The sequence below is a fragment of the Hyperolius riggenbachi genome, chromosome 3, assembly GCF_040937935.1.
Source record: "Hyperolius riggenbachi isolate aHypRig1 chromosome 3, aHypRig1.pri, whole genome shotgun sequence".
Classification (NCBI taxonomy): Eukaryota; Metazoa; Chordata; class Amphibia; order Anura; family Hyperoliidae; genus Hyperolius; species Hyperolius riggenbachi.
This window is the reverse complement of record NC_090648.1, coordinates 350,279,200-350,423,378: the sequence shown is the minus strand read 5'-3', so window position 1 is coordinate 350,423,378 and position 144,179 is coordinate 350,279,200. Positions and strand designations below refer to the sequence as shown.

The window sequence follows — 144,179 nt, the reverse complement described above, 5'->3', positions numbered from 1 at the left end:
CCTAGCTGCGGTTTTATACTATGAAATACGCCTGGAGGCTGCAACTTCCTTGGGGAGGGGAGGAACTAGTTTTTAATTAAATCTCAGACATAAATGGGATTTCCAGAGATCCACATCCACTATAGTACACACACCCAACAAAAGACTTCCTTAGCCCAATTTCCCCAGGTTACAATGTCTATACATCAAGAGATTGTTAAGTGAGGCTTTTAAACTCCACCAATAATTCAATTTCCACAGGTAGAAAATGGTATCAAAAGGACTTCACCCCTTCAATAATTTCCAGTAGGCTGTCAAATACATTTCAAACATTCAGGTGTCAGCTTCCCCCTTTCCTCAAGACTCTAGCAGGCTTGCCTTGTATACTGGGACAATGGCTGACACCAGACTCAAAAGCCATGCCGACCAGCCTATTCTTCCTCAATTGGCAGCTAATTAGCAGTCGACACAGTTTCCCCTGCTGGACAATGGGGCAGAGGTAATGGACATCTACATACAGAATTACATTAGACTTCAGTTTACTCTGGCCAGGTGACCAATTACTCCCAAGCCCAATACACATCTGAGGTTTTACCCAGTAGACAGAAACAGGACAGAAATATGTTCTGTTATTATCTTTAACATTATCAGCCTCATAACTAGCGGCTATATTCCTGACAGTACTGACTTCTGGTATAATACAATGTGCAGTCACACAGATGCAGTGAAAGGTATACAATGACTTCTGTATAATGATGAGATTAATACACTTGAAATCCTACAACGAGAATCTGTTATGGAGAGCAAGTCTACCATCCATTCAAGTGAAAGGTATGCACTGACTGGAATAATGCAATTTGCAGTCACACAGGTGCAGTGAAAGGTATGCAGTGACTGCTGGTATAACAATGTGCAGTCACACAGATGCAGTGAAAAGGTATGCAGTGACTGCTGGTATAACAATGTGCAGTCACACAGGTGCAGTGAAAAGGTATGCAGTGACTGCTGGTATAACAATGTGCAGTCACACAGGTGCAGTGAAAGGTATGCAGTGACTGCTGGTATAACAATGTGCAGTCACACAGGTGCAGTGAAAGGTATGCAGTGACTGCTGGTATAACAATGTGCAGTCACACAGGTGCAGTGAAAAAGTTGCAGTGACTGCTGGTATAACAATGTGCAGTCACACAGGTGCAGTGAAAATGTATGCAGTGACTGCTGGTATAACAATGTGCAGTCACACAGGTGCAGTGAAAGGTATGCAGTGACTGCTGGTATAACAATGTGCAGTCACACAGGTGCAGTGAAAGGTATGCAGTGACTGCTGGTATAACAATGTGCAGTCACACAGGTGCAGTGAAAAGTATGCAGTGACTGCTGGTATAACAATGTGCAGTCACACAGGTGCAGTGAAAAGGTTGCAGTGACTGCTGGTATAACAATGTTCAGTTACACAGGTGCAGTGAAAATGTATGCACTGACTGCTGGTATATAAAACAGCGTGCGGTCACACAGATGCAGTGAAAGGTATGCAGTGACTGGTATATAAAACAGCATGCGGTCACACAGATGAAATGAAAAGGTATGCACAGACTGGTATATAAAACAGCATGCTGTCACACAGATGCAGTGAAAGGTATGCAGTGACTGGTATTATAATACAATGTGCAGCAGCGATACTAGGCACTGAATGAGCTGGGCCTGGCACAGCATAGCAATTAGCAAGAATCAGCTGCGACAGACAGGGCTGTATATGCAGTGTCAGTGGGCTACACAAAAAAAAACACATCACAAAAACATTAGCTCTCAAAAGAGCTGTTTTGGTGGTGCTTTTCAGCAACAAATATCAGCAAGGAGCAATCTAACAACACCTAACTAAGCTTTCCCTATCTCTGTGTTAAGCTTGGGGGGTGTAATCTCCACAGTCAGCATACAACACATAAGCTGACGTGAAGGAAGTACACACACCAGCACAAGGGATCAGGATATCCCCAGTTTAGTGGAGGAGAGGACTGACTCCAATAGGAGATTGTGGTGCACAGAGCCGGTGCAGATCTGAACAGCCACAAACACTTTCGTAATAACGTCTCAGCGCAAAGTAGCGCTGAGCGCATAAACCAGGACTGAGGAGATCAGGACAGGTAGACAGAATGAACGCTTGCTAGCTAGCGATTACTTAGCGACAGCAAGCGTCCAAAACCAGACAGACTGGAATGAGGCAGCCAATGCGTTGCGGCGATGGCGTGCCTCACAAAGACAGGACAGGAGAGACAGGAAATAGCAGGATCGAGATAGATGAACGTAACACAGATAAATATACAATAAGTATGTTTTCCTAGCGTATTACAATTACAGCTATCAATGAAACTATTTGTAAGGTCTGACTAACATATGTATATATCGGCAATGAACCGATATATGACATAAGCAGGAACGCTGACTAGGACTGGAGTAATACAGGGAACAGGACTCAGAAGGATTCGCTATCTCTTCGCAGAGATGAACGCAATCCACAAACAGTAACAGAACAGGATTCAGAAGGATTCGTTATCTCTTCGCAGAGATGAACGCAATCCACAAACAGGACCAGGAACAGGATAACTAGCTCAGCACGGGTGTTCACGATACGCGCAAACTACCAAAACGTGCTGGAAAACTGACTAACTGAACACAGGAAATAAACAGTTCGTGTACGTATATATCAGCAACACTGATATATCAACGTAACACGGATACAAGGAAAATAACAAAATGCGCAAGTATGCGTATATATTGGCGATGAACCAATATATGACACAAGACAAGCAAGTAACAACTTCTAGAACAAGAGCAGAACTAGGAGGACTCGCTGACCCCTTCGCAGGAGTCAGCGCAGTCCACACGGACCAGGAACGAGGTGGGGCACGAGCAGAGTAACAGATAGAGTCTGAGACTATGGTAGCCCATGAGACATTGCAGGAAGCAGTTCTTTATACTGAGGTCATCCAATGGGAGCAGACCTGCAGATTCCCACACAAGTGAATGGTAATTAATCACAGGCTGATAGCAGGAAAAGGCAGACAATGATATGCAGCCTGCAGGAAAGGGACTGCCCCTCCACTGCAGCAGAGAATGTTTGTTTACACAAGAGCATGTCAAACTGTCATTAATTTCAGAGTGACTGCAGATGGAATCAGCAACTAGTTCAAGTGCAAACCAAACTATGCAAGAAAATGCATGTAATGACATCAGAACTGCTTGGGTTACAATACCACTGCAGCCAGCAATAAACGCTGCAGACATGATCATAACATTACCCCCCCCCTTAAAAGCGGATACCAGACGCTTTTTGAAACTGAAATTCCCAACAAAACAATCTGACTGATAATTCATGATGACCGGGACAGCCCGGCAAGACCAAATTCCAGAATCAGTCCCCACAAGACTGGACCCATCAGAACCAGAACCTACAGAACCATGCCCGTCAGCACCACAAGCCTCAGTGTGATACCCATCAGAACCACGACTTCCAGAGAAAAGCCCCCAGAAACTCTCTGAGCGATACCCACCGCCTTCTCGGGACTGTCCAAAAACGCCAAAGCCTTTGCAATGCCCACCGGAACTGTCCCCACCAACACAAAACCCACCGTTGAACCAGTCCAAGGTACCAGGACAAGTTTCCTCAGAGATCTCCCAGAACACTTGGAAGCTCCAAAGAGATCCCCACAGGTCAGAACGCCCCTTAGGTTCACATGGAGAACCATCAAGAACCCCTATGGAACCCAGGGCAACTCTAGAGTCAGGGTCACAAGGACAAACATCAAGATCAGGGTTTTTAGGGACCAGAACCATCTCCGGGCATGCAGGCCAACCGGCAACATCAGAACATGTCTCCACTAGGGAAGCGTGTGAGCACGCCAACACAGACACACTTGGGCACTCTGGCATACGAAGCACATCTGGGCACACTGGCACAAGAGAGACTTCTGGGCATGTCAAGGAACTGCAAACCTCAAAGTCAGTCAAGGTAGGACCGAAACCAGGACTGGGCAAAAAAAAATCATCATGACTAGACTTCACAGTTACTGGATTGTCACTAAAAAATGCAGGATTAGACTTAGATGTCTCTGATTCCAGCAAAGTTATTAACAAATCATGTTCAGGGGCATTTACAAGACAGGACAAATCTTCTGATGTATGCACCGAACTAGACAAGGTTCCCATAACTTCTTCTGGACTAGACAGAGACTCATCAAATACACTGGATTGGAGCTCATGAAGGGCTGCAAAACAAGTCAGTAGTGCAGCAATCCCCACTGAACTAGGCAAAACTGAGTAACTCACTGGACAGGAAGGGGACTCAGGAACTTCTGCCACACCGGCCAGAGAACCAGAATTTTCCAGGATACAGGGCTGGGTTTCAGAAACACTCATTAACCCGGACTGAAATTCTGAGATTTCTATTATTTTTTCCAGCGAGTCAGAATTATCCATGTTACAGGGCAAGACTTTTGAAACATTCAGAGGACAGGGCTGGAGTTCCTCGGCTGTTACAACACTGGAGAGGGACTCAACAACACTGGTTAAATCAGACTGTGTACAGGGCAAGGTATCTAACACACTTGCTGACGAGGACAATATTTCAATGGCTTCTGCTTCGCTGGGCAGAAATTCATCAAGTTTTATTAGAGCAGACTGTAATTCCAAAACAGCTGCTAGACAAGTGAATATTACTGCAACACCAACTGAGGTAAGCAGTGCCTCAGACTGTTCTGCTAGAGGGTTTGAAGTATCCAAAGTACTAGGTGAAGCATAAGACTCTGTGACCACAGCTTCACTGGACAGGATCACCGAACAGTCCACACTGCAGGGCAAAACCATGGAAGCACCTGCTGGACAGCATAATGATTCTGTGACCTGAGTTTCATTGGAGAGATCTACTGCACAATTCATGGTACAGGGCAAGTTCACTGGAACATTTTCTGAACACGGTAATAATTCTGCGATTTCGGACTCACATAGCAGACGCTCTGAGTTATTCATGAAACTAGAGTGAGGTGTAGAAACAGGAAGATCAAAACACAATGTTTGCGCATCTAAATCACCATTCAATTGTGAAATTGGAAAATTCAGATGCTGGGGTTCTGAGATTTCTGGACAGGATTGCTGGGACTCAGAAACTGATGTAGTGCATCTATTGGCATCTGCTGGATCAGACAGGAGTTGAACTTTATTAACACAGGTAATTTCTGCAGAAGTGTTTGCAGAGACAGGCAAGATTTTTCTGGTGTCTGTTTCACTGAACAAAGACTCATGAGTACTGGCTAGGCTGGACTCAGAAGTCAGCAGGACCTCTGGGTCCTCTGCTGAGAAATTTGTGCAGGGCAAGATTAAGGAAGTATTAGTAATTTCCGTCTTACTGGGAAGTAACACTGAGTTATCCATGGTACAGGGTGGAATTACAGGAACTTCAATTTCACACAAAAGGAGCTCTGAATCACTCGCTGAATCAGCCAAAGGTGCTGAAGCAGGCGAGTCCTCAGGAATTGAGGAAGTGGAACAATCTCCACTTGACAGTGTGTCTTCCCTGGTATCAACTGATTGAATCGCATAAAATTCGTCCAGAATCATTCTCCACACATCGATCAATGGAGCCACAAAGTCATACCCACACACACCAGTTTTTATTAGGTTATAGGCAGACTTAATGCATGCATTCAATACTAATTCACTTTTTGCACTGTAAAACTGACAAAATGAACTTGCATCTTTCTTCCATTCATAGACCAGGGCTTCCATCTCTCCCTTCTCAAATGGAGGATCCCATGCATATTTAACAGCTGAGCATTCCGGCTGATCATAGTTTGCAAATGTGTTAGTGGCAGAAACATACATTGGGTTATTTAGCAGGTGATTGGCCGATTTCTTATTCCTAAGAATCTCCAATACCTGTAGCAAGTGTTGAACTGTAGTGTATGCAAATTTCCCTTGCTGCACGAATAAATTGATCTGTTCAATACTCTGTAATATATCTTCATAATCATATTCAGATAATTCATTTAAACAAGAACTTTTATTTTCCCTGGCTAGCAATGAAAGTTCATTAGTAGTTTCATAGGTCCATTTGACTCCCCTGAATGGTGACTGAATTTCATTATCTGCTACTGGCGGAGTCTCATTACAGATCTGATGCGCAGTCGCCAAGGGCAACGACTCCGCTGATTGTAACGCTTTTCTTTTGGAGCGTTTACGTTTGGCTTTAGACCCTGCTGCCTTAGCAGAAGAAAAGTTATCAGAACAATTATCTGCTTGCTGATTATTTTTGTAGGCAGTAGAAGGAGCAGCTGATTGACAAGCTGCCAGGAGCTTATCAAAAGGGCTAGGCAAATCGGTTTTGCGCAGCCAGTTATGGATCACAAACGCTAGAAATTCCAGTGGTCTTTCTTTTAAATTGGTATGATCCAAGACATCGTAGGCCCACTGAAACAATCTTCCCTTAAATAAAACATAAACTAGCTGGGGGGCCCACGTTGAAACAGGAGTAGCCTGGAGCTCAGGATTGGCCAGGAACCTTGCACATTCAGAAAAAAACTCATTTTCTGTTTCAGAATTGAGCTTCTCAAATTTCTTAAAGGAACAGGAACCATAACAAACAGTGTCATTTTTGCTGGGAACCCCCCCCACAATGGGGATTGGTAATGGGGCTACCATAATGTTAAGCTTGGGGGGTGTAATCTCCACAGTCAGCATACAACACATAAGCTGACGTGAAGGAAGTACACACACCAGCACAAGGGATCAGGATATCCCCAGTTTAGTGGAGGAGAGGACTGACTCCAATAGGAGATTGTGGTGCACAGAGCCGGTGCAGATCTGAACAGCCACAAACACTTTCGTAATAACGTCTCAGCGCAAAGTAGCGCTGAGCGCATAAACCAGGACTGAGGAGATCAGGACAGGTAGACAGAATGAACGCTTGCTAGCTAGCGATTACTTAGCGACAGCAAGCGTCCAAAACCAGACAGACTGGAATGAGGCAGCCAATGCGTTGCGGCGATGGCGTGCCTCACAAAGACAGGACAGGAGAGACAGGAAATAGCAGGATCGAGATAGATGAACGTAACACAGATAAATATACAATAAGTATGTTTTCCTAGCGTATTACAATTACAGCTATCAATGAAACTATTTGTAAGGTCTGACTAACATATGTATATATCGGCAATGAACCGATATATGACATAAGCAGGAACGCTGACTAGGACTGGAGTAATACAGGGAACAGGACTCAGAAGGATTCGCTATCTCTTCGCAGAGATGAACGCAATCCACAAACAGTAACAGAACAGGATTCAGAAGGATTCGTTATCTCTTCGCAGAGATGAACGCAATCCACAAACAGGACCAGGAACAGGATAACTAGCTCAGCACGGGTGTTCACGATACGCGCAAACTACCAAAACGTGCTGGAAAACTGACTAACTGAACACAGGAAATAAACAGTTCGTGTACGTATATATCAGCAACACTGATATATCAACGTAACACGGATACAAGGAAAATAACAAAATGCGCAAGTATGCGTATATATTGGCGATGAACCAATATATGACACAAGACAAGCAAGTAACAACTTCTAGAACAAGAGCAGAACTAGGAGGACTCGCTGACCCCTTCGCAGGAGTCAGCGCAGTCCACACGGACCAGGAACGAGGTGGGGCACGAGCAGAGTAACAGATAGAGTCTGAGACTATGGTAGCCCATGAGACATTGCAGGAAGCAGTTCTTTATACTGAGGTCATCCAATGGGAGCAGACCTGCAGATTCCCACACAAGTGAATGGTAATTAATCACAGGCTGATAGCAGGAAAAGGCAGACAATGATATGCAGCCTGCAGGAAAGGGACTGCCCCTCCACTGCAGCAGAGAATGTTTGTTTACACAAGAGCATGTCAAACTGTCATTAATTTCAGAGTGACTGCAGATGGAATCAGCAACTAGTTCAAGTGCAAACCAAACTATGCAAGAAAATGCATGTAATGACATCAGAACTGCTTGGGTTACAATACCACTGCAGCCAGCAATAAACGCTGCAGACATGATCATAACACTCTGCAGCAACCTCTCTCCCTTCTCTCACTAATAACAGCAGCAGGCAGAGTGAGAAAATGGCCGACGCTGCTGCCTTTAATAAGGGGGGGCTCCAGGAAGGAGTGCAGCCTGATTGGCTGCCATGTGTCTGCTGACTGTGATGTAGAGGGTCAAAGTTTAGCCCAATGATGTAGTATAGGGTGCGGGTTGAACTCGCATAAAGTTCGCGTTTCGACGCATGCGAACCGTTTGGGCCATCTCTAATAGTGAATGAAAAGCATACATGTCATGTTGTAACCTGTCAAGTTTTTCACATTATGTGTGCACTGTAGCTGACTGCATGGGGTGTTGCTTTAGTCGGGCTTCCAGCGGAGTTGTGTTTAGCCGATGCTAAACGCATCTCTGTAACTGAGCAGAGAAGCTTTTCCCATCATTCGGTAAACGCATCACGTTTTCACCCCCCACAGGATGACATAGAAGCGCCGTAGTTAACCAATTCTATGAAACGAGATGATGGGAGATGACAGTATTGTGTGCAGCATTTGCCCGAACTACAGTAAAAGCTAGTACCATGTGGACATTGCTTAAGCGATGAATGATGTGACAGTCGTTTAACCACTTGAGGACCCACCCTTTACCCCCCCTTAAGGACCAGCGCTGGTTTGAGTGATCTGTGCTGGGTGGGCTCTGCAGCCCCCAGCACAGATCAGGGTGCAGGCAGGGAGATCAGATTGCCCCCCTTTTTTCCCCCCTATGGGGATGATGTGCTGGGGGGGTCTGATCTCTCCTGCCTGCTGTGGGTGGCGGGGGGGGCTCCTCAAAGCCCCCCTCCGCGGCGAAATCCTCCCCCTCCCTCTCCTACCTGGCCCCCTCCTGGAGATCCGGCTGCACAGGACGCTATCCGTCCTGTGCAGCCAGTGACAGGCTGTCTCCTGTCACATGGCGGCGATCCCCGGCCGCTGATTGGCCGGGGATCGCCGATCTGCCTTACGGCGCTGCTGCGCAGCAGCGCCGTACAAATGTAAACAAAGCGGATTATTTCCGCTTGTGTTTACATCTAGCCTGCGAGCCGCCATCGGCGGCCCGCAGGCTATTCACGGAGCCCCCCGCCGTGATTTGACAGGAAGCAGCCGCTCGTACGAGCGGCTGCTTCCTGATTAATTAGGCTGCAGCTGGCGACGCAGTACTGCGTCGCTGGTCCTGCAGCTGCCACTTTGCCGACGCACGTTATGAGTGTGCGGTCGGCAAGTGGTTAACACTGCTTGGATTCCCATGTGAACTGACCCTTATGTGTGTGTGTGTTATGACTGCAACATACACAGTGTGAACAAGGTATTTGTTATTCAATGTATATTGTAATTAAACTTTATGGTTGATTCTTTTTTAACATTACACTTTGTTGAAATACACTTGTTGATTTGTCCCCACAGCACTTTGTTGTTAAAATATACTTTGTTGAGTTGTCCCCACAGCTCTATAAATTGCAAGGAATAATGACAAATATTGATTCCTCTAATTTACCTTCTTGTTTTGTGCAGAGAAGCTAGATAAAAATAAGCAACAAGGTGTAACGATCGGTGTCAGCACACAGAGAGAATCTGATTATTGGTGATCTGCAGTATCACCAAGAATACAGATATATACCTGATTATTAATGATCTGCAGAATCACCAATAATATAGATATAGCTAACCTCTGGACACCTATGTAATGTGAGTGTTTGGTGCAACAGTAATGACTTTGAGTGGGACCACCTGAGGAGCAGGTGGTCTTTAGCCGTATGGGAGTACCTCCCTCAGATAAGTGCAAAGACCTTTCAGCAGCCTGAGACGTCCAAAGGGGTGGAGCCCCAGGCTGAAAAGCAGAACGGCCCTGATGCTAAGTGACACCTAGAAGGTGGGCGTCACAAGCAGGTCTGGAGACTAATTACTCAACGGAGAGGAATAGCTCTCAAGGTCGGGCAGGCCAGGTCGGCAACACACGGGCAGATAAGGTACAGAGACAGAAGGCTAATTCGGAAACCAGGGACAGGCAGGATTGGCAACAGGATATCAGATATGCGTAGGTACCGAATCAGAAAGCAGAGGGATAGTCCAGAATGCAATAGGTCATAACAGATATCAAACAATGCCTAGTCTTGGGTGTGAGGTCCGTGGTCTCTACACCCTGGAACTAGTCTGAAGTATAATATGATGGTAACACAGTATCCCTAGTCTAGGGTGTGAGGTCCGTGGTCTCAACACCCTGGCACTAGTCTGAAGTATAACACAATGATAACACAGAATCCCTAGTCTTGGGTGTGAGGTCCGTGGTCTCGACACCCTGGAACTAGTCTGAAGTATAACACAAAGATAACACAGAATCCCTAGTCTTGGGTGTGAGGTCCGTGGTCTCGACACCCTGGAACTAGTCTGAAGTATAACACAATGATAACACAGAATCCCTAGTCTTGGGTGTGAGGTCCGTGGTCTCGACACCCTGGAACTAGTCTGAAGAATAACACAATGATAATACAGAAGTAATCTGGCTCAGTGTGAATTCCCAGGTCCTCCTGGTTCAAACACACTGTGGGATCTGACCATGGTCTGAGTGCTTTCACGTAAGTGTTCGCAACGGCAGACAACTTGAGACTGACCAGCAATAGGTATATATAGAGCGGCGCTCTCCGGCGCCACCCACCGCTGATCAACCAATGGCCACTAGTTCTGGAATCAGCTGGCCAACCTGGTCAGCTGATCCCTCCTCGTCTGGCATAAAGGTTCTGCCTCTCCGCGCGCGCGTATTCCTCAGTCTGTGTGCACTAACAGGCCCAGCTAACAGGCCCAGCCTGCGTGCAAACCCCCGCGCTGGACGCGGAATCAGACGCCTCGCCGCCAGTCTGCGCGGCGGCTTCTCCGCAATCTCTTACACAAGGATTCCTACTGTGTGTAGTCAATTACTTGTGTAGGAAGATGGCAAGTTCAGGGAAATCCATACTCAAAACAGTACAAATCCTATGCATTCTGAGTTTACAGTCACATTTGGAAATGTATGTGTGATAAAACTGAACTTCTGTAAAGAAACGCGGAAGAGCCGCCACCATGAGTCGGCGGGAGGCGGCTCTTTCCGCACATGGCATGGCGGAGCACGGAGAGGCAGCCGCCTCCACTCAGTGTGAGGCGGCTGTCTCCATACGGGGCATGGTGGAGCGCGGAGAAACCGCCGCGTTGGACGCGGCGGTTAGCGCGCATGGCCCCATTGCTGAGGCACCGCAGAGCGGTGCTGGTGTGGCTGGGACACGTAGTCCCTCTAGGCTTAGAGTGACGCGCGCGCACTGAGGCAGGGATTATATGACAGCCAGAAGTGAGTCAGCTGACCAGGCTGGTCAGCTGACACTGGCTCCACATCTCATTGGTCCAGCACTTAGGGAGGTGCTGGAGAGATGCCTGTGTATATATACTGCTGGCTGTTCAGTTGCTGGTTGTCTGGCGTTGCGAACACAACGTGGTAGCACTCAGACCTTAGGCAGATCCCAAAGTGTGCCGGGACCAGCTGGAGCTGTAATCCTACACTTAGCTAGTGTCTGTTGATAGTTTAAAGTACTAGTTTGATTGTGATTATCTGTTATGACCTGTTTGCCTGTCTGACCATTCTTCTGAATTCTGATCTTGTACCTTGCTATATCTGATTCTCTGTTGCCGAACCCCGGCTCGTCTTTAGACTCCGCACCTGCCTCCTTATTCTGTACCCCGATATATCCGATACCCTGTTGCCGACCCTGCCTGTACTTTAGACTCCGCTTCTGCCTTCTGAATCTGTACCTTGTCTGTCCGTGTGTTTACAACCTGGCTTGTCCGACCTCGAGAACCGACCTTACTGTTAGAGGCGGTTCCCAGTCCTGATAGTGACACTTCCTCTTGAGTGTCACTTTCGTTCTGTCGTTCCTTCTCTCTGCCTTACTCCTCCCTCCGGGAGAGTCCTGAAGGAATTGTGCAGTACTCCTTACGGGCCCTTTTCCACTAGCAATCACAATTACCGGCGATTCCCCGATGTTCGCGGCCGCGATTTTGCTATGTTATGCACTGCATAGCAAAATCGCGGCAAATATCGCTCCGCCGCGCGTTCGCGTTCCAGGCAAAAACGAATCGCGGTAGTGGAAATGACCTACCTTGATTCCTATGTTAAAAAGCAAACCGTAGCCCTGGTGGAAAAGGGCCCTACTGCTTTGAGGCCAGTCCTCTCATTATTACTGTTTGCACCAAACACTCTACTCAGGTGTCCAGAGGTTAGTTTGTATATCGGATTATCGGTGATACTGCAGATCATCTATAATCTGGTATATATCTGTATTCCCAGTGATACTGCAGATCACCGGTAATCAGATCCTCTCTGTGCTACACCGATCGTTACAACTTCAAAGTTTTCTATTTTGCACTTATATGACAAAAAAAAGAGTTATATAGCTCTAATGCATGATCATACAATTAACAAACTATTACATACTAAACATTACATTCTACCACACCCACTGTCTATTGGAGGATATTTCAGAAGCATTTATGGAATATACTGTAGATATATATATATATATATATATATATATATATATGTATATATGTACTCATACTGTGCTGCATGATCTGGTCTTTCTTGTATTCAGGTATTGTCATTTTGCTGTATGTCACCCCTAAATATTGTATGTATCCTTATTTATTGTCCAGCGCTGCGTAATATGTTGGCGCTTTATAAATGCAATAAATAATAAATTATATATATATATATATATATATATATATATATATATATATATATATATATATATATATAGATCTAGAAGATCATCCTACATTAATTTTGTGTGTATCTAAATATATGCTTGAGGAAGAATTTTCAGGAACCCAAAACAAACTGTGCCATTGTTGCGTCTGTTTAACCAGTTCCCAACTCTGCATGGTCTATCTATGCCCCACTGGACATCAATTAACAACCAGGGACATAGATACATTTTTATATTTATGTGTGGAGCACCCGTGACCCCCATGGCAGAGTACTGGTCAGTGAAAAGAAACATGTTCCCAAAGCCGAAAGTAAAAACACACACATATACATTACTTCCTGTGTATTGTTAAGTACAAAGGATAGTGTGGGGACATCTAGTGGCAAAGAGTAAAAAGACATGTTAAATACACTAAAATAAATTAAAAAAATAAATCCCCCATCAGTATTAACACCTTCTTCCCCACTCTCCATAGTTATTAAAATAAAACAATTGTAAAAAAAATAAAGTGACAGCATTAAACAAAAAAAACATAAATAGTAACCTTAGGAACTTAGCTTTTTTAATATGTATGTCATGATGGTATATTACTGTTATTTTTGAAAATAAGGGCTTGTAATTATTAATACAGTATAAGGAAACCCAAAACAGAAAAAATACACCTTTATTTCCAAATCAAATATTGCCGCCATACATTGTACTAGGGACACAATTTAAAAGTTGTAATAACCTGTACATATGGGCAAATAAAATGTGTGGGTTTTATCTATAGTAGCATGTTTTATTTTAAAACTAGAATAGCTGAAAACTAAGAAATATTTTTTAAAAAAAATGTTTCTTCTTATTCCCTTTAAAATGCTTACAGAAGAAAATAATTCTTAGAAAAAGTACCACCTGATGAAAGCCTATTCTGTAGCGAATAAACAATATATAGATTTTTTTAGCTGTGATAAGTAGCGATAAAGTTATGGGTAAATGAATGGGAGGAGCATGAAATGTGAAAATTACTCTGGCTTTTAAGGGGAAAAAAAAACCTTAGTGGTGAAGTGGTTAAACAGCTATTTTATGCACTAACTAACATTATCGACATGGAATGCCCATTTTTTTAATTACTAACATTATGATGAATGTACTTGCACTGTCGCCTTATGTATGAAATAAATAAAAATTAACTCATCTATTAAGAATCCAGATGTGTATTAATTTTTGGTATATCCTCCACAACATTAAAAAGTATTAAAGTGGATCCGAGATGAAAAACTAACTATAACAAATAACTTGTCTATATATCTTATCTAAAGTTTAGATAGTTTACACAGCATATCTAGCTGCAAACAGCTTCAAATGTTTATGATTATTTATTCCTGTGATACAATGAGGGCAGCCATGTTCTGTTTGTCACATTGTCACAGGCTGAGAGCTGGAGATGCTATCAGCTTACCTGTGTGTAAATTCAGTCCCTCTCCTCCTCCCCTCTGCCTCTGAAATCAATGGCTAGTAACCTCCTCCTCCTCCTGCCCAGACTGAGCTCCCATAAGCCCTTGCTAGAGTGCCAAGGCACTGTGAAAAGCTGTGGGTGAGGCTTGTTTAGTTTATAGGGAATTAGAGTATTAAAACAAAAACAAAAAACTATTTGGCTCGAGGAATGCCCTAAAAACTATAGGAAAAGAACACAATTATGCAATGAGTAAAAGTTAAAAGTTTATCTCGGATACATTTTAAGGGGTGTTTTGACACCCATCACAATATAAATAAATTGTCTTCACTGATACCTTTTACTACAGTGGGAAAAGCAATAAAATCCCCAAAGAGTTATCCCTTGTCATATGACATTTGCTATCCAACTGTGAAATCATTTTTTTCTTGGAGTTGGACTTAGGCATTTCCCTGGAGGTGGAGGCAGAAGTGGTGAAAGTGTGTAACCTCCAACAGACTCTTGTGTTTCACCAACAAACAGGCAGAAGTCATACAAGTCCTTTGAAATGAATCAAAGTATTTCAGAGCAAATCTTCGCCAAGGTTTCATGTTTCTCTGATGCGTGGAAGGAACCAGCTCTTGGAAAGAGCTCAAAAATGAGGTTTTAAAAAAGTCCAGTAAAACCATAACATACAATTTGCTGGTTAGAAAAAATGTATTTCTCTGTGTAGAAGGCAGGGAGGTCCTGATGCAACCATGTGAGGCTCTTTTGTGCCCACAACGCTGGATGTATTCAGAGAGGGGGGCATTTAATGAGAAGCTGCTTTCTCCTACGCACAGTGACTCACATACCACAGACATGCTACATAAACCAAGTAAATGTGTTCCATCGGAATAGTCTTCTGGCTTTTTGCTTTAAGATAATGGACTGTTCTCCACTATTGGAGGTGTGACTTCATGTTTGCTAGGAGTACATAGCACATAATTACTGCTCCCTGTGCTGTCTGTTTACACATTCTCATGTCCCCCAAAAATGTATTGCTGCATATAATGTAAATAAAAATAGATTGCAATATATTGCTATCCATGTAAACGCTATTTGTAACTGAAACTGACAAAACTGAAAAGCTTACTGAATCTACTGTATGTAAAATGCTTAATATATAGATTAACCACTTAATGACAAGCTGACTTATAAAAACGTCCTGCTAGAGCCCCTTAATGGCTCCAGGATGTGTTTATAAGTCAGACAGTGCTGCTGCCACTGTGCGCGCGTGCATGTGTGCGCTCCCGCGCGTGCATGTGCATTCCCGTGCGCGTGCACGTGAAAATAGTGGGGGGAAAAAACACCATAGAAAAAATACACCTTTATTTCCAAATACTATATTGTCACCATACTTTGTACTAGGGACATAATTAAAATCTTGTGATAACCAGAACAAATAGGCAGATAAAATGTGTGGGTTTTATGTACAGTAGTAGTATTCATATTAAAACTATAAAGGATGAAATTGGAGAAATAGTGTATTTTTTCATTTTTTCCTTGTTTTTCCCTTTAAAATGCATAGTAAATAAAGTAATTACTGAAAACAAATATCAACCCCAAAAATCCCAATTGGTGGTGAAAAAAACAAGATATAGTTCATTTCATTGTGATTAGTAGTGATTAAGCTATTGGCAAATGAAAGGGATGAGCACTGAAAAGTGAAAATCGCTATTGTCCATTAGGGTAAAAACCCCTTTCAGGTGAAGTGGTTAACGTGAACCTCCATGCTAAAAATCTACTCCGCAGCACTGAAAAGGCTTGGCGTTTAACAGTTTCACAGCATCAGAACTTTATTTTTCTTACCCAAGCCTCATTTTTAGCTGCACAGAAGCTAAGCTCCACCCCTTCAAACAAAACTGCAAGGGCATTTTTCCCCTGATGCTGTGCAAAGCATGATAGGATTTCTGATATTGTTGTTCTTGTTGCTTAGCAGCTGGGAGGAGTAATGATGGAACTGCTCCTTGTCACCTCCTTTCAACCGAAAAGATGGCTGTCCCCATGAAATCACAAACATTTGCCTATTCTTTTAAAACAGGGTGGATGAGAGATTGTATTACCTATCTATTTTAAATAACATAACTAATGTAACTTAATGACAGTATGTTTGTTTAGGCTGAAGTTCCTCTTTTATGTAAATTAGGTGCTACATCTCCAAATCCTACAGGTGGCACAGAGAGGTGAGAATTCTAATACACCACTCTTTGACCCTGATTCAATTAACTTTTTTTTCCAGAGTTTTCTCCTAGGAGATAATTTTTACCCTCTCTTTAAAATACATTTTCAGCCAGCACTTTGCAATTGAGAAGGTACCCAAAAGTAGGTGAAAATGAGCTGTATCAAAATTATTTTGAGTATTTTCATGCTTGTTGGCAGCTGAAAAGGCATTTTATTGACAAGGTGAGACAATTTCACCTAGGAGTAAACACCGGAGAACAAGTTAATTGCATACGGGTCATTATGAGAAAGTACACCCATTCTGTCTTCTTTCCCATACATGAAGAGGAAAATTTATATTATGTTTACTATATATTACGTATATATGGTGTACTGACTAATCAGTGAATGTGTATACAGTTTGATTGTGTTTATTGTCTATGTATTTAAGATAAAACATTTTTTTTAATTCAACGGATGGCCTATTTTGTCATAAATGTATTAAAAAAAAATCATCAAAAACGCACCCCTTTAAAGTCCTTTAAAGGGAACCTAAACTGAGAAGGATGTGAATTTTTGCTTTTAAAATAATACCAGTTGCCTGACTCTCCTGCTGATCCTATATCTCTAATACTTTCAGCCACAGCCCCTGAACAAGCATGCAGATAAAGTGCTCTGACTGGAGTCAAACTGGATTAGCTGCATGCTTGTTTCAGGTTTGTGATTCAGCCACTACTGCAGTCAAAGAGATCAGCAGGACTGCCAGGCAATTGGTATTGTTTAAAAGGAAAGATCTGTATAGCTCTCAGTTTAGGTTCCCTTTAACTACCTGGGGACCGCCTAACACATATGGGCGTGGCCGCGGCGGCAGCTCCAGGACCGCCTAACGGCGATCGGCGTCAAGCCCTGGGGCTGCAGTTTCCCAAGGAACAGCCGCGCGCATGTGCGATCGTTCCCTGCCACTTCACGGAAAGGAGTTCCGTGAATAGCCTGCTAGCCGCGATCGTTTGTAAACGAAAGGGGAAAGAAATCCTCTTTGTTTACAACTATACAGTGCTGCGGTCCCCGGCAGCGCTGTACGAGATCGGCGATCCCCGGCCTCTGATTGGCCGGGGAGTGCCGTCCTCTCATAGGCTGACGCCTATGAGAAGCGGAACAGGATGGATCGCTGTCCTGTTCAACTCTCTTTACGGAGGGGAGGAGGGAAGGGGAGGGAGAGAGCCTAAAAAAACCTGGACACAGCGATCAGACCCCTCCGGCGGTATGTCCCCTTAGGAACAAAAAAAAGGAGGTGAGCCCGATCGCTGGGCTCCATAGCTGGGCTGTGCAGGAGGCTGAAAAGCCTGCACAGCCCAGCGCAACAAAAAAGAGCCTGGTCGCTAGGGGGGGGGGGTTAGCACTGTGGTTGTCAAGTGGTTAAACCCCTGCTTTTAATTGCTATAGAAATATATAAGGGATGTGTGTCAAAAATTGACCTTATACTATTTATGGTATTGAATACAGACAAATAGACGGTAATATACCCTGGTTCTACCCTTTTGGGTTTTAATTAGGTTAGTCATTAAAAATGTTGAACCTGAGAATTTTGCTTTGTAGAAGATATGCTATGTTTGAAATAGATGCCAACAACAGTTTTCAAAAACATTAGTATAGCAGCATTTTTATTTTTTTCACCAGTTGAAATTTTTATCTTGTGTTGCACACAAACCAAAACATTAGAGAACAGTCAAGTTATCCAGAGGTACTATTTACCGCTGTTTCCTATCCCTTCTTCTTTTAAAGAGAATCTGTATTGTTAAAATCACACAAAAGTAAACATACCAGTGCGTTAGGGGACATCTCCTATTCCCCTCTGTCACAATTTCGCCGCTCCCTGCCGCATTTAAAGTGGTTAAAAACAGTTTTAAAAAGTTTGTTTATAAACAAACAAAATGGCCACCAAAACAGGAAGTAGGTTGATGTACAGTATGTCCACACATAGAAAATACATCCATACACAAGCAGGCTGTATACAGCCTTCCTTTTGAATCTCAAGAGATCATTTGTGTGTTTCTTTGCCCCTGCATCTCTCATGCACTGAAGTTTCAGGCTGCTCTTTTCCTTACTGCAAACAGCTTTGCCCTTGTCTGTAATTCCTCACTATGTGAAAGCCCAGCCAGCTCAGAGGACGATTTATCCAGCTTGTAAAAGATAAGAGAGAAGAGAGAAGCTGCTCTAATCTAAATAACACACAGGCAGTGTGCATAGATAGAGAAGCCTGGAAGGGGGAGTTCATAGCAGAACCACAACACTGAAGAACTTGGCAGCCTTCCAGACACATGCTGACAAGTCTGACAAGAGAGAGATAAGTTGATTTATTACAGAGACTGTGATAGCAGAAAGTGCTGCGGTAAGCCAGAACACATTAGAATAGCTTTTGGAACTTGTAGGATGATAAAAAACAGGATGCAATTTTTGTTACGGAGTCTCTTTAAGAACAGTCTGTGTAAATGGCTGGGATGGGAAGCACGTAGACCAACTGCTTGAGTCTTGAACATGAAATGTTATCCCAATCTTTCCTGAAATAGGATTTCAGTTGTTGAAACAGATTGGGGGTCTCCTTTGTCATGTTTTTTGTTTTATGATGCACCAAATGTTTTCAATGGCTTAAAGGTCTGGACTTTATGCTGGGTACACACAATGCAATTTCCCGCCTTATCGATTTTCCAATTGTAAGTGCACAAAATCGATCACTTTATCGTTCAGGAGCCGGACATGTTGGAAATAATCGCCTGATTCCCGCCTGTCGGGTGGGAAGTTGCATCATGTGTACCCAGCATTAGGCATTTTAGCCGCTCTTCCCCTCTGAAAGATTGCCAGTCACGGGCTTCTGAGCATGTACAGAACTGTACAGAACATAATCAAGGATTTGCATGGCTGGAGCTGTGAATGTGCAGTAGCCTGCAAATGGCCCAATTAGCGAGCTTTCAGAGGGGCACGGCGGAACAAACGGAGTGCACCGCAAGGAAACTTAGTGATCTGTAGGTGCGTACACACACACTACAGCAGCCAACGACGGGTCCGTTGGCACCTCCCGCTGGGCGGGTTTTCAGCAGACTGTAGTGTGCGTGTACGCACTGTCGGCGGACTGATAAGGCTGTTCCTGAACGATCCTCACTACAGTCTGCTGAAAGTCCGCCCAGCGGGAGGTGCGGACGGACCCGTCGTTTGCTTCTGTAGTGCGTGTGTACGCACCTTAAAGGGGAACTTCAGCCTAAACAAACATACTGTCATCAAGTATGCTTAAAAACAAGAAGAGAATCGAGAGCCCAATATGGTGCAGTATTGTCAGGTAAAATGAAGAGTTCAATACAATTTTATGTGTATATACTCACAAACACGGGTTACCCATAGGCAACCACTTTAAATGCAGGTGGGGAGCATTAGGACCTGACCCCACTCAGGTTAAGAAGTCGCTCTCTGTAGATAGTAGATGGGGATGCACCCCTTCACCCAGGGTGGACTAGAAGATCAGCAAAATCTCGGTATACAGAGGCGCCAGAGTAGAGTAAAACGTTTTAAGAACCGTTTAAAAGCAGAGGGGGATGTTAGGGTGGACTTACCTCCCTCTTACAAAAAAGAAAACTCACTCGAGTCTCAATAAAACAGAATTGACAAATAATTTATTCAACTCCACAAATGCAACGCGTTTCGCGGGCGTGACCCCGCTTCCTCAGGCAAAAATGGGAGCACAACTCAGTGGGTCAAGCAGTAGGTTTGGGCGCCTCTCTGTCATCAAGTTACATTAGTTATGTTAATTAGAATAGATAGGTAATATAATCTCTTACCCACCCTGTTTTAAAAGAACAGGCAAATGTTCGTGATTCATGGGGGCTGCCATCTTTATCATGGGGGCAGCCATCTTTTTGGTTGAAAGGAGGTGACAAGGAGCAGGAGACACAGTTCCAACTATCCTGTGTCCTGATTACCCCTCCCAGCTGCACACGCTAGGCTTCAAATGTCAAATTCAAAATGTAAAAAAAAAAAATTGCACCAAAACAGCAGAACGAGATCAACAACATCAGAAATCCCATCATGCTTTGCACAGCATCAGGGGAAAAAAGCCCGGGCAGTTTTCTTCTGTGCAGCTAAAAATGAGGTTTGTATAAGAGAAACAAAGTTCTGATGCTGTGAAACTGTTAAAGAAACACCAGGCCTTTTCAGTGCTGCTGAGTCGATTTTTAGTCCAGAGGTTCACTTTGGGGCTACATGGGGTTGGTTCAAGTCCCAGGTAAGTAATAAAGAACTTGTTCTATCTCAGGTTTAAAGGGAACCTTAACTGTAAAAAAAAAAATTCGTTTTACTTACCTGGGGTATCTACCAGCCCCCTGCAGCCACCATGTGCCCTTGCAGTCACTTATGGCTCCTCTGGTCCCCCGCTGCCAGCTAGTTTCGTTTTTGCCGAGTGGGAGTCGGCAGGCCACCATGCGTATGTTTTTACGCATCCCTGCTGGTGCAGGAAGCTATTGCAGATATCAAGTACATGTTACGCGTTACAGGTGTAATGCATACAATTTTACGCATTACAACCGTAACGTGTAAAAATGTACTTGTTGATGTCTGCAATAGCTTCCTACACCAGCAGGGATGCGTAAAAACTTACGCATGGCGGCCGACCGACTCCCAGTCAGCAAAAACGAAACTAGCTGGCAGCGGGGGACCAGAGGAGCCCTTTAAGGAAAGTAAAAGCTTCAATTAACTCATAGGATACAATGACGGTCTCAATTTATTAGGATCAGTATCAATTGGCACAGAACAGTGAGTATCATGGATCTACTGTTTGCTTCCTGATGTACAGTGCCCTGGGCAAGCCACAAACGGCCTGGGCCTAGGGTGGCAGGAAAGCAAGGGGCATAATGGGAGGGGTGGAGGGGTGGAGGTGTAGCCTGGCTACCTATACTAATGTGGGGGGTGTCATCAGGCTACCTATAGTGAATTTGCAGGGTCATCTGACTACCTATATATAAGGGGGGAATGGTCACCCGACTACCTATGCTGAAGAGCAAAAATCAATTAACCCTTCGCACTCTCACATGCAAATGTTCAAACAAATGCATTCACAGATTCACTCATCCAGGCACAACTGTTATCCCTACAGCTAAATTAAAAGCCAGGGTTTTAGTTCACAGAAGAATGCATTCTTATGCTTAGTCACCTATACTGCGCAGAAGTACCCAGGTAAACATAGGTGTCCTAACTCTGGCCCTGTAACATGCATAGTGCAGACATGCAAACACATTCATTGCATCAAACCTATCAATGGATTAGGAGCACACATCCTAACTTCCTCTCCTGGGAAAGACGGTGCATCTTACCAATCGCACAAGGGAGCTAACGTTATGTGTCCACGTGCACCATGTGCATACACCAGCATAAGCTGTGTGCATGCTGACAAACACATACAGGGGAAGGAGGGAGTGCACTGAATTAGACCCTAGCCACAGGGGTCAGTAGTAAGAATAGAAATACATATATCCAGGCACATCGCCTCTAGTTAGGACATTAAATAAATTATTAGGGAAAGGGAGGTGCTGAAGGGGGTGTGGCTAGAAAACAGCAAAAATCAATTAACCCTTCGCACTCTCACATGCAAATGTTCAAACAAATGCATTCACAGATTCACTCATCCAGGCACAACTGTTATCCCTACAGCTAAATTAAAAGCCAGGGTTTTAGTTCACAGAAGAATGCATTCTTATGCTTAGTCACCTATACTGCGCAGAAGTACCCAGGTAAACATAGGTGTCCTAACTCTGGCCCTGTAACATGCATAGTGCAGACATGCAAACACATTCATTGCATCAAACCTATCAATGGATTAGGAGCACACATCCTAACTTCCTCTCCTGGGAAAGACGGTGCATCTTACCAATCGCACAAGGGAGCTAACGTTATGTGTCCACGTGCACCATGCGCATACACCAGCATAAGCTGTGTGCATGCTGACAAACACATACAGGGGAAGGAGGGAGTGCACTGAATTAGACCCTAGCCACAGGGGTCAGTAGTAAGAATAGAAATACATATATCCAGGCACATCGCCTCTAGTTAGGACATTAAATAAATTATTAGGGAAAGGGAGGTGCTGAAGGGGGTGTGGCTAGAAAACAGCAAAAATCAATTAACCCTTCGCACTCTCACATGCAAATGTTCAAACAAATGCATTCACAGATTCACTCATCCAGGCACAACTGTTATCCCTACAGCTAAATTAAAAGCCAGGGTTTTAGTTCACAGAAGAATGCATTCTTATGCTTAGTCACCTATACTGCGCAGAAGTACCCAGGTAAACATAGGTGTCCTAACTCTGGCCCTGTAACATGCATAGTGCAGACATGCAAACACATTCATTGCATCAAACCTATCAATGGATTAGGAGCACACATCCTAACTTCCTCTCCTGGGAAAGACGGTGCATCTTACCAATCGCACAAGGGAGCTAACGTTATGTGTCCACGTGCACCATGCGCATACACCAGCATAAGCTGTGTGCATGCTGACAAACACATACAGGGGAAGGAGGGAGTGCACTGAATTAGACCCTAGCCACAGGGGTCAGTAGTAAGAATAGAAATACATATATCCAGGCACATCGCCTCTAGTTAGGACATTAAATAAATTATTAGGGAAAGGGAGGTGCTGAAGGGGGTGTGGCTAGAAAACAGCAAAAATCAATTAACCCTTCGCACTCTCACATGCAAATGTTCAAACAAATGCATTCACAGATTCACTCATCCAGGCACAACTGTTATCCCTACAGCTAAATTAAAAGCCAGGGTTTTAGTTCACAGAAGAATGCATTCTTATGCTTAGTCACCTATACTGCGCAGAAGTACCCAGGTAAACATAGGTGTCCTAACTCTGGCCCTGTAACATGCATAGTGCAGACATGCAAACACATTCATTGCATCAAACCTATCAATGGATTAGGAGCACACATCCTAACTTCCTCTCCTGGGAAAGACGGTGCATCTTACCAATCGCACAAGGGAGCTAACGTTATGTGTCCACGTGCACCATGCGCATACACCAGCATAAGCTGTGTGCATGCTGACAAACACATACAGGGGAAGGAGGGAGTGCACTGAATTAGACCCTAGCCACAGGGGTCAGTAGTAAGAATAGAAATACATATATCCAGGCACATCGCCTCTAGTTAGGACATTAAATAAATTATTAGGGAAAGGGAGGTGCTGAAGGGGGTGTGGCTAGAAAACAGCAAAAATCAATTAACCCTTCGCACTCTCACATGCAAATGTTCAAACAAATGCATTCACAGATTCACTCATCCAGGCACAACTGTTATCCCTACAGCTAAATTAAAAGCCAGGGTTTTAGTTCACAGAAGAATGCATTCTTATGCTTAGTCACCTATACTGCGCAGAAGTACCCAGGTAAACATAGGTGTCCTAACTCTGGCCCTGTAACATGCATAGTGCAGACATGCAAACACATTCATTGCATCAAACCTATCAATGGATTAGGAGCACACATCCTAACTTCCTCTCCTGGGAAAGACGGTGCATCTTACCAATCGCACAAGGGAGCTAACGTTATGTGTCCACGTGCACCATGCGCATACACCAGCATAAGCTGTGTGCATGCTGACAAACACATACAGGGGAAGGAGGGAGTGCACTGAATTAGACCCTAGCCACAGGGGTCAGTAGTAAGAATAGAAATACATATATCCAGGCACATCGCCTCTAGTTAGGACATTAAATAAATTATTAGGGAAAGGGAGGTGCTGAAGGGGGTGTGGCTAGAAAACAGCAAGAATCAATTAACCCTTCGCACTCTCACATGCAAATGTTCAAACAAATGCATTCACAGATTCACTCATCCAGGCACAACTGTTATCCCTACAGCTAAATTAAAAGCCAGGGTTTTAGTTCACAGAAGAATGCATTCTTATGCTTAGTCACCTATACTGCGCAGAAGTACCCAGGTAAACATAGGTGTCCTAACTCTGGCCCTGTAACATGCATAGTGCAGACATGCAAACACATTCATTGCATCAAACCTATCAATGGATTAGGAGCACACATCCTAACTTCCTCTCCTGGGAAAGACGGTGCATCTTACCAATCGCACAAGGGAGCTAACGTTATGTGTCCACGTGCACCATGCGCATACACCAGCATAAGCTGTGTGCATGCTGACAAACACATACAGGGGAAGGAGGGAGTGCACTGAATTAGACCCTAGCCACAGGGGTCAGTAGTAAGAATAGAAATACATATATCCAGGCACATCGCCTCTAGTTAGGACATTAAATAAATTATTAGGGAAAGGGAGGTGCTGAAGGGGGTGTGGCTAGAAAACAGCAAAAATCAATTAACCCTTCGCACTCTCACATGCAAATGTTCAAACAAATGCATTCACAGATTCACTCATCCAGGCACAACTGTTATCCCTACAGCTAAATTAAAAGCCAGGGTTTTAGTTCACAGAAGAATGCATTCTTATGCTTAGTCACCTATACTGCGCAGAAGTACCCAGGTAAACATAGGTGTCCTAACTCTGGCCCTGTAACATGCATAGTGCAGACATGCAAACACATTCATTGCATCAAACCTATCAATGGATTAGGAGCACACATCCTAACTTCCTCTCCTGGGAAAGACGGTGCATCTTACCAATCGCACAAGGGAGCTAACGTTATGTGTCCACGTGCACCATGTGCATACACCAGCATAAGCTGTGTGCATGCTGACAAACACATACAGGGGAAGGAGGGAGTGCACTGAATTAGACCCTAGCCACAGGGGTCAGTAGTAAGAATAGAAATACATATATCCAGGCACATCGCCTCTAGTTAGGACATTAAATAAATTATTAGGGAAAGGGAGGTGCTGAAGGGGGTGTGGCTAGAAAACAGCAAAAATCAATTAACCCTTCGCACTCTCACATGCAAATGTTCAAACAAATGCATCCACAGATTCACTCATCCAGGCACAACTGTTATCCCTACAGCTAAATTAAAAGCCAGGGTTTTAGTTCACAGAAGAATGCATTCTTACTACTGACCCCTGTGGCTAGGGTCTAATTCAGTGCACTCCCTCCTTCCCCTGTATGTGTTTGTCAGCATGCACACAGCTTATGCTGGTGTATGCGCATGGTGCACGTGGACACATAACGTTAGCTCCCTTGTGCGATTGGTAAGATGCACCGTCTTTCCCAGGAGAGGAAGTTAGGATGTGTGCTCCTAATCCATTGATAGGTTTGATGCAATGAATGTGTTTGCATGTCTGCACTATGCATGTTACAGGGCCAGAGTTAGGACACCTATGTTTACCTGGGTACTTCTGCGCAGTATAGGTGACTAAGCATAAGAATGCATTCTTCTGTGAACTAAAACCCTGGCTTTTAATTTAGCTGTAGGGATAACAGTTGTGCCTGGATGAGTGAATCTGTGAATGCATTTGTTTGAACATTTGCATGTGAGAGTGCGAAGGGTTAATTGATTTTTGCTGTTTTCTAGCCACACCCCCTTCAGCACCTCCCTTTCCCTAATAATTTATTTAATGTCCTAACTAGAGGCGATGTGCCTGGATATATGTATTTCTATTCTTACTACTGACCCCTGTGGCTAGGGTCTAATTCAGTGCACTCCCTCCTTCCCCTGTATGTGTTTGTCAGCATGCACACAGCTTATGCTGGTGTATGCGCATGGTGCACGTGGACACATAACGTTAGCTCCCTTGTGCGATTGGTAAGATGCACCGTCTTTCCCAGGAGAGGAAGTTAGGATGTGTGCTCCTAATCCATTGATAGGTTTGATGCAATGAATGTGTTTGCATGTCTGCACTATGCATGTTACAGGGCCAGAGTTAGGACACCTATGTTTACCTGGGTACTTCTGCGCAGTATAGGTGACTAAGCATAAGAATGCATTCTTCTGTGAACTAAAACCCTGGCTTTTAATTTAGCTGTAGGGATAACAGTTGTGCCTGGATGAGTGAATCTGTGAATGCATTTGTTTGAACATTTGCATGTGAGAGTGCGAAGGGTTAATTGATTTTTGCTGTTTTCTAGCCACACCCCCTTCAGCACCTCCCTTTCCCTAATAATTTATTTAATGTCCTAACTAGAGGCGATGTGCCTGGATATATGTATTTCTACCTATGCTGAAGGGGGGTATTTATATATGGCTCTCTATACTGGAAGGGAGGCGGCTATCTGGATTGGTTTAGATGCTTTGTTGTGGTAAGAAGAACAAATCCAGCCTTCAGTGCCTGCAGAAAGGTATCATACCATCAGTCATAGAGCATTAAATATATTCACAACTTCAAATTATCAATAATGCCATGGCATTACCACTCAAGTATATAAAAAAAATAGATTTAACAAGATGGTATAAATGTGTTTATCTAAAAGGGCTCTTGCTCGTGTTAGTACATAAACATAGAACAGTCTATGCAGAGAGTCTTGGTCTTGGCCACGGTGACTAGTTTGGAGTCTGATTTGTTGCTTCTGTAGACAGGTGTCTTTTATGCAGGTTCTGTAACAAACTAGGATTAGGGCCCTTTTTCACTACTGTAGAATCCTCAGCGTTTCCCCGTATGTGATTATAGTGGGTATAGGTTTTCCGTCTGAATTTTATGCCAGTGCCATTCATATGGCATGCTGCAGTTAACCACAGCACGCACACGAATCCCTTTAGCCTTGCAGCTATAGCAGCACAAGTGCCATATCTGATTCAGAGATGGACACGGCACTTTAGTGAAAATATAGGCATGCTCTCCATTACTACCAATAAGGCTGATGATGGTAAAGTCATCTGTGAATTTGATGACATTAACAGAGTCAGTAAATGAAGTACAGTTGTTGGTGTACAGGGATAACAGGAGCAAGGACAATACACAACCTTGTGGTGCACCAATGTTGGTGGTTCTCTCACTGGAGGTGCAATTACGAAGCTTTAAGGTGCGTACACACGCACTACAGAAGCCAACGACGGGTCCGTCAGACCCTCCCGATGGACAGACTTTCAGAAGACAGTAGTGCGTGTGTACGCACTGCGGATCGTTCAGGAACAGCCTTATCAGTCCGCCGACAGTGTGTACACACGCACTACTGTCTGCTGAAAGTCTGCCCATCGGGAGGGTCTGACGGACCCGTCGTTGGCTTCTGTAGTGTGTGTGTACGCACCTTAACCCATTCTGTTTGTGAAGAAGTCCCTGACCCATCTGCAAAGGGTGGAGTCGACTCCAAATTGCACATGGTTGTCAAGCAGGATGTCCGGGCAGATGGCGTTGAAGGCGTATACAGAACTGTGTTAAGTTCCTATAACCAGGAACAGAATAAGGAAATGCTCCAGTATACACAGGCTCTGTCACATAAGGGCTACCAACCCACATGATCCATAAGATTGGGGGTACCACTCCATCTTGCTGCTGTAGCCTCTGTTTGGGATGTCCAGGGTGCATGCATAGTCCATTCACACATCTTCTCTGTACGCACTCCCACGTGGCTGTGGGTAGCCATTGCTAGGAGTGTCTTGGGCATGCCCAGTTCTGATTGCTTTCAAAATGGTGCACATGCGTCAGACTCTGACTGGTTCCAGTTGGAGCTGCAAATGGAGGCTGGGCCCAGTAAGAAGTATGTGTGTCAGGAGAGCCTATACATCATGTAGATAAGGACATTATATCTTTTAAACTTTTTTCCTCTCAGGTAAACTTTAAGGTAGGGGACTCTGGAGTGAGGAAGGAAAATATGTTGATAGGCTGAAATGGTTAATTTTTTTCAAAGAAAGTAGAATTTCATTTTGAGAAAACATGTCCTGAACATGCATATGCAAAGCTCACCTGCTAACATTGGAGGGCTGTAGAGCCTGGATCTTGCTAGCATGATGAGCCTTTCTCAGGATTTGTATGATTATTATTTTATTATAATACTTACAGGGCCGGCCCGCTCATGAGGCGTGGTGAAACATTTGCCTCAGGCGGCATTTCTGGGGGGGCCGCCCGCCGAGCTGGAGGGGTAGCGGGCAGAAAGGGGGTATTGGGCCTAGCGGTGGGGAGGGGGGTCGGACCCCCCCTCCCTCGCCTGGGTCCCCCGATCTGCGCTCCCCTCCAGCTTTAAAAAGTGAAGTACCAGCTCTATGATTAAGAGGCAGCGGGCGGGGATCACTCACCTTTTCCGCGTTCTAGCGTGCGCTCCACTGACGTCACTTCCTGCAACTCCGCCCACTGTATTGTAAGTGGATGGAGTTCAGGGGCAAACGCAGGATTTTTAAGGCGGGGGTTCCTGAAAGGTCCAGAAGCACTTATGTCCCCGAGTGCTTCCGAATACAGGTGGCTCCATACTGCCCATGCACAAAAGTGCGCTGGCGTATTACGGAGCTGCCTATCTTTGGAAGTACTCAAGGACACTAGTGTTTCTGAGGGCTTCTGGTAGCAGCAAATGTGAACGGGGTACAGCGCTGGAACAACTCCCCGAGAGAGGAACAGGAGATAGACTTAGTTTGGACAATTCAGTGGAATATGGTACATAGTTTCACATAGCGCAAGCGATACCCATATGATGCAGGGATATATGCATCTGCGGAAGATGGCGGCGCTATATAAATACTAAATAATAATATTTTGCCTCACCAGGATTGCACTTTTATTTAGCTTTCCTGTAAGACAAGAACACACAGTCAGCTCTAGGGGAAGAGGGAAACAAAGGTGAATGAGGGAGGGCTGGTGCACACCAAGAGTGCTTCTGAGCGTTTTTCAAATCAACAGTGATTTGAAAAGCACTTGGCTAATGTTACCCTATGTGGGTGTTCCCACAGCAGCGTTGTGATTTTTTCAAAATCGCAGGTATACTGCATGTAGCATGTTTTTGAGCAATTCATTCAAAAATCGCTCTGAAAATCACTTCACAAAATCACACTCACAAATTGCTAGCGATTGCTATTGTCATTTTGGCGTTGCACTAGCCCAGAGAGAGGAGTGGAGAAATTGAGAATAGCCTGAGATGGAGCAGAGAACTTATCTGTATTGAAGTCCCACATCACACAGGCTACTTGCCTGTAATCGGACTCCTGTCCCTGTCAGTCTCTCACACAAGTCAGAAAGAAGCCCTCCTGGAGTCTAGGGACTGTCAAAAACTTTTCAGCTTGTTATCCACACCTTATCCACACATGCAGTCATTATAACAATGGGGAGAGACCAGATAGATGTTTGCCCACAGACCCTGAGTCCAGGCAAGCTCTGCATCATGCTGTGCATATTTACCAGCTTGCCTGCACTCTAATTTCATCATGTCTGAGTCTGACACTTCTGTGCTGTGGAGAGTCCAGGACTCCATAATCAACATTCTCTCACTGCAGGCTGCATCTTCTTGTGAGGGTTGTGAGGGAAGCTCGGCTGCCTCTCTCATTCTATTAGCTGGAGGGAGGCACCAGAAGTAAGAAGGGAGGGAGAATGAGGCTGTTTATATTATGCAGGCTTCCCTGGCTGAATACACAGCTCAGTGCAGGGGGGAGGTTCCAGACACCCGGAATAGCCCCGAGTTCGCCAGTGGCGTTGCAGGAAGTGACGTCAGTGAAGCGCACGATGGAACGCGGAAAAGGTGAGTGATCCCCGTCCATTGCCTCTTAAACATAGAGCTGGAGGGGAGTGCAGATCGGGGGACCCAGGCGAGGGAGGGGTCCGACCCCCCTCCCCACCGCTAGGCCCAATACCCCCTTTCTGCCTGCTACCCCTCCAGCTTGGCGGCCCCCCACCCACGGACGGGGGGGGGGGGGCGGGGGGCAGCGGCGATATTTTTCAATTTTGCCTCAGGCGGCAAAAAGTCTAGGGCCGGCCCTGAATACTTAGTATTATTATTTAGCATTTCTATAGCATTTACATGTTCCGCAGCGCTGTATATAGTATTTAGTCTTGCCACTTAACTGTTCCTACTCTAATCCCTACCATAGTCATATGTCCTTTGTAGTCTAGGGCCAATTTAGGGAGAAGCCAATTAATTTATCTGTATGTATTTGAGATGTGGGAGGAAACCAGAGTGCCCGGAGGAAGCTCTATTTTTAAAGAAAATTCAAAATTGACTACAAGATAGCCCACTCAATAAGCAAGATTATAAATAGAGATGATCAGAGAGATGCGTAGTTTTCACATTTGTTGTAAAAAGCATGCAACCTGAAATTGAGGCAGTTGGAGTCAGGAGCTGCTGATTCTAACTTGCTGATTTTTGCATCCTATTTGCCACAGAGCTCAGAAAACGGTCTCATTGATTGTCTTTCATTCTAAAGAATATAAAGTTTAGCATTTAGGCAGTAAGAGACAACATTTGAGGATCCTACGATGTACCTGAAAGCTCACCATTCACATGTATTTCTTTTTCTTCATACGTATTTATTTATATAATTTTGTAAATGTCCCTTTAATGTGTGATCTGTGACTAAACCTCAAATATATTATGTGTTAAATAGCTCAATCACCTCAAACTGGCTGAGGAACAAACAGAATTGTTGTATTCCCAATCAGACAAACACAGCCAACTTCATTTTTGAGGGCAAACCTGCACCTGCCTAATCCTCCGTTAATCTGGTTTAAACATTCCTACGCTGCCATCTTTTTTTCTACTTCATCTCAGCATTGTTTGCAGAGTGCTAATGCTTGCATACCAGTGCCAAGCCTGGCTGGTATTTCTGGCCATCCATCTGCTTTTAAGTGATGCCATTAACTATAGTGGTAATCATTTTGAAAATATTGTGGAAAGTCAGGACTCCCGCACATGGGCAAATGGAAGTATCCTAGCAGTCAAATCTTGACTAATGCTGCCAGAGTTTAGAAATGCTTTAGGTGATGGGAACTGCTGACTCTACTATGTACAGCACTGCACAATATGTTAATGTTATATAAATAAAGGAAGTGAATAATGTATTATCTTGTTGGTGAGTGGGGTCTGCAGTGCAGAACTCTTCAGTGAACAAGTAAAGGCGGCCCCCTACAAACAGATTCTGTTGCAGGAGGGCCCTCTTACAGACACCTCCAAACCGGAAAGCAGCATGAGGGGCCCTTTGTTGCATCCACATTTCCTCCAGGGGCCCTGAGCTGGCTGCTTCCCCTCCCCCCCTTTCAACTACCACCCAACTTAACTGTGCTCCCTGGGGCCCCTGCAGAGTCTTTGGAAGAGTAGCTCTCACCTGTTCTGCTTGGCAGGCTCCTCTGTCAGTGCATAGCTCCCTGCACTCCCAGACTTCATCCTTACACAGGGGCACATCTCTTCAGTGACCTGTTATTACGTCATTTCATGCCACAGGTCACATAGAAGATGCAGCCAGTGGTGGATGAAGATGGAAGTGCACAGAGCAACAGAGGTGTGGGTCCGCTGGGACAGGTGAGATGCTATGCAGCCAAAGACTCTGTCGGGGCCTCATGGAGCAATAATTGAGGGGAAGCATCTGGGGGACCCTACAGGCTCAGGGGCCCTTGGGCAATTGTTCCCTTTGCCTCTATGGTATCGCCGTAAACAATGTTTTTTTTGTTTGTTTTTAATGTGTTTTAATTTGTTTAACCACTTTCCCTACCCCGGTGACAAGTAACTATGTCCCTGCAAAATCCCATATCTCCGTGCAGGGATGTAGCTACTACGTCCCTCCCTGCACGCTCCCACGATCGTTACCGCCGTCAATCGTTAGCCGGGAGTTCGATGAATGGGAACACAGTTCCCATTCATTGATCTAAATCCCCATATGAATGACTGCAGCTGCCATTCAGAAAACCCATACTTACATATCCACGCATTACTTCCTCTTTGTGTAGTAATACTATGCATACGGAAGTTATGCACGAGGACATCTTGTGGCCAAATAGTAAAATTACATCTACACACTTTTTTTTTCATTAAAAGACATTTCCTAACATCTGAAATTAACCCCTTACCCTCCCACACTCCCCAAAAGTTACCCCCCAAAAAAAAACATCTTTGTAAAAAAAACAAAAAAAACCATTTACAATTAAAAAAAATAATAATACAGTTACCTTAGGGACTGAACTTTTTTTTAATATGTATGTCAAGAGGGTATATTACTGTTACTTTATAAATTATGGGCTTGTAACTATGGATGGACGCAAAACTGAAAAAATGCACCTTTATTTCCAAATAAAATATTGGCACCATACATTGTACTAGGGAAAAATGTTAAACGTTGTAATAACCAGGACAAATGTGAGTCTCCAAATTGTTTATAGAGCCCAGGAAGTTCCAGCCATCTGTGATTGAAAGTCCTCTCAGTAACAAGTGATGACATCCATTTGATTGACCATGGCCAGTGATCACAGGATTTAAAAAAAACAGCAAAACATGAAAATCCGCTCACTGTTTGAATCAGGATGTAAAAAAAATCCCACTCTACATAGGGATTCAGCAACTGCTCAGTACTTTCATAAGAATGAATCTCCGTTTAGGGCCTGCGGTCACGATGTCCAGGAGAGTTTTTTCTGGCGCAGTGTTGCAGGAAATGTGCATGGTATTCTCCTTAGCCAGTGGAGGAACATGTGCAGTTTTCAGAAAAAAAAAGTGACTTGTCAGTTGTTTTTTTGCATGCACATTTGGATGGAATTTAACATAGTTTGTCAAGTACTAATGCGAGTTTTGTTTGTGGAAAAACACACACCAACCACCCTAATGGAAATACAGCCTCACCAAACTGGTAAACTCTCTCTATTCTTACTAGCAGATGACCAAACAAAAACACCATGTCCAGAGCTAAGCGAGTATCATCACTGGAAGTGGTATCACATCTAGCAAAGTTTAAACATGAAAACAATTTGTGACTGTTATGATGCAACCACCCTGGCGTACTATTAACCACTTGCCGACCGCCCCCAGCCGATGGGCGGCGGCAAAGACTGGGCCCAAACGACCGCAATACGCCCATCGGCGGGGGCGGCATCAGCGGTGGCTGTGCGGCGTTCGCGTCATCAATGACGCGATCGCCGCCGGCAATAGGCTCCGCCCACCCTACTCGGAAACCCGCCGGCCAATCAGCAGCGCCGGCGGGTTTCAAACTTGCGCGATCTGGCCAATCAGAGTGTATAATACACTTTGTTATTGTAACAAAGTGTATTATACTGGCTGCCTCCTCCGCTGATGGTCACTCGTCGTGCGACCATCAGAGAGGACAGGCAGCCAATAGATAAGTGCAGCAAAACACTCTTTGCCCCACACAGACCCCCCGATCGCCCACCCCAGCCCTCAGAACCCCCCCTGACCACCCCAGCACACCACTGCTAGCACCCCACCACCCACCTAAAAACCCATCAATCACTCCCTGTCACTATCTAGGGACGCTGTCCCCTAGGGTAGGTCCCTAACTGCCCCCTAGGGTACCCTGATCACCCTCCCTACCCTCAGATCCCCCCCAGACCACCCCCCTGTATACTGTGAACGTTTGTATACAGCTGCCTTACCCACTGATCACCTGTCTATCACCTGCTTATCACCTGCCTATCACCCCTTGTCACCACCACCCATCAGAGCAGACCCTAAACTGTCCCTTGGGAGCACCTGATCACCCACCCAGACCCTCAGATTGCCCTCAGCCCCCCCCCTGCTGATAACCTCCCCAGTGCATTGTTTACATCTATTCTCCCCTGTAATCCCTCACTGATCTATCGTCACCCCCTGTGTCTGCCACCCACCAGATCAGGACCCAGTCTGCCCCGTGCGGACACCTAGTCAACCCCCCACACCCTCTGATCGCCCTCAGACCCCCCCTCCCCCCCCAATCACCTTCCCAGTGCATTGTAATTGATTGTGCTGTAATTGCATTTGATTGTGCTGACATTCAATTTCATTGTGCTGACATTCAATTTCATTGTGCTGTAATTGTATTTGATTGTCCCGTGATTGGCTTTGATTGGCCTGTGATTGGCCTGTGATTGGCTTTGATTGGCCTGTGATTGGCTTTGATTGTCCCGTGATTGGCTTTGATTGTCCCGTGATCGGCTTTGTCCCGCGATTGGCTTTGATTGTGCCGTGATTGGTTTGATTGGCCTGTGATTGGCTTTGATTGTCCCGTGATTGGCTTTGATTGTCCCGTGAATTGAGTGCCCTGTGATTGGCCTGCGATTGCCTTTGATTGTCCTGTGATTGTTTCTGATTGCCTCTGATTCCCCACTCACCACCACCCCCCTGTCACTATCCTAGTGATCTAAAAACAGTGATCAGTGAAAACTGTCACTTTTTTAGTATCACTAGTGTTAGCAGTTAGGCCAGTTAGCTAGGCCCCTTTGTAAGTGTCAGTTAGTGCTCAGCCCACTGCACCACAGTCACTAATTAGCGTCATCACTGTCGCTAATCAACATTGGTACTATATAGTATCTGTAAGTGATCATTACTGATCGCAGTCAGATCTATTAGGGTCACTAGGATCCACAAAAAAAAACGCAGTGTTTGCCCGATCAGGCCTGATCGCTCGCCTGCACTTGCGTTCAGCCCGCCCCACCGCAGTGACAGAATTTTTTTTCTGATCACTGCAAAAAACACTGTACAATAGCTGTGGCACTGTAAACCTCAGTTTTGATTTATTTTTTTTATCAAAACTCAGTGACCACAGCTTTCTACCTCTCAAATACTCCCTAAATTTAGCAGCCCACCATGGCAAGAAAGGGGTATTCCGATGATGAGGTTCTCAGGTACATGGCCCAGTCGGATGAGGACGATTGGGACGCCTCATTCGACGAATCTTCCGGGTCAGAGTTTGAACCTGAATTAAGCAGTGGCTCACTGACCGATAGTGATGACGAGGTTGAGGTCCCGGCTAAAGCCAGGCGTACCACACCCCATGTTGTTGGACCGCAGGTGGCGCAGGATCAGCCTCAAGGGCTGCAGAGTGGTGTTCGTGCTGGACTGAGATTTCATGGTGGGGCAGGCACCAGCAGCACAACATCTCCTGGACCTAGCACCAGTACTTCCGTAAACCCTGGTGAAGTGGCGAGCACCAGCATGGAAGTTGAAACTGGTTCGGTGGCACGTGCAGTAAGATCCCAGTCGCAGCCACCAAGAAGACGGGCCCATACTACCCCTAATTTACCAGAGGTGCTGGCAAACCCAAATTGGCAATCCCCTGATTCCGCCGCACCCGTACTTCCCCCTTTCACCGCCCAGTCTGGAGTCCAGGTGGAGACAGATAATCTAGGATCGGCCCTAGACTTTTTCTATCTGTTCTTCACCCAGGATCTCTTGGACTTAATTGTGGCAGAGACCAACCGTAAGGCCACACAATATATAACCGCCAATCTGGAAAAGTTCCTTGCCCAGCCTTTTCGGTGGAAACCAGTCCAAGTTTCCGAAATGAAAATTTTTTTGGGCCTTCTCCTTCACACGGGACTAGTAAAGCAGAATGTGTTGCGGTCTTATTGGTCTACGGACCCAGCACATCATGTTCCCCTGTACTCTGCTGCCATGTCCAGGACACGATTTGAGAACATCCTGCGCTTCCTGCACTTCAATGACAACGAAACCTGTCATCGAAGTGACCACCCTGCTTTTGACCGGCTCCACAAAATTCGACCCCTCATAGACCACCTGTCATCCAGATTTGCAGATGCTTATACCCCTGACCAGGACATCTGCGTAGACGAGTCCCTCATACGCTTTACCGGGCGCCTTCGCATCAAACAGTACATCCCAAACAAGCGCGCCCGGTATGGGGTGAAACTGTATAAGCTCTGTGAAAGGGCCACAGGCTATACATCTTATTTTAGGGTCTATGAGGGAAAAGACTCAAAATTGGAGCCGGTCGGATGCCCTGACTACCTGGGGAGCAGTGGAAAGGTTGTGTGGGACTTGGTGTCACCCTTGTTCCAGAAGGGGTACCATCTTTTTGTGGACAATTATTACACAAGTGTGGCCCTCTTTCAGCACTTAAAAATAGAAAAAATCCGATGCTGTGGCACCGTGCGGCCTAGTCGCCGGGGCTTCCCCCAACGGCTCATTACCACCAGACTTCAACGGGGGCAGAGGGCCGCCTTGTGTGCTGACGACCTGCTCGCGGTGAAATGGAAGGACAAGAGGGAGGTTTACTTCCTGTCCACCATTCACGCAGACACGACAGTTGAAATTCAACGGCGAACTGAGGTCATTGAAAAACCCCTTGTCGTCCACGAGTATAATACTAACATGGGAGGGGTGGACTTCAATGACCAGAGGTTAGCGCCCTATTTAGTTGCCCGAAAAACAAGACGCTGGTATAAAAAAGTGTCTTTTTACCTCATTCAATTGGCAATTTACAACAGCTTTGTTCTCTACAGTAAGGCTGGGAGAACTGGCTCGTTTATTCAATTTAATAAACAGATCGTGATGGAACTCCTGTATCCAGGAGGTGCCGTGGCCCAACCCCAAGATGCAACTAGCCGGCTGCATGGAAGGCATTACGCCTATCCAATTCCGACTACCCCAGGTCAACGAATCCGAAGAAAACGCTGTCGTGTCTGCAGCAGGGCTGGAATAAGGCGTGACACCACTGTTTATTGTCCCACCTGTCCTGACCAGCCTGGCCTATGCCTAGGGGAGTGTTTTGAGAGGTACCACGAGCAGGTACACTATTAGAGAGTAGGGAACTCCACACACAGCGGTAGGCACACAAGGGTCTCTCAGTGCTATTTCACACTGCTGCGATGCGTTAGGGCAAAATGCCGGGCAAAAGTCACACTTTGCGGTCCCCCCCTACGCCGGAAGTGCTTGACTTAACGCTAGTGCATGCCTACGTTACTGCGTGGCTTCTGTGGCAATATCGATCGGCCCGGAAGTCATGTTAGTCTATGGCGACGCAGTTCATTACTAGGCCGAATGCTACTCTTGCGGTATTGCCTGAAGGTCTGTTTTGGACGATACGGTGCGGCGGGCTCGACCCACCGGATATGTCAATATGCAGTGTGAAACCAAACATCGGGTTTCAAGAGACCCTAATACACAGGGCTGCCAGAAACCTCTCCTTTCACTTGGGACAAATTGCGTAATGTATTTCGCCACAACTCTGTGCGATTTGCACTTCGCACATTGTTCCATGGGGGAGGAGAGGTTTGTCCTCGGGAGGTAAGTTAAAAAAAAACAAAAAACAGGTAAGCAAAGAAGTTAATGTTTGGTTTGCAATGTTAAGTTTTTTATTAAAAAAGTTCAAAGGTTATTAATGTTAATGAAGTAATTGCTTTGCTGCTTGCTTGTTTTTTGGGGTTTTTTTTCTCTTTTTCCATCCAATAACCTTCCAGGTGGACCGAGCGAACGACTAACCAGCTGCAGTACTGATGGTGCATCCTGACAGAACGTTGCGCGTCTGTCAGCTTACACACAAGTCGGTGCATGCAGCGCTGCAGGACGAGATTTCTCCTCCGCAGTCAAAAAGATACGTTTGCCGAGGCATATGGGCCGAGGAGTGGTGTTGGGGATTCATATGCTTTGGCAAACACTTTGTATCAAAAAAGAACTCTGGCAATGATTTGTTCATCCACATCGATCGGTGTGAATGGATAAATCAGGTTTGCCAGGGCATACGAGCTGGTGGGTTTGGATTTTTGGGGCGGCAGCTCCTATGTCCTGGCAGACGCCTTCCCCTCCTTTTTGTATTGTTTTGTCTTTTTTTCTTCTCTCTTTTTTTCTATCCAGACCGACCAATCAGCTGCAGCACTGATGGTGCATCCTGACAGAACATTGCGCGTCTGTCAGCTTACACACAAGTCGGTGCATGTAGCGCTGCAGGACGAGATTTCTCCTCCGCAGTCAAAAAGATATGTTTGCCGAGGCATATGGGCCGAGGAGTGGTGTTGGGGATTCATATGCTTTGGCAAACACTTTGTATCAAAAAAGAACTCTGGCAATGATTTGTTCATCCACATCGATCAGTGTGAATGGATAAATCAGGTTTGCCAGGGCATACGAGCTGGTGGGTTTGGATTTTTGGGGCGGCAGCTCCTATGTCCTGGCAGATGCCTTCCTCCTCTTTTTTTTTTTCAAAATTTTTTGGCAGATATTTTTTCATCCACATTGATTGATTGTTTGACGTTCATTTTTCCTTTCAGCCCACAGTGCATTACCCTTATGCCCAATATAAGGAGTATAGCAGAAACTCCTAATACTGGCCATACATGTAATGATTGCAGAGACCCTAAAATGCCAGGACAGACCCCACGAATGATGCCATTTTGGAAAGAGGACACCCCAAAGTATTCCGTGAGGTGCATGGTGAGTTCATAGAATGTTTTATTTTTTGTCACAAGTTAGCAGAAATTGTGGTTTTGTGTTTTTGGTTTTTTTCACAAAATGTCATTTTCCGCTAACTTGTGACAAAAAATAAAATTTTCTATGAACTCACCATGGCCCTCATGGAATACCTTAGCGTGTATTCTTTCCAAAATGGGGTCATTTGTGGGGTTTGTTAACTGTCCTGGCAAGTGGGCGGGGTGCTAAATTTTGAGCACCCCTGTAAAGCCTAAAGGTACTCATTGGACTCTGGGCCCCTTAGCGCAGTTAGGGTGCAAAAAAGTGCCACACATGTGGTATCGCCGTACTCGGGAGAAGTAGTATAATGTGTTTTGGGGTGTATTTTTACACATACCTATGCTGGGTGGGAAAAATACCTCTGTAAATGACAATCTTTTGATTTTTTTACACACGATTGTCCATTTACAGAGTTATTTCTCCCACCCAGCATGGGTATGTGTAAAAATACACCCCAAAACACATTGTACTACTTCTCCCGAGTACGGCGATACCACATGTGTGGCACTTTTTTGCACCCTAACTGCGCTAAAGGGCCCAAAGTCCAATGAGTACCTTTAGGATTTCACAGGTCATTTTGCGGAATTTGATTTCCAGACTACTCCTCACGGTTTAGGGCCCCTAAAATGCCAGGGCAGTATAGGAACCCCACAAATGACCCCATTTTAGAAAGAAGACACCCCAAGGTATTCAGTTAGGAGTATGGGGAGTTCATAGAAGATTTTATTTTTTTGTCACAAGTTAGCGGAAATTGATTTTAATTGTTTTTTTCCACAAAGTGTCATGTTCCGCTAACTTGTGACAAAAAATAAAATCTTCTATGAACTCACCATACTCCTAACGGAATACCTTGGGGTGTCTTCTTTCTAAAATGGGGTCATTTGTGGGGTTCCTATACTGCCCTGGCATTTTAGGGGCCCTAAACCGTGAGGAGTAGTCTGAAAATCAAATTCCGCAAAATGACCTGTGAAATCCTAAAGGTACTCATTGGACTTTGGGCCCTTTAGCGCAGTTAGAGTGCAAAAAAGTGCCACACATGTGGTATTGCCGTACTCGGGAGAAGTAGTATAATGTGTTTTGTGGTGTATTTTTACACATACCCATGCTGGGTGGGAGAAATAACTCTGTAAATGGACAATTGTGTGTAAAAAAATGAAAAAATTGTCATTTACAGAGATATTTCTCCCACCCAGCATGGGTATGTGTAAAAATACACCCCAAAACACATTATACTACTTCTACTGAGTACGGCAATACCACATGTGTGGCACTTTTTTGCAGCCTAACTGCGCTAAGGGGTCCAAAGTCCAATGAGCACCTTTAGGCTTTACAGGGGTGCTTACAATTTAGCACCCCCAAAATGTCAGGACAGTAAACACACCCCACAAATGACCCCATTTTGAAAAGTAGACACTTCAAGGTATTCAGAGAGGGGCATGGTGAGTCCGTGGCAGATTTCATTTTTTTTTGTCGCAAGTTAGAAGAAATGGAAACTTTTTTTTTTTTTTGTCACAAAATGTCATTTTCCGCTTACTTGTGACAAAAAATAATATCTTCTATGAACTCACTATGCCTCTCAGTGAATACTTTGGGATGTCTTCTTTCCAAAATGGGGTCATTTGGGGGGTATTTATACTATCCTGGAATTCTAGCCCCTCATGAAACATGACAGGGGGTCAGAAAAGTCATAGATGCTTGAAAATGGGAAAATTCACTTTTTGCACCATAGTTTGTAAACGCTATAACTTTTACCCAAACCAATAAATATACACTGAATGGGTTTTTTTTTATCCAAAACATGTTTGTCCACATTTTTCGCACTGCATGTATACAGAAATTTTTACTTTATTTGAAAAATGTCAGCACAGAAAGTTAAAAAATCATTTTTTTGCCAAAATTCATGTCTTTTTTGATGAATATAATAAAAAGTAAAAATCGCAGGAGCAATCAAATAGCACCAAAAGAAAGCTGTATTAGTGACAAGAAAAGGAGGTAAAATTCATTTAGGTGGTAGGTTGTATGACCGAGCAATAAACCGTGAAAGCTGCAGTGGTCTGAATGGAGAAAAAGGCTCTGGTCCTTAAGGGGCGAAAAGACTGTGGTCCTCAAGTGGTTAAGATCGCCAGGGCGGCTGCGGGAGGTTTTTTTTTAAATAAAAAAAAAACTATTTCATGCAGCCAACTGGAAGTTGGCTGCATGAAAGCCCACTAGAGGGCGCTCCGGTCGCGTCATTCTGAACGCCTCCGGCGATCAGAATTAACAAGGAAGGCCGCAATGAGCGGCCTGCCTTGTTTCGCTTACCTCGTCGCCATAGCGACGAGCGGAGTGACGTCATGGACGTCAACCGAGGAGGGGGATTATTACTGCTATTGATACTTAATAACCTTCTGGTGGTACGACCAGATCTAAGGTCTACTTGAAAATGACTTTTCAACAACAGCCAAGTTGTAATGTCTGGAGCAGCCTTAGAGAGCAGCAGCACCAGTCTGGGCGCTCTCAGTTCATGCAGCCTACCAAAACGTATGTGAGCATAATGGAGTAAGTTTATGATATTAACAGACCATGTTTACCTAGTCAATTCCTTTCTCCACCGTGAAGACCCTTAGTAAGGCCTCTCTTCCACAGGCAGCTGAATGTGGTGAATTCTGAGCATGGCGGTTGCTGTCCTCAGACACGACATGTAAATGCAGCCAAATGGGACACTTGTAATTGTCAGCCAGGAGGCTGAACTACCCAACAAATCACAGTTCAGCTGCCCATGGAAAAGAGGCCTAAAACAGTCCTTGTAAGCCAAGTCCCTGCAATGTGTTCTAAGTTAGTGACTGGCTAGTGACTCAGAAACCATTAAAGCAGAAGGCTTAATAGTCAAGAAATTAGCATTTTTTAGAAAGAAAGAAAGGTCAGCAATGGCAGCTTTCATATTTCAGTCATCATAGGTTTTCTTTAAGAAATGTTTCAACATGTTGCACGGGGTGTTACAATGGCACTACAGACCGTTAACAGCAGTTCCAAGCTTTCAAATCACTTCTGGCAGGGACACCTGCAAGCTGTTTCTGGAAGCACTTAGTCCATCTCGCCCCAGAGCAGGCGTACCCTCATCTTGCTGCTGTGGATTGATGTTGCCACTCTGGGGAAATCCTGTAGCTTGGCCAAGTGTATAACATGGATCTAAGCATAAGACAGATGAATGAGGAGGCTCGAATGCAGATGAGATTTTTTTTTTCCTTTAGGTCATAAAATTAAGCTACTTGCCGACTTATTTGCAAAAGATACATTTGAACAGATTAGTGACTAAAATCTCACATGCAGCAGTCGTGGCCCAATGATAAAAGCTTCCCAAGCTGCAGGGAACACTTGGAAGAGTAACAACATCTTAGCCCTGGTTACAAGGAAGTTGGGTTAATTAGATTTGACTGTATGGTCATGGGTCATAGAAATGGTTTCACTTCCTGGCAAATGTGGAATGTAAACATGTTTGACTACTATGCAACATCTGTTCATCTTCACTTGTAATGGCAGATAAAGCTGCTGCCTGAGTTTATTCTAATGTGTCAAGCTAGCTTAGAGAAACATATTAACCACATTTTTTTGTGGGAACAGGAGTGCTTGTAAAGAATGAGCATGTACGTAAAAGCATATATGCTCCCTCCTGATACTTAGCCCAAGGCAAACATACAGAGAAAGGTAGATGGGAGATGCAGGAAACATTAGTAGAGGCTACGAAGATTGACAAAACATGAGTAAAAATGTGGCAGAGAGCTAGGATCTATAATTCAAAACCTAACTTTATTTTTAAGTAGTAATTTTCATTAGGTATGTTTTTTGTGTATACAAGGTTAACCACTTAACGACCGCCTAACGCCGATAGGCGTCGGCGGGTCGTTAGTGGTATAGCATGAAAACGGCCGCTCGAACGAGGGTGCCGGATATTGCCGCTAGTAGAATATCACTAAATTCTGATAGTAAAATATTGGTAAACTTTACTGATATTTTACGATGACCTAGCCCAACCCTACTTTCACACAGAGCCCTCCCTCTTCCGATGCCTAACCTTACCCTGGTGGTGCCTAACCCTTAACAACCCCTCCCCAGTGCAGCATTACAGGGAAATACAGATGCCCAGAGTTTTCCACTATGTAATTTTCGTATTGAGACGTCCTATTGCTGTTATATGAATGTCACTGATTTTTTTTGTATTAAGACTGCTATTGCCGTTAAAAAATATTCTGCGTACTGTGGGCGTCGCAAAAGCCGCCAATACCATTGTGCGCTTTGCGGTGCCCTTTTTTTTACCTCCACCCACCAGTACTACTTTTTTAAGGGAAACAGCTGTTAGCGGTATGGAGTGAACACCTCCCTCTTCTCCAACTCCATCCACTGGCCTGAGTATCCCACAATACACATACAATGTTTGGATCGGTGTGAGTAGATTTGTGCAATACCTTATAAGCAGTGATCCCCAACCCTGTCCTCAAGGCCCACCAACAGTGCTTGCAATGTTTTGTGGAAATCCACAGAGGTAATCAGCTCTGCTGAAACACGAATTACCTCACCTGTGCATGTTTGTAGTTTCCTGCAAAACATGTACTGTTGGTGGGCCTTGAGGACAGGTTTGGAGATCACTCGTACAGCACAGGCTGCTGCTCTCCATTGCCACTGTTCTTTTACTGCAGATAACACGCTGCCCTCCCATCTAGAGGCACACACCAGTGCAGGTACCATATTCAGGTATTGCACCTGATGTTTTAGGAAGCCTACTGGGGCCCCAGTTAAATGTTAATAAGCAATGTGGTCCGCAACTAAAACTGTGTTTCAGAGATTGACACCTTACGTGATTCAGAGTTTGACACCCCTGCCCTAGGGGCTCAAAATGTGACACCATAATGAAATGCCACAAATTGATGACAAACTCAATGCTTGGTAGCAAAAAAGCGTGTAGCTAAACGAGCCGCTGCCAGCCATCTCGCCTGTGTAATCCAGCCCTTATATGTCATAGTCCTTCTGAGATACAGGTACATTTTCATCAGATATCACAGCTCACTACCTCTCATTACCTGGTGCCTCCACCCCACTACCCTCTATATTCTAGCTCGCAAGGGCAGAGTTCTCTTCCCAGTGTTTCCTTTCTGCTATACTTATTCTACCAAATGAACATCTACCTGTACAGCTGGATGTTTCAGTGAAACTGTGATATTGACATAACAAGTGTGTTGGTTGATCTAGTGTATGGCCACCTTAAAGCGGAACTAAACCAAACATTTTTTTAATTCAAAATATTTCGTTGCACCACTCTGACACATACATAGATAAATAAACACTCCTTTAAGCCCATGAGCATTTCAGTGCATGCTTTTCACCCTTCTCTTTTCATAACTAGGGTTATACAGGTGGCAGCCATTACTTCTAAGCTTAGTAGGAGGTTTTAGATCATGGGTGTGTTTTTCATCAGCTACCCTCCCTCACAGGGGCATTGTCTATGTGAAACCTCACACAAGCTTAGATCACCTCCCCTGTGACATCATCAGTAGCAGCCTGTGTTTTGTTTTTGTTTTTTTAACTCCTCCACCAGTTTGCCATAAAAATCCCGGCAATATGAAAGGAAGGGAGGGGTTCCTCCAATAAATGTAAAATATTTTATATTTGTCATCATGCAGCTGAAAAAAGGCTGCTAATTATTATAATTTAGTAAATAGATTTTATTTCTGAAATCTTGTATTTTTAATTTGGGTCCACCTTAACTTCCTGTGACGTTGCCTAGTGATCATATGTGAATGGAGCAGCAAGAATTTATTAAAAATAAAAAAAGTTCTAGATGCATAACATGAAATCATGGAGCAACAGTTTAACGGGGCCCCCAAACCTAGTCAGACTTGAGCATCAATTGTCACATGGTGGGTGCAAGTAATTGCACCTTTTTATTGGCTGACTGTTTGCAGACCAATTTGAACGGCAAAGTCTGGAAGTGAACATTTGCTTTTCTTGTGTTTAGCATTCAATTAAGGGGCAGTTGCGGGCAATCAACCTGGTGGTGTGAGCAATGTGCTGCCCCCTTGGCGTAGCATGTGGGGTGGGGGTACCGGTTGGTGGCTGAGCCCAGGACCCTCGCCTGGTATGTGCACCAGCATTTGTGATTTGAATATTTATTTTTGCAGTTTCCTAGTGTGCAGGTCAGTGGGAGAGAGGAAGATGAAAGGATACCTGCCTGCAGTGCCCCCTGCTGTTCACATGATCTATGTACAAATGAGCTACCCCCTCTCTATCTCCTGTCTATGGTTGGATCATTTCAGCTCTTACCAGATTTGTAACTGCAGACACAGGTGCAAGTAATTGCACCTTGTTATTGGCTGACAGGTTGTCTACAGACAGATTTCAATGGCTTAGGCCTAGTGCACACCAGAGCGGTTCGGCTGCAGTTTGCGATCCACTTGCAGGTGCGGATCTGCTAGGGTAATGTATTTCAATGGGCTGGTGCACACCAGAGCGGGAGGCGTTTTGCAGAAACGCATACTCCCGGGCTGCTGCAGATTTTGGATTGCGGATGCGTTTCTGCCTCAATGTTAAGTATAGGAAAAACGCAAACCGCTCTGAAAAACGGCACTTCAGAGCGGTTTGCCAGGCGTTTTTTGTTACAGTAGCTGTTCAGTAACAGATTTACTGTAACAATACATGAAATCTACTATACCAAAACCGCTACACAAAACCGCAAAACGCTAGCTGAAACGCTGCAGAAAAATAAGAAAAAGCGTTTCAAAATCTGCTAGCATTTTGCGGATCTGCTAGCGGTTTTTGGTGTGCACTAGGCCTAAGTGCTGTTTGGGAGTGAGCATTTGCTTCTCTTGAGATTTGATCACTGTCCGAGATGTCTACAGAAAATCAAGTATTAGCTGACATAAAATGTGTATATTGTAGTCAGTGCAGTAGTATAAAAAGTGTCAGTTAACTAACTAAAGCACCTGTATATAGACATACAATTCAACCACTGATTTGTCAATTTTGAATTTAGACAGGCATTAACTCTTCAGCTTCAGAAAGTATGAGAGCTAGTAAAGTGTATTGTGATCTCTAAATCCATTTCATAACAGTAGCTGATTTTCAGCCCCCAGTAAAGCGGTTTACTTGCAGCACAGAGCCTGCTGACTGCAAATAATTAAAGGAGAACTGTAGTGAGAGGTATATGGAGGCTGCCATATTTATTTCCTTTTAAGTAATACCAGTTGCCTGGCAGCCCTGCTGAGCTATTTGCCTGCAGTAGTGTGAATTGCATCAGAAACAAGCATGCAGCTAATCTGTCAGATCTGACAATGTCAGAAACAATTGATCTGCTGCATGCTTGTTCAGGGTCTAGGGCTAAAGGTATCAGAGGCAGAGGTTCAGCAGGGCAGCCAGGCAACTGGTATTGCTTAAAAGGAAATAAATATGGCAGCCTCCATATACCTCTCACTACAGTTCTCCTTTAAGTCGTGAGAAAAAGTAAGTGTACCCTATGTAAAGATTTTTTTTCCTTTAGGGCTGGTTCAGACGGACGTTTGCAGAGCGTTTACTGCCAGCGTTCGGGGCTTGGCGTTAAACGCTCCCATTCAAGTGAATGGGAGCGTTTGTACCAAGCTTTTACGCGCGTTTGCACAAACGCGGCGTTCGGGTCCCGATTTTCACTGGCGTTCAAGGAGCCCCTGGAAGCTACATGTTGCTTCCAGGGGCGGTTAACCGCGACGGGTAATGTCCCCCTAGGGGAAGAAAAACCGCGACCGCATCCGAACGCAATGCGAACGCTGCTGAAAGCCTGAACGCATCACGAACGCAACGCCATCGAAAGCGACGCCTCCAAACGTCCGTCTGAACCAGCCCTTAACATGTAGATGTGCCCATATTTAAACAGCATAAACGTAATGTGACACAAAAGAAAGACCAGATATGCCATTTCCTTCTGTCAAAAAGGTAAGATCATCCTTGGCAATAAAAAGCAACTTAAAGGACAACTGAAGTGAGAGAAATAAGAAGGCTTCCATATTTATTTCCTCTTAACCTTCCTGGCAGTTTATTTTTTCTGCAAAACTTGCAGAAATCCAATTTTTTTTTTTAATGTTTCATGTAAAGCTACCAGAGTGGTAGCTACATGAAACTCCACTAGAGGGCGCATGTGTCCCTCTAGTTCGATCGTCGCTGGCATCAATAGCAAACAGGGGAACGCGTATATAACGCGCTCCCCTGTATGGCTTCTCCTGTCGCCATGGCGACAATCGGAATGACAACATGGACGTCAGCCGACGTCCTGTCGTCAAACGCCTCCGATCCAGCCTATAGCGCTGCCCGGAACTCATTGGTCCGGGCAGTGCAGGGCTCTGGCGGGGGGGCCTCTTCCGCCGCTGTGTGCGGGCGATCGGTGATCGGTGATCAAGCTGTACGCGCGGCTAGCAAAGTGCTAGCTGCGCGTACAGCACTTTAAATGGTGCAAATCGCCCCACCAGGGGCTGAGATCTCCTCCTACGCGGCATAGCCCGAGCTCAGCTCGGGCTTACCGTCAGGAGGGTTAAACAATGCCAGTTGTCTGGCATCCCTGTTGATCTATTTGGCTGCAGTAGTGTCTGAATCACACCAGAAGCCCCATCTAGACGGAGCGATCCGGTGGCTAATCAACTCTTCCACGTCCCCGCTCATCTGCACGTGCGTCGGATTCGATACCCGCTCATCCCCGCCGGCGCCGCTTATCTTCCGCTCGATTCCCTGCCATTGTCCGCTCGTGGGGAACGAGCAGGGAATCGGCGGCAGCGAGATCGGACCTGTTAGATCTTATCAATCGAGCCGCATCAGCGGCTCGATTGATAAAGCACATCAGAGCGTGTAGACCTAGCTTAAAAGTATTAGAGGAAAATGACCAGCAGGGCTACCAGGCAACTGGTATTGCTTAAACGGAAATAAATATGGCAACCTCCAAAGGACAACTGAGGTGAAATGTGACATGATGAGATTGGCGCTGTCGTACACATCTAACATGCAAATAACTAGGCTGTGTTCCTTTTTTTCCTTTCTCTGCCTGAAAAATTTAAACATCAGGTATGCAAGTGACAGTTTCTGCCCAGGTTGGACTGGATCAGACTATAGCATAACCCTCACTAATAGGTTTTTTTTACAGCCATAAAACACTTTCCTTTCAGAAATTGGCTTCGGAGAGCAGGAAAGAGATTAAAAGAAAGGCCAATAATTCATAGATTTGAACTCTGGCAGACATCAATGAAGATGCCATTGAGCAGAGACAATGAGACAGTAGAAACTAAGATTTAAATATAAAATAAAACTGTGGAATATCTAAAAAAAAAAAGTCAGTTATTCGCATCAGTTTATTTTCACCTCGGGTGTCCTTTAACCTTCCGTGCATGAGGATTTCTCAGGCCCTGCTGGGCCGATTTGCACACATTTTTTTTTCCAAACACAGCTAGCACTTTGCTAGCTACATGTGCACACCGATCGCCGCACCCCCCCCCCCCAGACCCCTTGCGCAACCTGGCCTATCAGCGCTGAGGGGTGGATCGGGATGACGATGTCATGGCGACGGGGGAAGCCCTCCAGGAAATCCCGTTCTTTGCAGTGCCGACCATGTAGCATAAAACATGTGGACAAGTGGCTTTAGTTTACTGTGCAAGTAGGCCTTACTCACGCAGGCACAGTACGGCCACATTCGTACATGAGGGGGGTTGCATGAGTGCATTACCAACAAGCTCTTGCTACAAGCATATCAGTTTTATGTGACAAGGTTATTAAAAAGTATCTTCCTTTCAAATTGGAGCCTTCTATGAATATGCAAAACTAACCAAAGCTTGAAATCAACATATAACCTGGACTCTGTGTTATACAGACACCACATCTTACTGCATGAGTAATTTAGCTGCACACAGCAGGTGCTTGGCACACCTTTACACCTGTAGTATTCCTCTGATGGGCACCAAACCTGGACACTCCAAATCTCACAGATTGTTAGGGAATGTATTGTATAATGGTTTAACATACATGCATTGATACACTTACATATAAGATTTTTTTCCTCATATATAGTAGATAGCGCTTAGCTAATCTTCTATCCACCACCAAGTACCCCGTGAGGGAATAGACTCACCCAGTTAGTATGACCACTGTCAGACTGGTCATCAAGCGCCCAGCAATGTGCAGATCCAGCACTATAGGGTTGCCAACTCCTCCCACTGTAATGGGGTCCTGGGTAGTATATCCAGATAGGTTCGTACCTCATACAAAAAGAGATGCTTCCATAGCGTAATTCAATTTAAAATAGCACAATTTTATTATTAAAATGCGTTAACAATATGGTTGCAGGTAGTTAGGGCATAGAGTAATGACAGGATCTCCCTCATTGCTTCCCGGGTAGGCTAGAAGGTATAGTCCCGCTCTCACCACCTCACTCCTGACCCAGCGCGGAGATCCTTCCTGTATGTCTGGCAAGGAAGGATCTCCGCGCCGGGTCAGGAGTGAGGCGGCGAGAGCAGGACTATACCTTCTAGACAGAAATTCTGTTTTGTCACCACGTTAATTGCCTGATGAAGCAGGCTGGGCCTGCAAAACGCGTTGCACTGTTTTTGGAGTACCGTATAATAAATGTATTGATTTTTATGAAGATAGGATCTCGCTTCTGCTTTTGGGAGGCAAGCCCACCACTTCCTCCAAGCAATTTTTAAAAATTGTATTGACTTTTATCCTGCTGGCACCTCTGTTCTACATACAAATACTAACGGGATGAGTCTATCCCCTTACAGGGTGCTTTGTCGTGGTGAGCGCTATCTATCAACATGGCTGACAGAGGTGCACCTGTCTAGAGACATTTCATCTGAGTAGTCAGTTAGGACTGATTCTAGTGTTTTTTTTAACACATTTTTATATCTTTTAGGGACTTTTATTGATTCAACTTTTAATTGAGTTTATCATCATTCATCACTGTAGCGTTTTCAAAATATTGTATATAAGATGTTTTGCCTAGTTAATTCAGTGAGCCAGAACAACTTGGATTTTGTAAGGGACTGAAACCTTAAAGCCCCTTTGCACAGGGAAAAAAAAAAAATATATATGCTGTAATAGTGGTAATAAAAAATATCCCTCCCTGCACTAGTCAGTGCCAAGGAGCTTGAAACAGCTGTATGCAAATTGAATTAGTATGGATGTGTACATGTGCACCCTGAGACCCGAGGGGCTGAACATTGACATAGACCTGGTTTGTTTTTTGGGGGACTAGAGGAGGGTGTCTGGGGCCTATGCTGTGGATCTCCACACACAAAAAATGGAGACATAATGGTTCTGTAGCTGTCAGAGAATGGCTATGAATATGGCCTATGAAATATCATGCGAATAGGGGCAGGCCCCCCAATAAGGTAGAGGTGTATGTGTATGTATGGGGCTGGCATGTTCATTCCTCTCCTGTTACCCCAATCAGTGGTAGTTTCTGGGGGGGGGGGGGGGGGGGTTCTGGCTAATGGGGAAAAAAATGGGGGGTAGGAACTGTGTACTGATAATGTGGGGAGAGAGGATGAGAGAACAATGATAAGCTAGAGGGGAAAGGTGGAGTGAACGTGCGAGTGACCTTTGTTCACAAAAAAAATCTTGTTTCTTTCCTCCTTCAGATAGTGTAATTTGGATGCTGATAATGTCATTTGTATTTTTTAGGATTTATTTTGTACATTTATTTTATCTTCAATTTAATGTTTTAATATAAGAAGCTTAATATTGAGCTATGATGCAGCGTAGCAGCACTAAATTTTTATAGGATTGTCATATGTAAGGCTGATTGGCTGGGTCCTAGTACGCTGGCCCTGAAAACTAGGGAGAATAAGGTAGGAGCAGCGTACTAGGTGGAATAAGGTGGCAGAACGGCGTATCGGCGCATGGAGGGGAGGGAGCATAAATGGCTGTCAGTCGCGTTTGGGCCCCAGCTTCTGATGAGTCACGGAGTGACGAAACATGTAAGGCGGGGCCTAACGCGTAAGAGACAGCAGGATACACGAGGCTACGGCGGGACCCAGGACGCTATAGGAGGGCAAAGCTGACCGAGCGCGCGGCGGTCGGAAGTCCACCAGAGGCGAAGGGAGACCCAAGCCAGCCAGCCACCTTTGCGGGGGAGAGCCCGCAGGATAAATCACTCTGTGCGAGATTTTACTGTGAAAATTGTAAGTGCAACTGATTTTAAAATTTTAATTAAAGTGACAGTATTACGCTATGTGGAGTATTTTTATTGAGGTACGTTGAGGCGGATATAGAACTTATTGGATTCTTGGAAGCTGGTTGGATCTTGCCAGAAGGGGTGAGGGACGACCCTGTGACTGTCCCAAAGCGCCATCTGACCTATCAGCAGGTCTAAGCATCTGGTGAGTGTATCTCACAGAGGTGTGGTGACGGGATATTGTCTTTTGGATATATGAATCTGCCAGCAACTCAAAAAGTGACCTTGAATGAACACTGACTGTGATAGGACTCTCTTACACAAATAGACTGTGATATTGAAATTGGAATCGGTTTATATCATAGCTGGCTTATTACTGCCAAGCGGACATTGTGCATATGTTTGGTTTTTAAAGGGGAATATTGCTTTTTAAGTGAAGGTGGGAGGATAGGTGGCATTGTGAGCGCCAACCTCTGATATATGTTTACATGTTCACTCAGTGCTGCATCATAAGAGTTCCCTTAACCCCCTTGGCAGTATGAAAAATACCGCCAGGGGGCAGCGCAGCAGTTTTTTTTTAAATCATGTAGCGAGCCCAGGGCTCGCTACATGATAACCGCTGCTCAGCGGCATCCCCCCAGCCCCGCCGATCGCCTCCGGCGATCAGGAAATCCCGTTCAAAGAACGGGATTTCCTGGAGGGCTTCACCCGTCGCCATGGCGACGGGGCGGAATGACGTCACGGACGTCATTGGGAGACCCGATCCACCCCTTGGCGCTGCCTGGCACTGATTGGCCAGGCAGCGCAGGGGTCTGGGGGGGCCGCGCGCCGCACAGGATACCGGCGATCGGGCGCGCGGCGGCGGTGATCGGGGTGCTGGCGCAGCTAGCAAAGTGCTAGCTGCGTCCAGCAAAAAAAAAATTATGTAAATCGGCCCAGCAGGGCCTGAGCGGCACCCTTTCGGCGGCTTACCCCGTGTCACACACGGGGTTACCGCCAAGGAGGTTAAAGAGAGTCTGAGCTATTTCAAAAACTAAAACCGATACTCACCTAAGGAGAGGGAAGGCTCTGGGTCCTATAGAGCAGGGCTTTTCAACCTGTGGTACGTGTACCACCAGTGGTACTTTGCTGTTGCCCAGGTGGTACACACCAGGTTTGTCTACCACTTATCCCATCTTGCCTCCACAAAGTTCAGCTCCTTTCGTTCGCTCCCCGCTGTGCTGCCCTGCGGCATACTTCAGACCTCAGATCAGTGGTGAAGAGACAGCCAGGCACTCGGTGAACAGTGACAGTTGCGTTACTGCTGATCTGAGGTCTGAACTATTCTGCAGGGCAGCATAGCGAGGACCTCGGGGGCTAAAGAGGCTTCCACCTTCCTCCACAGTAGAGGGGATCCAGCAAAAAGACGCTCAAAAATCTCCTTGTCAGCATACCTGCATACGCCATAGCAGCTCTCCGCTTTGATTTTGGTGGAAAGATCCGAGCCTGATCGGGTCCGCTCTACTGCGCAGGCCCTCGGGTGGTACTTCAAAATTTTCAGGTGATAAAAGTGGTACAATTAGTGAAGAGATTGAAAAGCCCTGCTATAGAGCCTTCCTGTTTCTCCTACCCCCCCTGCATTCCAGCCCTGGATCCCCCGTTAGCAGTCTCTGGCCGATGGGTCAGAGACTACTCACTTCCGCCACTGCGGGACGGTTCAGCAATCTTTGGGAGCCTGAGTGCTCCTGAAACCGGCAGCTCCGTACTGCGCATGCGCGAATGCTCACAGAGTGCTAAGCAGACAGTTATAGTTTTCTACTAGGAGATAATTTTACATCTTATGTTTAAAATTAACTTAAGTACCAAAAAGTAGGTGAACAAGCACTGTCAAATTATTCTGAGTATTTTCTTGCTTGCTGGTGACATTAAAGGCATTTTATTCGTAAGATGTGAAAATATCACTTAAAGGGAACCCGAGGTGGGGTTCTGACAATGCTATCCGCATACAAAGGCTGGGTCTGCCTATACTGCCCAGCCTCTGTTGCTATCCAGATCCCCCCTAAGTTCCCCCTGCGCTCTGCTATCCCCCATAAATCACAGCAGCACTGTGCGGGCTGTGTTTACCTCTGCAGTGTCAATCTCGGCTGCTCCCCCACCTCCTGCATAGCTCTGGTCCCCGCCCACGTCCCTTCTCTTCAATCAGCAGGGAGGGAAGGGAAGCGGGCTGGAGCTATGCAGGAGGCGGAGGGAAAAGCAGACTGACACTATAGAGGTAAACACAGCCCGCTGCGACATGCTGCGTGTCGACAGCACAGCTCAGAGGGCTTAGGGGGGATTGGGATAGCAACAGAGGCTGGGCTGTATAGGCAGACCCAGCCTCTGTGTGCAGCTAGCATTGTCAGAACCCCACCCCAGGTTCTCTTTAAAGAGAAACTCCAACCAAGAATTGAACTTTATCCCAATCAGTAGCTGATACCCCCTTTTACATGAGAAATAGAATGATTTTCACAAACAGACCATCAGGGGGCGCTGTGTGACTGATTTTGTGCTGAAACCACTCCCACTAGAGGATCTGAATACCGCGGTACTCCTGGCAAACTGCCACAATGTAACAATGTTCACAGACAGGAAATGGCTGTTTAGAGCTGTCTAACAGCCAGAAACAGCTACATAAAATGCCCACAGTAACAATGTCACCATGTAATACATGTCAGAATGTGAATCTGGGAGAGGGAAGATTTTACAATGAGCAAACACTGACTAAATCATTTATACATAAATATGGTAAAAATGAAGCACTTTTTTTTATTACATTATTTTCAGTGGAGTTCCTCTTTAAGAGAAATAGTGAATTTGAATCGGGACAATAGTGTTTGTGCAATGAACATAATAAAAACAAAATTATATTTTAACCACTTCACCACTGAGGGGTTTTACCCCCTGAGCACCAGAGCAATTTTCACCTTTCAGCGCTCCTTCCATTCATTCGTCTATAACTTTATTATTACTTATCGCAATGAAATGAACTATATCTTGTTTTTTCCGCCACCAATTAGGCTTTCTTTAGGTGGGACATTATGCCAAGAATAATTTTTTTCTAAATGTGTTTTAATGGGAAAATAGGAAAAATGTGGGGGAAAAAATAATTATTTTTCAGTTTTCGGCCTTATTAAATAATGCATGCTACTGTAATTAAAACCCATGAAACGTATTTGCCCTTTTGTCCCGGTTATAAAACCATTTAAATTATGTCCCTATCACAATGTTTGGCGCCAATATTTTATTTGGAAATAAAGGTGCATTTTTTTCAGTTTTGCGTCCATCCCTAATTACAAGCCCATAGTTTATAAAGTAACAGTGTTATACCCTCTTGACATAAATATTTAAAAAGTTCAGTCCCTAAGGTAACTATTTATGTATTTTTTTTTAATTGTAAATTTTTTAATTTTTTTTTAATTACAAAAAAAAAAAAAAAATGGGGAGTGTGGGAGGTAATGAGTTAATTTTATGTGTAAAAGTCATTTATTTGTATGTGAAAAATGTGTAGGGTGTAGTTTACTATTTGGCCACAAGATGGCCACAGTAACATTTTGTTTTAATGCGACCTCCAAGCTTCCGGAAGAATAAGGAGGCTGGACACGCGAGTTTTTTCTCACAATGATCGCGCTGCCCATAGGAGAGCAGCTGATCATTGCGGGGCTTAGATCAACGAACGGGAATGGATTTTCCCGTTCATTGATCTCTGGGCGAGCGGGCGGCGGCGTGTTTACTAGCGGCGGGCGGCGTGTTTACGAGCGGGAGCGCGGGCAGCGTCGGGAACGCGGAAAGTACGTGTTTCTCCGTCCCTGGTTTTTAAAGGATGGAAAAAGGGGCGGAGAAATACGTACGCGCGGGGGTAAAGTGGTTAAACTTATGAATTTGGTTAGAAATGTGAACCATGGGATGAACAAGAATGACCCTGGATTTTGTACGGTACGTGAACCCTACAAAAAAAAAATTTCTGCTGTACGCTCTACGTTGGCGTTTCCAGTGAACATCTGCCATTTTCTGACATCAAGTGGGAGAGGTCTCTTCCCAGAACTGTTCCAGCAGTGTGATGTTTGAGGGACTTTTTTCATCTATCGCTAAATCACCTCACACCATCCTTTATGATGAATTTTGTTAAACTAGCACCTTCTCCGGCCTCCAACCGTGCCCTCCCCCAACACTAGGATTTATGCCACAGGAGATGACTGATTAGTGCGCGCATTGAGGTCTGATCTTTGTGCACACGCTTTTGACATAGAAATCCAGGTAGAAGTAAAACACACAGTTAAAAACCCTTCATGGGATGTTTTACATGCCTGTATGTAATATTTATTTAGTTTACATTTTCTGAACCAAAACTATTGAATGAAAACACATTGTACAAGTCATCAAAATAAAAAGCACACACACGTAAAGAAAACAAATCTGTTTAATTTACTAACACCAGTATTTCTATACAGATGGAATGCACATTAAAACACAAGATAATTAGCATCTGTTGTCCTCACAGTCATGGCTGCCTTGGCTGTGACATCACAAGGCCATAGATGGACGGGTGATCCAAAACAGAAATTACAAGAAAGAAGGGTGCTTTTTCGAGCTATACTTGACACCTTGCAGATGCGGGCACTAACTTTACTACAGTATACAATGGCTTTCTGAGGATACTACAGAATGCTTCAACATAATACATAGATTGCAACCTATACAGCTAATGCCAGGTACACACCATGCAGTTTCCCCTCAGAATCGACGGGTGAAAACCATAATTTCCAGCAGGTCCAATCCGTTTTCTGGTTGTTTTTTACTCTCACTGATCAGACCTGTCAGAAATTGTTATAATTCGACCTGTCAATCTGACAGGAAATTGCATGGTATATAAAAGGCATAAAGTGCAGGTACTGAAATTAGAAATCAGATGAGTGGATGTACTGTGTACAAACACAGTGCTAATGCAGCTTGCAGCTCAGACTCTGAACAATGATCTTCCCATTCAGTAAAATTCAACAAAAGCGCTCCCCAGCTGCTGGTGCTGAACAGGTGTATGCAGTGTAGACAACAGGCACCAGTAGCTTCCTGGGTAACAGGACATGGATTCCATTCTGGTGCAGTCACGATGTTACTCCAGGGACACTCAAGCAACAAGCTGGCCCACAGACATGGGAATGTGCAGACGTTAATCATGGTAAGACAAGGCATAACAATGCTCTTCATAAGAACTTTAGCTATCAACACTTCCGCTGCATCTCCCTTGACCGCTCCAGACATAGCTGTACAGAGCTAGAAGATTCTGTACGGTTAGTCAAAATAATAAAGGACAACTATAGCAAAACATTGTAAAATGTAAAATACATATACTAACAAAAATAAAAATGCACTATAAATTACCTTTTTCCTATGTCATTGTCGCTTACAGTAAGTAGTGAAAATCTGCGTATTTAACTGCAGTTCAACTGCTTAAATACAAACTAGTAGCGAGGCTGGCTAGCTAGCATCATTATATAGATCCTTTCCATAGAGCGTTTTTGTAAAGAGGAAGGGAAATACTTAGTATCCCTTTGAGGGCCGGTGCAAACCAAAAATAGCTAGAGTAATCACAAACACTAGGTGGTTTTAGAAGTATTTTTTATAAACGATTGTTGGCAGGTTCCTAGCAATTTTTGGAGCGTTTTGGTGTAGAATTTTTTTATTTTTGTACAGTAGAGCTGGAAGTGAACAGCTTTTGTAAAAAAAAATGCTTGGAAAATCGCTCTGTTAGAGCTTTTTAGAGCGATTTTCCACTTTCTTACTTAATGTTGAGGCTGAATCTCCGCAGAAATGCTGAAGGACCCACGTTTGCATTTGGAAAAACAAAAACAAAATCACTCTGGTGTGATCCTTCACATTCGAATACATTAGCCAAGCGCTTTTCAAAGCGATAGCATTTTTAAAAACGATCTGTTGTATTTTTACTACCTACTGTGACATCAGCATAGGAAAAAAGTAATTTATAATGCATTTTACTCTTGGAGAAATGTACATTTAATATGTATGAATTTTAAATTTGACAATTTTTCATGATAGTGGTCCTTTAAATGCAAATAGAGATAGCCATTATAACACGTATTGTACTTCATAAGGTCACCTACAAAATGTTGAAAAGGAAAAAGGAGGGCACGGTTCTGTATGAACAAAGTACCGGTAATGTTTTTTAACATACCTGTTCCAACAAATTTTTCTTGACCAAGGTGTTGTCTAAATACAACCGTGAAAAAACAACCAGAGAAGCCAACAACTAAGTCAGTAGGAAGCAACAAAGATGCTTTAGATGTACTAAATCACAGCAACCAATTAGATTCTAGTACAGTATTCCAATTTCATATCGCCAAATGGTGAATTCTGATTGGTTGTTGTGCTTTACTGAAATTTGTGTTAGTAGAGAAATTTGCAGTTATTGATGACATGTCAAGGTAAGTGTAGCTAACTTGAAAAAACTGCCACGACTAGCAACTGCAAAGGAAGGTGTACATTTATATGTTGTCAATAAAGGAACACTATTGCAAAAAATTGTAAAAATAAAGATACATGTGTACACATACTTAAAAGAAGTACATTTCTCCCAGATCAAAATACACTTATGAATGGCCTATGTGGCCTGTGTTGCTGTAGCTTACAGTAGGAAGTGAAAATCTGATAGATCTGACAGGTTTTGGAGTAGCCCATCTCCTCATGGGGGATTCTCAAAGTACTTAATAATGCTTTTAAACTGGGAGAAATATAAGTCGTATAAATATGTGTACACATATATTCAAAATGTTACACTTTTTGCGATGGGTCCTTTAATATGCATTAAAATACTCTACTGTATCAATGCCTGATGAAATCTCTTTTTTTAAAGCCTACTGTCAAATAAAGAAAAAAAAAACATAAAAATAAAAAAACTTTAAAAACAAAAAACTCTTTAAAAACAAAAAAAGCTGCAACCTGCCCCATAATGAGGTATAGACATAAACCTTATGAATTCACAACACAACGTCATTGCTTAAGGGTGTATAAAGCAATTAAGTCCTGTATCTTATAGAAACATCACAGAAACGCAGTGAATCTCACTTATTGATCACATCAATAAAACAGGACTATAAAACTTAGAAGATGAGGATTCACTTCACCCCACCAATCTCATTACTCTATACTAAGTGTATTTAAAGTCGTCATCGTAGCACTTTAGTACTCTACACGAGAACTAAGGGCAATCTGAATAATGTGGGACCGTCCTCTGAATTGATGCTTAATCTATGCTTAAGCAGAAATCTCTCAATACAAAAAAAGGCATAAAAGGAACTTTCTTCTCTCCTAAATATTAGCAGGAAATGAAATAATAAGTTAACCCTTCACAGCTAGACCAGATCCAGCATTAAGTCAGGTTGGAGACATTACAGTGGACCTGAACATTATTTTTCTAGATAAATTCTTATTGATGCTAAACTTGGTTCTACATTTTTTTTAATCCTTTAATTCACCCGAGGAAGGGCCCCGCCTGAAACATGTAGTGTAACCTCTTGCTCCAATACAGCTTGTTGCTGCATACAGCTCCTGAGTGCCGTGTCCTTTGTTTATAATTCACCTGTAAGTATGTCCTCCATCAGGAATATGTAAGAATCATATTGGATTCCTCACATTCTCTAAATAGCTGCCATTGTGTAAGCTTCAGATTAAGGTGCAGTAAATCTGAGGGAAGATGCATGGAAATCAGGCATTCCCTGTATCCCCCCCCCCAGCTCTGCCCTTATCTATACAAATGATCACTAGATTTTTACCCTAAAAAATAAAAAGCTTAGAACACTTCCATGTTTGAGTGGAACGAGGGTCTTCACAGTACAACAGGAGCACACAAAAACTCTATTCCTTAAGGTACCCATTGACAGTACAATCTCCCAAATCAACGTCGATCGATTCGAGACCATTAATGATGTTAATCAATGACAAACTATCAATCTTTTCATCATTTGGAATTCCCAAGCAATTTTTTTATAGTCTGATAGGATTGCTCATTTTCTCCTGTGTTTCCAATTGATCACATTGATTGGACATCAAACTTTTGTGAAATTGGATTTATTTAATTGCATTAATGGGCATCTTTAGAAACAAAATATGTTACACTCACAGAATGCAGCTGCACTTTTAGCTGCGAATTAGAGATGATCAATGAGATACTAATAATTTCCCCTGGATATAAATTTCATGCATCCTGGAATTGTATCAGTCATAGGCAGTAGCTGGTAACAGATTGGACCAGTTACAGGATGTCTAAATTTGCATATAACAGACATACAATTTGCATCAACTCAAAAAGTACTAGCACCTATCTATGTATCTACCTATTTATCTACCTACCTACCTATCTATCTATCATTGAGACTTCAGGTCCACTATAAAATCCCATATAACAAAGATTCTAAACGAAAAAAAACTCTGAACAACATACTGTCTTTAAGAGTTTCATTTACCTGGTGCTTCTACCAGCCCCCTGCAGTCGCCCTGTGCCCACAAAATCACTCACCAATCCTACAGTCGGCGCGGGCACAGGGTGGCTGCAGGGGGCTGGTAGAAGCCCAGCCCAAGGTAAGCGAAACTCTTACCCCCTTCGGGTTAGGTTCCCTTTAAAGGTTAAACTGCTTTCGTGAAAAAGCTGATTTTTTTTTAACCAGTCCACAGAACAACCATTGTTGTTACTTTCCCATCTTCATACAAAAAAAGAAAAAAAAAAAAAAAGTAATTGTTGCCCATCAAATCCATTTTGCTGGAACAGTTTTACATGTTCCACAAGACAAATTAAATAGCCTTCTCAATTTATTAGCATGGTATTTAAAAGCCCCAAATGTTAAGAGATTGGTAGTACTGATAGTAGCTTTCTGTGTTAAGAAAAGTGCTGCATCCTTGGTAAGTAAGGGCACTATTTTCTATGCCACTGAAAACTAAGTACAGTATCAAGATTTAGGAAATGGATAGTATTTACAAGGGTATTATTTAACTGCACTGCCACATCAACTTTACAAACTGTCAGTAATGTAACAGAACTGACCCTAGAGAGGTTTAGTGTCCGCTTATAACCTAAACTGGGGACAGGGTGCCACCTTGTGGCTGTTTACGAACTAAAAAAAAAATAATTCTATCTACAAACTAGCAAGGCAAGCTAAGGCTAATGAGAAGCACAGCAAACACCACTTCTAGATGTTAATACATAAGCACAGATTCTATATAAACACATTGAGCACTAGAAATAACCAAGTGTTTAGAGTACTCTTAGTATTCACAGATCTGATATTAGCTCGGAAAAGGTGTGGAGTGTCCCTTGCTGAAATGTTTTATTGATTGACATGGGAACAGTTGGTCGGAAAAGTTTTTTTTTTTTTTTTTTTTTAAAGTCCCACAGATTATTTGTATTCAGGTATCCGCCTTACAAAAATAAAAATCCCAAGTTCTCTTCTCACATGACAACCTCCGCAATGGACCTTTGACCCAGCCAATGATCTATTGTCCCCAAGAGAGCCATTCAATAAACCTCTGATGGACTTCCTACATATAGCTCATTGATTGGGCATGGCAGTAAAGGTGGGAGATGTGGCTGGAAGTCAGAAGTCACATGGTTACTGATGCAATAAGCAGTACAACGTAGGCAACAGTTGCAGATTTCTGATGAAACTTGATTAAAAATGGAGTGGTACAAGCTGGTGAAATAACATCTACCCGATCCATTGCTTATTGGATTCAGAGCACTATCGAGATATATATATATATATATATATATATATATATATATATATATATATAGATAGATAGCTAGCTTTGATTAACAGAAATTGGCCAATAAGTGTTTAGAGAATGGAAAAGAGGTTGGAAAATGTGTCAAACGCTTTTCACAATTTCAATGAATGTCAATGGTGTGTCTATCTCCACTTTTTCCCCTCTTCAACACATTACATTGGAGCTTCTTTTACCATTTACTTAAGGATATTTACAGTAATTTCTTTCACTACTTCCCATTCCACTTTACCAAGAAAAATATATTTTCTTTCATAAACACACCTAAAAATAACTGGCAACAATATTTTGTGAAGAAAAGAGAAAGTCGCTATGAATGCATTTTTCTTCATGTTATAAATAAGCCTCCAAGAAGTGACTGATCTGCACCCGCATGATCTGTGCATGTGTTAAATGTATTGCACAGGAGGACAGAATTTTTTTCTTCTTTTTAAGAGTTCCTGAGCCAAAACTCGGGTACAAAATTAGATACTTACCTAAAGAGAGGGAAGCCTCAGGATCCTATTGAGGCTTCTCTCCCTGGTGTGATTTCCCAGTCACTGAGTGCAGGATCTCAATAGGATCTTGAGGCTTCCCTCTCTAAGGGCCGGTTCACACGGACACTTATCGGCGTTTACCACCAAGATTCCGGGACTCGTCGGTTAAACATTTCCATTCACGTGAATGGGAGCGTTTAACATCGCGTGGTTACCGTCAATTGCGCAAACGTGGCGTTCCAATCCCGATTTTCCCCGTCGTTTCAGGCGACCCTGGACACCTTATTTGGCTTCTAGGGTCAATTCACCGCCGCGTCTTCATGTCCCCTTGCGGGGACGAAAACCGCTGACACCTTGATCGCTGCAGAAAAGCCGCCGCACGGGATGCCGCCAGACAAGACGAGAGGAGAAGCCGGCAGCTGCCGTGTGAACCGGCCCTTAAGGTATCTGATTTTGATCCCGAGTTTTGGTTCGGGTACATTTTAGGGATAGAGGGCGAGCTTCACATCAACATTTTTGAGAACTTACCCAAGAATAAGTAAAACTTAGCCTGAAAATGTCATGTCCAAGAGCTCTGGTGCTACTTGCGTACTATTTCAATTTAAAAAATGCTTAAAATATAATATTAATAAAGCAGTCAATGTAAATTGCTTGTATGAGCAGTTTCCTACTCCTTCCACCCCGTCAGTTCTGTATAGATCAGTGTCCGTTGACAAAAGGTGGCCACACACTATACAATTGTTTTTTTTAATATCTGTTCAATTCAAGTATAGCAATCAATTTTTCTGACTGATTGTAACAATTCAAAAATCTGACCAATGTACCACACAGCTATGTTCAATTTTTCCCCAATCGTGAATAAAATAATTGAAAGCTCAGAAAAAAATTGGAACTGTACATCAAGTAATTGACAATCCATCACACACCATACAATTCTTGATAAATTTGATCTGAAATTTACAAGTACAAAAATCTAAAAAAAAGGGGTGAAATTTGATCAGATTTATCAAGCGGAAAAAAAAGAAAAGCTCTCGATTTTTTGGGACAACCGATTAAAATTATCGAATTGGTGAAAAATTTGATCTTGTATAGTGTGTGGCCACCTAAAGCTTTGCCCCATTCAGTCTCTACAGAAGAAAAGGGGCATGGAGGATCATACACCAATCGCTGAACAACCCCCTCTCTGAAGCCGTGACAGGGGACAGCAATATAGACAAAAAGTTAACCCAGCGCTGGGATACGGCCCACGGGCCGGATTCCTCTCTTTCCACGTCACATGACACCAGCGAATTACAGGCAGGCTGCCAGCATGTGGTAGACTGGCGTGTCATGTGATGCGTGTCACAGGCTATTACTATGGATGCAACACAGGAAGCTAATCCCCAGCTAACAACTTTGCAAGGGGGAGGGGGGTATGGTAAAGAAAGTGGAGGTGGCCAGGCTTGTTAGGAATGCAGCCCAGGCCTGAGTTAACCCCTTGAAGAGGAACTCCAGTGACATAGTAGCTGTTCAAGATACTCACTTTTACGTTCATTATCCTGGTTTCAGCATCAGAAGCACTTCTTATATCTATATATTGCTGTATACCGATATGTTGCCCCATCCCCTCATGACATGTAGCCTAGTCTGTTCATTATGTGAAAATTTGCTGGCTTCAGAACAAACCGACACCAAACTTTCCAGTGACACACCTAATAGCAGTAAAGATATCACAACCCATGATAAATTTTGGATTGTAAATAAGGGTGACTAATTTATGAATGAATGATTATAAAACATAGGCAGTTAGTACACACACACAGAATGCTCCCGGCCACAGGAGCACCATTAAAATGCACTACAAATTCCTTTTCTCCTATGTCCTGTCGCTTATAAAAAGTAAAAATGTGACAGATTTTGGACTAATTCATCTCCTCATGGGAAAGTCTAAGCGTTTTCTTTATTTTCAAAAGAACTTCTTGAATAGTATTTCTGTCCAATTGCCAAAATAGTGTGCAAATGAGTAGTGAGGTTGATTAACATCTTTGTATAGATCCTTTCCAAGGCATTGCTTTTGTATAGACTAAAGCAGATACCGATAATCCCCTATGGGGAGATAGATTAGTCCAAAACCTGTCAGATCTGTTAGAATTTTACTGTCTACTGTAAGTGACAGCAACATAGGAGAAAAGTAATTTATAATACATTCTACTCTTGGAGAATGTATGCCTTATAATTATGTGTACACGTGTGTAACTTTTTTGTGATAGTGGTCCTTTAAATTGAATTAATATGCAAGAAGCAGACAAGTATTGAATTGTCGCTAAGGGTGTAGTCAGTTTTGGAAATAAAGTGGCTTATGCATGAAGAGAATGAGGACTGAGGCGAGGCAACAGATGTGTTATCATTTCTGGATCATTACTATCATGGAGCTTAAAGGGAACCTAAACTGAGAAGGATATGGATTTTTCCTTTTAAAATTATATCAGTTGCCTGACTCTCCTGCTGATCCTGTGTCTCTAAGGCTGCATTTCCACTTGTGCGGTGCGAATCGCCGCGGTAAAAATTCGCATGGATGACGATGCATGCGAATTTAACCATGGCAGTGCCGGTGTGCTTTTCCATTGTTTCTATGCGAATCCGCATGAAAATTCGCATACCTAAACCTCATGCGAATTTCCTATTAAATACATTGTATGCGATTCGCATAGCGGTATGCGAATTCTGATGGCTCTGCCATGCGAATTTTTTCTGCACAGAAAAACGCAAAGGAATCCTGACAAGTGGAAACAGTCCCATTCACTTGTATTGCTATGCGAATTTGCATGCGAAAAACGCATGTGAATTCGCGATAGTGGAAATGAGCCCTAATACTTTTAGCCACAGTTCCTCCACAAGCATGCAGATCAGGTGCTTGACTGAAGTGACTGGATAAGTTGCATGCTTATTTCAGGTGTGTGATTCAGCCACTACTGCTGCTAAAGAGATCAGCAGGACTGCCAAGCAACTGTTTAAAATGAAACCTCCATATCCCCTCTCAGTTAAGGTTCACTTTAAGCAGCTCAAAAACAACATTAGAAATATAGTCTAGTAGCGTTGGTTGTAGTAGTCATAGTCATCCTGTGTTGTACGCTTTGGAGTATATGAATCATAGCTCGGTGTGGAATAACTGGACAGTGAGCGCAGCCCTGGACTGTACACAGACTTCTCCAAGTTGCGCTCACGTGACATAGGAAGTGTCGCAAGAGGAGTAACATCATTACGTGATGGTAAATAATAGCCAGATGATAAGAAACCACTTGTTGAAGAGGAAATTCTGGAAGCGGGAAGTCTGGATGAGGAAACACTGGCTGAGGAAACACTGGCTGAATTAAGATTGGTGATTCCTGAAGATAGAGGTCTGTCCTCCGCAGACATCGGTAGCATAGCCTTCAAACTGGTCAAGAAAGAAAAACAAAGACATAACTGACACCGATGTATCATGAGCAGGATAGCATTACTTACTCTACAGCTTGAAGAATGGTCATGCACTGGTCAATAAGTTCAGCAGATTTGGTCACTTTGCTCAAACCTGCCAGTGGTCTATTGGCCCCAACAAAATGACAAACTTCCTAAAAATTTGAGGGCTCTTTTACACTACACGCGATTCAGATTTTGAAGCAATTTTACATGTGATTGGGATTTTTTTTTTATACAATCCGATTTTTGATTCCATTTAAAAAATGTAGCAGCATGCAGTACTTTTTTTTTCTTTTTTTTTGGAATCAAAAATCGGATCGTACAAAAAAATTGGAACCACATGTAGTGTGCAAGAGGCCTGTGTTTTTTTTTCTTGTGTTGCTAGCAACCAGTGAAAATCATAAATCAGAATTGCAAATCGGAATTACGATTTGCAGTGTAAAAGGAGGCAGAGACAGTTTATGGTTTGATCAATTGCAGTGGTACATTTTAGTTAAAGTACAACTAAAGTGAGAGGGATCTGGAGGCTGCCATATTTATTTTCTTTTTAAACACCAGTTGCCTGGCAGCCCTGCTGATCTATTAGGCTGCAGTAGTGTCTGAATCACACCAGAAACAAGCATGCAGCTAATCTTGGAGGCACACTAGATTACCTTGGTTGGAGGAAACTAAATATCTAAAACTTTTAATAGAAAAAGATAAAAAATTGCCAAATTGGTACCGCTACATATATAGGTGAAGTGATAACAGTGGTTGGTAACACTGATTGAAAGAAACCCCAATAAAGAGTCAATTTGTATGTGTGTAGCAGTACCAATTTGGCAATTTTTATCTTTTTCTATTAAAAGTTACGTTTTAGATATTTAGCTTTCTCAGACCAAGGTTATCTAGTGTGTTTACAATCGAATCTTGTGTGTATTGTTATGCAGCTAATCTTGTCAGATCTGACCATATCAGAAACCAGGGCTGTGGAGTCGGTCCAAAAATCCACCGACTCCGACTCCTCAGTTTAGGATTCCACCGACTCGACTCCTCTAATTTGCATATTACAATTTTGTTGATTAAAAGTATGTAACATGAAATTCGTCTCTTAACTGCCAACGCTTAGGAATTTTACAAGACAACTGAAGTGAGAAGGATATGTAGACTACTATATTTATTCCCTTTAGACTAAAACTAGTCCTTGGTAAGAGTACTTGTAAAAGGTACAAACCGGAACAAAGAACATCTATCAGGCCCTAGGCAATGTAAGTGTGGTTGCATGTAAGAATGATGTGCAGGTCCTCTGCAGGGGAATGAGGAGATTGTAAACAGACAACACCTCTGTGTTCAATGTGCACAGCATTCTCAGTGGATTCCCTGCAGCTCTGTGGGGAGTGCATATGTAGAGTATAGTACTACTGTGTAACAAAGTAAACCTGAGACAGATGAAATTAAAGTTTTATACATACCTGGGGCTTCCTCCAGCCGCCTTCAGGATAATCAGTCCCTCGTTGTCCTCCTCCACCACCTGGATCTTCTGCTATGAGTCCAGGTACTTGAGCCAGTCAGGCGTAGTGCGCATGCACACACTCCGCCGCCAGGAGCATACTACACCTTTGCAGCACTATTGCGCAGGTGCAGAATGTTCCTGGCTGTGGGAGCGGCATGTGGCCGGACAGCGCTGACTGGCTGAATTACCAGGACTCATAGCAGAAGATCCGGGTGGTGGAGGACAGTGAGGGACTGATTAGCCTGAAGGGGGCTGGAGGAAGCCCCAGGTATGTATAAAAGTTTACTTTTCATCCGTCTCAGTTACCCTTTAATTTGTAGTCACCAAACCAAATTTTAATAACATATCAAATTATTTGATTTCATCAGCAAAGGGAGTGCATACATTTGCATAAATCAGCATCAATGCAGAATTATTTCCATCTCGTTGACCATCTCTATTAGTGACACGGCTACACATCAGGCTTTATTCTTACAGCATAGATGTTATTTAGTATATATAAGAGATTCCTGTGTACACATCATATATACAGTCACAATCAGATATGTATATCTGACCTTAAAAATACGGGGACTGCTTTATTGAAGCAGCACAAGTAACTAATTTTGATTGGTTTATTTCATTTTTGTGGACTAAGCACAGCTATTACTGTATATATACTGTATATATACATTATTTTTAATGACTATTATCTGAGAAATAGAACATTTTATCATATTTTCTATTTTAATTACAGTTACAAATTCATTAGGAGTCGGAGTCGGTGCATTTTTTCCCGACTCCGACTCCAGGCACCCAAAATTGCCCGAATCCACGACTCCGACTCCACAGCCCTGTCAGAAACACCTGATCATCTTCATGCTTGTTCAGGGTCTATGGCTAAAAGTATTAAGGCGCATACACACGCCATACTGTAGCAAGTGACTGGTCCGTCAGACCCTCCCGCTGGGCGAACTTTCTGCCGACAGTAGCACGTGGGTACATACTGTCGGCACACTGATAAGACTGTTTCTAAAAGAGATCCGCTCAGCGGATCTTTCAGAAACCGTCTTATCAGTCTGCCGACAGCATGTACCCACGTGCTACTGTCGGCACAAAGTTCGCCCAGCGGGAGGGTCTGACGGACCAGTCACTTGCTACAGTATGGCGTGTGTACGCTCCTTTAGAGACAAAGGATCAACAGGCAAATGGTATTGCATAAAAAGGAAATAAATATGGCAGCCTCCATATCCCTCTCGCTACAGATGTCCTTTAAGCAAGAGGGGGTGGAGTAGCATTGGATTAATGGCTACGCAGCTTTGTACTGGATAAAAAAAGATTAGCAGTGGCAGCGGTTTGTCGATTCTCAGCCAGATTTCTGCTGACGTTTGATTAGATTCAAGTGAGGCAATTTAGTAAACCCATTTGATTTACCAACTCGCCTCATTTGAGCCTAATCGATCGACTACGCAAACGATTTATGACCAGCAAGAGATTGACTGCTTTCCAAATCACCCCGTTCTTGACCTGTACAAAAATGCATTCTCAATATCAGATAGTCCTCATACTTAGCTACCAGTAACCTGTTCCATAAACACATACTGGCTCAGTGCACCAATTTATGCTATGGAAAGGAAAAGGAAGAACCAGACCTACAACTACAGCACCAGATTGTCCACAATGGAATAACAGTGAGAGGACAAGGACTATATAAAAATCTGCTGAGAACTGTGGTGCTTGAAGATAGGAGTAATTTTCAGTCGAGTCCAATCAACCCAACCAAAAATAACTGGAATCACATCCATGCCAACCATTTGCAAAGTAAAAACGAATTTAAACAAATGAATTGTTGACCCCAAATAGTAGGAAGCAGTATGTCAGGACCACAAAGAAGACAATCTGCTATGACATGCAATACCATAAGGTAACCCTGAAGTAGGTTTGCACAACATAAGCTGATCACATGATCAGAGGCTACCTGCTGTGAAAACCGTATGTCTAAATTGTTAGCAGTTCCAGAGATTGGTGCATATGTAAGCTGGTGTGTCCAGTGAGCTGAGCTCCTTTTTGTTAGTCAATATAGCCATCCATCACCTCAAAGTGGACCTGATCTCTTGCGCAGGACAGAAGGCAAACAAAGAGAAATGCACCCTGAGGGCCCTTTTCCACTAGCAATCGCTAGCGTTCACACTGAATGCTAGCGATTGCTGAATCGCAAAGTGCAGGAAAGGTCTGGCGAATGCGTTCACGATTTTGCTATGCTGTAGTGCATAGCAAAATCGCGGCAAATATCGCTCCGCTGCGCGATCGCATTTGAGGCAAAAACGAAACGCGGTAGTGGAAATAACCTACCGCGATTCCTATGTTATTTAGCAAACCCTAGCAATTGTAAAATCGCTAGCGGTTTGCGGTTTTGCGATTCGGCTAGCGCTAGTGGAAAAGGGACCTTAATGTATTTAGAGTTTAGCCTGTCTAATTCCCACTCATTTGTGTCTAATCTCAAATTGTAATTTGATCTCTCCCGTGTCACATGACTGCCACGGCAGAGATGGCAGATAAGCCCATTTGAAAGCACAGGCTGTAAACAATATGTCTGCTTCCATGAACCAGGAAGTAGAAACTGTGCAAATTTATTTTAGGATTTGTATTGGCTGTAACAAATACATGTTTTTTGTTTAAGGGTTCTTTCACACTTGGACGTTGCGTTAGATGAGACATTCAGGTCGCATAACGTGCCCCGAACGCAACGCATGTGAGCTTTGAAGTTATATAGAGCCGCGTTTTGCGTCTCTACATGCGTCCATGATGCATAGTTTTTGACGCATACTATCGGACGAAAACGGAGCATGCGGCAAATAAAAAAAAGAAAAACAGTACTGAGCATGTGAAAACATCCCAACGCAGCCACATACGAGTATAACGCACAGCACGCTGCACTTTCATTTACCGTGCTGCGTTATACTCCAACGCAACGTGGGCACTGTGAACAGCCCATTGATTTTTCAGTGCTATGAGTTGGGCTGCATTACAGGCTGCTCTAACGTGAGCCTGCAACGTCCCACTGTGAAAGCAGCCTAAATTATGCTGTGGTTTATCTTTTAGAGCAGAGAGGAGTTCTGAGTTCAGGTCCGCTTTAAAGGACCAACAGCGAGGCTTGATATATCAAGGGGCGGGACTTCAACTCGACACTCTTAGAAACAGCAGTACCAATTCCAATTTATTTGTAATACCTTTTCTGACATGTTGAATCCCAGACTATTTAAATCCCTCACCACCATTCTGACCCAAAGGAAAACTCACAGCCCTGGCATTCTGACATAAGATGCTGAAAGACATGACTAGCATTCTGTCTCAGACTGAAGACAGCATTCCCCCTCCCCCCCTCACTCCAATCCCAACACCCAACAGCAGCTCACCCTCGTCACTCCAATTCAAACAGCGGCACTCCCTTGTCACTCTAATCCCAACAGCAGTTTCCCGTCATCACTCCAATCCCCAACAGCGGCTACTCCTCATCACTCTGATCCCAACAGCAGTTCCCCCTCGTCACTCTGATCCAAACAGCAGCTCCACATCACTCCAATTCCAACAGCAGATTCCCCTCATCACTCCAACCCCAACAGCAGCTTCCCATTATCACTCCAACCCCAACAGCAGCTTCCCGTTATCACTCCAACCCCAACAGCAGCTTCCCGTTATCACTCCAACCCCAACAGCAGCTTCCAGTTATCACTTAAATCACAAAAACGGGTTCCCCTTATCACTTCAATCCCAACAGCAACTTCCTTTGCCACTCCAATCTAAACTGCACATTCCGGTTGTCACTTCAATCCCAACAGCAGCTGCCCCTCATCGCTCCACCCCAACTGCAGCTTCCTTCTTGACCAAATACCAGTTGCAGCTACCTTCTACACTCAAATTCCAACAGTAGCCTCAAAGATCTCTCGCCTATGATTTCACGCCAGTTGTCCCCCCCCCCCCCCCCCCCGTAAAAAATCCCTGATCACCCCACATGAAGTATGTACCCCGAAGGCATGTCACTCCATACATTCCACCTTGTCACACCACACCAGACGATCAGTCATTGTGACTCAACCCTAGGAGCTCCAGATGTGCAAGCACATTGGGTAGATATAGAACAGTTTCTACATGCTAGCAGTGTTGCAGTCACACATGTAGAGTAACAAAAAAGGTCACTTACCTGTTCTGATGATCACATTTTTCATTGCAAAGATGCTAATTCTAATGGGGCTCAGGGATCACATCACAGAAAACTTCCTCTGAAGAGAAACTCACATTTCGACCGGCTCTGAAATAGTGAGGTCAATGAGGAAGTTTTACATGAATTTCACAGTATATTGCTGTGCCCCATCTAAAGCATTAGAACAACTTTGCAGTGAAAAAAATTTGCACCATGACATCTACTTGTTTACAGCAGAGCTGCAGTGCTTGAGCTTTGTCTTTATGCCCTTTAGGTGGGCCACAATCAAATGAGGTGTCATGTAAAGTGGAATACAAAGCAACCAATTCATCTCAGCAACAGAAGCAGAGCTTTGCCCTAGCATCAGCCATCTACCACAAGACTGCAAAGAGACACCCAGTCCATGAATGAGGACTTAAGCTAACCATACACTATACAATTATAACAAGATCATCATTTGATTGTTATGATCAACAAAAAAGTATGATCTAATGATCCTAAATCGATCAAGTAATGTCAATGCACTATAAACAATTTTGAAAAATGTTACAATCAATTAGAGCAAAAACATTGCATAGACTGTATTCGAAACTGCAATGCGGGTTTAGCACACTATGTGTCTGTGATGGATATAGAAATTGACAAACAAATTACGTAGTTTCCATGTAGACAATTGTAAAGTGATTGGTGTTTTATCGATTGTTTTAGAAATGTATGAACTGCCATGTTAGGGCCCTTTTCCACTAAAGCGACCAGATCACAGTCTCAAAACGTATGGGATTTGTTAATCGCAAAAAGTTATCAAATAGGAATCGCAAATCACTATTTCCATTTGTAGGTTTTGATTTTTACGGGAATGTAAATCTTGCAACATTCCATCAATTAGAAGGATAGGAACACATGAAAATCGCTTTTCAAATGAAAAAAAAAAAAAAAATAAAAAGATTTAAGTGCTTCTGGACCGTGCTTATTGAAATCTATGCCATTTGGGACCAGTTACCTCCTCCAGGGTGTAGATTTCAATTTGCCTGCCGCACCACTCTCCCGTCGCTGCTACCCACTCGTCCTGCTGTCAGTACAACAGCAGAGCTACGCCAGCTGGCCAGGGGCCGATTTCATTGACTTCTGACCACGTGTTCACTGTGAGCCAATCACTGTTTTATCTACTGTATTCCTTCAAGATGTAAAAATCTATAAATACAGGTAGTCCCCAACTTACAAATGACCACCTGATATGAACGTTCTGTGGGAACGGGTCAATTTTTTTTCTTTTTAACCATTTCAGCCTGTGGGGGTTTTTCACCCTATGCATTCATTCGCTAAAAGGTTTATCACTACTTATCACAATTTGTTGATCTATATCTTGTTTTTTTTCTGCCACTAATTAGGCTTTCTTTGGGTGGTACATTTTGCTAAGAATTATTTTTTTATAAATGCATTTTAACAGGATTAATAAGAAAAAAATGGAAAAAAATTCATGATTTCTCAGTTTTTAGCCATTATAGCTTTAAAATAATCCACAATACCATAATTAAAACCTATGTATTTTATTTGCCTGTTTGTCTCGGTTATGACACCATTTAAATTTTGTCCCTATCACAATATATGGCGCCAATATTTTATTTGGAAATAAATGTGCATTTTTTTCCGTTTTGCGTCCATCACTATTTACAAGCTTATAATTTAAAAAATGTTCGTAGTATACCCCCTTCAAATGCATATTTAAAAAGTTCAGACCCTTAGGTAACGATTTGGTTTTTTTTTGTAATTTTTTTTTCCCCCCATTAAAAATTTTATTTGGGTAATATTTTGGTGTGGGAAATAAACAGTTAATTTTTAATGTTATTATATGTGTAAATTGTAATGTAAAAAATATGTAGATGTAGTTTTACTATTTGGCCACAAGATGGCCACCTTGAAATTGTTTTTAGCTCCTCGTGCTTCTCGCTAAGCGGAAACACAAAGGGGATGCGGAAATTTTTACGTGCAGAAAGACTGAAGCGTCAAGTAAGAGCGCTTTGGTTTTTCTGCTGGGGACACGATCAGTGATCGGGAACCATGTTCCCGTTCACTGATTCCGGGACTACCGGGGGGCGCACCCGCGATCGTGCGTGTGAGCGCGCCGAAGAGCGGCACTGCAGCAGAGCAGTTGCCCGAACGTGAGCTTAACGTCCGGGCGGCAGAAATAGTTAAAAGACCTTGTAGTTTTTGAGAAAATCAGTTTTAAAAAATTCTAAGAAAAATAGTTTTTTTAAACTCAGTAAAAGGACAAAACCCCAACATTGCTGATGTTTTGATCTGATTTAATTCTTAACGATCAAACAACGTAATTTAACAATTGCGATTTAAAAAAAACAAACAAACTTCAATTTACAATTGATTAAATGTTTCCTGAATGGGCAAAAAAAAAAAAAAATTGTATAGCATATGGCTACCTTAAAGCTGAACTGAAGATACATGTAAAACAAACTGTTTCACTTACCTAGGGCTTCTGCAAGCCCCCAGCAGCCGTCCTGTCCCGCGCCAGTCCTCCATGAGCCTTCGTTCTTCCGCCAAATGCGTAAAAAGGATTCGCTTTGTAGGGCTGCACGGGCCTCCACTTACAAGTCGTGGAAATGGCGCAGCGGCGGGAGAACGGAGGCTCGTGGAGGACCGGTACGGGACAGGACGGCTGCTGGGGGCTTGCAGAAGCCCCAGGTAAGTGAAACAGTTTGTTTTACATCTATCTTCAGTTCCGCTTTAAGGTGGATTACTCTGGACTGCACTTCTTTGCTACCTGCAAATTAAGCATAACAAGTCAAAGGGAATGTCATAAAGACCCAAATCGCTCCACAAAGAGTAAATCACCCATAATCAATTACTGATCTTTCTCCTCTGAAGAGATCAGAGAATCTCCACCCCCCGGTTCTTCCCATTTATAAGGGAATGGTTAGAAAGCCTATGCTGACCAGACAATCTGATGGCGGTATCTGAAAAATCTTGCCAACAGGTATTTAATATAGAGACAGTCCTAAGGAATCTACTTAATTTAGTTGTAATCTGTTTCAGCTTCATACTACACACTCTGTACCTCTATACTGTGAGGTTCAAAGCGAATGGAACAGTTTCAGTGATCACTTAATCCTTAATAACACTGGAAAATACTAAACAAATGGTTTAAAACCAGGGCTGTGGAGTGAGTCGAGGAGTCTGAGCATTTTTTTGGTACCTGGAGTCAAGAGAAAATGCGCTAACTGACTACTAATAAATTTAAACTGTAATTAGAAGAGATATGATAAACTGTTTTATTTAGTTATTATAAATAACTTGTTTATAGAGTAACAGCAGTGCTTAGCCCACAAGCATGAAATAAACCAAACAAAAAAGTTATTTATTCTGCTGCAACAAAGCAGTCACCATATTTTTAAAATCAGACAAACATATCTGTTTGCGTCTATCTGTACACAGGAATCTTTTACATATAATAAAGAACATCTCTGCTGTAAGAACAAAGCCTGATGTGTAGTTGTGTCACTAGTAGGGATGGTTAGTGAGATGCAAATAATTCTGCAAATATACCGTATTTTTCGGACCATAAGACGCACTTTTTCTCCCCCAAACATGGGGGGAAAATGTGCCTGCGTCTTATGGTCCAAATGCTACCCAGCACCAGGTGTCCTTCCACTTGAAATCCCCGCGGTAATGTGCCCTTCCGCATCCCGTCCCCCTTGTCCTCCTCTATTCTGTACCTGTGATTGTCCCATCCCTCTGTCCTCATCTATTTGGTCTCTATGCCCTGTGTGGAGTGTGCAAGTGGCTTACCGCTACAGCCTAGTGATGGTCAGCGGTGAGCCTCCAGGGAAAAGCCGCGTGGTTATCCGGGCACGCTGAAGACATATCCATCACTTCTGCTGACGTAAAAGATCCGGGCTTACTGCTGCAGGCTAGGGATGATCAGCGGTAAGCCTATGGGGAAAAGCTGCGTGGTTGTCCGGGCACGCTGAAGACATATCCATCCCTTCTGCTGACGTAAAAGATCCGGGCTTACCGCTGCAGGCTAAGGATGATCAGCGGTAAGCCTATGGGGAAAAGCCGGGTGGGTGTCCGTGCACGCTGCCTAATGTTTTCTACCGTCACTTCCGCTTACATCATCAAGGCGGAAGTGACAGTAGAAAAACATTAGGCAGCGTGCACGGACACCCACGCGGCTTTTCCCCATAGGCTTACCGCTGATCATCCTTAGCCTGCAGCGGTAAGCCCGGATCTTTTACGTCAGCAGAAGGGATGGATATGTCTTCAGCGTGCCCGGACAACCACATGGCTCTTCTCTGGAGGCTCACCACTGACCATCACTAGGCTGTAGCGGTAAGCCACTTGCACACTCCACACAGGGCATAGAGTCAGAGGGGGTCAGGACAGCCGCAGGGAAAAAATAGATGAGGATAGAGGGATGGGACACAAGGGACAAGATAGATGAGGACAGGGGGAAATGGGGACAGAATAGAGGAGGTCAGGACAGCAGCAGGATACATGGGGTCAAGATAGAAGAGGACAGGGGGGCAGGACATGGGGACAGGACAGCTGCAGAACACAGGGGACATGATAGTGGAGGACGGGATGGGGCAGCAGCGGGGACACAGGGGGATAAACAAGAACATAAGGGAGACAGAGGATGACACAAGGAAGGCACTAAAGGTACAAATGGGGCACAGGAACACAAGAGGTATATTGGGGAACATAATAATTGGGGAGGGGAAAAGATCCACAAGACGCCCCTGTACCATGGATGCACCATGTTTAGTATTTTTTTTTCCCCTGGTTTTTGTTCTCTAAACCTAAGTGCGTCTTATGGTCTGGAGCGTCTTATGGTCCGAAAAAATACGGTATGCATTGCCTTTACTCATAAAATCAATTAATTTGATAGGTTTAATTTGGGGATATACAATAGTACTATACTCTACATATGCACTCCCCACAGAGCTGCAGGGAATGCACTGAGAATGTTGTGCACATTGATCCTGGAGGTGTTTATCACCCATTAACCTGGTTCAGATTGTGCATGAAGAATGTGTACACGTTTAGCTGTACCCACAGTTTTATTGCCTAGGGCCCAATCAATGTTCTTTGTCCCTGTCTGTACCCTCTACAAATACTCTTACCAAGGACTAGTTTTGATTTCTATTTAATAGCTACTCTACAGCTATATCAAATGTTTAGTTAAAACGCATCTCTGGCGTACATACAAAACAAACAAAAAAACCAACAGAGCGGTATGCCAATGCTTAAAAATAAAAAGTGAAAATAAACTGATGAGATAAACAATTATATTTATTCTCCTACGCCTAAAAATGATTTTTAAATATCCCATAGTTTTCTTTTATATTTACACATTTGCAAAGTAGGTTAAACATCTCAAGCTCACTCCAACCTGAATTATCGCAAGTTCTTTCTGTTTTAAGAAAGCAAACTTGTTTTTCTTAAAGAGAACCCGAGGTGGGATTTAATTATGTTAGTGGGGCACAGAGGCTGGTTGTGCACACTAACACCAGCCTCTGTTGCCCCATGGTGTGCCTCCAGGACTCCCCTGCGCGCCGCTATACCCCCCTCAGTGCTAGCGACACACAGCGTGTCGCCAGCACAATGTTTACCTCTGCCTGTTAGCGCCGCTCCCCCGCCTCCTCCGTATCGGCGCTACCCACCCGCGTCACTTCCCTCCAATCAGCGGGAGGGAAGGGACGCGGGTGGGTAGCGCCGATACGGAGGAGGCAGGGGAGCGGCGCTGACAGACAGGCAGAGGTAAACATTGTGATGGCGACACGCTGTGTGTCGCTAGCACTGAGGGGGGTATAGCGGCGCACAGGGGAGTCCTGGAGGCACACCATGGGGCAACAGAGGCTGGTGTTAGTGTGCACAACCAGCCTCTGTGCCCCACCAACATAATTAAATCCCACCTCGGGTTCTCTTTAACATCTTAGTAAGGGGGCTTTTAGGACCATTGTAGTCCCTTACACACTCCAATGAGTTCTGGGTCACCATGAGCTTGCTGGTTAGTCTGTACCTCGCAAAGTAGGTTGAATGTTTTACTGTCTCTACTCAGTGGCAGCATATTAAGTCTCCCAGAGTTAGAAAAAGGTCAATAGTTCACGTATTTTATCTTTCCTGCCCTCGGAATTTGTATTCTGCCAGGAAAACTTGTATGGATGTAATTTGCTTATCAGTGATGTTTACTATATTCCTGACAAGGGGACTACCAAAAAGACAATATCAACAAGACAGAAGCTGCCACTTCCATACCAAGAAATTAACTCTTTCAGGCAGCAAAATAAAACTAGTAAAACAGCCTGGTTATTCTGTTTTGTACTGTAAAAACACATGTTTATCTCATGTTGCATATCGCCTTGGGCACACTTTAAAAGTTAGAATGTCCCAACACATAGTCTGTTTAATAATATTCACTAGACCCCCTTATCAGCTGGCTACTGGTGCATAGATCCGCTCCCTAGCAGAAAATGGCCCCAACCTTTTCTATATCAGATACTGAGGAGGCAGAGGCCTTTTTCTGCAAGATGGCAGGGTTACACACTGGAACCCAGTTGATATGGGGCTCCGGTGAATCTTAGACGACGTGCTGTGGAATTCACGTTGGCAATGATAGGCCGGGATGGCAGACAGGGTAGGGTGTCAGCTTCCTGGCCAGGAACTTTTTGTTCCCAAAAGCAGATGCAATCTTCATATATCTTTAAAGTGGACCTGAACTCTAGCACTGAACAAAATAAACAGAGAAAAGCACCCTGTATGTACTTAGAGAGTTTAGCCTGTCTAATTCCCCCTCATGTGTGTCTAATCACTAGTTGTAATTTGATCCCTCCCCCTTGTCACATGACTGCCTATGGCAGATAAGCCCATTTGAAAGCATAGGTTGTAAACAATGTCTGCTTCCACGAATCAGGAAGTAGAAACAGTGCAGATTTATTTAAAGGACTTACGAGGCCAAGATTTTCGGAAAAAAATAAAAAAAAAAGTTAGCTACCTGCGTCAGCTTGTCAGGCACGGAGGACGCCGTCCGCACCCGCCGTGCAGTTTCGCCGGGTCCCCGCCGCTCAGTAGCCCCTCGAGCGGTCCCTGACCGCGCGGCCCGGGCTCTCCAGCCTGTACAAAGATGGCGGCCGGAGCTGGCCGCGGCTGCGCAGTAAGCATAGCCGCAAGTGCGGCTGCGCAGCTCTAAGGCCAACCCCCCGATCCATGCTACTGTTACGTGGATCGGGGGTTGGCCTTAGAGCTGCGCAGCCGCACTCGCGGCTATGCGTACTGCGCAGCCAGCTCCGGCCGCCATCTTTGTACAGGCTGGAGAGCCTGACCCGGGCCGCGCGGTCGGGGACCGTTCGGGGGGCCACTGAGCAGCGGGTACCCGGCGGAACGGCACGGAGGGCGCGGACGGCATCCTCAGTGCCTGACAAGCTGACGCAGGTAGCTAACTTTTTTTTTATTTTTTTTCGAAAATTTTGGCCTTGTAAGTCCTTTAAGGATTTGTATCAGCTATAACAAGGAAATGTTCTTTTAGAGCAGAGAAGACCGAATGAGTTCAGGTCCGCTATACAATTACTAAGCTTTGGCAGTGATGAAATGCCTTTTATGCTAAATACTTTCAATCAACAAGATTGATAAATGCAAATTAGAGGAGTTATGGTAGCCATACACTAGTCAACTTGCCATCAGATTCGACCAACAGAGAGAGATCCCTCTCTAATCGAATCTGATCAGAGAGGGATCGTATGGCTGCCTTTACTGCAAACAGATTGTGAATCGATTTCAGCATGAAACTGTTCACAATCTGTGGAGGAGGTGGCACCCCCCCCCCCCCCCCCCCCCACGCCAATTACCTGCTCTGCCGGCGCGACTCCCCGGGTCTCCGGTGTCTTCTTCTCCGCTCTGGTCTCCGGGTCCAGCATGCTTCACTTCTTCCTGTCTGGGGGAAGTTTAAACAGTAGAGCGCCCTCTACTGTTTAAACTTCCTGCCGGGACAGGAAGACGTGAAGCATGCTGGACCCGGAGACCAGACCAGAGCGGAGAAGACAGCGGAGACCTGGGGAGTTGCGCCGGCGGAGCAGGTAATGTATGCCAGCTGTATTGCGTCGGTTGTCGGGCACTCGAACGCCGCTAGCGACGCACTCCCTAACCGCAGGCGCTCGACTGTAATTTCCCGCACGGAGCGATCGATCTATTTCAGGACGAAATAGATCGAAATTTAGCGTGTAGCGTGAACGATGTGACAGCAGATTCGATCCCAGTGATCAAATCTGCTGTCGATCGGCGGGGAATCGGCTAGTGTATGGCCAGCTTAAGAGTCAAGGAGTCAGAGAAAATAGATACTGAGGAGTCAGAGGATTTGTGAACAGATTCCACAGCCCTGTTTAAAACTGAACAGCTCATAAATTGCCTAACCAGACTGCTGTATATTTCGGTCACCATTAATGGGAACAAAATCAGTTAAGCGTCCTCCTCAGCTCTGTTTTACCAGGTGCTACACCCGGCTGAATTTCCTGAGCATCCGGCTGTTAAGGTAGCCATACACTGGTCGATTTGGCATTAGATCGACCAGCTGACAGATCCCTATCTGATCGAATCTGATCAGAGAGGGATCGTATGGCTGCCTTTACTGCAAACAAATTGTGAATCGGTTTCAGCCTGTTAAACTGCTCCTGCCGCGCCCCCCCCCCTCCCTTCTTGGCTGGCTGGATAGTGTAATGGTTAAGGGCTCTGCCTCTGACACAGAAGACCTGGGTTCAAATCTCGGCTCTGCCTGTTCAGTAAGCCAGCACCTATTTCAGTAAGGAGTTTCTTGGGCAAGTCTCCTTAACACTGCTACTGCCTACTGAGTGCGCTCTAGTGGCTGCCTCGCAAGCGCTTTGAGTCCGACAGGAGAAAGGCGCTATACAAATACTGCCATTATTATTTCAGACAAAAGGTCCCATGCACGTCTCTACCAGTACGATTTATGACAAACATTCAGAATTTTTTTTATCATGCCTAACCTCATCTAAAAAGAAAAAAATATTAGTAAGCTTAGCTATACCTGGCAAAGCCTCGTTCCACATAGATCATAATGGAGGGAGGTAAGTGACAGGCTGGCCACTCCCCCTCCAACACCCCCATGTAACATTACAACATCCTCTGTGAAAGGAACTGTATCTGGCAGACAAACCCTTCCATGTGTGCATTGAATTGCACTATTACTATCTCTAGCAGATTAATTTGTGAGGAAATCTTTCAAAAATGCTTGTTCTTCAAATTGGATGTGTTTTGCACAGAATGCAATATTACAGAAAGTCAGGACACCCAATAAGCGTTGGATCATGATTTACTGGCATAAACCAGATATCCATTCCAGTCATGAATGACTGGTTTGGTGCCACGGCAGGCTCCCTTTGTCAAGGTATTTCTGCAGGCCCATAGATTTTTACGGGCAGCGAGTTGACATGCAGAACTATTCTGCATAGCAACTGATGCGCTGTGAATCGGGCCTGAGGAGTACAAAAGGATGATTTGGATATTTCAGCTGAAGTCTGACCAGAATAAGCAGATGTGTGGTACAGCTCATGCTTCTAGAAAAGCAATTTGAGTGGGGTTTTCAATAGTGACGCTAATCTGGGAACCTAAAAATGTGCCTGAGAAATTTCCTTCATAAACAAGCATGTGCGATTATGTTTAGACTCGGATATGAATGTGCCCCTTTGATGCGCATGACACTGTACTAAATATGTGAGGAACTGGGAGTCATTTTTGGGTTCACATTTCACAGAGCAGTGGACAAAGACAGTAAAAAAATCTGCAAGGAAACATGGACCAAAGGTGGTGCAAGAATGGAGCATGAGCAATCAGAATCCTTGCTCTAGGCATCTGCTGTGTCCAATATCATGAGATGCAACATTAACATATTAAAGATTAGCAAATAATGTAAATTACAGAGCAAACACACAAGTTACTTGAATAAGAATTGAATAATTCATACTTACTTGCTCGTGTGCTTTGCACCAGAAATGTGTGCCTGATACTGGTCTATAGAATTGACAACAATACTGCATATGTCACAGCTGAATCCATTTCCAGCTAGAAGAAAGAGGCATGGCATACATTACATAGTCAACAGTCAAGAGGGTAAATTTTTCTTAGCATCAGTCTATAAAACACAGTCACATGGTTCCCCGTGATTTTTTTCTTCTGGTAGAAATTCTCCTAGGAGAGTCAAATATCTCTTAAAGAGAACCCGAGGTGGAAATTTATTATGCTAGTGGGGCACAGAGGCTGGTTGTGCACAGTAACATCAGCCTCTGTTGCCCCATGGTGTGCATCAAAAGACCCCCCCCCCCCCCCTGCGCGCCGCCATACCCCCGCAGTGCTGGCGACAATGTTTACCTAAGCGCTGTCTGTCAGCGCCGGTCCCCCGCCTCCTCATTGGCACGACCCGCCTGTATCCCTTCCCTCCCGCTGATTGGAGGGAAGTGACGCGGCGGGTAGCGCCGATACGGAGGAGACGGGGAGTGGCGCTGACAGACAGCGCTTAAACATTGTGCTGGCGACACGCTGCGTGTCGCCAGCACTGCGGGGGTATAGTGGTATAGTGCAGGGGGGTCTTTGAGGCACACCATGGGGCAACAGAGGCTGCTGTTACTGTGCACAACCAGCCTCTGTGCCCCACTAGCATAATATAATCCCACCTCGGGTTCTCTTTAACTTAAACTACCCTGTATGCATTTGTGATGTGGTACACTCTAACCACCATGCTATATGTTTAAAAGAATTCTCATCACTATTCCATTAAAAACCCAAATTCATTTTAACATGCAAATGTCCACAGAACCAGGAAAGAAAAGAAACTCAGCCAATAAAAGGCAACATCTACCAGTCCATTTATTGGGAACTGTTGAATTAACCAGCAACATAAAGGTCCGTACACATGCCGGACTGCAGGCAACGACGGGTCTGTAGTCACCTCCCGCTGGGTGGGTTTTCAGCAGACAGTCCGGCGTGTGTACAGTCTGTTGGCAGACTGATACGGCTGTTTCTAAGCTATCTGCCGGGCGGTATGGATGTGTAGGTGCCCTTTGGGGAAACCTGTTCATTCTAGATACCTCAGCAGAGTTCAATTGGTTTCAGAAATTCTTAGCTGGCTGGGGACTGAAATGGAAATAATTCTTAATAGTATTAAACTGCAAAAAGATCTATGAAGCAGTCTATGTTGCTAGCAATTATTTTTTAAGTACATTTTTCTCTGTGATGAACCTTAATGTTACAGTCCAGATACGAGTAGAGTGGTTAAACAAAATTGGCCAATGATATTTGGTCAGAGATTAAGCTGGTCAGAACCAGTTCAGACAATGCATCAGGATGATGAGGAGGGCATGCAAACACCTGCAATGTGACAAAACAGACACCTAGACTTCAGGTCGATTTTGTGAAGCTAAAATTGGTTAAAGTGGACGCAAATTAAAAATACAAGATTTTAGAAATAAAATCCATTTTCTAAATTATAATAATAAATAGCAGCCTTTTTTCAGCTGCATGATGACAAATCCCAAAATATTTTACATTTATTGGAGGAACCCCTCCCTTCCTTTCAAATTGCCGGGACAAAATCCGGCAAACTGGTGGAGTAGGTGGTGTCCAGCAATGGAGGAATTGCTAATGGCTGCCCCCAGTATAACCCTAGTTATAAAAAGAGAAGGGTGAAAAGCATGCACTGAAATGCTCATAGGTTTGAAGGAGTGTTTATTTATCTTTGTATGTGTCAGAGTGGTGCAACTAAATATTTTTAATTAAAAAAAAGGTTTGGTTTGGGTCCGCTTTAACCATTAGTAGATGGAAGTAAAGCTTTCCAAGAAGTTCACCTCATCTGCCATAAAAAGCAGAGTCCAGAGATGACATACTAATATACTGTATAAACCATACAATTACTGGCTAACGTTTCCAAGAAACAGGAAAAATGTGGTAAGGATTATAGTTCCAACACATCAAAAGTGTGAAACATTTTGTGATGTTTGAGGCCACTTAAAAGCAGATATTCCATTACTTACACTTAAAGTATATGCTATAAACAACTATTGTCTTCTGCTGAGCATGAAAAAAATAATGAATAAACGAAGTCTAAGGGAGGAGTTGGGCAAAGTTTCCAGAGTTAAAGGGACACTTAAGTCAAACAAAAAAAATTAGTTTTACTCACCTAGGGCTTCTAATAGCCCCCTGCAGCTGTCCGGTGCCCTCGCCGTCTCCCTCGGATCCTCCTGGCCCCGCCGGCAGCCACTTCCTGTTTCGGTGACAGGAGCTGACAGGCTGGGGGCACGAGTGATTCTTTGCGTTCCCAGACACATTAGCACCCTCTATGCTGCTATATGGTATATGATATATGCTATAGCAGCATAGATGGCGCTATTGTGTCCAGGAATGCGAAGAATCACTCGCGTCCCCAGCCTGTCAGCTCCTGTCACCGAAACAGGAAATGGCTGCCGGCGGGGCCAGGAGGATCAGAGGGAGACGGCGAGGGCACCGGAAAGCTGCAGGGGGCTATTGGAAGCCCCAGGTGAGTAAAACTCATTTTTTTTGTTTGACTTAAGTGTCCCTTTAAATATATCTTGTGATGTTCTAGGACCCATTACAGATTTAAATTAATTGTATGATGCAGTTAACCACATTGACAGGTGAACGTGAACAAAATTAACACTGTTACTTAGTTGAAACTGTTTTCTATTGAATACAAAGCCCACCGCCTCCATAGTGACATATACAAGCTTCAGGAAGCAAGCTCCCACCAACCACACTAGAGACCAATATCACGAGAGCTAGAAGAACTCACACTATGCAGTCTGAAGAAATAGTATGTGTCCTATTTGTTTGAAATGTCCCCTGGGTCTGAGGGCCAGTGCACACCTAAAAGTGCTAGTTTAAATCACAAATGCTAAGCTTTTTTTGAAGCCATTTTTCAATGCGATATCAGGTATATGCCTATCAATTTTCTAGTTTTGCCTAGTGATTTTTGGAGCGTTTTGACGAAGCTAATTTTTATTTTTTGTACAGCAGAGCTGGAAGCGTACAGCTTTTGTAATTAGCTCTGTTATATCGCATTTTAGAGTGATTTTCCACTTTCCTTTCCTTAACATTGAGGCTGAATCACCTCAGAAATGCTGCAGGACCTGCGTTTGCCTGGAAGAAAAAAAAAAAAAAAAAAAACATCGCTCCGGTGGGATCCATCCCATTCAAATACATTAGCAAAGCGCTTTCCAAAAGCGCTCAGAAGCGCTCTTGGTGTGCACCAGCCCTTTCTCAAATGTTACTACTTACTCAAAAGCATCAAAAGAGGAAAAGTTAAGAGGGGAATCTCCGTGAAGTGTTTTTATTCTTTACAATCAAATTTATTGAAATTAACCATATGCAATCTATCCTAAACAAGATAGGTAAATGATTCTAGTTATTTGCCATTAGCCGAAATGTTTTTATGTTTCTGTTTTTATATGGGGTCATAGACCACTTTAAGTGCGCCACAGTGTCTGCTTTTTTCCGGTCGCAAGGTCAGCGATAGAGATGGTCAATGTGGGTTAATGCAGAATTATGCGAATTCTTTATGGAAATATACGTAGCTTAAAAATAGACCAATCAAAGCAGAACTTAATTGGACCATTTTCAGCCTGTATATATTTGCATAAGCCTGCATCAACTCGCATCTCACTGGCCATCCTTGGTGATCTATATCCAACTCAGAAGCTAAACTCACACGCTTCTTTCTCTTTCAGCATCAGATCATGCTCAGCTGTTGCACTGCAGCTGCAAACTTTACAGAAAGTTAATTAAAACAATCTCTTTGTACTATGATTAACTAACCAACACCTCTTTACAGTCTTCTGTCTCACTACACTATCAATGCAACACCAGAAGTGGTTTAAACATTTTTTACATACAATATACAGTGATGTGAAAAACTATTTTCCCCCTTCCTGATTTCTTATTCTTTCGCATGTTTGTCACACTTAAAATGTTTCTGCTCATCAAAAACCGTTAACTATTAGTCAAAGATAACATCATTGAACACAAAATGCAGTTTTAAATGATGGTTTTTATTATTTAGTGAGAAAAAAAAACCTCAAAACCTACATGGCCCTGTGTGAAAAAGAAATTGCCCCCTGAACCTAATAACTGGTTGGGTCACCCTTAGCAGCAATAACTGCAATCAAGCGTTTGCGATAACTTGCAACGAGTCTTTTACAGCGCTCTGGAGGAATTTTGGCCCACTCATCTTTGCAGAATTGTTGTAATTCAGCTTTATTTGAGGGTTTTCAAGCATGATCCGCCTTTTTAAGGTCATGGCACAACATCTCAATAGGATTCAGGTCAGGACTTTGACTAGGCCACTCCAAAGTTCGTTTTGTTTTTCTTCAGCCATTCAGAGGTGAATTTGCTGGTGTGTTTTGGGTCATTGTCCTGCTGCAGCACCCAAGATCACTTCAGCTTGAGTTGACGAAGAGATGGCCGGACATTCTCCTTCAGGATTTTTTGGTACAGTAGAATTCATGGTTCCATCTATCACAGCAAGCCTTCCAGGTCCTGAAGCAGCAAAACAGCCCCAGACCACCACACTACCACCACCAGATTTTACTGTTGGTATGATGTTCTTTTGCTAAAATGCTGTGTTACTTCTACGCCAGATGTAACGGGACACGCACCTTCCAAAAAGTTCAACTTTTGTCTCGTCGGTCCACAAGGTATTTTCACAAAAGTCTTGGCAATCGAGATTTTTTTAGCAAAAATTGAGACGAGCCTTAATGTTCTTTTTGCTTTAAAGTGGTTTGTGCCTTGGATATCTGCCATGCAGGCCGTTTTTGCCCAGTCTCTTTCTTATGGTGGAGTCGTGAACACTGACCTTAATTGAGGCAAGTGAGGCCTGCAGTTCTTTAGATGTTGTCCTGGGGCCTTTTGTGGCCTCTCGGATGAGTTTACTCTGTGCTCTTGGGGTAATTTTGGTCGGCTGGCCACTCCTGGGAAGGTTCATCACTGTTCCATGTTTTTGCCATTTGTGGATAATGGCTCTCACTGTGGTTCGCTGGAGTCCCAAAGCTTTAGAAATGGCTTTATAACCTTTACCTGACTGATAGATCTCAATTACTTTTGTTCTCATTTGTTCCTGAATTTCTTTGGATCTTGGCATGATGTCTAGCTTTTGATGTGCTTTTGGTCTACTTCTCTGTGTCAGATAGCTCCTATTTAAGTGATTTCTTGATTGAAACAGGTGTGGCAGTAATCCGGCCTGGGGGTGACTACAGAAATTGAACTCAGGTGTGATAAACCAGTTATTTTTTAACAAGGGGGGGGGGGCAATCACTTTTTCACACACGGCCATGTAGGTTTGGAGTTTTTTTTCCTCACTAAATAATAAAAACCATCATTTAAAACTGCATTTTGTGTTAAATTATGTCATCTTTGTCTAATAGTTAACGGTTTTTGATGAGCAGAAACATTTAAGTGTGACAAACCTGCAAAAGAATAAGAAATCAGGAAGGCAAATAGTTTTTCACATCACTGTACAAAATATTTGTAAGTTGTTTTTATATTGCATGTAAAAAAATGTCTGCAACCTTCAACCAACTGCTAATAGGCTATTGCACTGGTTAAAGGCTCGAATCCTGGTTAGTGTCAGTACCTATTCAGTAAGAAATCCTATGGCAAGACGTCCTAACACTGCAGGGTGGCCCATTGAGCGCGCCCGTAGTGGCTGCAGCTCTTGAGCACTTTGAGTCCAACAGGAGAAAAGCACTATACAAATGTTAGAATTATTATAGACTGAGGTTTTACTCACTAAAACACACATGCATTTTTTAAGCTTCAGTCAGCCTTTACCATGTTCTTAATCTTTTTTCAGTCTCAGGCCCTCTTGCCATGAAGCAAGCGTCTGACAAGCTTCCCAAAATGCTCATACATGTTAATAAATGCCTCTCTGATGAAATCCAGGTTAATGTTGGCTGCCTCAAAGGTTGTCACACCATCATGGACCAGCTGGAACAGGTAGCATATCCAACGTGCTGTACCGACTCTGGTGGTCCAGTGAAGGTGCTCGCACTGCCTGCAAGTGGACTATGTGAATTGGCCCACAGGAAAGCACGAGTCTGTTACGCTGCCACCTGCTCTAGGAAATTAGCTACTGAAAAAAAAAAACTTGAAAATCAAACATGTGAACAAGTGTGATCAAGGCCTAAGCTGGACTCAGACCTTAAATTAAGATATTTGTGTCTGAAGGAGAGCTGCTGCCACTTTTGTTTATCTGTACAAACAAGAATTTCCAACTACAATAAGAACTGTAAGAGCTATCCACTTGCCATCTGGCTAGCATGTTCACCAATAGGTTTGTAAAGGTAAAATGACTATTATGTCCCAACGCCACCCAGAATTGGCAATAATCATTTCTATGTGCACCTTACCTCTGGCTAGTGAAGGTGTGTTGGCACCAGCCACACTGATATGAACAGCAAAATTGGCTTTCTGAAGTGCTCAGTAGTTAAGGTTTTCCTCCAATAGTAGCTGTATCCCAAGTGTGGCATACTAACACCATTTCTTCTTGTGGCAAGCAGTCTAAGTAAGGCCTATCCACACGCAAGAGGAAACTCTGGCAACGCAGACGATAACCACCTCTGCAGAGAATCCAGCATGTGTACAGTAGCCCCCAACTCACAATAGCCACCTGGCCAGCGAACATCCTGGATGATTGCTTTGGCCAATAGCTTTGTTCATTCCGTCACTCCTGTGCTTCTCCATCAGCCCTCCTCATTGCAACAGAACACATTGCTAACCTACAGGCTACAGTATCAGCCCTGCACCGTCACCCAAATGATCAGGTCCCAAGCCCCACTGGGCGGCATTCACCGAGCATGTGTACAGACCTTTACTGTTGTCTGTCTCGGGAAACAACATGAGACAATAGCAATATTCTAATCTGTCAGAGCCATTGGTTGAAAGCTAAAATCTTATACCAGGAAAAAAAAAAAAAAAAAGTGCCAACTGGTGATTTTATTTTATTGCTTTAAGGTCTTTCCTAATCCGCTCTGAGTATGTACAAGTTATTCTAATAACTGCCTATGGAAATCCAGAATGAAATACCTTTTGAGCAAGATGGAGGTGGCCCACAAACCAGCATATGTAAAATCTTGTGTAGTAGTGTAATGGGTAAGGGCTTCAACTGACACAGGAGACCAGGGTTCTAATCTTGGCTCTGCCTGTTCAGTAAGCCAGCACCTATTCAGTAGGAGACCTTGGGGAAGACTCTTTAACACTGCTACTGCCTATAGAGCGCATCCTAGTGGCTTCAGCTCTGGCGCTTTGAGTCCGCAATATAAATGTTCTGCGTCTTGCCTAAAGTTAGGGTAATAAGGGACTTACATTGCTTGTCTATAGGAAAAGGGTCATTTGTACTTGCAGAACATGTCAGGCTCTCCTGGAAAGACTCCAACTAGCTCCATACCATGGTGAGGCTGGATATGTATGGCAGCATGGCAGATTTTTCACCTCTCTGGCAGCATTTCGGAAAAATTATGTCTTGAAGATCGCAAGGTTTATACCACGGGGTCCCCAAACTGCTTGTGTCGAGGGCCGGGTCAACATACTTCAAACTGCTTGGGGGGGCGGCGGAGTATACATAAAATGATATAGAAGTCTGTGTGCCAGACAGTGAAGCATAGCCAGGTGACAACCTGCAGTGTCACCTGATGTGGAATTTGATTGGAAACCAGCGAATTACTGCGTTCTGAACTCCATGTGGATGGGTGGTGCCAGCACTGCTATTCTATATGCAGACCATCAATATTTAAAGATGTAGCTGACTGCATCTATAAGTAATACGTGTGTGTGTGTGTGTGTGTGTGTGTGTGTGTGTGTGTGTGTGTGTGTGTGTGTGTGTGTGTGTGTGTGTGTGTGTGTGTGTGTGTGTGTGTGTGTGTGTGTGTGTGTGTGTGTGTGTGTGTGTGTGTGTGTGTGTGTGTGTGTGTGTGTGTGTGTGTGTGTGTGTGTGTCCAGTAAAAGATCCGCATTCGGCCCGCAGACCTTAGCTTGAGGACCACTGGTTTACACACTGTGCAAGCCACTTCCAGTTTGGCACACCATAATCCCAACCAACCTAATATTAGTGGCAGCTCAGGCTGGTTTCACACCAGGGATTGGAGACAGCGGTGCAGACCAGTGCTTGAACCGCACCTCCAAAAACAGGCCTTCGGTGGATTACTGAGTTAGTATGCAGTCATTCCTATCTGGCAGCCAGCCAAGCAGGAAACAACACTCACTTCCTGTGGTTGATCATATGCATGAAAGCATTTTGCTAAAATACGCTAAAACTTGAGCCGGGCATTTTAACAAACACGTCCCCATAGTCTTGCATGACCTCTGGTCTGCCGCAGAACCGCACGGTAACATAGGTTTACCCTAGCATCGGGGTTGCGCGCAAAAACGTCACTTCCGCCGTATCGTTCCACACCGTGTCAGTATGAAAGAGCCCATAGCCTTTCATTGCTATGCGGTGGGGTGCAGTAAAAATCCCACACCAGTGTGAAAGGCCTCTCACAAAACCACCTAGCCTGTTGTTGGACATAGAAAAGCTGATTGTACATTGCTATATGTGTAACATGTTGTGAAGCACTTGACCTCACATTATACTGTAGAATTCATGACTACCACCAAGGAACATTGCTGGTTGGAGTTTTATGTGGTACTAATGCTATATTTACTTTTACAAGTGATGCAACCTATTTAATCATGGTATAACCCCCAAACTGAAATTCCACATCAAGTTAAAATTTCACTTAAAAAAAATTCCCCCACAAGGCATACAAAGACAAACACTACCTGTCCCAGTTCAGCCACTGGACATTTTTCTAGTTCCATCTTCCTTCTAAGCAGTGGTGTGTGGGCAGTGTACAAAAGCATTTTACTCCCAGAGATAGGATCAATCCATATAGCCATTTATGCACAGACCTGGTCCCAGAACGAGTTGTAGACTATACCACTGAAACAAAGATGCAACTGAGTAGGTACCCAGAGTGAGCGTTTTTTTTGGGGGGGGGGGGGGGGGGGGGATGCTGGACGGCACCCTCTTAGCTAGAAAAAAATGTTTTGCACTTGAATAGAATTAGATAAGGCAAGTTGAGCAGGCCTACTGTTAAGGTGGCCATACACTGGCCCGATTCCCGGCCGTTTCGACAGCAGATTCGATCCTGGGATCGAATCTGCTGCCAATCGTTCGCGGTAAACGCCGCCCACGATCCGATTTCCTCCCGAAATCGGATCGGTCCGTAGATCGCGCCGTGCGGGAAATTACCCTCGATCGCCCGCGGGTAAAGTGCGTGTCGCTAGCGGCGGCCGATCCGATGAAAAATACATTACCTGATGCGGGCTCCCGGGCGTCTTCTCCGCATCTTCTCAGCGCTGCACCCGCTCCATCCCGGCGCTTCCTGGGTCACTGCAGTGACCCAGGAAGTTCAAATAGAGGGCGCTCTATTTGAACTTCCTGGTCACGGAGTGACACAGGAAGCGCCGAGATGGAGCAAGAACAGAGCGGTGCAGCGTGGAGAAGATGCCCGGGAGCCAGCGTCAGGTAATGTATGCGCGGGGGGAGGACAGGCGGCAGGAGCAGCTGAACAGATTGTGATCGGTTTCAGGCTGAAATCGATTCACAATCTGTTTGCAGTAAAGGCAGCCATACGATCCCTATCTGATCAGATTCGATCAGATAGGGATCTGTCAGGTGGTCGATCTGATGGCACATCGACCAGTGTATGGCTGCCTTTAATACAAGAATCCCCAGTCAGATTGTAAATCGTTTATCAGGGGATTACTTGATGTCTGAAGTTAAGTGCAATATTTAATATGTTCATCTCCTAATAGTATGTTGAAGAGGTCTTAGACTTTTTCCCATGTATTGGAAAAATCTGCAGTACCTAGTTTCCTTGTCAGTGTTCTGTCATAGTTGAATAAATCTAGCAGTGTAACCATTAGTAGGGTGTGTAAGGATCGCTACACACAGAGACACTGAAGCGAAAAAAAATGATGATTTGTATGTGTAGCAAAGCTAAGAAATAAAACATTAAGATCAGATACATCAGTGTAACCGTTTCCAGTACATGAAGAGTTAAGAAACTACAGTTATCTCTATGCAAAAAAGCCATTAATCTCTACGACTTTTAAAGTCGTGGAGAGGGCTGTTATCTGACTTATTATCTCAACTATAAGTGAACAGTTTTCTTTTTATCTGCTAGGGGAGAGGTCATTAGTTCACAGACTACTCTGAAAGAAACATTTTGAATGCTGAGTGTTGTGTAATCTGCACATATTATAGAATGATGCAATGTTAGAAAACATACTATATACCTGAAAATAAAAATATGAGAATATTTTCTTTGCTGCTAATTTTCTAGTAATTATTCATACTACACAACCAATTCATTATATCATTTTTTTTTTCACTTCAGTGTCTCTGCCACTCGACGTGGCAAAACAATTGATCCCTTTCAGATCGGTACCTGAGCAGAGAGGGAACAAGATCTACCACACACACAGTACAGATTTTCAATAGATTTCAGCAGGAAACGTATTTAATGTTGATCGAACTACATCATAGCACTGTTCGATGCAGTGCAATGCTAGGGGCATCAACCAATGCTCCTGCCTGATCAGCTACTTTGGTACCCTGCCCCCCCAATCAGTGATTTTCAACATATCCAATCGATTTGTGGCTAAAGTTGATCAATCTGACACGTTGGGACAGATTTCTGGCAGAATGAGGCTGCCATATTAGTTTCCTTTTTAAACACCAGTTGCCTGGCAGACATGCTGATCTATTTAGCTGCAATAGTATCTGAAAAGCACCAGAAACAAGCATGCAGATAATCTTTCAGATCTGACAAGGTCCGAAACACCTGATCTGCTGCATGCTTGTTCTGAGTCTATGGCTAAAAGTATTAGAGGCAGAGGATAGCCAGGCAACTAGTATTGTTTAAAAGGAAAAAAAATCTCACAGCCTCCATATCCCTCTCATTACAGTTGCCCTTTAAATCAAAACCTGAAAATTAGTATATGTCCATCTTTACGTGTATCAGAGATCAATGTTTAGTTAGAATCGATATTTTCCCAGGGCTTCCTCCACCCCATAAACATGTGCGAGTCCCTCGCCGTCCTCCCATAGTCCTCTGTTCAGCCCCAGTAACTTGCTCAGTCACGTCCAGTCCACGTACATGCGTAGGAGACCTGGACTGACATCACTGAGCAAGTTACCGGGGCTGATTTCGGCTGCAGACAACGGGAGGATGGCGAGGGACTCGCGTTTATAGGGCAGGAGGAAGCCCCAGGAAAGTATTGATTCCGACTAAACGCTGATCTCTACTTTCCTTTGGATTTGACATCCATTATTGAGAAGAGCTTGCTTTTATGTCCATAACAGACAGATTATCTTAAGAGGCTGCAATATTTGCAGGCTTACTTACCATTATGGGCCCATTGCAATTATCTTTGTGAGACAGTGTCATGGTGGGTACCAGTTTCAGAGGGGACTCAGATTTTACCGATCCTGGCTCAGTCCATGTAACCCAGATACAACATCTGAGGAGGTGCGTCCACACTTCCAGTTCACAAACACAGACAGTAACAGAACCCACCATGCTTCAAGCAAGGATTGTTTTAAAGAGAACCTGAGGTGGGTTTTAAAAATCCTAATTGCACACAGAGGCTGGGTCTGCATATAATGCCCAGCCTATGTTGCTATATTGTTCTCCCTCAGACCCCCCCCCCCCCCCTGCTTGCCCCCATAAAATCAAACCGCTGTGCTAGCGACACGCAGCGTGTCGACAGCCGGCTTTTTACATTGGGGGGGGGGGGGGCAATATTGCAGCAGAGGCTGGGCAGACCCAGCCTCTGTGTGCAATTAGGATTTTTAAAGCCCACCTCGGGCTCTCTTTAAAGGGAACCAGAGATGAACGTTTCACACAATAAACATATCAGCTGATAGCTTGTAAAGAATAAATGCTCTACCTGCCGCTCTGGTGCGCCTTTTTAGTGTTTTATCCATTATTGCTCCAGGAAAAATCAAATATGGCCGCCGGCTCATATCCCTTCTCCTTCCGGGTTATGAGTTGTTCTGGATGTGCTGTCTAGGTTATATGAGACTATGCTGCTATCTAGGCTAAATGCAGCCTTTCATCTATGTGCTTTTATTTTGGTATGATGTACAGCTGCCTGTAGGAAGTGTCTCTCATAGGAATGAAACTGCAGTCATCATCAGTATCTATGCTGAGAGCACACAGGGATCATATTACAGCCACTCGTTGTCTGTTTCAGAGCTTCTCTTTCAGCAGGAGCAGCCCCTCCCATGTCATCACAGCTCTCAGTATGCAAAGCAGGAAATCTAAGCCAGGAGGGGGAAGGCTTGGGCTTGAAAAGACTCCACAGAAGAGCGACTCAGCTATAATGATTCCAGATCAAACCTCGACTGAATAGTTGGTGGATTCTTATCACAATTGCTAATAGACTAATTAAGCAGAGAACAATGAAACTAAAAGCAAGGTAGGTGTTTACTGTCATGTTCCCACTGATAAATGGTTCTCTTTAAAGTCTCAAAATTCAGATTTTTATATTAAAATTCTCTTATATCAATGTCGTAACTAAACCGCTGCATTCCTGCAGCTGCACACTAACTAAATTCCCCCAAACTCCCCGGGGCACATTGCAGGAAGCGCTTCCGTGAAGAGGCAGAGCTTTGGGCTGTAGTTCTGCCTCTACATGCGTCCATCAGCGCGGATCGTCACCTCCCCCGCCCCTCTCAGTCTTCCTTCAGTGAAGGGAGGCGGAGATACGTGCGGATTGACGCGCATGGAGGCAGAGCTGCAGCTCAAATCTCTGCCTCCCTGGGCAGCAATATCCATGACCAAGTCATGGATTTTTACTGGGGAGTTTGGGGTGATTTAGTTAGTGTATAGCTGCGGGGATGCAGCGTTTTAGTTAGGGCATTGATAGAGATTTTTAAAATAAAAAGCTGAATTTTATGAGACTTCAGAGTCTCTTTAAAGGACAACTATCACAGAAAATTGGGAGAAATGTACATTTAGATGTAAGCATTTTAAATTTTACAGAGTAAAATGCAGTAGGAATTACTTTTTCCTATGTCGCTGTCACTTACTGTAGGCAGTAAACTCTTGACAGATCTGAAAGGTTTTGGCCTAGTCTATCTTTTCTCCAGTATTTACAATGCACTTACTGACAGTTGCTTAGTCTAACTGCCAGAATAGTGCGTAGGGATGCCGGCAACTTTGTATAGATTCTTTCCAGGGAGTACTGTTGAAAAGAATAAATGCAATACTGAAAATCCCCTATAAGGAGACAAAGTTGCCCAAAATCTATCAGATCTGACAGCTTTTTACTACCTAATGTGACGGCAAAATAGGAAAAATATATAGCGCATTTTACTGTGGGAGAAGTGTACATTTTACAAGTATGTATCTTAGATTTTACATTTTTGTAATAGATGGCCTTTACTGCGCCTGTGCGAGCGCCGCGATGTCCGGACTGTACTACGCAGGCACAGAACTGTGCCTGCGCAGTACAGTCCGGACAACGTTTAATTGAGTGACAGCAGAGCTCGAGCAGTAGAGGACGAACTTGAGGTCGCCTTCTGCACTGACGGGGACCCCGGGCCGGCAGCTGAGAGTTGAGCTGTAGGGTGAGACATGTCGGCTGCAAGGGGCTGGAGGAAGCCCTGGGTAAATAGATTGTGGGGTAGCAGAGGCTGGCTGATGACTCCTTTAAAGTGTACCCAAGGTGAACCTTGGGTTAACAGTCTTATGCTTACCTAAGAAGAGAAAAGCCTCTGGAGTCTATAGGCTTCACACACGGTCCTCAGTTCCCCCGTTGCAGAGCACCTCCTCCCCCAAAGGAATTAGACAAGAGCAGCCCTTCCAGAAAATAAGGGTCCAGGACAGCAATGGAGGACAGTGAGGGAAGCCTCTATAGCAGAGGTAGAGAACCTATGGCTCGGGAGCCAGATGTGGCTCTTTTGATGGCTACATCTGGCTCACAGGCAAATCAGTAGGGGTTGATTCACTAACCTACACTGCTCAAGTAGCGCAGCTTAGTGTGGCAGTGTGAGTAAACCCAGTCAGGTCCAGGGACTTTGTAGGATGAGAACCTTGTACTTTCATTGGCCCAATAGGCTGTCTGTCACTTGACGGAGCAAATCGGACCAAAGTGCGGGGATCTCGTCCTACAAAGTGAATCAACCGCCAAGTCGGCTAGCTTATTGTACAAGCTGTTAGTCGGTATTTCTCCTGTCTGGCTCTCGGGGAAATTGCTGATGTTGTCGAAACCCAAGAGAAGCTGAAGACGTGTCTGACACTTCCGCTGCCCAGAGGTTTAACTGTATCCACATCACCATGGCAACAGGGACGTGAGCCCTCTGCTGCGCATGCGCACTGTGCCAGTTGAAACATAGTGTGTGGCTCTCACAGAATTACATTTTAAAATATGTGGCGTTCATGGCTCTCTCAGCCAAACAGGTTCCTGACCCCGGTTCTATAGAATCTAGAGGCTTACCTCTCCTTAGGCAAAATATTAACTTTGTTTACCCAAGGTTGCTTTAATTACTGGAAACCAGTAAACATCCATTCACCAAAATGAGTATGGCAGCACACCAATGGACGTGAGGGTAGGACAGAGACGTAAACTTACTGTTGCTTATTTTTACTCCAAGTTGAATTTGATGGACATATGTCTTTTTTCAACTTAACTACGCTACTATTTAAAACAGACCCATATTTATCTATGGGCCCGTTTACAAAATTTCAGAGTTTGTCTACTGCAATGCTGTCAGACATTCCCTTGTTGCACAACTTACATGAATACCAGACCTGGTTCCATTTATCTAGTATAGATACAGTTTTGCTCCTTAGACAGAACCCCTCAATGTTCCTCCTACCCAGTACAATCAGCAAACTGACACTCCCCTCAGGCATTCATGCTGGACGGCATTACGTACCCATGAAAATTACACTAAGGTAAGAAAGCTGACAAAAAGGGGTGTATAAAGCCTCAATATGTATGTATGGATAATTTTACCCTTTAACGTGGTTTCATTTTAAAATATCTTATGTGCGCTGAATACTGCCAAACATGAAGGTGGAAAAAAGCAAACAAAAACAATTGGGAAGGGGTGGGTCATCAATGCTCATTTTCTCTGGAAAGCATCCTCCAGTCCTTCCTCCTGGGCAGGGCTGTGGAGTCAGTGTCTGAGCAATTCTGGGTACCTGGGCCCATATGCAATTCACTTTTTCTCCTGAGTTTTCTCCTAAGTGATATTTTTACAACTTGGCATAAAATAGTATAGTACATTGTGGAAATGCTGATTATTTTTAATGATCAGTCACATTAAAAATAATTCAGCTAAATTTCCTATTTAAATAATGTCAGACAACTATATTCATTTGAAATTTGATATTTTTTATTTCTTTACGCCAGGAAATATTGTTTAACACAATCACATCTTTCAGTGACTCAGACCTACAGGTACTTATAAATACAACAGCAAAGTTGGTTAAGTAACAAGAGAATGAGTAATGATGAAGGCATACGCCAGTTAGGATGTACCATTAACCACTTGATGACCCAGCCTTTACCCCCCCTTAAAGGGACACTTAAGTCAAACAAAAAAAATGAGTTTTACTCACCTGGGGCTTCCAATAGCCCGCTGCAGCTGTCCAGTGTCCTCGCCATCTCCCTCCGATCCTCCTGGCCCCGCCGGCAGCCACTTCCTGTTTCGGTGACAGGAGCTGACAGGCTGGGGACGCGAGTGATTCTTCGCGTTCCTGGCCACAATAGCGCCATCTATGCTGCTGTAGCATATATCATATACCATATAGCAGCATAGAGGGTGCTAATGTGTCTAGGAACGCGAAGAATCACTCGCGTCCCCAGCCTGTCAGCTCCTGTCACCGAAACAGGAAGTGGCTGCTGGCAGGGCCAGGAGGATCGGAGGGAGACGGCGAGGGCACCGGACAGCTGCAGGGGGCTATTGGAAGCCATAGGTGAGTAAAACTCATTTTTTTTGTTTGACTTAAGTGTCCCTTTAAGGACCAGCGCTGTTTTTTGTAATCTGTGCTGGGTGGGCTCTGCAGCCCCCAGCACAGATCAGGTTGCAGGCAGAGTGACCAGATCGACCCCCTTTTTTCCCCCCATGGGGATGATGTGCAGGGGATGTCTGATCGCTCCTGCCTGCCTGAGGTTTGCGAAATTCCCGACTCCCTGTCCTGTCTCCCCCGGTGATCGGGGCTGCACAGGACGCTATCCGTCCTGTGCAGCCTGTGACAGGATGTCCTCTGTCACATGGCGGCGATCCCCGGCCACTGATTGGCCGGGGATCGCCGTTCAATGTAAACAAAGGAGACAAATGTCTCCTGCGTTTACATTTAGTCTGCGAGCTGCGATCAGCGGCTCGCAGGCTATTCACGGAGACCCGCTCCGTGATCTAACAGGAAATGGCCGCCTGATTAATTAGGGAGGCACCTGGCGACGCAGATGTGCGTCGCTGGTCCTCCAGCTACCACTTTGCCGCCGCATGGTCGGAAAGTGGTTAAAAGAGGCTTCAGTCTCCTACATTAAAATGGGGGATAAAGAGAAGATTTTCAGTTCTCAACCCTAACTGTACAAGCATGAGAAGTTCTATTTTGTACATCTGCCTTTAAAGGGTACCTGACCTGGGGGAAAAAAAAAAAAACTAATTTAATTGTTGCAAGATTCTCCTTTACCTTACAGTAAGCATCAGGGTTCTATCAGGGTTGTCCAAGGGCTCCTGGGTCCCCTACATTCCTACCAACCCAACCACTTCAGTGACCGACTGAACATACATAGGGCATGTGCAAACTCACAAACCATGCATTAGCCAGCCCACAGAAACCAGAGCATTTATCATGCAATGGAACACAAACTAAAAGATGAACTAGTAGTTCTTATGCAGTTCAAGTTTCTTTAAATGAACTTTTCACATGCCTGATCTAGACAGGTAATGCCTGGTCTGACTACATGAATTGGAGACTGTTGTCTTATTTCATTCACCATGGGGAAAATTATGGGTCACCTTAGAGGAAGACTTCCTCTCTCTAGAATAACATCAAACCTGAAGGTATACTGACTATAGAAGTTGTAATTACTCACATGTGGAGTACACAGGAGGAGAGCTTGAAGGAGGTTAGTAGCCGAAAGCTTTCTCTTAAAGCAAACCTGAAGCCAATTTAAAGTAAAAAAAAAAAAAAAAAAAAAAAAAAAAAAAACCTTGCCTAAAAGGAGGGGGAAGGCTCTGGTGCTATAGAGCATTCCTGTTTCTCTCATGGTCCCCTTGTTCCGGCACGGTGTCCACCGGTCAAATCTACTGCCGTGGGAGGCTTTGGAAGCGTTTGGTAGCCCAAGTGCTCCCGACGAAGGGCGGCTTCATATTGCGCATTCGCTAGAGAGCGCGCTCGTAAGCTACGGAGCTGCCCAGGCTCCCAAAGACTTCCGAAGCCTCCTTTTGCAGAAGAGACCCATCGGTAGGAGACTGCTAACGTGGGGGACAGTGCTGGAACAAGGGACCATGAGAGGAACGGAAAGGCTTTACAGGACCCAGAGCCTCCCTTACCTTAAAGTATCTTTTACATTTTTTTTTATTTTAAAGAGAATCTGTACTCTAAAATTCTTACAATAAAAAGCATACCATTCTATTCATTATGTTCTCCTGGGCCCCTCTGTGCTGTTTCTGCCACTCCCTGCTGCAATCCTGGCTTGTAATTAACAGTTTTAGGCAGTGTTTACAAACAAAAGACATGATGCTAATTAGAGAGTGTGATAGGCTGAGAGGAACTCAGTCTGACTCATACAGAGCCTGCAGGGGGCCTGGAGGGGCCTGTGTTAGCTTCTATCCTATCACAAGCAGAACAGCACATTCCTGCCCGAGTGCCTGAGCCCCAACAAAGCCATCAAAGGAAAGATGATTATTTTATACAACAGAGATAATACAGCCACTGTGGAACTAGGAAAGGCTGCAGTAAGACAGACCACATTAGAACAGGTATAGGAACTTATAGGATAGAACAAATAAGGCTGAACATTTTGTTAAAGTCTCTTTAAATTGGCTTCACGTTCACCTTAAGGTGCCCATACACTGAGCCATTAGCGACTGATCGATCGCAAATCGATTGACCAATCGATTTCGATCGCTCTGACATGCGGGAAAATCTAGGTCGATCTGTTGAGATTGCTTATTTTGCATTGGACCTAATGGAAATCTGATGGCAAAAAAAAAAAAAAATGCCATCAGATCGATTTTCAATAGATTTCATACTGAAATCTATTGGAAATTGTTCCTAAACACATCAGATAGATCAGAAATCTATCTGATGATCTATCTGCTACTAATCTAACAAGTGTATGGCCACCTTAACATTAGCCAATAAATTGTATCATCCTGATTAAAAAGACTTTTTGCTTTTACTGATGGCTAACACGTTACAACACTCTACTGCTACTCACATATGGACAAAAAATTCTCAGAATAGGTCATCTCTGACTGATGCCACATGAGGTCTATGCCAGGAGCATGGATAAAAATTTAATAAAAATTCTTAAACAGCAGCAAATTTATTTTGTACTTTCAAGAACATTCTATTTCAGGTGCTCAGGCATTTTAACACTACTTCAGAGTTAATGCCACTTTCTGGACCCCAGAATCAGTCTGTAAAATGTGGGATTGAGTATCATTCCATGCAGCCAGGTTCCACTTCCTTTGACAGGAAAGACAGAGCTCAGATGTTGCGAGTATTACCTAAATGGTATAGGTACTCAAAAGTGCAGAGTAGACACAAATGAGCTTTCTGTCTATACATATCACACTGAAGCCAGGAATGTAAGCGTCAGGGCCCGTTTCCACTATCGCGAATCCGCATGCGTTGCCCGCATGCGGATTCGCACAGCCAGTACAAGTGGATGGGACTGTTTCCACTTGTGCGTTTTCCTGAACGTTTTTCTGTGCAGAAAAAATCTGCATGGTAGGGCCCTCAGAATTCGCCTGCGTGTGGAATGCAGGCGAACCGCACACAATGTATTTAATAGGGAAATCGCATGCGTTTTCCCCATGCGTTTTTTGCCGCGATTTTGCATAGGTACCCATGTTAATTCACACAGGCAGTGACATGGTTAAAATCGCATTATCCTAACCTATGCGAAATCGCGGCAAAAAACGCATGCGGAATCGCACCCGCATGCAATTTCGCCTGCAGTGATTCGCCGGCGATTCCGCAACGCAATAGTGGAAACGGGCCCTCAACTGTGTCATCATGACATTTAATCAGCCTTCTGTTCTTTTTTCCCTACCCTGTACTAAAAAATTATATGGACATACATGTGGAGTGCCTATGCCACTATAACCCAATAAACAACATTTCAAAAATGTATGAACTGCGTAAGAAAAAAAAAATTGGTTATTTGTGTGCTCTTGGCTACTATAAAACTAAACATATTTACTTGTACTAACAAGTCAATGTAATTTAGTCAGTGTTTTGACTTGGATTGCTCCACCCTGGATTCGATTAGAATATAGAATTCTTCCAACGCGCCCCCCCCCCCCCCCATTTTTTTTTTTAAAGCCACAACTTCCTACCTGACAAACCTAAGGTAAGCAGAGAACAGGCTGACATTTCAGCTTACACAGAACAAGGCAGTACCTGTTCTAATCTACATTTCCTTAACTACAATGGCTGAGCTATTTAATAAAATGTATGCATCCCTAAAGCAAAAGCACTAGGTACACTAGCGAATCATGCAGTACATTAATGCAAAAATACAGTAACATCGCTTAAAATTAGATAAGTGTGTAAATAAAGATGAGGAAACAAAATGACTCCCACTACAAAAAAAAAAACTAATTCTTATGGCATTCCCTAACATATCAGACATGAGGATTTTCAGACAGGCTCAGCATGGGACTCACTTGATGCAGAGCCTGGCGTTAGAGGTTTGAGAGGTGTAGATTGCGGCAAAGCACTCCCAGAGCTGGTGTATATGGTCATAAGCCTGCTCTTGGTCTCCTGTTTCTTGTGCTTTTTCCCGGCATAATGCTGTTCTGCCATCAACGGATTGTTAAAGGTAGCCTTGCAGAGCTGGCAAAACTTTTCACGGTCCGATGGATCAGGTGTTCCTGTGGGCTTTTCAGGAGCAGGTGCCACACGGGGCTTCTTAGGGATAGGTGGTAGTGCTGCTTAAAACAAAACAAAAAATATATACATATTAATAGTCAAGTTGAAGGAAGCATTCCCTAGCCAGGCCTATATGCATATTAACCACTTAAGGACTGCAGTCATAAAACCTCTTAAGGACCAGAGCCTTTTTTTCCATTCGGACCACTGCAGCTTTCACGGTTTATTGCTCAGTCATACAACCTACCACCTAAATGAATTTTACCTCCTTTTCTTGTCACTAATACAGCTTTCTTTCGGTGCTATTTGATTGCTGCTGCGAGTTTTACTTTTTATTATATTCATCAAAAAAGACATGAATTTTGTCAAAAAAATGACTTTTTTAACTTTCTGTGCTGACATTTTTTAAATAAAGTAAAATTTCCTATACATTTGAGCGCGAAAGTTATTCTGCTACATGTCTTAGATAAAAAAAAAAAACATTCAGTGTATATTTATTGGATTGGGTAAAAGTTATAGCGTTTACAAACTATGGTGCCAAAAGTGAATTTTCCCATTTTCAAGCATCTCTGACTTTTCTGCGCACCTGTCAGGTTTCATGAGGGGCTAAAATTCCAGGATAGTACAAATCCCCCCCAAATGACCCCATTTTGGAAAGAAGACATCCCAAAGTATTCAGTGAGAGGCATGGTGAGTTCATAGAAGATTTTATTTTTTGTCACAAGTTAGCGGAAAATGACACTTTGTAACAAAAAAAAAAAAAAAAAAAAAAAGTTTCCATTTCTTCTAACTTGCGACAAAAAAAAATGAAATCTGCCACGGACTCACTATGCTACTCTCTGAATACCTTGAAGTGTCTACTTTCCAAAATGGGGTCATTTGTGGGGTGTGTTCACTGTCCTGGCATTTTGGGGGGTGCCTAATTGTAAGCACCCCTGTAAAGCCTAAAGATGCTCATTGGACTTTGGGCCCCTTAGCGCAGTTAGGCTGCAAAAAAGTGCCACACATGTGGTATTGCCGTACTCAGGAGAAGTAGTATAATGTGTTTTGGGGTGTATTTTTACACATACCCATGCTGGGTGGGAGAAATATCTCCGTAAATGACAATTGTTTTATTTTTTTTACACACAATTGTCAATTTATAGAGATATTTCTCCCACTCAGCATGGGTATGTGGAAAAATACACCCCAAAACACATTATACTACTTCTCCTGAGTACGGCGATACCACATGTGTGGCACTTTTTTGCACCCTAACTGCGCTAAGGGGCCCAAAGTCCAATGAGTACCTTTAGGATTTTACAGGTCATTTTGAGAAATTTCGTTTCAAGACTGCTCCTCACGGTTTAGGGCCCCTAAAATGCCAGGACAGTATAGGAATCCCACAAATTACCCCATTTTAGAAAGAAGACACCCCAAGGTATTCTATTAGGAGGATGGTGAGTTCATAGAAGATTTTTTTTTTTTGTCACAAGTTAGCGGAAATTGATTTGAATTGTTTTTTTTCACAAAGTGTCATTTTCTGCTAACTTGTGACAAAAATAAAATCTTCTATGAACTCACCATACTCCTAACGGAATACCTTGGGGTGTCTTCTTTCTAAAATGGGGTCATTTGTGGGGTTCCTATACTGCCCTGGCATTTTAGGGCCCCTAAACCGTGAGGAGTAGTCTTGAAACCAAATGTCGCAAAATGACCTGTGAAATCCTAAAGGTACTCATTGGACTTTGGGCCCCTTAGCGCACTTAGGGTGCAAAAAAGTGCCACACATGTGGTACCGCCGTACTCAGGAGAAGTAGTATAATGTGTTTTGGGGTGTATTTTTACACATACAGATGCTAGGTGGGAGAAATGTCTCTGTAAATGACATTTGATTTTTTTTACACACAATTGTCCATTTACAGAGAGATTTCTCCCACCCAGCATGGGTATGTATAAAAATACACCTCAAAACACATTATACTACTTCTTCTGAGTACGGCGATACCACATGTGACACTTTTTTGCAACCTAGGTGCGCTAAGGGGCCTAACGTCCTATTCACAGGTCATTTTGAGGCATTTGGATTCTAGACTACTCCTCACGGTTTAGGGCCCCTAAAATGCCAGGGCAGTATAGGAACCCCACAAGTGACCCCATTTTAGAAAGACGACACCCCAAGGTATTCCGTTAGGGGTATGGTGAGTTCATAGAAGATTTTATTTTTTGTCACAAGTTAGTGAAAAATGACACTTTGTGAAAAAACAATAAAAATCCAATTTCCGCTAACTTTTGACAAAAAATAAAATCTTCTATGAACTCATCATACACCTAACAGAATACCTTGGGGTGTCTTCTTTCTAAAATGGGGTCACTTGTGGGGTTCCTATACTGCCCTGGCATTTTACGGGCCCAAAACTGTGAGTAGTCTGGAAACCAAATTTCTCAAAATGACTGTTCAGGGGTATAAGCATCTGCAAATTTTGATGACAGGTGGTCTGAGGGGGCAAATTTTGTGGAAACGGTCATAAGCAGGGTGGCCTCTTAGATGACAGGATGAATTGGGCCTGATCTGATGGATAGGAGTGCTAGGGGGGGTGACAGGAGGTGATTGATGGGTGTCTCAGGGGGCGGTTAGAGGGGAAAATAGATGCAATCAATGCACTGGTGAGGTGATCGGAAGGGGGTCTGAGGGGGATCTGAGGGTTTGGCCGAGTGATCAGGAGCCCACACGGGGCAAATTAGGGCCTGATCTGATGGGTAGGTGTGCTAGGGGGTGACAGGAGGTGATTTATGGGTGTCTCAAGGTGTGATTAGAGGGGGGAAATAGATGCAAGCAATGCACTAGCGAGGTGATCAGGGCTGGGGTCTGAGGGCGTTCTGAGGTGTGGGCGGGTGATTGGGTGCCCGCAAGGGGCAGATTAGGGTCTAATCTGATGGGTAACAGTGACAGGTGGTGATAGGGGGTGATTGATGGGTAATTAGTGGGTGTTTAGAGGAGAGAAGAGATGTAAACACTGCGCTTGGGAGGTGATCTGATGTCGGATCTGCGGGCGATCTATTGGTGTGGGTGGGTGATCAGATTGCCCGCAAGGGGCAGGTTAGGGGCTGATTGATGGGTGGCAGTGACAGGGGGTGATTGATGGGTGGCAGTGACAGGGGGTGATTGACAGGTGATCAGTGGGTTATTACAGGGAAGAACGGATGTAAATAATGCACTGGCGAATCGATAAGGGGGGGGTTGAGGGCAATCTGAGCGTGTGGGCGGGCGATTGGGTGCCCGCAAGGGTCTAATCTGATGGGTAACAGTGACAGGTGGTGATAGGGGGTGATTGATGGGTAATTAGTGGGTGTTTAGAGGAGAGAATAGATGTAAACGATGGATTTGGGAGGTGATCTGATGTCGGATCTGCGGGCGATCTATTGGTGTGGGTGGGTGATCAGATTGCCCGCAAGGGGCAGGTTAGGGGCTGATTGATGGGTGGCAGTGACAGGGGTTGATTGACGGGTGATTGACAGGTGATCAGGGGGGATAGATGCATACAGTACACAGGGGGGGGGGGGGGTCTGGGGGGGTCTGGGGAGAATCTGAGGGGTGGGGGGGTGATCAGGGGTGAGCAGGGGGCAGTTTAGGGACTAAAAAAAAAATAGCGTTGACAGATAGTGACAGGGAGTGATTGATGGGTGATTAGGGGGGTGATTGTGTGCAAATGGTGGTCTGGGGGGTGGGCAGGGGGGGGTCTGAGGGGTACTGTGGGCGATCAGGGGCAGGGGGGGGGCAGATCAGTGTGTTTGGGTGCAGACTAGGGTGGCTGCAGCCTGCCCTGGTGGTCCCTCGGACACTGGGACCACCAGGGCAGGAGGCAGCCTGTATAATACACTTTGTAAACATTACAAAGCGTATTATACGCTTCCTATCCGGGGATCGTCGGGTTAACAACCCGCCGGCGCTTCCGATTGGCCGGCGGGTTGACGTCGCGGGTGGGCGGAGCCTATTGCCGGTGGATGCGCGCGCATCCCAGCGCGCGATCCCCGGCCAGGGAGTGCCCCAGGACCTGACGCCAATCTGCGTTACGTGGTCCTGGGGCTGCCACTTTGCCGCCGCCAATATGAAGTAGGCGGTCGGCAAGTGGTTAAAAGGACAACTGATGTGAGAATATGGAGGCTGCCATACTCATTTCCTTTAAAGATAACATTCTTCAAACCCACCTCGGGTTATCTGCATACAGAGGCTGGATCTGCCTATACAGCCCAGCCTCTGTTGCTATCCCAAACCCCACTAAGGTCCCCCTGCACTCTGCAATCCCTCATAAATCACAGCCACGCTGCTGACAAACAGCTTGTCAGAGCTGGCTGTGTTTATCTCGATAGTGTCAGTCTGCTGCTCTCCCCGCCTCCAGCAGAACTCCAGTCCCCGCCTGCATCCCTTCCCTCCCTGCTGATTGGAGGGAAGGGACGGGGGAGCAGCTGAGACTGACACTACAGATGTAAACACAGCCGCACAGCACGGCTGTGATTTATGAGGGATTGCAGAGTGCAGGGGGACCTTAGTGGGGTTTGGGATAGCAACAGAGGCTGGGCTGTATAGGCAGATCCAGCCTCTGTATGCAGATAACATTCTTTAAACACACCTCGGGTTCTCTAAACAATACCAGTTGCCTAGCAGTCCTGCGGATCCCCTCGGCTGTAGTAGGGCCTGAAACAAGCATCCAACTAATCTTATTAAATTTGACAATGTCCGAAACACCCGAACTACATGTTTGTTCCGGGTCTCTGGCTAAAAGTACTGGACGAATATGATCAGCAGGGCTGCCAGATCTGAACTCAGAATTTCCTCTCTGCCCTATAAGATATGCAACAGTAGAATAAATGTTTTTCTTTAAGGGTTCCTTGTTACAGCTGATACAAATCCTGTAGAAAAACTGCAGTGTTTCTACTTTCATGGTAGCAGACAGTTTAATATCCCGAGCTTTCAAATACGCTTATCTGCCATGGCAGTCAGGTGACAGGGAAAGATATTAAATTACAATTTGTGATAAGACACAGATATGGGGGGTGGGGAGGGTGAGGAATTAGTCAGGCTAAACTGTCTAAATACATACAGGGTGCATTTCTCCATGTTTTCCTTCTGTCCTGTGCAAGAGTTCAGGTCCACTTTAAGGCTGCTTTCACAGTGGGGCGTTACAGGCGCACGTTAGAGCAGCCCCTAACGCACCTCACAGTAATGAAAAATCAATGGGCTGTTCACAGTGCCCACGTTGCGTTACATTGTAACGCCGCATGTCAAAACAACGTACCTGCATGCAGTACCTTATATGCGGCTAAGCCGTGTTAGACTGCTTGCACATGCTCAGTAATGTTGGGGAGGAGGGGAGAGCGGCCAGGCACATGGCTAATTAATATTCACTGCACTTTGTGACGTGTGCAGTGCTTACTTCCTGGAGCGGCCGCTCTGTGCGGCGATTGGCTGGCGGGACCACGTGATGCCGCATGCGTAGAAGAGTACGCATCACGGACGCCAGAGTGAGCTGCACAACACGGCTCGCTCTGATGTCCACATCCAACGCCACCAGGCGTTGCGTTAGGGGCACGTTATGCGACCATAACGTCCCCTAAAACGCAACGTCCTGGTGGGAAAGTAGCCTAAAAGGAAATAAATATGGCAGATGGCAGCATGCACATCCCTCTAGCTTCAATTGTCCTTTAAATCAACTGATGTAGCTGCAAATAAACTTCAAAGTCAATACTAAGCCTCTTTCCACTACATGCATTCCAAAACAATTTTCAGAATACATGCATTTGGCCAATCGTGAGAACACTGCCAGGAGCAGTTACACTTTTCTACATGGAGGTCTGAGCTTCAATTAAGAGCTTTTGTAACAGTGGTGCCAACTACATCTCACTCACATAATAGAAATCACTATTAGAAACTACTATTTCAAGTACCCAGCAGATGTAATGCAACTTTATTGCATGCATGTTTTGCAGATTTCTAAAAATGCAAATTTAAAATTGGAATTACTGTGGTTACAAATGCGTGTGCACAAAGCGTAAATTGCGAGGTATGTGGCCAAAAATCCAATGTTCCTTGTGGTAGATTCCTCGCAATCGATCAATTATGAATAGTTTTTCCACCTAAAAGTGGCAATCTATAAGTGTATGGGTACCCCAAAACCTAGTATCTTAAAGAGGATCTGTAACATCAAAAGATCCCCTGGGGGGTACTCACCTCGGGTGGGGGAAGCCTCCTGATCCTAATGAGGCTTCCCACGCCGTCCTCCGTCCTTCAGGGGTCTCGCTGCAGCCCTCCGAGAATAATGACGTCAATATTTACCTTCCTGGCTCCTGCGCAGGCGCTCTGACGGCTGTCGGCTCCGAACTACACGGAAATACCCGATCGCCGTTGGGTCTGCTCTACTGCGCAGGCGCAAGTTTCCGGCGCCTGCGCAGTAGAGCGGACCCGACTGAGATCGGGTATTTCCGTGTAGTTCGGAGCCGAGAGCAGCCACAGCGCCCCCGCTGGAGCCTGCAAAAGTAAATATTGAACTGACAGTCGGCTCTGTCGCCGGCTGTTCGGAGGGCTGCAGCGAGACCCCCGTGGGACAGAGGACGGCGTGGGAAGCCTCATTAGGATCCGGAGGGTTCCCCCACCCGAGGTGAGTACCCCCCAGGGGATCTTTTTGACGTTACAGAGTCTCTTTAAAGAGACACTATCAAAAAGATCCCCTGGGGGGTACTTACCTTAGGTGGGGAAGCCTCAGGATCCTAATGAGGCTTCCCACACTGTTCTCTGTCCCACGGGGGTCTCGCTGCAGCCCTCCGAACAGCCGCCGACAGACCCGACTGTTGGTTCAATATTTACCTTTGCAGGCTCCAGCGGGGGCACTGTGGCTGCTCTCTGCTCCAAAGTAGACAAATACCCGATCTCAGTCGGGTCCGCTCTACTGCGCAGGCGCCGGAGACTTGTGCCTGCGCAGTAGGGCAGACCTGACGGCGATCGGGTATTTCCGCCTACTTCGGAGCCGACATCCGACAGAGCGCCTGCGCAGGAGCCGGGAAGGTAAGTATTGACGTCACCGCTGTATGGAGGGCTGCAGTGAGACCCCCGAGGGACGGAGGACGGCGTGCAAAGTCTCATTAGGATCCTGAGGCTTCCCCCACCAGAGGTAAGTACCCCCCAGGGGACGTTTTGATGTTACAGATTCTCTTTAAAGACACTGAAGTGAAAAAAAGAGGTATGATATAATGAATTGGTTGTGTAGTATGGATAATTACAAACCGAAAATCAAAAAGTACCAGGGAAAAAGTACACACACAAATGTCAATTAGACAAGCCCTATAGGTACTACATCAGGTCCTATAAACCTGTTTATAATAATTTAAATAAATACGAGAAAGGAAAGGCCACCATCATATATTGGTGTCCTTTTAGCAGCAATATCTAATGTTTGGATTTGGTAGTCGCGTACTGTGGGGGTCCTTGCTGATCCCCCTCCACTTCAATCTGTATTTGTATATAAGTGGGGTGTAGCTATCCCACAGAATACGTGACTGGAATCACTGTTTAGGGTGGTATGGGTCAGAGTCTGGTCGCTAGCTAATGATAACAATGATTCACCCTAGCAGGCCGCTCAGTGGTAATGATCCCAAATGTACACCCTATACGGGAGGCTATTTACACGGTGCTAGACATTGTGCAAAGTGCTGTACATAAAAAACCCTAATCACATTTCACCACACAGGCTTCTTCAGAAGGTGCTATACATATGTTACATAGTGCTATACATATTACACAATCACCACAGGATTAAAAATTGCCCCCCATATATATCATGCCCCTGTCAGAGCTGAATGTGCTGCTTACAGCTGTCATATTTATACCAGGGAGGCAGGAAGGGGACGTTCCAGCCCATTTGAGCCACGCCCACCAATATACCAACAGGCCCCAATGGATATCCCGCAGATTTGGGGGTCCCGCAGACTGTACGGGCTAACCCCCAAATACCGTAGCGCCATATGAGTGCTTACCTAAACGTGGTTAATGTATAACGGCAGGAGTCGTTCAGTATAGACGGTGGACGCTGTATGCGTTCCATCCGCGGAGGAAAGGGTTGGAGTTTGCTCTCCACTTGCGTCATTTCCTCCGCATCCCATGCGTATGCCATGACTCATGGCACATGCTGTACGCCACCAATCAGGTTGCGCTAACAAGCGTCCAGGGGGAGTGGTCCAAGACCTCCCAGACGATCTGGACCCTCCCCTGTTGCCATGGTGTCCCATAGTGTGCAAACAATGTTTACCTCCTGGGACACAGACAATCCCACGTATTGTTCCTAATCAGGAACTTAAATATAAATGAATAACTAACATCTGGCGCTGGAGCCAAATATGCACAGAGAGGACCTGGGTCAATTCATAACAAGAAACATCGCTTTCTGAATACAGTTAATACTGACCAAATATAGATACTACTTAATGGATACAGATCACAAGGTCTCGCTCACCAAATACATTCATATATATACATATATACATACATATACACATACATATACATATATACACACACATAAAATATATATATATATATATATATATATATATATATATATATATATATATATATATATATATATATATATATATATATATATATATATATATATATATATATATACATATACATATACATATACATATATACATATATATATATACACACACACACACACACACATATATACACCGCAACCGAAATACCACATGACTATTATTCTTATCTTATGTTTCTAGAGAATATTAGAATATTGTGAAAATGGGATATAACAGAGCTGGATAAGGGAATGAGGTTATTATATATGTATATTTGGTGAGCGCTACCTTGTGATCTGTATCCATTAAGTAGTATCTATATTTGGTCAGTATTAACTGTATTCAGCAAGCGATGTTTCTTGTTATGAATTGACCCAGGTCCTCTCTGTGCATATTTGGCTCCAGCGCCAGATGTTACTTATTCATTTATATTTAAGTTCCTGATTAGGAACAATACGTGGGATTGTCTATGTGTCCCAGGAGGTAAACATTGTTTGCACACTATGGGACACCATGGCAACAGGGGAGGGTCCAGCTCGTCTGGGAGGTCTTTGACCACTCCCCCTGGACGCTTGTTAGCGCGACCTGATTGGTCGCGTACAGCATGTGCCATGAGTCATGGCATACGCATGGGATGCGGAGGAAGTGACGCAAGTGGAGCGCAAACTCCAACCCCTTCCTCCGCGGATGGAACGCATACAGCGTCCACCGTCTATACTGAACGACTCCTGCCGTTATACATTAACCACGTTTAGGTAAGCACTCATATGGCGCTACGGCGTTCGGGGGTTAGCCCGTACAGTCTGCGGGACCCCCAAATCTGCGGGATATCCATTGGGGCCTGTTGGTATATTGGTGGGCGTGGCTCAAATGGGCTGGTACGTCCCCTTCCTGCCTCCCTGGTATAAATATGACAGCTGTAAGCAGCACATTCAGCTCTGACAGGGGCATGATATATATGGGGGGCAAATTTTAATCATGTGGTGATTGGGTAATATGTATAGCACTATGTTACATATGTATAGCACCTTCTGAAGAAGCCTGTGTGGTGAAATGTGATCTCATTAGGGTTTTTTATGTACAGCACTTTGCACAATGTCTAGCACCGTGTAAATAGCCTCCCGTATAGGGTGTACATTTGGGATCATTACCACTGAGCGGCCTGCTAGGGTGAATCATTGTTATCATTAGCTAGCGACCAGACTCTGACCCATACCACCCTAAACAGTGATTCCAGTCACGTATTCTGTGGGATAGCTACACCCCACTTATATACAAATACAGATTGAAGTGGAGGGGGATCAGCAAGGACCCCCACAGTACGCGACTACCAAATCCAAACATTAGATATTGCTGCTAAAAGGACACCAATATATGATGGTGGCCTTTCCTTTCTCGTATTTAAATTATTATAAACAGGTTTATAGGACCTGATGTAGTACCTATAGGGCTTGTCTAATTGACATTTGTGTGTGTAGTATGTATAATTACTAGAAGATTAGCAAAGAAAATATTTTCATTTTTATTTTCAGTCATATATAGTGTTTTTATAACATTACATCATTCTCTAATATTTGCAATTTACACACTACTCAGCATTCTAAATGTTTTTACAGAGCAGTCTTGTGAACGATTGACCTGTCCTCTGGAGAGAGAAAGAAAATACAGTGACTGACAGTTGAAATAAACTTCAGAAGACAGAGCCCTCTGCGACTTTGAAAGTTGTGGAGCTCGATGGCTTTTTTGCGTAGATAATAACTGGGGTTTCTTAACTCTTCCTGTACTAGAAACAATATTAGACTCATCTCTACTGCTAATGTTTTACTTCTTTTTTTTTTCATATTAAAGGCTTTATTGAACAGATTATCAATTATAACAACATTCGATGCCAGTCAAATAGCACATCAAATATACAAGTGATTTGCATACAGAGTCTAATTAACATAAACTAAAAATAAAAAGAAAAAAAAAAACAAACAAAGAAAAAAATAAGAATGCGGCCGGGGAGCTTGGCCCGTAAGAATGGACCATTCAACCTGGGAAATGGGGCACAGGGTACCTAATGTTTTACTTCTTAGCTGTACTATACATATACAAACACAAAGTCTTAAAAAGACAAGCCCTATAGGTATCAATAAGAGGTAAAATATAAAGCTTTGACTTACACTATTTGGGATGATGCTGGGGGGTTTTATGTAGATATTGTGTATAGCACTGTCTATATTGTACAGCACCTTCTGAGGAAGCCCTTTCTAGGGTGAAATATGTTCATATTAGGGTTAATAATTTTTTTGTGCAGCACTATGCACGTTTGTTGATTTTGTCTCTTTACCAATCATCCCTAGTCTTGGGATCTAGCGATGTGAGGCAGCACCCTGGGCACTTCCCTGACCGTCATCTAGTGACATACGTTTAGTCAGAGGTCGTTTTCTCTAGCCCATATACCTACTCCACTAACCCAGTGTGTTAGTACCTGCCACACGTGGGATAGCTACACCCCACTTCTATCAAAGAGTGGGATGTAGCACCTTTGGCAGCAATTTTTGCCCTTACCAGGTTAGCACACTTCACAGACCCCATACCTCTCTCAGAAGGTCTGTCCAGCAACCAATTGGTTAATTATACTTGGGGTATATTCTACCTCTTATCGATACCTATAGGGCTTGTCTTTTTTTAGACTTTGTGTTTGTATATATTTTTCCCTGGTACCATTGTTTTTGGTCAGTGTTTGTCTGTACTATACATACAAATCATATCAATTTTTTTCCGCTTCAGTGTCTCTTTAAAGCTTAGCAAGTAGTAATATCTAAACAAGGCTTCGGCAAAAGAAACCAAAAACTAGGCTGCCATTGCTGACCCTTCTACTGTACCTCGTGGGAAATCCAGGCATGGATGATGTGTTAAAACAGCCCAGCAGTACTGGCATACAGGCAGTCCCCTACCTACACAGCGCAGTACTTGCATACAATCCCCTACTTACACAGTGCAGTACTGGCATAGACATCCCCTACTTACAAATGACACCGGTTACATTTCATACATACAAAGTTGCCTTCATGTACAGTACTTTTTCTTTTTCTTTTTTACACATTTTTGTTACATTTAAACAGTACAATATAAAATGTTTAAAAAAATAAAAACCTAAAAAAAAAAAAATTTAGGTTTTCCAAATCCAGTCGTTCAGAGGCATCTGAATGTATCAAATTTATCCATGTTTTTCTACTTACAAATTCAACTTACAATGTTCCAGAAGCTGTCTAAGTAGGGGACTGCTTATATTAATTTATACAATACTGACATTGTCAGCAGTACTTTCTAAAAAGCAATCTGGTTAGCAACTGTTCTTACCATGGAGCGATATAAACGTTATGCAAATAATGTCTTTACTGAGATCTGACTCACTCTAGTGCCGCAAGGCTGGATAGTATAATGGTTAAGGGCTTTACACGGTTCAGGACCAGGGTAGGTAGAATCTACACCGCAGCTTTCCACAATCCTGAGCAGATGCTAACTCCCCGCTGCAGACTCGTATTGGTAAGGAGCCAATTTTTATTGGCTCCTTACCATGTCATCACCGTGAGCCAATCACAGAAGAAGAATGCCCTCATTAAAACAAGGCTCTGGTCCTTAAAAGACAACTCTGACAAGAGGGATATACAGTGGAGGAAATTATTATTTGACCCCTCACTGATTTTGTAAGTTTGTCCAATGACAAAGAAATGAAAAGTCTCAGAACAGTATCATTTCAATGGTAGGTTTATTTTAACAGTGGCAGATAGCACATCAAAAGGAAAATCGAAAAAATAACCTTAAATAAAAGATAGCAACTGATTTGCATTTCATTGAGTGAAATAAGTTTTTGAACCCCTACCAACCATTTAGAGTTCTGGCTCCCACAGAGTGGTTAGACCAGTGGTCCTCAAACTAAGGCCCGCGGGCCGAATGTGGCCCCCTGAGGATTTTTTACCGGCCCCCCACACACAAAATGTATTACTTATAGATGCGGTCAGCTACTTCTTTAAATATTGGTGGTCTGCATATAGAATAGCAGTGCTGGCACCACCTATCCACATGGAAGCCAGAAAGCAGTAGTTTGCTGGTTTCCGTCAAATTCCACATCAGGTGACACTGCTGTTAAATTGGAATGCAGGTTGTCACCTGGGTATTCTTCACTGTCTGGCCTGCAAAGTCTTCTACATCATTTTATGTATACTCCGGCCCCCCAGCTGTCTGAAGTATGTTGACCCGGCCCTCGACCCAAAACGTTTGGGGACCCTTGGGTTAGACACTTCTACTCAATTAGTCACCCTCATTAAGGACACCTGTCTTAACTAGTCACCTGTATAAAAGGCACCTGTCCACAGAATCAATCAATCAAGCAGACTCCAAACTCTCCAACATGGGAAAGACCAAAGAGCTGTCCAAGGATGTCAGAGACAAAATTGTAGACCTGCACAAGGCTGGAATGGGCTACAAAACCATTAGCAAGAAGCTGGGAGAGAAGGTGACAACTGTTGGTGCGATTGTTCGACAATGGAAGGAGCACAAAATGACCATCAATCGACCTCGCAAGATCTCACCTCGTGGGGTGTCAATAGTTCTGAGAAAGGTGAAAAAGCATCCTAGAACTATACGGGAGGAGTTAGTGAATGACTTCAAATTAGCAGGGACCACAGTCACCACGAAAACCATTGGAAACATTACACCGCAATGGATTAAAATCCTGCAGGGCTCGCAAGGTCCCCCTGCTCAAGAAGGCACATGTGCAGGCCCGTCTGAAGTTTGCCAATGAACACCTGAATGATTCTGTGAGTGACTGGGAGAAGGTGCTGTGGTCTGATGAGACCAAAATAGAGCTCTTTGGCATTAACTCAACTCGCTGTGTTTGGAGGAAGAAAAATGCTGCCTATGACCCCCAAAACACCGTCCCCACCGTCAAGCATGGGGGTGGAAACATTTTGCTTTGGGGGTGTTTTTCTGCTAAGGGCACAGGACAACTTAATCGCATTAACGGGAAAATGGACGGAGCCATGTATCGTGAAATCCTGAACGACAACCTCCTTCCCTCTGCCAGGAAACTGAAAATGGGTCGTGGATGGGTGTTCCAGCACGACAATGACCCAAAACATAAAGCAAAGGCAACAAAGGAGTGGCTCAAGAAGAAGCACATTAAGGTCATGGAGTGGCCTAGTCAGTCTCCGGACCTTAATCCAATAGAAAACCTATGGAGGGAGCTCAAGCTCAGAGTTGCACAGAGACAGCCTCGAACCCTTAGGGATTTAGAGATGATCTGCAAAGAGGAGTGGACCAACATTCCTCCTAAAATGTGTGCAAACTTGGTCATCAATTACAAGAAACGTTTGACCTCTGTGCTTGCAAACAAGGGTTTTTCCACTAAGTATTAAGTCTTATATTGTTAGAGGGTTCAAAAACTTATTTCACTCAATGAAATGCAAATCAGTTGCTATCTTTTATTTAAGGTTATTTTTTCGATTTTCCTTTTGATGTGCTATCTGCCACTGTTAAAATAAACCTACCATTGAAATGATACTGTTCTGAGACTTTTCATTTCTTTGTCATTGAACAAACTTACAAAATCAGTGAGCTGTCAAATAATTATTTCCTCCACTGTAGAGGCTGCCATATTTATTTCCTTTAAACCATTTATGCCGCCTGGACGTGATTGTGCTCCCGTGCCGCCCCTAGTTACCCCGGATATCAATGAATGGGAATTCATTGATATCAAAATACTAAGTTAATAAATGATACAAAAATACTAAGTTAATAAATGATTTAGTACTGAGCTTTAAAAAAAATCTAGTATTTTAAATCATAAAGCAAGCATGTCTGCATTTTTAATCTGAAAATGTTTTACAGTAAATTTTACTTTAATATAAGCATGCAGAAGAAAACATTACCTTCAGGAACTCCACCGTATTCTTTGAGCCTTAAATTTTTTGCATGCGTTCTTCCTATGTAGTGGGAAGCAGCAACCACAGGAGATGAAAATGTCATGTTACACACTGGACAGCACTTGTTTCTATCACTCTCATCGGCAGCATCCTGTATATAACAAACAGCAAATCAGTAAAGAGTCATAACAGCAGTGCGTATTAAGAAAAAATCCTCCGCTGTTGTATATTTCCTGTTTCTATAATGCTGAAAGATTTTCTTCCTATAGGCATGGCACTAGCACATTATGAGCACTTTACAAAATCACATCTCCTCCTCAAATGTGATCCCTCCAGTCTCAAGACTCCCCACAGTAAGGCCTGTTTCAGTGTTTGACATGCAGTATAGTTGCTCATCTCATAGGCAACAAGCTTAGTCTGGTTTTAGAAAGTGTACCTGAGATGAAAGGATGCAAAAGTTTTATACATACCTGGGGCTTCCTCCAGCCCCCTCCATGCAGATCACATCCATCGCTGTCGTCCTCCAACCCATGGATACTCTATTAGATGCCTTGTTATCTTTGGTCAGTTGGCACAGTCCACCCATGCACATTGACCCATTGCTGGGAGCGTTCTGCGCCTGAACACTCCTGGCGATGGGAGCGTGATGGGGCACGCGTGCGCCGCCGGGCATGTGCAGTACACCCCGACTGCCGAAGCTAATGGGGCATTTAACAGAGCAGCCAAGTGGTGGAAGAGGGCAGCAAGGGGGCGATCTGCATGGAGGGGGCTGGAGGAAGCCCCAGGTAATTATAAAACTTTTACACCCTTTCGTCTCAGGTTTACTTTAATGCAATGCAACAGAATGGTAATGGATGGCACACGGTGCGTCTACAGCAGAAAACCAACCCATGACACGCCTATACCAGATACCACATCTGCCAATACCAGATGACTTCTGCGAACAGATGATTGTGGTAAAAATCACGAAAGCTGACACTCGTGTGGCAGATTCAGCCAACAACAAAGGTGAGGGCTAGTTCACATTTAACACTGAACCGCGTTCACGATACGGCGGGCAAAATCTCACAATTTATGTTTGTGCTTACCGTTCAATAAGAGGAAAATCAGAGCGCAATCGTCAACCAAAGTGCTGCATGCATCCATAGGGATACATTAGCAGCAGCGCTTTGCTGGTCACTGGCTGCTGATGAACCAGCCCTGAGATTCTATATCTGTGTGTACCTCTCTCTCACTCACTGTACTTGTATGCACAAGAAGCACAGTCTAAACTCTGCTTGCTGCCTGCCTCTCTAACCTATCATGCAACATAAACAATGCATGTTCAATTCCATTTCAATGTATTTTTTGAACACCATGGTCCAAGCCTGAGACATCTCAATTACACCAATATAGTCTTTAGAAAATGTTCTATAAATGCCATCATTAAAACCAATCCATAGCAGTAACACGATTACCTGAACATCATCAGTTTTCATCCGTTTTGCTGGTACAAAAGTCTCTCCTTGGTGAATAGACAAGTACCGACGATATTTATTTGCATGTTTCTTGCTCTGGGGAGGAAAAAAAAAAAAGAAAAATGCATAAAGGGAAATATTTTTTATTTCTAAAGGTTAATCTACTGAAAAGTAATGGTACCTGGTAATGTGCAAGTTTTTGAGACTCGGAAATCAGTTGCGCGCTGCATACTTTACAATTGTCATCAGAGAAGAGGGTGCTGTTTTCACTGATCAGGCGATTTACTGGAGATAGAAAAACAACAGTGAATGAGTCTGCAATGAGTCTTCCAATTTAATAGAAGAACAAAGCACAAGAAGTTAAAGTGACCTTACATAGAGATTAATCTACCTGTGTATGGTGGCCTCCAGCGCTGCAGTACCAGGGCTGTGGAGTCGGTGTCGGGGCAATTTTGGGCACCCGAAGTCGTGGTTTCATAAACTGAGGAGTCCGAGTCGGGAGATTTTTGTACAAAATCCACAGCCCTGTTAAATATTAGACTAAGGAGTCGGAGCCATTTTGGTTACCCGGAGTCGGAAGATTTTTGTACCGACTCTACAGCCCTGTGCGATACACCGCAACAGTCAAACGGATGGGCTAACCGCAGGTGGCAACAGGTATTATAGGACAGTGAGAAGTAAGAGGGATATAGAGGATGCCATATTTATTTCCTTTTAAGCAATACTAGTTGCCTGGCTATCCTGCTGATACTCTGCCTTTAATACTTTTAGCCATAGACCCTGAATAAGCATATGCAAATCAGGCATTTGACATGGTTAAATCTGACAAGATTAGCTGCATGCTTGTGTCTGGTGTTATTCAGACACTACTTAACCAGCCGTGGCGACGAGGTAAGCAAAACAAGGAAGGCCGCTCATTGCGGTCTTCCTTGTTAATTCTGATCGCCGGAGGCGATCAGAATGACGCATCCGGAGCGCCCTCTAGTGGGCTTTCATGCAGCCAACTTCCAGTTGGCTGCATGGAATCTTTTTTTTTTTTTAATTAAAAAAAAACCCCGCCCACAGCCGCCCTGGCGATCTTAATAGAACGCCAGGGTGGTTAAGCAAATAATTCAGCATGGCTGCCAGGCAACTGGTATTGTTTAAAGCGGGAGTGTCACCATAAAACTCCAATTTCAACAGCAACTAGTGTGAGTGTATTAAGTGATAAAGATGCTAATCATGCATTCAAAACTTTTTCTGCTGTTATGATTTGAAGTTATCACATACTTAAGGAGCACTGGCCCTTCAGAAGTCAGTGCCAAACAGTTGCATGTTGGGGGTTCTTTTTATCCATAATGTATTCCTCCTCTTCCCTTTATTTCCCTGCCAGCTGCTTATCTGAAACACATTTCCCTGCTCACTTGTGTTTACAAGCAAGGCTGAGGTGACTCAGCGATTGGAGGAGAAAAGAAAAAGAAGTAGAGGGCAGAAATGACATCAGGATTTAGCCTAAACTGTGGGCAAAAGACATGGCCCCCCACCAGGAACAGAATTATCTTCATTTACTATATAACATTCACTGAAATCAAAACGTGGACAGTACAATACATGTGTTAAGTAGATCAAGTATTTACCTACTTATATGTTTTTTTCACTGGCACAGTATGGCTAATCCTACTGCTTTAAAGAGAACCCGAGGTGTGTTTAAAGAATGTTGTCTGCATACAGAGGCTGGATCTGCCTATACAGCCCAGCCTCTGTTGCTATCCCAAACCCCACTAAGGTCCCCCTGCACTCTGCAATCCCTCATAAATCACAGCCATGCTGTGAGGCTGTGTTTACATCTGTAGTGTCAGTCTCAGCTGCTCCCCCGCCTCCTGCATAGCTCCGGTCCCTGCCCCGTCCCTTCCCTCCAATCAGCAGGAAGGGAAGGGATGCAGGCGGGGACTGGAGTTCTGCAGGAGGCAGGGAGAGCAGCAGACTGACACTATAGATAAACACAGCCAGCTCTGACAAGCTGTTTGTCAGCAGCGTGGCTGTGATTTATGAGGGATTGCAGAGTGCAGGGGGACCTTAGGGAGGTTTGGGATAGCAACAGAGGCTGGGCTGTATAGGCAGATCCAGCCTCTGTATGCAGTTAATATTCTTCAAACCCACCTCGGGTTCTCTTTAAAGGGAAATAAATATGGCAGCCTCCATATACCTCTCACTTCAGTTGTCCTCTAAGCTAAATTCATTTTCTGCAATGCCTTGCACAAGGTCTCTTGAGAGAAATGAGCTAATTACACACTAGGTGGGTAAACAAACTTTAAACATTTGAAAAAATAAATTGCATGTGTGCCTTTGACCTGTGAGGGCACATCATAGATCTACAGTAGAATCCCTTTATAGTAAGCTTCAAGAGACCAGGAAAAGTAGTTTACGAAATCTGAAGTGGTCATGCATTGTATTTTTATACAGACGCAGTTGCTGGTACCTGAGGACTGAGTTTATTATATCAGAGTAAACTAACAAGGCAATAGCTGCTGTGATGACCAGCAGAGAGCTGGATCCTGAATTCCAAACACATGTATCCATTGCCTAAATTATCGATTTGATATTTACAAGATATGTAATGGTTTTAAGCAGAAGGGCCCCTAACACAGCTTTTCCCACATAAAAAGTTCTTGAAAATGCCTGTTTCGAAGACTCATTTTTAGTACTGTATGTTCCTCTTTCTAGCTAAAAAAAAATCTATCGTAAGCTGTTTGGCTACAAACTACAATCTTTTCCATGGTGCCCATTGCCTACTATTGGAATGCTGAGTGACACAGGTTGCTGTCCGTTTTACAAAAACACATGACACCGCTGCTCCTCTCCCTTGCAGCTGACCCCCATTCAGCTATACTTAATAGGACAGCTAACACTGCTGCACAGTGCATCAGTGTGCCTGTCAGACAGTACTGCCAGTGCAAGGTCTGATGTGTCCCTGCATATCGCACTCTGATACACCTTGCTGGAATCTGCTTAGCAACATGACAGTGTACCCAGGACTTTAAGCCTCATCTGCACGATACAATTTTCCATCAAATAGACTGATCTATTAGATAAATCTAATAAGAAATTGCATCGTGTATAGATGCTCAAATTGTTTCAGATCAATTTTGCGATAGATTTTGCTTTGATAAGTACCCAAAATCTATTGCAAAATCTAACGCAATCTAATTGGACCGGTTGGAAATTAATAGATCTGTCTAATAGATCCGGATCTGCCGGAAAATTGTACAGTGTAGATGAGGCTTAAAGAGAATCTGTATTGTTAAAAAAAGTAAAAACATACCAGTGTGTTAGGGGACATCTATTCCCCTCTGTCACAATTTTGCCACTCTCCGCCGCATTAAAAGTGGTTAAAAACAGTTTTAAAAAGTTTGTTTATAAACAAACAAAATGGCCACCAAAACAGGAAGTAGGTTGATGTACAGTATGTCCACACACAGAAAATACATCCATACACAAGCAGGCTGTATACAGCCTTCCTTTTGAATCTCAAGAGATCATTTGTGTGTTTCGTTCCCCCTGCAGCTCTCATGCACTGAAGTGACAGGCTGATCGTTTCTTCCTGCAAACAGCTCTGCCTGTGTCTAATTCCTCAGTTTGTGAAAGCCCAGCCAGCTCAGAGGATGATTTATCCAGCTTGTAAAAGATAAGAGAGCAGAGAGAAGCTGCCTTAGGTAAATAACACACAGGCAGTGTGCATAGAGGGGCCTGGAGGGGGGTTTGCATGAAAGAACCACAACACTGAAGAACTTGGCAGCCTTCCAGACACAGGGCGACAAGTCTGACAGGGGAAAGATAAGCTGATTTATTACAGAGATGGTGATAGTAGAAAGTGCTGCAGTAAGCCAGAGCACATTAGAATAGGTTTTGGAACTTGTAGGATGTTTGAAAACAGGATGCAATTTTTGTTAGAGTCTTTTTAAAGGGAAGGTTCAAGCAAAATAAAAAAATGAGTTTCACTTACCTGGGGCTTCTACTAGCCTCATGCAGCCATCCTGTGCCCTCGTAAAAATGTATATATGTTAATGTTCCTGCACTAGCGGGAATGCGTAAAAATGTATGCAATGAGGCCCGCCGACCTCCAAGGTCAGGAAGCTGCCAGCGGGGGACTGGAGCAGCAGTGAGTGACTACGAGGGCACAGGATGGCTGCATGAGGCTGGTAGAAGCCCCAGGTAAGTGAAACTCCTTTTTTTAATTTTGCTTGGACCTTCCCTTTAAGTGCTACAACCAGTTTCTGTATATACAATTCAACAGCGATACAATAACCCAGAGGCATGTCATTGTGCACACGACATGCCTTTGGATCCTATTAGGATTACAATATGCCACCTCGGGTTCTCTTAAAGATTCCTGGATTTGGACTTTATACTGGCCATAAAGAGAAATGATGGATTTTTTTTTAATAAAATGGAATAATACAATTTTATTCAACAGATCAACGAATTCATCCATGGGACCAATAATTTTAAAGTTCTCTATTGCAATATATCAGATCAGTCAGAGATTATTGTATCCAGAATACTCATTTGCATTACATTGCATTTTTTAAAGTGTAACAATCAGACATAAAATCAAAAATCAATTATTTGTATCTGGTAAACAAGTAATAAGAATGCTAACCAGGCAATCCAAAAGTTAAAATCACTATTACTTTTCTTGTTGATAAATGATCATTCCCCAGTTTACCTGACTTATTTGGTACACACAAAATTTTGTATACAAAAAAGGAAGTTGCAGGGCATGATGGGTTGTCCTTTGCGTCTCTAGTTCCCACCAGACTTAATACCCGAAGTGACAGGAGATAGACGTGTATGTACACTGCCTAGCACACATAACTATACTGTGTTCCTTTTTTTTCCTTTCTCTGCCTGAAAGAGCTAAATATCAGGTATGTAAGTGGCTGACTCAGGCCCGGTGCACACCAAAACCCGCTAGCAGATGCGCAAAATGCTAGCAGATTTTGAAACGCTTTTTCTTATTTTTCTGTAGCGTTTCACCTAGCATTTTGCGGTTTTGGGAAGCGTTTTTGGTGTAGTGGATTTCATATATTGTTACAGTAAAGTTACTGAACAGCTTCTGTAACAAAAAACGCCTGCAAAACCGCTCTGAACTGCCGTTTTTCAGAGCGGTTTGCGTTTTTCCTATACTTTACATTGGATGCAAAAATACCTCCGCAATCCGAAAAATGCCTCACCCCGGGAGTATGCGTTTCAGTAAAACACCTTCCGCTCTGGTGTGAACCACCCCATTGAGATACATTGACCAAGCGTATCCGCATCCGCAAGCGGCTGCAAAAACGCCAAAAAACCCGCTCGGGGTGCACCAGCCCTCAGTCCTGACTCAGCCAGGAAGAGACTACAGTGTGACCCTCACTGATAAGAAATTCCCTTTTTATATGTCTTTCCTCTGCTCTCTGAAGCCATTTTCTGCTAGGAAAGTGTTTTATAGTTGGAATTTCTAATTAGTGAGGGTCACACCATAGTCACTTCCTGTCTGAGTCAGGACTGAATCAGCCACTTGCATACCTGATATTTAACTCTCACTAAAATCAAAATGTGGACAGTGCAATACATATGTTATGTAAGTAGAGCAAATATCTATCTACTGTACTTATTTATGTGTTTTTTTTTCTGAGATAGTCTGGCTGACAGTTCCTCTTTAACCACTTAAGCTCTCAGTCGTTTTCACTTTATGCATCCGAGCAATGTTCACCTCCCATTCATTAGCCTAATACTTTATCACTACTTATCACAATGAACTGAGCTATATCTTGTTTTTTCCGCCACCAATTAGGCTTTCTTTGGGGGGTACATTTTGCTAAGAGCTACCTTACTGTAAATGCATTTTAACAGTAAGAATAAGAAAAAAAATCATTGTCAGTTTTCGGCCATTATAGTTTTAAAACAATACATGCCTCCATAATTAAAACCCATGTATTGTAATTGCCCATTTGTCACGGTTATTTCACCGTTTAAATTATGTCCCTATCACAATGTATCACGACAATATTTTATTTGGAAATAAAAGAGCATTTTTTCCATTTTGCATCCATCACTATTTACAAGCTTATATATTTAAAAAAAATAAAAAAAAAAATTCATCTTTACATAGATATTTAAAAAGTTTAGACCCTTAGGTAAATATTTATGTGTTTTTTTTTTTAATAGTAATTTTTCTTTTATTAAACATTTTATGTGGGCATTTTTGGGAGGGTGGGATATAAATAGTGTTTTATTTGGGGAAATATTTGTGTATTGTAATTTTTTTTACTTTTACTTGTAGTTTTACTTTTTGGCCACAAGATGGTAATCTTGAGTTTGTTTACATGACGTCACGCTTAGAGGGATATAGCTTCAGAAAAAGCGTACTTCCGAGAGAAGCTGTCGCTTTTTCAGCGGGGGAGAGGAATCAGTGATCGGGCACCATAGCCCGATACATTGATTCCTGGGCTACCGAATCCGCGGCCGGGAGTGCGCGTGCACGATCGGCCGCGGGAGCGCGCATGTCCTCCTTGACGTTTTTATACGTCAAGGAGGACAAAGTGGTTAAATGACTTGCTGTGAGGGGGAAAAAAATCCCCACAAAAGCAGGCTGCAGCAAAGCTCATCTTTACAAAGAAAATCTTGAAATTGTAAATCTATTTCCATCCTTTATTTTCCACCACATTTACCCTGTCACCCCCTAACAACACAATGTAATACTGTACTTCCTATGTATGAACAGTTTGGCAGAGCATTCACAGAACTTGCACTGCAATGTTTGCCTACTGTCCTAAACAAGTAAACTGAAAAGCAGCAAGAATGCACTAATGCTGGAAAACCCCATACAATTTTCAGTTAGATTCTGCTGTTAGAATGCATAATAAGATTATTTTCTGTAGAGAATGGTCATTATCTCTGGTGCGGAACCAGAAGAGGAATGGATCAGCACTGGATGACAGATGGCGCAGGGGGTATCAGGTAGACAGGCTGTGCCTCCAGATGGACGGATAACCAATTCAAAACAAACAGGAAAAAGATCCGGGCACCAGCTCTGCAGTGAAACATACACCTTTTATTGCATCCCCATACAAGGAGTGGAGGTAAGCCTGACCGCTGTTTCGCAGGCTCAAAGGCCTGCTTCTTCAGAGGCTATAATGCTGGGCATACACTTTGTTTATGCGCAGGTATTGAGCCAGCGGCTTGATGCCGGAGTGTCACCGCTCGTCCGTGCAGATTGATTCCCGCTCGTCCCCACGGGCACTTAACAGCGCTGTTTTTTCTACTGTTTGTCCACGGCGATCGAGCGCGGTATCGATCCGCCGCGGTGAGCGGACAGGTTGGGTCTTATCAATCAAGCCATCAGCGGCTCGATTGATAAGAACTATCTAAGGTCTCTTGCACACTGCAAGTGATTCTGATTCAGATTCCGCTTTTTAATCAGTTTTTATATCCGATTCAGATTCCGATTTGCAGTGTGCAGGGAGCAAACTGCAAATCGGAATCGGATGTAAAAACTGATTAAAAAGCGGAATCTGAATCACTTGCAGTGTGCAAGAGGCCTTACCATGTATGCCCAGCATTAGCCTCTGAAGAAGCGGGTCTTTGAGCCTGTGAAACAGCTGTCAGGCTTAAAGAGACTCTGTAACATTAAAAAGATCCCCTGGGGGGTACTCACCTCGGGTGGGGGAAGCCTCCGGATCCTAATGAGGCTTCCCACGCCGTCCTCTGTCCCACGGGGGTCTCGCCGCAGCCCTCCGAACAGCCGGCGACTGTGCCGACTGTCAGTTCAATATTTACCTTTGCTGGCTCCAGCGGGGGCGCTGTGGCGACTTTCGGCACGGAAATAGACGGAAATACCCGATCTCCGTCGGGTCCGCTCTACTGCGCAGGCGCCGGAAACTTGCGCCTGCGCAGTAGAGCAGACCCGACTGCGATCGGGTATTTCCGCCTACTTCGGCACCGACAGCCGTCAGAGCGCCTGCGCAGGAGCCAGGAAGGTAAATATTACGTCATCGCTGCACGGAGGGCTGCAGCGAGACCCCCGTGGGACGCAGGACGGCGTGGGAAGCTTCATCAGGATCCTGAGGCTTCCCCCACCCGAGGTGAGTACCCCCCAGGGGCCGTTTTGTCGTTACAGTTCTTCTTTAAGGTCCGTACACACGCCGGACTTTAGGCAACGACGGGTCCGTCGTTGCCTCCCGCTGGGTGGGCGTGCCAGCGACTGTCCGGCGTGTGTACGCTCTGTCGTCAGACTGATATGGCTGTTTCTGAGCGATCCGCCCGGCAGATCGCTCAGAAACAGCCGTATCAGTCTGACGACAGAGCGTACACACGCCGGACTGTCGCTGGCACGCCCACCCAGCGGGAGGCAACGACGGACCCGTCGTTGCCTAAAGTCCGGCGTGTGTACGGACCTTTACCTCCACTCGTGTGTATGGGGATGCAATAAAAGGTGTATAGCATCTCTGGCGCATTGTCTTCAGGTTATCTCCTGCTGAGTAGAACAATGCCTAATTGCTAGGCAGATAGATGGCGAGATAGATAAATGTCCAACACGTTGAACTTTATCTATCTGGCAGGAAAATTGTATGGTGTATTCCCAACATAATGCTGGGAATACACGGTTCGTTTGAAATTATCAATCGAGCCGATGATGGCTCGATTGATAATTTCCACCCGTCCAATACCCCGCCGGATCAATTCCGCGCTCGATACCGGCGGGGAGAACAAAAGAAGAAACGCACGGAAGATTAGGAAATGCCCGAGGGGGCGAGCGGGAATCGATCCGCTCGCCCGCGGGGACGCGCCGGTATCGAGCCAGCGGCTCGATTCCAGGGCATAAACTAACCGTGTATTCCCAGCATTAAACATTTAGAACACTTAACATAAAGCACAAAGCATTCCTTAACAAGTTTCCAAAGCAAATTGTTTATCCATGGCTGTGTAGCTACAGTCTCTTCTGTTAACATTTAAAGTGGATCCGAGATGAAAAAAATAACTATAGCAAGTAACTTGTCTATATATCCTATTTAAAGTTTAGATGTTTTACACAGCAAAACTAGCTGAAAACAGCTTCATCGGTAAGAGGGTAGAGGGTGAGAGGCCCATATGCAAATCACTTTTTCTCCTTAGTTTTCTACAAGTTAATATTTTTAAAGTGGTCAATAAAATGCCTTTTAAGCCACAAATGAGCAAGAAAATACTCAAATTAATTTTCATTGTACTGTTTCACCGACTTTTGTGATTGCATAATGCTGAAAAGTTATTTTAAAGAGACACTGAAGCGAAAAAAAATATATGATATAATGAATTGGTTGTGTACTATGAATAATTACTAGAAGATTAGCAGCAAAGAAAATATTCTCATATTTTTATCTTCAGGTATATAGTGTTTTTTCTAACATTGCATCACTCTATAATATGTGCAGATTACACAACACTCAGCATTCAAAATGAGTCTTTCAGAGCAGTCTGTGAAGTAATGAACTCTCCTCTAGCAGAGGAAAACAGTTCAATTACAGTTGAGATAATAAAAGTCAGATAACAGCCCTCTCCACGACTAAGTTAGGGCTGGTTCAGACGGACGTTTGTGCAGCGTTTACCGCCAGCGTTCGGGGCTTGGCGTTAAACGCTCCCATTCAAGAGAATGGGAGCGTTTGTACCAAGCTTTTACGCGCATTTACACGAACGCGGCGTTCGGGTCCCGATTTTCACTGGCGTTCAAGGAGCCCCTGGAAGCTACATGTTGCTTCCAGGGGCGGTTAACCGCGACGGGTAATGTTCCCCTAGGGGAAGAAAAACGCGACCGCATCCGAACGCAATGCGAACGCTGCTGAAAGCCCGAACGCATTGCCGCCGCGACGCCGACGAACGCGACGCCTCCAAACGCCCGTCTGAACCAGCCCTTAGTCGGAGAGCTTAAAGGTGCCCATACACTCGTCAGATTGGCAGCAGATAGATAAGAAATGCATCTGATCTGATGCGTTTTTAGAACATTTTTTACCAGGAAAGAATTCCAATAGATTTCGATCTGATGGCATTTTTTTGCCATCAGATTTCCATTAAGGCCAATGCAAACAGATAAGCAATCTCATCAGATCGACCTAAATTTTCCATCCTGCCTGGTCGATGGAAATCCATCGAAATCGGCCATCGATCGGTCGATTGGCCAACCGATTTTCAAACGATCAATCGATCGGCCACAAAATTCGGCTGAGTGTATGGGCCTCTTAATAGCTTTTTTGCATAGAGATAACAACTGGAGTTTCTCAACTCTTCCTGTACTGGAAACAATTAGACTGATGTATCTGATCTTAATGTTTTTTTTCTTCGCTGTACTACACATACAAATCATAATATCATCATTTTTTTTTTCGCTTCAGTGTCTCTTTAAAAAGAAGTTGAAAATTATCTCCTAGGAGAAAACCCAGGTGAAAAAGTTAATTGCATATGGGCCAGAGAGATATAGACACACACACACACACACACACACACATACAGTGCATGGGGAGTGTAGTATTATACATCTTATTATACAGTAGTATATACTCCTATCTTCGGCAGCCGCTTCCCCTGTAACTGTAGCAATCTCCCGCTGCCAGCCGCTACTCTGACCGCATATCAAAGTGACCCTATGCGCCGTTATGATAGGACAGCGGGTTGCCTCTCAGCATGCATACACGAAGACTTCCTGTATGTGCTCTAATAGGCGACCTGATGTCCTGTCATAGCGGTGCAGCGGGTCGCTTTGATATGCGGTCAGAGTAGCGGCTGGCGGCGGGAGATTGAGACGATGCAGGGGAATCAGCTGCCCGCCTGGATGCTAATGCCCCTGACAGCGACTTCCTGCCTCCGCTCCAGCCAGGATCGCCTCCACCAATCAACGGCTTCCTGCCTCTACCAGTCAGTGAACAGTGGGGCAGGCAAATGCAAATAAAGATGTACGACATACCTCCTCGCCAAAGCACAGCACCATAATTAACTGCAAGCGCCTCGGCGCTGGAAGAGCTGGGGCGGGGCTCCAGTAGTTTATTGGGCAATTAATATGATAAAAAAGCATGGGGGGGGGGGGGGGGGGGGGGGGGGGGAAAGAATGCCCCGGAAAATATATGTGAGATGCACAAAAATGAAGCCCACTAAAGTTTGGCTCGGATCCACTTTAAGTAACTTGTAATGAGCGGTATATGGAAGGTACCTACATACTAGGTGCCATAAAACCAACAAGTGTTTAAAGGACATCTATTTAGTTAGGTTGGGTAAAAAAATTACATCCATCCAGTTCAATCAGGGGGGACAAAAAAAATCCAATAGAGCCTAAAATAAATAAGCTCTGTACATACAATTTCTTGCCCAAAATTGGTGTCATTTGGAAATGGACTATAAATGCTACAGCTGCTCCATCCGATTGGTTCATAGCCTAACCGCATTCTTCGGACTATAAGACGCATTTTTCCCCCCCCAAAGGTGAGGGGGAAATGTCAGTGCGTCTAATAGTCTGAATGTACAGCCAGATGTCCCCCCACAAGCAGGTGCAGGACGTACTGGAAGCCCTCACCTATTCAGCTGCGGGCTCAGAGTCCTGCATCCTGCTTCCGTGTCTACCACTTATCCACTCTCCTCCTTCCTTGCCCACTCTTAGCTCTCCTCCCATTGTCCCTCCTCCTCTTCCGCCACCAGCATGAAGGACATCAGCAGCTCTCATGTAGATGAGGTGTCCTGTGTGTTATCAGTGGATCTTCCTGGAGCTGGGAAGGTAAATATTTACACGCCCGCCATTCAGAGGGGCTCAACGAGATCACCATGGGACAGAGGAGGACAGGGGAAGCCTCCATAGGATCCAGAGGCTTCGAGGCATGTACCCCCCAGGGGTATTTTTTTCTGTTACAGGTTTTCTTTAAGCTTCAACAACCCCCTTCCCCAAAAAGTAAAATGGCCACTTTCAGTAATTTCAGAATTCAGTGCACGGGGTTATTTTATTTAACTATAGTAGAATCTCCTTTTAATAAACTCTGATATAGTAAACCTCTGGATATAGTAAACTCTGTCCTCAGCAAATGTACCTGTATAAATATACAATGTACGACCAATTCTGATATAATAAACTACAGTATATTCTGCCGTAAAAGACGCACTTTTTCTCCCCCAAAAATGGGAAGAAAAGTCCCTGCGTTTTATATGGCAAAGGCAGGGACAGATACGTCATGATTCCCTGCCTGTGTGTGCCTCCCCTGACCCTTAACCCCCCCCCCCCCAGGTGAAGTGTGAATAGTGGCAACTCCCCTTCGCAAGACTCCCACGCTGATCCCTGACCATAGCGCTCCCCCTGCTAGCATCCTCTCCCTCAACTTTATGTCTCCGCCCCCCCCAGGTGTTGTAGTGCTGAGCAGCAGCAGCTTACCTTCCTAATGTGCCCTAATGACTGCAGATAACCATCACCCCTGCACTTCTCACTCTAGTAAGCGGCTTGGAACTGCGCGTCATCAGCTCAAGCCACTTGCTAGAGCGAGGAGTGCAGAGAAGATGGATGCCTGCAGTCATCGCACACACATTAGGAAGGTAAGCTGCTGCTGCTCAGCACTAAAACACCAGGGAGGACGGAGACGCAAGGGGGAGGGAGAGGATGCTAGCGGGGAAAGCGCAATGGTCTGGGATCAGCGTGGGAGCCTGGCGAAGGCGAGCTGCTGCTATTCACACTTCACCTGGGGCACCAGGAGACACAAAGGGGAGGCACACAGGAACACACCAGAAGACACATGGGGGGGCACAGGAGGATGCATAGGGGAGACACAGGAGGACGCAACCTGGGAAAGAACATGGACGCACTAGGTTTATTATTTTTCCCCTGATATTTTCCCTCTAAACCTGGGTGAGTCATATTCCGGAGTGTCTTATATGGCGGAAAATACGGTACTTTTCCTGGTCCCTAGGAGTTTACTATAAAGGGATTCTACTGTATAGCATTGCTTAAGATTAAATGCCACCCTTAGTTTCTTTTAGGCCTCTTTCATAGTGCGACGTTAAAGCAGCACGTTAGAAAATGTTTTAAGTCAGACTAAGTCTGTGCAACATTCACAGTGCACACTTTGCGTTTGTGTGTAACGTGTAGCATTATTAGAAAGTGCTGCATGCTGTGCGTTATACACGTTATTAACTGTGTTGGTCTGTTTGCACATGCTCAGTAATGACCTGGAAGCATACTTTTCATTGCCTGTATGCGACGATAACGGGGCATAGAGTTGCGTTGCGACTTTTTTGGGGCGTTGCGTTTAGTTTGCGTTGCGAGTTTAACGTTGCATCAAAACGCAACGTCCCACTGTGAAAGTAGCCTTAAAATACTACAAAACCACCTGAAAACTACATGAAAATGATAGAATTTCTTGGGCGATTTCAAAGACTGCATTTAAAGCGGATCCGAGATTAAAAACTAACTATAATAAGTAACTTGTGTATATATGTTACCTAAAGTTTAGATGGTTTACAAAGCAAATCTAGCTGCAAACAGCTTTAACAGAATATGATTGATTATTTCTGTGATACAATGACAGAAGCCATGTTTGTAAACATTACACAGAGGCAGGCTTATCTGCATCTTGAGTAAAAAAAAAAAAAAAAAAAAAAACCTAATCCCCCCTCCTCCTCCTCTCTGCCTCTGAAATCTCTGGTTAGTAATACCTCCCCGTGCCGAGACTGAGCTCCCATGAGCCCTTGCTACTGTCTGAAAGTGCCTTGGCTCTCTGAAAACCTGTGGGCGTGGCTTGTGTAGTTTATAGAGTATTAAAAACAAAAGTATTTGGCTTGAGGAATGCCCTATAAACAATAGGAAAGGAACACAATTATGCAATGGGTAAAAGTTCATCTCGGATCCATTTTAAAGTGAACCTGAACCAAGTAAAATTATTTAAAATAAACATGATGTACCTGCAAATGAATATTACACACTTATCTCGCCGTCAGTTCCTCTCAGAAGCTCATCATTTTCTTTTAACAATGATACCTTCCAGTTCTGATAAGATTTTGTCAGAACTTGAAATATATCAGTTGCTGTCAGTTATAACTGAAAGGACAACTGATGTGCAAGGTAATGTCCATGTTTCCCTATGGCTCAAGTGGGCAATATCAGTTTAACAGTATGCTGACCTTGACTCTGTTACAGGGTCATCGCCATTTTTAAAAATGGAGAACTGAGAATTCCATTGATCACAGTGGACAAACAGGACACGGGAGAGGAGAAAGATTGATGAGTAGAATATGCGGGAGGTAAGTATGTTCATTTTTACTTAAAATGGCAACTAAATATTACATTGTTACCTCGCCATCTGTTCCTCTCAGAAGCTCACTATTTTCTTCTTCATTCTTTCCAGTTCTGACAACGATTTGTCAGAACTGAAATACATCAGTTGCTGTCAGTTACAACTGATGAGCAAGATAATGACCATGTTTCCATATGGCTAAAGTGGGCCATATATAACAGTTTAACAGTGTGCTGATCAGGAGGCTGTTATGGGGTAATGGCAATTTTCAAAATGGAGGACAGAAAATTCCATAGATCACAGTGAACAAAAAAGAATTAGGAGAGAAGAAAGATTGATAAGTGGACTGCAAGGGAAATATGATGTGTTTATGTTTATTTTCACTTAATGTTCAGTTCAGGTTTGCGTTAAACGGAAACTTCAGCCTAAACAAACATGCTGTCATTAAGCTGCTGAGTGGATTTTTAGTCTGGAGGTTCACTTTAAGGCCTAAAACCAGCCCAATGTCTATTTCAGCAAACTATCCAATGCACAAAGTTTGGTGTTGCAACAATGAATAGATTCTCCGTTCAAATGGTGGGAGATGTTGCCAATACACTACACTTCACAAAGCAGCGAGCCTTTTCCTTGCACATGCTCAGCCTCAAATTCTGACACCACTACAAATAGTATCAAGCTTACGAGCAGAGATGGTCAATGAGATGCTAATAACTCAAGCTTGCATGTAAATGTAATACAAAAGGTATGCAGTTTGAAGAGGGCAAGACCATATTGATTTCCATCAGATCTACACGGCAAACTAGAATCCTTAGCATCTAAAGGGGCCTGTACACTCAGCCGATTTTTGGCCGATCAAAATTGATCAATCGATTGACCAATCGACCGATTTCGATCGATTTAATCGATCTGGCAGGCTGGAAAATGTAGGTCGATCTGTTGAGATTGCTTATTTTGCATTGGCCCTAGTAGAAATCTGATGGCAAAAAAAAATGCCATCAGATCGATTTTCAATAGATTTCAAACTGAAATCTATTGGAAATCTGTTCCTACTAAAAAAAAAAAAATGTTCCTAAACACATCAAATAGATCAGAAATCTATCCGATGATCTATCTGCTGCTAATCTAACGAGTGTATGGCCACCTTTAATTTACCAGGATGTACCAGCAAGTAAGACATTTGTTTCATTGGGGGCAAAACTGAGCCTGTGTGCTGGTGGGAACGGGCCGTGCCAAAGAGTGTTAGCTATTTTATGTTGCCACCTCTAGCCGATGAGCTGCACACCGCTTCCATTTCCCTACACCTCCACAGCAGAGCTTTCTGTTGTGAAGACGGAAGAGTTGGTTAGATGGAGAGCATCATGCAATGCATTGGCAGCGAAATAGGGGAGTAAGGTCCTGTACACACTGCTGCGCTTTTAAAATCGCATGCGACTTTCAAATCGCAAGCCTTCATGAGAATAGGAAAAGCGCATGGTACCAGTGTGTACAGGTCTCCACGATTTTCATTATTTTTCAAAAGACCTTGCAATTCAAAAGCGCATGCAATTTGAAAAGCGCAGCAGTGTGTACAGGCCCTTAACACACTCTGCCACCAACATGCAGGTTCGGTTTCACAAGATCATCCCCACATAAAAGTACTTTAGCGTTTAAACACATGGGTTTATTCCTCGCACAGACTTCAAATAAGAGCACGTTCAAGGAACAGTCCCGCTGGCATTTATTAGGCTACCTTCCATTGATCTAAGTACCTTTCCAGGATGCCAGAAAATGCAAAGCTAGATCACTGAACTGATATTTTCTAAGGCTCTGTAGCCATAGAAACGTCAATTGAAGCACTAACACCATGCCTGATATCCTGCAAGCGCTGCCAACCGCAGCCCATGTGAGCAGATTCAAAGGTTACCATAGAGCAGGGGTGTCAAACTCAAATACAAAGTGGGCCAACCGCAATGTCTACTGGCCACCTTCCTCCCTTATAAAATTCTCTTGAGTCTAGAGGTCCTCCCTCCCCTATACAGTTCCCTAGTGTTTTGTGCTTTCCCTCTACCTCCCCATATGGCTTCCCTGGTGTTCTAGGGCTTCATCTCCAGCATAGCTTCCTTGGTGGTCTAGAGTGGGCCAAACATAACGCAAAGTAGGGAAAGCACTTGAGGGCCATATTTAACGGCTCTGAAGGCCAAATTTGGCCCGTGGGCCGGAGTTTGACATGTATGCCATAGAGGTAGCATTTCCCATTCAGTTTTTCTTTTAGGCAGCCAATTGTATGAGTGAACATTTCCTTAGTATCTCACTTCACATTATGAATCAAAAGTTTGGCAAACATTTTTCCACCCAATGCAAGCACACAAGTGGTCCTAACGCTGGCCAGTAGAGCAAACAGCAAGAGGAAAAAAAAAAAAATGAACCCAGCGTGCAACCTATTTTAGACAGGAAAATCAAAAACCATGCAGGCTAGATTCACAGTGGTCCATTATATAACGCATGCGTTAAAACGTGTGATCGGCAATCGGGACAAAACAGACTTTAATGCAAAGCCTGCATGCTATGAGTTAGAATAACGGCAGTGATCCTCAAACTAAGGCCCACGAGCCAATGCAGCCCCCTGAGGCTCCCCCCCCCCCCCCAAAATATATTACTTATAGATGCGATCAGCAACATTTTTAAATAATGGTGGGCCGCATATAGAATAGCAGTGCTGGCACCACCCATCCACATGGAAGCCAGAAAGCAGTCATTCGCTGGTTTCCAATAAAATTTCACATCAGGTGACACTGCTGTCCAATTGGACTGCAGGTTGTCACATGGGTATGCTTCACTGTCTGGCCCGCAAAGACTTCTACATCATTTTATGTATACTCCGGCCCCCCAGCAGTCCGAAGCATGTTAACCCGGCCCTCGACCCAAAACGTTTGGGGACCCCTAATAACAGGATCCATTACAACCAGGGCTGTGAAATCGGAGCAATTTTTGGGTACCTGGAGTAGGGGAAAAAAGGCACTGACTCCTAATGAATTTAAACTGTAATTAAAATAGAAAATATGATAAAATGTTCTATTTCTCAGATAATAGTCATCAAATAATTTATATATACAGTAATAGCTCTGCTTAGTGCACAAAAATTAAATAAACCAATCAAAAAAGGTACTTGTGCCGCTTCAATTAAGCAGTGCCCGTATTTTTAAAGTCAGATATACATATCTGATTGTGACTGTATACAGCAGGGGTTCCCAACCTTTTCCGGCCCCCGGGTCGTCTCGGGGGGCGGCGGTTGCGCGCACGACCTAGTGGACAGTGTCGTGTGCAGCGGGTTACGGTGGGGGCATGGCTGGGGTGCCCCAGCATGGCTAGCATAGTGCCCCAGCTATAGCTAGTAAAGTGCCCAGCATGGCTAGTATAGTGCCCCAGTATGGCTAGTATAGTGCCCCAGTATGGCTAGTAAAGTGCCCAGTAGGGCTGCACGGTTTTTCGGTTCAAAACCGAAACCGCGGTCCGAGGCAAGACGATCTGCTAATCGTCAGTGCCTTCGGTTTTTCGGTCCGCTGAAGTGTTAATGAGCGGGCGGGCGGGGGATCCACTCGAGCGAGCGGCGGGCACATGCAGCATTACTAATCACTGGCTAGCGATGGAATGACGGCAGCGGTAGGCAGAGCTGTATGCTCTGTACAGCTCCGCCTACCGCTGCCATCATTCCATCGCTAGCCAGTGATTAGTAATGCTGTATGTGCCCGGCCGCTCTCTCGAGTGGATCCGCCCCCCGCTCATTAACACTTATGCATATTCACTGCTTCTGGCCAATCCGCGCACAGCGGGGCCAGAAGCAGTGATCCTCAACACTAGCGGCTTAACTAACAACATTAAGCTCGACTGAGATTTTCAGCTTGTGCTGCAAGGAGGGCACGTCTGAGTCAAGCGCAGATAGTACCAGACTGGTACTAGCGCTAGCACTAGCTAGCCAGACTGGTACTAGCGCTTGACTCAGACGTGCCCTCCTTGCAGCACAAGCTGAAAATCTCAGTCGAGCTTAATGTTGTTAGTTAAGCCGCTAGTGTTGAGGATCACTGCTTCTGGCCCAGCTGTGCGCGGATTGGCCAGAAGCAGTGAATATGCATAAGTGTTAATGAGCGGGGGGCGGATCCACTCGAGAGAGCGGCCGGGCACATACAGCATTACTAATCACTGGCTAGCGATGGAATGATGGCAGCGGTAGGCGGAGCTGTACAGAGCATACAGCTCCGCCTACCGCTGCCGTCATTCCATCGCTAGCCAGTGATTAGTAATGCTGCATGTGCCCGCCGCTCGCTCGAGTGGATCCGCCCCCCCCAGCCCGCTCATTAACACTTATGCATATTCACTGCTTCTGGCCAATCAGCGCACCAGCGGGGCCAGAAGCAAGTTACAGACAGCGGACCGGGCATTGCGGTCCGTGAACAACCCCCCCCTCAAGTGCAAAAAGCAGGATTTGAAAAAAATCGGGGGGAAATCGAAATTGCGATTTCTGAAAATCGCAATTTCGATTTCCCCCTAAAATCGTGCAGCCCTAGTGCCCAGCCTGTCATCTCCCCCCGAACCCCCCCCCCCCCCCCCACGGCCACTGCTCCCGTCCTGTTATATTATGAGCGGCGGCCGCTTCCGGATTCCCCCCCAGGCGCCGCTCTCCTTCATCCAGTATCTCCGATAACACCAGCAAAGACAGCGGCTTCCTGTACCATGGAAACTGCTTCCCCGCCTCCTTCCTTCCTACAGCAGCACGTCTTTGCTGATGTTATCGGAGATGCTGGATGAAGGAGAGCGGCACCTGGGGGGGAATCCGGAAGCGGCCGCCGCTCATAAGGTAGCAGGACAGGAGCGGCGGCCGCGGGGGGGAGTTGGACGTGGGGGTGTGGGAGATGACAGACCCGCCGCGGCCCAGCTGGAAACTGCCAACGGACCGGCAGTGGGCCGCGGCCCGGTGGTTGGGGACCCCTGGTATACAGTATTACACAGGAATCTCATACATACTAAACATCTATGCTGTAAGAATAAAGCTTGATGTGTAGCTGCGTCACTAATAGAGACGGTCAACGAGATGGAAATAATTCTGCGCTGATGCTTGTTTATGCACTCCCTTTGCTCATGAAATCAAATTATTTGATATATTAAAAAGTTTGGTTTGATGACTACGAATTAACCATTTCTGCCGCCCGGACATGAGCCTCACGTCCAGGCGGCTGCTCTGCCGCGCTTCGGTGTGATCCCGCGCTGTCCCCCGGTAGCCCTGGGATCCCGCGCTGTCCCCCGGTAGCCCTGGGATCAGTGAACGGGAACATGGTTCCCGATCCGTGTCCCCGGCAGAAAAACCGAAGCGCTCTTACTAGAGGCTTCAGTCTTTCTGCAAAAAAAAAAAAAAAAAGTTTCCCCGTCGTCTTTGTGCTTCCGGTGATGGAGAAGCACAAGGAGAAAAAAAAAACTCAAGGTGGCAATCTTGTGGCCAAATAGTAAAACTACATTTACATATTTTTAACATTACAATTTACACATAATAACATTAAAAATTAACTGCTTATTTCCACACCAAAATATTACCCAAATAAAATTTAATGGGAAAAAAAAATTACAATAAAAAAAAAAAAAGTTACCAAAGGGTCTGAACTTTTTAAATATGCATTTGAAGGTGGTATACTACGAAAATGTTTTAAATTATAAGCTTGTAAAATAGTGATGGACGCAAAACGGAAAAAATGCACATTTCCCAAAAAATATTGGTGCCATACATTGTGATAGGGACAAAATTTAAATGGTGTCATAACCGAGACAAACGGGCAAATAAAATACATAGGTTTTAAATATGGTAGCGTGCATTATTTTAAAGATATAATGGAAGAAAACTGAGAAATAATGATTTTTTTCCTATTAATCCTGTTAAAATGCATTTATAAAAAAAATAATTCTTAGCAAAATGTACCACCCAAAGAAAACCCAATTAGTGGCGGAAAAAACAAGATGTAGATCAATTGTGTTTAGTGATAAAGTTATTAGCGAATGAATGGGAGGTGAAAATTGCTCTAATGCAGAAGGTGAAAAATCCCTGCGGGCTGAAATGGTTAAATGGGTACCCCCCTGTCTTCTCCGCTCCGGTTACTGAACTTCCTGTCCAGGGGAAGTTTAAACAATAGAGGGCGCTCTACTGTTTAAACTTCCTGCTGGGACAGGAAGTTCTGTGTAGCTCAGGAGCCCGAAGCGGAGAAGACCAGGGGACTCGCACCAGCTGGAGCAGGTAATGTATTACCGCTGTATTGCGTCGGTCGTTGGGCATTTGAACGCCGCTAACGGCGCACTCCCGACCCCGACGGATAGGTCGACGGGAACGATCGATTTCGGACGGAAATCGGTCGTTCTGTCAGCGGTGTGATTTTACAGCCGTTTCGATCACTGTGATCGAAACGGGTGTATATCGGCAGGAAAATCATTAGGTGTATGGGCCCCTTAACATGTACTCAGTTACATTGCCTAAGGCCTGATAGATGTTATTTGTTCCCGTTTGTACCTTCTACAAGTACTCTGTGATAACTGCAAACCATAACAGCAGAAAAAGTTTTGCAAGTTTTGAATGCAGGATTAGCATCTTTATCACTTAATACACTCAGACCAGTTGCTGTTGAAATTTGATTTTTATGGTGACAATACCGCTTTAACGTATTAGAGGGTCAACAGGACTGCCGGGCAATGTGCATTATTTAAAAAAAAAAAAAATTTAAACAAAAAAGGGTCAGCCTCCATATTACCTACAGTTCCCTTTTAACAGCACAAAGCTATAGGCAGCTTAATTGCATACTGCTGCCATGCACACTCACAACCTCCCCTGATAGATGCACCTACAAATCTAATCAATAGCTTGATTGCAAATAATATAGTTTTGATAGTAACGCTGGGCATACACGGCGTCAAGGGAGGCTTATCAATCGAGCCTCATGGCTCGAATGATAATATCTGCCGGGTCCGGTCACAGATAGATTCCGCACGCGATTCCCACGGGCGGAGAATAGCAGCGAATCGAGAGGAAGATAAGAAGCGGGGACAAGCGGTAATCGATCTGCAGGATCGACTCGTGTATGCCCAGGTTCATATCGCAACTCATTTATAATCGACAGTATTGCATAGTTCAAATGCACAAAGAAATCTACAGCAAACCCTTTGGCAATTGGGAACTCCATTTTCTGTTCTGCTCAACCTTTTCCCTAAGGATTCCAGTCCTTGTCACACCAATTGTTGGCACGCTGGCACACCCAATCACAGCAAACAAATTGCTGTACTATCAAATTAACTACTGGACATTTACAATTTGCTTACAACAAATGGATTGTCTTTTGGTCATTTACAAAACATTCTGGTCAATTCAGAAAGGATATTTATTAATTTATTGTATTTATAAAGCGCCAACATATTACGCAGCGCTGTGTCATTTGTTGGCGCTTTATAAATAAATAATAAATATATATATCTGACCTAAGCTGTTCAGACATCCAATTCACCCTGCAAAGATGGCGGCATGGGGTGCTGCTGGAGTACAGCAAGCCCGGGCAATCACCTGGATCTCAGCCTAAAAATCATTCGGATAGAATGCAGATGACCTTTGCCGGCTTGCTGTAGGTTACTCTCCATTAGGATGATGCAGATAGCACAATGGGCGTCATAATACACCGCACAGAAGGAGCTCCCAGGACTGCTCGAGAGGCCGCGCCCCGGGCCACTCTCCGCGCCAAAATACGCAGTGTCTGCAGGGTCAGGTAAGGCCCGCTCGCTGCACAGCCCTTCACTCACCCATCCCGCCGCACTCACCTGCTTCCTTCCCAACGGGCAGATCAACATCATCCCCATTATCGTAATTGTCTGCCATCTTCACGCTGCACAGCTACCGTCCGCCCGCTCGATAAGACACGCGCTGGCCGAGAGAAGGAATCTTACGAGAATCCGGCGGAAGTGCAAAATCTCGCGCGACCCATTGCATTGCGCTGTTGTGTATGCCAAGAATAAAACTTTATTGCGAGGCGAACAACGCCGTGCCTGCTGCTTCACGTGACGTAATCAGGCAGTACAAATGACGATCATGCCATAATGGATCAGAGCCCTACCAATCCATAATTAAAATAAGTTATATAGAGGCTTCCATATTTATTTATCCTCCACGGCTATCCTCCGTCTCCACCGCTGCAAATCTCCACCACAGCTAACCTTAACCCTTCCTCTCCCATCGCTAAAATCCCCTGACAAAAACGATAATTTTTAGGCCTCACCATTGAATTATTGGTAAGGAGGGCAAATTTCCCTTTAGACCGATAATTCAATGGACCCCCAATGGTGGCCCCCAAACTTCCTACATTTCTCCTTCCATGACAGGGTTGTTAGGAGGTATGCAACCCTAAAGCCTTGTACACAGGCTAGACAGTTCTCGGCCGAGGAGGTGCTGCCAAGAATCCAGCAGATGTACAGTGGCACATAATTCTGCTTAACCTCCCTGGCAGTACACAGTTTCAGATGCTGCGTCCGCGGGAGGATTTTTTAAAATAAAATGTGATGCACTTTGCTAGCTAACTATGACCCCCAAGTCCCCCGGCACCGCTCTGATCCCCCCAATTGCCACCGGCAATATTTACCCGTCCAAGAGCCGCAGCTTCACCATTTAGTTTCAGTTGTCGCTATGGCGACGATCGGACATGACTTCTGATGTCATCAACGTCTTGCGCAGTCCCGATCCTCCCCATAGCGAAGCCTGGAGCTGACTGGGAGGCTGCGCCATCGCAGGATCCCTGTGGGGTACGCATAACGGCGGTAATCGGGGGAGAGCGGAGGGACTAGGGGGGCATGGTTAGCTAGCAAAGTGCTAGCTTAAGCATATGAATCACATTTTATAAAAAAAAAAAAAAAACAACAACTCCGGGGGCCATGTGATCCTCTCCGACGGCTAGCCTGAACGTAGGTCGGGCTTACCGCCAGGGAGGTTGAAGTACTCACAAGGTGACATGATGAGATATACAAGTGTATGTACAGTGCCTAGTACACAAATAACTAGGCTGTGTTCCTTTTTTTCTTTCTCTTCCTGAAAAAGTAAAAAATCAGGTATGTAAGTGGCAGTTCCTGTCCGGGTCGGGACCGGGTCGAACTCTAGAGTAACCCTCATTGATGAGGAATTGTAGCTATAAAACACTTTTGTGGCAGTAAATGGCTTCTAAGTAGGAAAGAGATAAAAAGGTCAATAGTTCATATATTTTAGCCCTGGCATACTTCAATTAATGCGTCATTGAGAAAAGGCCATGAAACAGTAAAAGCTTAAAAAGTTGATTCAAATATAAAATAAAACTGCGGGATAACTATGAAAGTCATTTTTAGAACGAGGAGGACAGATACAATTGTTTATCTCAGTTTTTTTTTCACCTCGGATGTCCTTTAACTAAGGTGCATACACCCAAATCATGAGGAAAGAGTTTACAAACATTATTCTGCTTACTGTGCTTAAGTGAATACACCCCTATGTCCGCTGCACTGCAGTTTGACATACTGGGCAGCGGGTGCAAAATATGTGGGTTGTGGAGTGTAATGTTCACAATGACCAGTTCCTTTGGAGTTTATTGTAGACCACTGTGGAAAAATCCAACGTGTATGAATTTTCCTTACGGCAGATTACATTGTAATTCACTTAAAGGACACCCGAAGCTAAAATAAACTAATTAAATAAATGATTGTATCTATCTTCCTTCTCCTAAAAATGACTTTTTAAAATATTCCACAGTTTTATTTTATGTTTAACCACTTCTGTGCCAGGTTTTTTTTTGCTGATCGGTGCTGTGTGTGCTCTCCAGCCCGCAGCACCGATCAGATAGCAGCCAGGGCGATCAGACTTCCCCCCCCTTTTTTCCCCACTAGGGGGATGTCCTGCTGGGGGGGTCTGATTGCCGCTGGCTGTTTGCGCTTGCGGGGGGCTCTTCAAAGACCCCCTCCGCAGAGCTTTCTGGCCTCCTTCCCTCTCCCTCCCCCTGTGAGCGGCGCAGGACGGATTTCCGTCCTGCGCCTGATGGGATAGGCTTTAGCCTATCAGATGCCGGCGATTCCCGGCCAATCAGAGGCCGGGGACCGCCGATCTCCTCTACGGCGCTGCTTCGCAGCAGCGCCGTATATATGTAAACAGCGGGGAAGAGCTTCCCTGTCATGGGCGTCCGCACATATGGCAAAACCGGGCATCTGCCCGAGCCTGGCCGCCCGCTGCCCCCCCCTGGCCGCGTGCCCGTGCAGCCAGCAGGAGGGAACAGCGCAGAGAAGAGAGAGAGCTATGGGCACAGTGGGGAAGGGCGGACGTCTCCCCCCCCCCCTTCCCTCACCTTAGGGGGCTCTCTCTCCCTCGCTGTCCCCTCCGGAATGAAGTGTGCACTGTGCAGCGGCTGGCAGCGGGCGGAACTTGTAGGCAGGGGTATATGTCCCCAGAAAAAGTAGCCGGGGGTATGGCTACATATACTGGGCACATATACCCCTGCCTACATATACTGGGCACATATACCCCTGGCTACCTGTTCTGGGGACATCTCTACCCCTGGCTACCAGTTCTGGGGACATCTATACCGCTGGCCACCTATTCTGGGGACACCTATAGACCTGGGGCTACCTATTTTTGGGGAACCACTGCTGTCAGATTGAGTGTATTTTGGGGAACTGCTGCCAGGTGAGAGGTGTCTACATATTAAGGGGGCATTCTGCCTATTTATGTGAAAAGCTGTCTATTTATGTGCCTCATGACTGCTGAATTTGTCTTGTTGCGGGCCTCATGATTACTGACTTTGTCTTGTTGGGGGCCTCATGATTTGTTGGGGGCCTCAAGATTGCTGAATTTGTCTTGTTGGGGGCCTCATGATTGCTGAATTTGTCTTGTTGGGGGCCTCATGATTGCTGAATTTGTCTTGTTGGGGGCCTCATGATTGCTGAGTTGGTCATGTTGGGGGCTTCATGATTGCTGAATTTGTCTTGATGGGGGAGGCTCATGATTGCTGAATTTGTCTTGTTGGGGGTCACATGATTGCTAACTGCGAGACTATGGAAAAAGCTGAATCATCATCATATGAGACAATAGCATTAAACCTACTTTTTCCGCTTTTTAAAACAGAAAATGAAACTGGGAGGTTCTAAAAAAATGAATATTTTTTTTCAGGAGTACGATGGATGAAATTGTTTATCTTCACAGTTTATTTTCAACTTAATTTTCCATAATGTTCATGTATGAGTTAAAACGTTTGTATTTAGTTTAAATTGCTGTTGGCACTTTGTGATAGTAAAGTGACTTTGCAGTTTGGACACTCGACCTCCAAAAGGTTCGCCACCACTGTCCTAATCTAATGTCCCACCATTGCTTAGTTCATGTAAATTTGTCTCCACCCACGACCACACCCACATTCTGGTTCATGACCACACCCATTTTTCGGCATGACGTAGCTCCATTTTTTGCCCCCACCTGGAAAATTTTCTGCGGACGCCCATGTTCCCCGTGTGTTTACATTTACCCTGCGAGCCGCGATCGGAGGCTCGTAGGGTGTTCACGGAGACACCCTCCGTGAACTGACATGGAACGGCCGTTTCCATGGAATCCACTTCAGGATTCAGGGGCGTACTTAAGCGTACGCAGAATCCTGAAGTGGTTAAATCTACTTTTTAAGTTTTAACTGTTTTATTGTTTTTGCTCAATTACACATTCATTGAAGTATGCCAAAGCTAAAATCTATGAAGTATTGACCCTTTTTATCTCTTTCCTGCTCTCAGAAGCCATTTTCTGCTAGGAAAGTGTTTTATAGTTGGAATTTCTTATCAGTGAGGGTCACACTGTAGTCACTTCCTATCTGAGTCAGGACTGAGTCATCCACTTACATACCTGATATTTAATTTAGTCAGAGAAATAAAAAAAAGGAACACCGCAGTTATTTGTGTGCTAGGCACTGTACATACCCATGTCTATCTCATCATGTCACCTCGGGTATCCTTTAATGAACGCCGCTCTGGAATGCCTGCAGACTGTTCAGAGGTACAGCGCATCCTTGCACTGTTGATATAGTACTGCTCCATGTTTGTGTGAAGCCAGCCATATGTATCCCATGCTTTGACAGGTACCTGTGTTGCAACACATAATCTATGTTATGAACTTTACTGGTTGATGGTTTTACTGTTGTGACTGATCGGTATATATCAGTGTTTCACAAGATGGTTTGTAACTACTCGATGGACGTATGTCTTTACTTGATGGACATATGTTTTTTTCAACCCAAATAACTATGTAACTTAATTATATTTCCAGTTCAATGTGTACCACATGCTTTCTTATGTTGCAGAAACTGCACACATTTCTCAAGGTTTTTCTTGATCAAATAAATATTGTTATGGGCAGGTCATTTGAGTGCTTGGCAGCAGCATTCATTGTGCATTGCACTTGAGTGGTAAAAAAGTGCAGCAAGCAGACAACCTCTAAATCCTCACTGCATTTGCTTGCCATTTTTGAAGAATCGGTTTTGTGTTTGTTCCTTAAAGAGAACCCGTATCGGCGCTACCCGCCCGCGTCCCTTCCCTCCCGCTGATTGGAGGGAAGTGACGCGGGTGGGTAGCGCCGATACGGAGGAGGCGGGGGAGCGCCGCTAACAGACAGGCTTAGGTAAACATTGTGCTGGTGACACGCTGCGTGTCGCTAGCACTGCGGGGGGTATAGTGGCGCGCAGGGGGGTCCTGGAGGCACACCATGGGGCAACAGAGGCTGGTGTTAGTGTGCACAACCAGCTTCTGTGCCCCACTAACATAATTAAATCCCACCTCGGGTTCTCTTTAAGCTACATTGTATTTACAACCGCCAGATAAATGCTGTGAAGACAAGGAGGACCTGATGTAAATGGTGGTTACCATGCGCAGAAGACCATCAAGGTGAATGTATAAAACTGGAGGGACAGAGAAATGGGGGAAAGTTACATTTTAAATTGGGGTAGGGAACCTATGGCTCAGGAGACAGATGTGGCTCTTTTGATGGCTACATCTGGCTCACAGACAAATCAGTAGGGGTTGATTAACTGAGCTACACTGCACCAACAGCGCAGCTTAGTGTGGCAGAGCAAGTAAAATTTTCAAAGTAGGTGAGCTACTGCTGTAGCATGCACTACTAACTTACTCACACTACCCCCAAAAACGAACAGCTGCTTCAATTGTCCCACTCTGGACCCAGTCAGGTCCAGTGACTTTGTAGGATGAGATCCCGCACTTTGATTGGCCCAATAGGCTGCCTGTCACTTGACAAAGTGCAGGAATCTTGTCCTACAAAGTGAATCAACCCCCAAGTCAGCTAGCTAATTGTACAAGCTGTTAGTTGGTATTTCTCTTGTCTGGCTCTCGGGGAAATTGCTGATGTTGCTGAAACCCAAGAGAAGCTGAAGACGTGTCTGATACCTCTGCTGCCCAGCGGATCAATTGTATATACATCACCATGGCAACAGTGACGTGAGCCCTCTGCTGCACATGCGCACTGTCCCAGTTTGAAATATATTGTATAGCTCCCAGGGAAATATAATTTAAAA

At 44.3% G+C, this 144,179-nt stretch overlaps 1 protein-coding gene across 3 annotated transcripts; it reads right to left on the bottom strand.

Annotated features, from left to right (window-relative positions):
- Positions 1 to 55,252: 55,252 nt before the first annotated feature.
- Positions 55,253 to 138,574, bottom strand: ZNF346 (zinc finger protein 346). 3 transcript variants are annotated; one of them, XM_068277059.1, is made up of 7 exons: positions 138,433 to 138,574; positions 116,550 to 116,653; positions 116,369 to 116,464; positions 114,918 to 115,062; positions 100,224 to 100,490; positions 80,221 to 80,314; positions 55,253 to 64,533 (listed from the first exon to the last, which is right to left on the bottom strand). In XM_068277059.1, the coding sequence occupies exons 1-7, from the start codon at positions 138,488 to 138,490 to the stop codon at positions 64,185 to 64,187; spliced, it is 1,113 nt and encodes a 370-aa protein (XP_068133160.1). In that variant the 5' UTR covers positions 138,491 to 138,574; the 3' UTR covers positions 55,253 to 64,184. The 3 variants fall into 3 exon arrangements, with proteins under 3 accessions (XP_068133160.1, XP_068133161.1, XP_068133162.1); XM_068277060.1 differs by having other exon boundaries at positions 100,224 to 100,487; XM_068277061.1 differs by lacking the exon at positions 55,253 to 64,533 and adding an exon at positions 70,235 to 70,336.
- Between the last annotated feature and the right edge of the window lie 5,605 nt (positions 138,575 to 144,179).

What these genes read in the sequence shown, in the direction of transcription:
- ZNF346 (XM_068277059.1), bottom strand. Translation starts at nt 138,490, where the DNA reads ATGGCAGACAATTACGATAATGGGGATGATGTTGATCTGCCCGTTGGG. An exon ending in AACGCCAGGCTCTGCATCAA is followed by an intron (nt 80,315 to 100,223) that starts GTGAGTCCCATG and finishes TCTTTCTTCTAG; the next exon opens with CTGGAAATGGATTCAGCTGT. An exon ending in GGTGCAAAGCACACGAGCAA is followed by an intron (nt 64,534 to 80,220) that starts GTAAGTATGAAT and finishes TTTCTTGACCAG; the next exon opens with TTTGAAGGCTATGCTACCGA.